At 34.6% G+C, this 144,179-nt stretch overlaps 5 protein-coding genes, 1 long non-coding RNA gene and 4 pseudogenes across 12 annotated transcripts; 9 read left to right on the plus strand and 1 right to left on the minus strand.

Annotated features, from left to right (window-relative positions):
• The first annotated feature begins 10,433 nt into the window (after positions 1–10,433).
• Positions 10,434–12,609, plus strand: LOC115955747 (annotated as a pseudogene).
• Positions 12,610–17,115: 4,506 nt separating this feature from the next.
• On the minus strand, positions 17,116–18,461 carry LOC115954550. Its single transcript, XR_004083923.1, has 3 exons — positions 17,993–18,461; positions 17,840–17,916; positions 17,116–17,456 (listed from the first exon to the last, which is right to left on the minus strand). It is a non-coding gene; the product is annotated as an uncharacterized LOC115954550 (long non-coding RNA).
• Positions 18,462–18,967: 506 nt separating this feature from the next.
• Positions 18,968–22,418, plus strand: LOC115958045 (heat shock cognate 70 kDa protein-like). The gene is made up of 2 exons (XM_031076407.1): positions 18,968–19,210; positions 20,591–22,418. Exons 1-2 carry the CDS (start codon positions 18,997–18,999, stop codon positions 22,222–22,224), a joined length of 1,848 nt encoding a protein of 615 aa, XP_030932267.1. The 5' UTR covers positions 18,968–18,996; the 3' UTR covers positions 22,225–22,418.
• A 2,841-nt stretch (positions 22,419–25,259) lies between these two features.
• Positions 25,260–28,782, plus strand: LOC115955371 (heat shock cognate 70 kDa protein-like). The gene is made up of 3 exons (XM_031073480.1): positions 25,260–25,587; positions 26,638–27,627; positions 28,045–28,782. Exons 1-3 carry the CDS (start codon positions 25,374–25,376, stop codon positions 28,692–28,694), a joined length of 1,854 nt encoding a protein of 617 aa, XP_030929340.1. The 5' UTR covers positions 25,260–25,373; the 3' UTR covers positions 28,695–28,782.
• A 6,147-nt stretch (positions 28,783–34,929) lies between these two features.
• On the plus strand, positions 34,930–38,262 carry LOC115955369 (annotated as a pseudogene).
• A 668-nt stretch (positions 38,263–38,930) lies between these two features.
• On the plus strand, positions 38,931–41,700 carry LOC115955370 (amino acid transporter AVT6A-like). Of its 6 annotated transcripts, none has more exons than XR_004084127.1 (7): positions 38,931–39,234; positions 40,092–40,272; positions 40,376–40,441; positions 40,602–40,663; positions 40,780–40,891; positions 41,040–41,241; positions 41,357–41,700. XR_004084127.1 is itself a non-coding variant. In XM_031073479.1 (2 exons), the coding sequence occupies exons 1-2, from the start codon at positions 41,161–41,163 to the stop codon at positions 41,659–41,661; spliced, it is 408 nt and encodes a 135-aa protein (XP_030929339.1). In that variant the 5' UTR covers positions 41,017–41,160; the 3' UTR covers positions 41,662–41,700. The 6 variants fall into 6 exon arrangements, 1 of the variants encoding a protein (XP_030929339.1); XR_004084126.1 differs by having other exon boundaries at positions 40,140–40,272; XR_004084128.1 differs by having other exon boundaries at positions 40,154–40,272.
• A 6,833-nt stretch (positions 41,701–48,533) lies between these two features.
• LOC115957459 lies at positions 48,534–52,736 on the plus strand (annotated as a pseudogene).
• Positions 52,737–63,391: 10,655 nt separating this feature from the next.
• On the plus strand, positions 63,392–75,333 carry LOC115957162 (probable mediator of RNA polymerase II transcription subunit 37c). The gene is made up of 3 exons (XM_031075381.1): positions 63,392–63,848; positions 73,283–73,936; positions 75,194–75,333. The coding sequence occupies exons 1-3, from the start codon at positions 63,392–63,394 to the stop codon at positions 75,331–75,333; spliced, it is 1,251 nt and encodes a 416-aa protein (XP_030931241.1).
• A 16,776-nt stretch (positions 75,334–92,109) lies between these two features.
• On the plus strand, positions 92,110–100,112 carry LOC115957460 (annotated as a pseudogene). The gene is made up of 2 exons (XR_004084364.1): positions 92,110–92,322; positions 98,252–100,112. The product of XR_004084364.1 is annotated as a heat shock cognate 70 kDa protein-like (transcript).
• A 13,289-nt stretch (positions 100,113–113,401) lies between these two features.
• LOC115957458 (heat shock cognate 70 kDa protein-like) lies at positions 113,402–120,132 on the plus strand. The gene is made up of 2 exons (XM_031075700.1): positions 113,402–113,672; positions 118,380–120,132. The coding sequence occupies exons 1-2, from the start codon at positions 113,459–113,461 to the stop codon at positions 120,002–120,004; spliced, it is 1,839 nt and encodes a 612-aa protein (XP_030931560.1). The 5' UTR covers positions 113,402–113,458; the 3' UTR covers positions 120,005–120,132.
• The last annotated feature ends 24,047 nt before the right edge of the window (positions 120,133–144,179 follow it).

Below are 144,179 nucleotides of genomic sequence, written 5' to 3' on the forward strand. Positions count from 1 at the left end.
TCCATTCACTTACAACAAAAGTATCAAAACATGAAAATCACAATAACAAAATACAAATTTTTAACTAAATAAAAAAGTGCATTAACCTAAATTTTACAATAAATACCCATGGAGCAAAATATAACAAAGGAATAAATATGTTTGAAGAATAAATATAGAGCAGAAAATAACAAAGGAAAAATAGTTCAAATTAAAAGTTTCTAACGTTAGATTAGTCACAAACACAAACAAAGAGAATGTTTATTTGTACAATATTGAAGGGTGAACTACAACAAACCAATGAATGCTTCAGAAATTAACTGTAGCCTAATTTTGGCTACTACTACTAAATTCAATCTAAATTATTGCCAAGACTCCTCTTACCATGCTACATGTTTTCATAATCCATATTATGCATCTATACAGTTAATACTACCTTAGTCTTTGGCAATTCTAAATAAATGTATATTGTCTTGTGGTAACTTTAAATTAGTGATCTACTTTTACAAACATCAATTTAGTGTTGTGAAGCTGTGAAGGTAAACATGTAGAATTTCATGTTCAAAAAGTCATATAATTGAAGGTCTATGCAATAGTAAAGATATAATTTTGGTACACACATACCTTTCTTTCAGCTGATCTTCTAGCCTCCAATTCTCTCTCAACTTCTTCTTTCTTCCTAGTTGTTTATTCTTTTGCACTCTCTCTTGTCGCTACAATAGGATCCTTAGTAGCTTGACTGTAAGCTCTGTAGCTACATGACTTGAAAACCCAATATGGATAAATGTTTTCTTGGAGGCAGAGGGAGACGCTGGCTGCAACGTTTAGGGTTGTTGAAGGTTTAGGGTTTATGGAGGCAGCCTTTATTTGAGTCAATGATGAAGTGTGGGTTTTGGGCCTTTTGGCAAAGAAGTGTTACATAAAGAGAGAAATAAAGATGTGTTCTAATTGGAATTGGAGCAAAAAAATAAAAATGATGTGGCAAATAAAAAGAAAAAGAAAATAGTGATGACGTGGAAAATTGTGGGAACTCCAAAAGCTTCGGTTTTATAAATATATATATATATATATATATAGATTATATTTTCACAAGAAATATTCTATTATGTTTTAGTTTACAAACAAAAGGAGAAGTAAAAAAAAAAAAAAGTTAATGAAATACTTAGAATGTATAATTTTATTTCACTGCAGTTTAATAAATTTGGATTTAGTTTCTTGCCGGGTCAGGGTTATGATTGAGAAATTCAAGAGACGAAAAATGAAATTGGTAGTGTTATGATCACTTTTCTTTTGGGTTCTCCACAAAAGAGAAGTAAAAACTATTAGATTGTAAAACTTTGGTAAAAAATAGTGTCAGAATTATATTTAATTGATTAAATTCATAATTTCTTAACCGCTTAAATTTTTGAGAAAATTGGTAATTTATCAAATAGAAGGCAAAAAAACTAGTTTATTACTACTTTGTTCCTTCTCCCATGTGGCTCTGTTAAAGATTTTTTTTTTTTTTAGCTGAAGCTCTGTTAAAGAATTGGGCATTGCAACAGCTCACTCTAAGAAGCTTGGTTAAAGCGATTAATTTTATATGAATTCAACGACTCAGATAAGCTATTAGTCCTCTAATTTTTTCCCTTTCCATTGAATTTGAGGTGATTTTGACAAAGATGGTTAAGCTTGTTTCTTGTTTCACTCTTAATATTCAACATTTAAAAAAAAAAAAAAAAAAATTTCTTGCATTGCAGCATTTGGTTGCTGTAATTATGCGGATAAGGGAACCAAAGACCACAGCCCTGATTTTAGCTTTTGGAAATATGGTAAGTTTTGAGTGTTTGGACAAAGCATTTGGTACCTTTCTTCAGTACAACTATAGAAGTTCTCTTTATAAGCTGTTTTTATATTCCTTTAAAGTGCTCTCTTTGGGTTTGGTTTTGTTGTTTCCTCTATCTATCTATTTCAATCAAGAATTTTTATTCATGAAGATTATCATGTATGGTTTTATATATTGATCTGTACTAGAGTTTCATTTACTTAGAAATTTTTTATGCGAGAAATTGAGGCTCTACAAGTGAATTATTTCAAACTTCTTTATGAAGCTGTAGAAGTGAAAACCAATCCAGAGGACAGATATCTATCATATAATAAGGAAATTGTATTTTGACATCATGTACCCGTGATTGAAAATAAATTAGACCATCAACATGTTAGTTAGAATTAAAGTTAGCCAAATTGTTAAAAAATGACACACTATATTGATACATACAAAATGTAGAGTGCAATATAAAGATTGCATTATTAAGATTTTTATTTAAAGGAATATTGCACACTTTTAACCCAACTACACAAGAAAATCGGTATATATATAGGAAAATTGGCATAACATTTCTTTTAAAAAAAAATTGTAAGTAATGAACCTTCTTGATAGACCCCTGCCTTGTTTCTCATTTGCACATTATCTTATTGCAATTTTATTTCTAGATATTGCCATCCGCTTGTATTGTGAAACTTTGATAACCTGAAATAGTATAATTCCCATAACTATAATTCAAGTCAATTAATTGTCGTAGGCCTAACTAAATTGTTGATTCTCAACCAAAAAAAAAATACAGACCGAAATAAATTGTTTAACATAAATATTGCTTAATTGAAGCTAACAATCTGCATCCAACATTTAAATGACAGAAAGATGGTAATTTGAGAGCTGCCATTGCCAACCAGCACCATGGCCATGCAAGGCAGGGGAGTATACCTAATGGAGATAGAAGATTTTACCATGTAGCATTGGTTCAGATGGTAATTGTTTTTGTACCGGCTATGATTTTTGTTTTAATGGGAAAATTACACCAACCTTTGCTTTAGGTTTTCTATTATTATACTTGTGGTGGGCCTTTTATGATTTTAGGCTGGATTGCTTCCTACTGTACTGAGGCCCAAGTGTTCTAGATAAGAGAGTTGGGATTGGTCCAATTGCAACCCATCTTGGTCTGGCTTGTGCACAAACTATGCCCTGTTTGTTGAAACTTTGGTCACATGCCCATGGTAGGTGAAGCTGTTACAGAAGAGTTATGGCAGACACATACAGTGTGACAATAAAGGCAATACGCTTCTCGTTAGACAAAATAAATAAGGAATCCTTAAGTAAAGTAGGAAAAGAACGATATAAGAAACACGTTATAAGCGAAATTGCAAAGGCAATAAAGGAAATAATTTCAATAAATAGTGAAATCAAAAGGAAAAGGTTAGTCTGCCGTGTTCAACTGTGCTACAGGACTAATACCAAAGAGGGAACCACTTCCTCAACATGGATAACCTCGTAGGAGAATCCTGCTGTAGAAATTATCCACTTTGAGGGAACGGACTTGAATGGCCTATGCCTAAGCAAATTCTTTATCCTTAACAAAGGGTAGGCTTTTAGAGGGAGAGAAGGGATTAGCCTATTGGTGCATGCCTGCCATTCTACACTCTCTATCTCTTTTTTCTCCGTTTTGTTAATTTGATTCTTTCTCCACTCCTTTTCTTTCTCTCTTAATGCTTACTCGTGTAGTGTTATGGTGATGATGGTGCTGTGATTCTTTCCTAGCGGTTGCCACTATTGTGATGAAATTACTGTGCACGGCAAGGACCCTTTACTTATTGCCTGTCATGACTGGTTTTTACCATTTTAGCCTTTAGCTACTTTTATCTGGTTTAAGGTGTTCTTCCTAACCACCCACTGGTTTGTCAGCAGCCCAGCCACCACCACTTACCTACGCTGGCTATGCCACTCCCCATTACCAAACAAAGAAAACTATTTTGTTTGCTTGCTCACCGTGGCATTCTTATCTACTATAGTGTGAGTATTTTCTCTTGCTATCCCTCATGGCATGCACCTAGTGGTTCCAACTAATTCTTCCTTCTTTTGGGTGGTATGTCATTCCAACAGGACATCTTCCCCAAAAGAATCTGAGCGGGAACCTCAGAATAGGCTTTCCCTTCTCCCTACTGCTAGACAATACCCTCTCTTATCTCTGACCTATGACACACCACTCCTGTATTGGCTGGGTACAGGTTGGTAGTGCCTGAGCCTTGCGCGTGCTCCACTTCTTGTGTACGTTAAAAGCTTGTTTGCTGCTCATGCATTCGTTTGCCATGGTCTGGAGGTTCATCTGTGCATTCTACCACTCATCCTTGACCTCTTATGGCGTGATCTGTGTTTTGATTTTCCATTCTTTATTGGCTTGCTCCTTTCAAGGGTTGGGCCTTGCTTGATTGTGGGTTTTCCTCTCTTTAGCCCATTTTTTCCTCCCTCTGTAATTTTGCTGTCATTCCTGCCATACCACTCTGTTGTTCCTGCTGTGGTGTTATTTGGCCTGTGCTTGCTGGCCTTTTTTGGGCCTGTTGCATGTTCTTCTCTCAATGACTTAGTATGGTAATTGGATTTATACTCATGCTACTTTGGGCTTTCTTAACCCATTACATTACTTGTGGGATCCTTTGTCCCATTTCTTTCTTCTTAGGCATCCTTGGCCCATTTGCTTTCCTTGGGCATCTTTGGCCCATTTTCTAATTCTGCATTCTCATGAGTTTTTACAAACTCTTTTGAGTTTTCCTGACCCAATTACCTTATCCTTCATCCTTGGGGCTCATGGGTTTTCCATCAACCCCTTACTTTCTTACTTCATTACTTCGGGCTTGCTGTGGCCCATTCTTACTTTTCTACATCACATAATGCCCATGTGTTTATTACTTCTCTCTCTGGGCTCCTTTAGGCCCATTTGCTTTCCTCAAGGCCCATTTATTTACTTCATGGGCCTATGATCCATCGTTCCTGTCATTCGGGCTTAATGATTTTTCTATCAATCCACTAACTCTTCTCTGCCCATATTGTTGGGCTTCCAAAATGAGCATCAACAACACTCAATTTCATCTGACACCCATCTCCCCCTAAAATGCAAATTATTTACACTGACTTCCCTTGAATGGCTGAAATATCCTATTCGAGTTTAAAAAATCCCTAAAATTAAATGTTTTAAAAAATTATGAATTTCCTATTTGAGGTGGCCGTGGCATGGATGACAATTTAAAAGGAGGCCATAATAGGAAAATGAAGATTTTTAAAGTCTTTTTTAGTCATCCAAAAGTGGTTGATATAAATGGTTTGTATTCTAAAAGAGGTGGGTGTCTTATTTCAAACTAGAAGGGAGGTAAGTACAATTTTTCCATTCTTTTACTTCATTTTCAGAAAAATTCAAAACCATTCAATTATGCCCCAAATCTAACAACAAAAAAAAAATTAACAATCTGAACCAAGGGAGTCAATACCGTACCGGAGGCTGTACCGGTTTGGCCACTGGTACGATATATTTCGGATATCGATCAATTCCTGTGTACCGTTTCGGGTTTACCACTATTTTATATATTATATATATATATATATATACACACACACACACACACAAAATAAAAAAGAGGAAAAACGGTTAATGATATTGCCAATCCAGATATTGAGTACTTATAGAAAAGAAAGAAAAAAGCCCAACACTTTTCTTATTCTAGTTTTCTCTTCCCTTGTCCCACATTTATTTTATTCTTTCATTTATTTTTTTCTACTGTTGTACGCCTGAAGCTTTCTTTTTTTAAACATTAAATATCAACTTTGCTAGTACCAAAAAGAACTACATCCATTCTCTACCGTCTAATGCTCCACATCTTCCAAAAAGAACTACATCCATAGGTGTCTAATGCTCCACATCTTCCAAAAATTGGCAGGCACACCTAAAGCAGTGAAGCTAGTTGCCTGCCAATCTATCAGAATCCATAGCTCCCTTTAACGCAGTGCCAACCTATCTTTCCTATTTTCAAAGTTCCAACACATCATACTTCACACACTATCTCTTTACAACCACACATTACCTCTTCCTCTTTCAAATTAATTTTGTCTTCACTCTTTCAAAATTTTTATTTCATTTCTTCCCCCATTAGTTACAGATCTATTTCTCTCTTTCTCTCACAGTATCACACGATTCACACTAGTCTCACTCTTTTAGCATCAGTCCATTCTATTTTTTTCTTCACTTCAAACCGATTTCCAGTGCATGAATCAGTATCACCGACACCTCTCCTCACCACAAATCGGTATTTCGTCGTCACCAGTGTGATAAAGAGGAGGCATAGAGAGACAGAAGTTTAGTGTGGCGTGAGAAAAGGTATCGGTCCGGTATCCACTAACCAGTCGAAACAGCCGAATTTCACCGGTATGGCCGGTACAAGGCCGGTACGGCTGGTTTTTTTTTCGGGTACGAAATAAGGGGGGTTGCTATACCGATGCACTGGTCGGTACGGTATATATCGGCTGTATCAGCTGGTACGGTACGAAATTAACTTCCTTGATTTGAACTTTTGGTGTTAACATGGGGAATATAGATAGAATATTTTTCTACACAATATCATAGAAAGGGGAACCAAATAGATTGGGGAGAACGCAGAAAAAGAAGTGAGTCAAGTCCACTTACAAAACAAGAGGCTCACTTAATATCCTATTTCAGAAAGGAATAGAACTCCCTAGTGATTTTTGTTGTTGTTGAGAAAAAGGTATTTATGACTTATGAGAAGTGAGTTTGTAAGAAGAGTAATGTTATAGACACAAACTATTTTACAAACATTTTACAAGCTGCTAATGTGGTATGCTCCAGTGTGACATGCTCTGTATCAGCTTTTAAAAACTAAAATGCCATGAAAGATATTAGCAAACTCAAAAAAAAAAAAAAAAAAAAAAAATTCTCCTAAACAAAAAACATATCACCTAACAAAACTTTTCTAAAACCCTTAAGCTTCTTTGCCTCCCTCCCTCCCTCGCTATTGCATCTCCTCTACCTCCTTGCCTCTACAGTCTCAATCCCAAATCAACAATCTGCTTCCTTTTGCCCATACCTCCACCCCACCACACGATTGCATTTTATTATAGGCAAAAAGTTGTAGCTTCATCGGAGATGGTTTTGTTGGGCTACAATTAACAAATTCTAGTTTAAACCAATTCTAGGAAAAGTTTTTCTGTATGTGGTTTTTTTTTTTTTTGGAATAATTTTTTTTGATTGATATTTATTTTTTAGATTTATTTTCAATTGCACATAGTGTCATCCAAGTCAAGTTTCGAATGGTGGATATATATGATGTCAGATTTTGGCACTCCTTTATTTCCTTGAAACCAAATGCAGGTATAATTTATCATTTATGATTCATTTTATACTATTTATTTGTATTTTTTGCCAATATATTTAATTTGATTGCAGAGTCTTCCTAATCAAAGAGCAGTAACTAGTAATAACCCAAGATATTTTGGCATTCCGGGAAGCAATATACACCAACTATTAGTAATTCCTTAACTTTTATTCAATCTTATACTTGTTAAGAGATTTAATTTAACCTTTTTTTTTTTTGGTTTAATGAAATTTGTATTTGTAGGGTCATCCAAATCAATTTTCGGGAAGTGGATGTCTTGGGCCAAATACTGACCAGCTTAGTGTTTAAGGAACACAACAACATCATATAAACAACTTTAATCATTTGGATCTACTACAAGTATTGTTACCGCACTGTATATTTAACCATGTCAATTATAAGCACATTGATTTCTAAATAATTTGATACATTTTCTTTTGTTCTTTATGTAGGCTTAACATCATGGGCATTAATTTAGGGATCAAGAGGCTGGCAATTTCAGTAAAAATTAAGTTCGACTTGATCAAGATGACAAAATTTTTGTTTTTCCTTTTTGTGGTGAACACAACATATTAGAAATGGGTGGTTTTGGTTCTTCATTTGTAATGGATATTGTGGTATTACATGTGTGGGGGGAAAGCTTTTTTTGTTTTTTTTTTTTTGTTTTTAAGCACAGATGGTGGCTTACAACAAGAGCTTCTTTTTTATTTAATTTTTTTTTTTTGAGCTTTACAACTATAGCTTTTGTATACCTTGAATTTGTCAAGCTTTATTCATTGAAATTTCTTTCAAATTTTGTGAAATCATGAATAAAGAGATGGATATCTTTGCTCTATATTTATGTTTTTAAGAGATGGACATGTTTGATCCTCATTATGTTGATGTCACATTAACCATCTTTTGAGTTATTTTTTGTTATTGGGTTATTTTTTGTTATTGTAGAACATTGTACATCCTAAATTATACTCATTTTGGGATATATAGAGATATGACTCTCACTTTTTTTTTTAGTGTAACTTGTTTTGGTCAAATTCGTTACGTAACCTACTTTAACACGAACTAGATACATATACAACAATACAATATCAAGGGACATACCCTCTAATACAACAAAGCCCCTACTTTTTTTTTTTTTTTTTTGATAGCCAACATATCACTGAATTCATTGGTAAGGACCAGAGTCCATTGCAATTACATCATTTTGAATTTGGAGTTCAATAACAGGGGGAGTATCCTCCACCCATATATTACAATCATCAACAAACAAGGCATTCCTAGCAAGAGAGTGTGCAGCCCCATTGATGTTTCTCCTAACGTGCTCAGCCCTCCACGCCTTGAAATGACTTAAGCACCACCTAGAGCCTTCAACAATCTTTTGGATAGCTAAGGCAGGAACAACATTCCCTTTAAGTGCATCCATCACTAATTGAGAGTCCCCTTCCACCACTACCTCCTTCAAACCCAAGTCCCACGCGAAGAGAATACCAATTTCAGCAGCTTTTGCTTCAGCTTCTAAGGCACCCCAAGGCAGATTTATCTTCTTACAAAGTGCACCCATCTTCTTACAAAGCCCCTACTTGAATAGAGGACAACTGATTATCAGGTCCAAAAAACAACTAAACCTTAAAGCTGAAAATAAGTAGACCAAATCAGTAAGACCAGGAAAAACACTGAAAAAAAAAAAATTGCATCTGGGCAATAGTGAATTTTATCGAGGTACTGCATTATTCTTCTTCTTCTTTTAAATATATATATATATATATATATATACACACACACACAATATTAAGGGGCATACTCCTTGCCAAGTTACACTAATGTAGCTTTCAACAACAAGATAAATGACAAAATCAAGTCAACAACAGGTACAACAAGATAAATGACAAAATCCAAAGTCTTAGGGTATAAAAGCTATTCATGCAAATCAGCGGGTACAAGAATTTACTTTAGAATATATAGGATTGACAAAGGTTCCGCAGTATGTTACTCAAAATTAGATTTATATTGCAAATACTCTCAATTGGTATGAATTTCTAAATAGCACCCCTCTGTTTCAAATCTATCCACTTGGGAATGTCAAACCCACTTGCAACTTGCAAGACTCAAAATATGAATTAAACAAATTTGAGCAAAAATTTAATTTACATTTGTAAACACAGAAAATCTCCACATTATTCAAAAACTCAAAATACAGAAAAATTCTTTTTGGTTGTTAGTTATTACGACCCATTCCATTTTTTTTTTTTGTTTATATAATCCATTGGATTGCCTCAAGGCCATAGATATTGCAATACTTTACACCAAATTTCATATGAATTAATTAAATTAAAAAAAACTTAAATCCTGAAACAGAGTATAACCATTGTCATTGTTGTTACCGGGAGGGAGGCAGATGGGATGGCGACACCATGTTCACGGCAGCTCCAGCAACGAATCCGGTGACTTGTGTGGCGGTGGCGTGCATTGGTGAATGGTGGAGTGAAGGCATGGGCAAGAGGGAGCAGTGGGTTTGGGGTTTTTATAATCACGTTTTTGTGGATTTGGGATTGGAGGGAGGGAGGGAGAGAAGAAGTAGGTTTTTTTTTAAAATAAAAAAAAATTTAATTTGAGTTTATTAATATCTTATGTGACATTTTAGTGACGTGGAGCATGCCACATAGTAGTTTGTAAAATATTTGTAGAGTGGTTAGTGTTAGTAGCTTTATAAAACACAAGAGGCCCACGTGTAATCTCCTATTTTAAAAAGGAAGAGAAATCCTGGTGTATTGAGACTCATAACCTAAAAAAAAAAAAAAAAACTCATAGGCGGTATGGTAGTATGTTATACTCCGATATATACCGCAGATACTTCTGTGTAACAAGGCCGCCTGAAATAAAAGAGAAAATACTGTAATATTGAGAAAGCAGTCAGGGAGAGTTACGTGAAAAGAAGAAGAAAGTCACTGAGGGCAGTGAAGTACAAAAAAGGATGAAGTGGGAAAAATAAGGAGATTTTTTATTTGGGATTTTCTTTGAGGAGAGACTTTTTGGGTTATTGAATTCAAACTGTGAGTGAAGATATCAGGTGAGTTTATATTAATTTACTTTTGATGGGAATTTCAAGTTAGACATAAATTGGAGAAGGAGATTATAATAATGGATTTTCTAAAACTATATTGATTTGGAGTTTGTCCGTCCATTCAAACAAAAAGACTTTTTTTATACCTAAATTGTGTGAACTAATAATTACCAAGTCTTTAAACTTGTGGTTCCTCAGGACAACAATGGCCAACAGCCAAGGAGAGGGCCCGGCGATTGGGATCGATCTGGGTTCAACGTATTCATGCGTGGCAGTGTGGCATAATGATAGAGTGGAGATAATAGCGAATGATCAAGGAAACAGGACCACACCCTCCTATGTTGCATTCACTTCTGCCCAACGCTTGGTCGGTGATCCTGCCATGAATCAGGTTGCCAGGAATCCCACTAACTCTGTCTTTGGTAATCTCCTCTCTCCCCAGTGAATAATTTTTATTTTTTATTTTTTTTTTAGAAAGAATTTGTTTTTATTCCTAAAAACTTGTTTTTCACTTAGGAATATATAATCTTGCTTCTTCTTGTGCTTCAGTGTTGTCTAATAGTACTATTTGAGGTATCTGTTTCTTAATAAGGTATTATATTGCAGATGCAAAGAGGTTGATTCAGTGATCCCTTGGTTCAGAATCATATCAACCTCTGGCCATTCAAGGTCATTGGAGGTCCTGGTGACAAGCCTATGATCGTGGTGAACTATAAAGGCGAAGAGAAGCACTTTACTGCCGAGGAAATTTCATGCGTGAGATAGCTGAAGCCTACCTAGGCAAAACTGTGAAGAATGCAGTTGTTACTGTCCCAGCCTACTTCAATGACTCTCAGCGTAAGGCCACAAAGGATGCTGGAGGCATTGCATGCCTGAATGTTCCACGCATAATTAATGAACCAACTGCTGCAGCCATTGCTTATGGTCTTGACAAGATGGTTGGTAGCTAGCACTGGCAAGAGAAATGTGTTGATTTTCGATTTGGGTGGTGTTACTACTGATGTCTCTCTCCTTACAATTGAAAAGGGTGTCCTTGAAGTGAAGGCCGTGGCTGGAGACACTCACCATGGAGGTGAAAACTTTGATAACAGAATGTTAAAGCATTTTGTTGAGATTTTTTTTTTTTTTTTTGGAGAAAATTTTGTTGAGATATTTAGGAGGCAACACAATGTGGATATTAGTCTATACTCCAGAGCTCTTAGGAGGTTGAGAACTGCTTGCGAGAAAGCAAAGAGGATTCTTTCTTCTACAATTGAGACAACCATTGAAGTTGATTGTTTATATAATGGTATCGATTTCTTTTCAACTATTACCTGTGCTAAATTTTCCGAACTCAACATGGATTTGTTGAGGAAGTGTATCGAGCCTGTGGAAAGTGTTTAGCCGATGCTAAGATGGACAAGAGTTGCGTCCATGATATTGTTCTTATTGGTGGTTCTTCCAGAATCCCCAAGGTCCAGCAGTTGTTGCAGGACTTCTTTGATGGGAAGGAGCTCAGCAAGAGCAATAATCCTGATGAAGCTGTGGCTTATGGAGCCGCTGTTCAAGCTGCTATCTTGACCGGAATGGGTAATGAGAAAATTCAAGACATTATACTCTTAGATGTCACCCCTCTGTCCCTTGGTGTAGGGCTTCGTGGACCGAAGATGTGTGTTTTGATTCCAAGGAATACCACCATTCCCACCAAGAAGATGCGTGAATTCTGCACTGTGTTTGATAACCAGGCTTCTGTAGATTTCTTGGTTTATGAGGGTGAGAGAGTAAGATCTTGTGATAACAACTTGTTGGGAAATATTACAATTCCTGTTACTCCAGCACCTAGGGGTGTTGCTAGGGTAATAGTTTGTTTTGATCTTGACATCGATGGTATCTTGAATGTTTCTGCGGAGGAGAAGACCACTGGTGTGAAAAGGAAGATCACAATTACCAATGATAAGTGGAGACTGTCCAATGAAGAGGTTGAGAGGATGGTCCAGGATGCAAAGAGATACAAGGCTGAAGATGACTATCACATGAAGAAGGTTAAGGCTAAGTTAGATTTGGAGAACTATGCCTACAACATGAAAAATGCTGTCAATGATGAGAATATTTGTGCGAAGCTTAGCCCTGCAGTTCTGAAAGAGATTAAAGATGCTGTTGAACAGGTGATTCAATGGTCATTAGATGACCGCCATGTCGTGGATTTAAAACCGTATCAGGACAAGCTGGAATGGCTCCAGAGTATCTGCAATCCCATTCAACAAAAAGATGATAATTAAAAGTTCGTCATGGCATCCTATCATTGCAACGGATGTAATGGTTTAAATTGTGTCACCTATGTTTGACCACATTTTGTTCTTGCGTTTTCTTGCAACGGATGTAATGATTACCAAATAGCTGTTCACGACTTCAAAATACTTTAACTTTTGCTCTAATCGCTAAAACTCTTTTTAGTTAGAACTATTTAGCACAAAAAGCTCTACTACTAAACCTTTACAGCTTTGTTCTACTTCATAATTCTAACAAACAAACAAAAAATTCTACTTCCTACATTAGTACCAAATGGACCATTAGCTTCGTGACAGCATTTTCACAACTGCTAATGTGGATTGTTGCGATGTGTATGCAATTTATGGTGGACTAATTTAAAAATATTATTGTTCCAATCACAACCTATCACATATAGTTAGAAAATGAGTATGAGTTAAAGATGTTTAAATCTTATGTTGTGTATCTAAGAGTTAGGTCATTTTGGATATACACAACTGTCAGTATTTTTAAGACATTTTCTCATCTCCTGTATGTGTGTTAAATACTTAGTATTCTAAAAATAAATAAAAATTTAAAACAATTGAAAAATGTTTGGTCTTAGCATTAATAAGGTATAACTATTTAGAGATTCAATAGAATAATAAATGTCAGCTCCCTAGGTTTAGATTTAGGGATTTCTAATCAAGTTAAAAATAATAATAAAAAGAGTAAGTCACACTAATTTAATTCCTTTTGGGATTTATTTTTCACGTTAGGTAGCACATATTTATTGTGCTCTTTTTGTAGAAACGTGGATTCCCTTTTTAAAAATATGGGCTATCCACATTCTCATACTTGGAAAAAGTTACAATTTTTTTATATATAAACTTACAATATAAATAATTATTTTTTTACTATACATGTCATATAAACAACGTTTTACTATAATTTTATTAAATTTTTCATAATTTATAGTTTATATTCTTGTTTCTTATAATTTATTTGGAGGAAAAAAAATGAGAGACAAACTTGATACGAATCAAAGGATATTTTGAGAAAAACAAATAATCCTTATAATATTTCTAGAAATAAATCAATTATATGTATCTCATATTCTAAGGATTCTTATTAGATTTTCATAATCAAACCAAACAAAGATATAATTACATACCGAGATATCTAGCTAGATTGTCAAGCATCAAATTCCTTAAAATCTGGATGCTAGGATTTTTGGGTACAAAGAGAGAGATTTTTTTTTATTTTTTTTTCCTTTGAGAATTAGGATACAATAGAGTGATTGAAATTAGTTTATAGCATTAGAATTAGGGTGTGTGTAGCCAACCCACTAATTTACCAAAATTAATCAAACCTGGTGGGTTAGGTCAATTTTTAGGGGTTTATGGATTGCAATTTTTTTTTTTTTTGGTAGTGGGTTGGATTGGGTTTGGGTAAGTAGATTCACAAATCCACCTAACCTGGCCCAACCCATCTACTTTGAATATATTTTGTTGGGTTAAAACATATTGACCCCAGTTAATTAATTTAATTACCAAAGTTGATTAATAAGGTCAAATTACATGCAAATCATGGAGGCACTAACAAATTACCAAATAAACTAAATGCAGCGAAAATTAAATTGACATGGTGATTTGTTGACAAATGGGGAAAATCTCTCACAAAGCAAAAACCTCACTGGGTGAATTTAAGATCACAACTCTCAAGAATCTACTAATAAATAATCAAGCGGTTTCAAGTATGAAGAATCTTACCACTATCCTGGCCTATCCCAATATTCCAACTTATAGTTGAACCTTCACTTCAATACTCAATTGAACTTAATATTGTAGTAGTTTTTTTTCCTTTGTTGCACAAATCTCTAATCTGTGACTAACTCTTTTGCATAGATCCTAGTACGTGATTAACTCCAGTAACTTGAATGATTATTGTTGGCTGTAAAGTTCTTTACTTCATAAACGATGAAGATCAGGAAGCACTTAATTATAAAACCCTAAGACGCACAAATGCAGTAACTTCTTACAGAGTATATGAGTTATAGATCTCTATTTTTGTGTATGATGACTTTTTAAAATAAGCTTTATATATGACTAGGGTTGTAAGAAAAGAAATCCTAATCATTCAAGTCATCATGGGCCAAATTTCAGATTTGGAAATTCTGAAATTGTAGATCTTGATAGATTGAGCTTGTGTCAAGCTTCCTCATTAATCGTTGATAACAGCATTTGTTGAGCTTGTGTCAAGACTTAATGAGACAACTTTTCTTCACTTGTTTCTTGGATCAACCTTCATATCTTTAATGATACCACTTGATATGTTTGAACAACATATTTCTTGATACTTTAAACCCAACTTAGATCTACCTAATTACAAGTAAAATGCGTTTTGTCAAGGGATTAGCCAATTACATAGAAAATATGAGCTGAGTTGAGAAGAACTATTTGATTTCTTACTAACTAAGTACCATTTAGGTAAATATTTTGTATTAATATAATAATTTGTATATGATGGTGCTACTATTTAGAATTTTCAGGATGGCATGGGACAACAAATGGTTGTAGTATTAATGTTATTCTACTTTTTTTTAATAAAAACTTTTTAACTCATATGTCTAACTCGGCCCATGTGGGTTGGGTTAGGCTCTTGTGATGGGTTGGATTGGATTGAAATTTTTTAAATCTGCCTGTTATGGGTTAGATTGAAAAATTCCACAACTTGACCCAATCCGACCATGGATATAGTAAAAAAAAAAAATTAGTGTGGACATTTGGCCGTCTCCAATCTTTCAAGTTTTAATGCAAAGTGTCTCAAAGTCTTCTTTCTTCTACAACGTTTTGGTTTATAAAAAGCCTCCGCCTTTGAGCATATAGACCGTCTTCAACTTTTTCATTGCTGAAGTGCCTCATAGTATTCATTCATAACTTTTTTTTTAAAAATAAAAGATTAGAACTAGTGGTTCCGCTGGACAAAGGCAACAAAGGAAAGGGTTCGGCAATAATTGAGATAGATCTGGATACAACGTACTTGTGTGTGGCAGTGTGGCAAAATGAAAGAGTAGAGATAATAGTGAATGATCAGGGTAACCTAACAAGACCACTCCTTCCCATGTTACTTTCACTCCTATCCTATGGAGCGCTTGGTAGGTGTTGCCGCTAAGAACTAGGTCGCCCTTCCAACAGATGACACGTGACTAGATGCAAAAACAACACCCAACACTCACTAACAATCTATTGAGGAGGGTAGAGTACAAAGTAAGGTTTATAATCATGTCGAGTGTGATTCGAACAGGGGAGGGGGGGGGGGGGATTTTTTGTTATTTCACTCATCTTTTCTCTAGTATGGAATAAAAAACTCAATTCCCTAAAATAAAGAGATTATTTACACTGATCTCCCTTAGATGATTCGAAAAAATAAAAATAAAAATCTAAAATTTATTATATTACCATCCACTTAAACTATCCTCCACTTCCTTTTTGAGGAGAAATTTGGAATTTTCTTAAAGCCTATTTTTTTTTTGGGGAATTTTTAAAGCATTTTTTCAGTCGTCTAGGAAAGATTAGTGTAAATTGTTATATTTTAGAAGATGTGAGTATGTTATTTCAAATTAGAAGAGATACGTTTCTCAAAAAAAAAAAGAAAAAAAAGAAAAAAAAGAAGAGATACAAGTGTAACAAGTAATAACTATAGTCCTTATCCAAAAAAAAAAAAAAAAAAACCTAAGGTAAATGTCAATGAATGTCTTAAGGGCATTTGTTATTAGTAAACAATTTTAGAAAGTTTTTAATGAATACTTAACAATCCATTTTTGGAAAGTTTTGATACCATTTTTATGGAAAATGAAAAAAGCTGTAAAATATTAATTTTTTTTTTCATAAAAACTTTCTTTAAATGAATTATTAACCAATGCCCTACGAGCTTTCGTTAACATGGAAAATTATTAGGTACTCCCAGAGCAGAGTACCATAAATGCGTATTCCTCCATCTCACATAAATGTAGGTCCTACTATGAATTTAATTAGTGGAACTTATCATTCATGTAAGAGGAGGGAGTATGCATTTATAGTACTCAGAGAGTACACAATAATTTTCAATTGACCCATGTATTTTAACTGTGAGTTATTAGTTAGTGCAATTAAAGCATTATCTCTCTCTCTCTCTCTCTCTCTCTATATATATATATATATATTAATTGTGGATTATTACGGGGTACTTTGTGGCTCATCCAATATAAGAAAGAGTATACTCCCTAAGAGCATTCTCATCAAGAATGCTATAAAATATAGCATTTAGCATCTTAAAAAGTTACTTTATTCATTTTAACAACCCACTTTACAAAACACCCAACATCAAAGGTTCTATTATTTTACCACTTCATTTAAATATTCCTTTTTTTTATTCTTTCTTTATGTTTTCAAATAACTACCATAACTAACTACCACAAGTACCCTGCAACATTACTGCGTAGTATTGGAGAGAATTGTTCTTAGCTTTTTTTTTTTTTTTGGAATTTATTCTCTTAGCATTCAATAATTGATAAGAATCCATAAAACACTAGCATCATTTATCAAAGAAACAATAATAGGATGATCACTTATTAAATGGAACATATCCATTTTCATTTATATTGTTGAAATTTTGCATCAAGTTTGAGATGTCAGCAACCATAATTTTTTCCTGCCAACTTGGTGTGCAACTAAAATTACAGACTTGAGCTACTCTTTTACTATTACACATAAACAAAATTCTGCAGCAACCAAGCCATTTAGCTTTGACAGCATCTTCCACCACAGCTTCTTGAGTTGCTGCATTAGCTGTTGATGCTCCACTGCTGGCAGCAGCTATCCAGTACAGAAATCCAGCAGCTACCCAGTGCAGAAAAACCAGTGCAGAGGAAAAAACAGCAGTTAAATTAAACCAGTGCAGAATAAGAAAACAGCAGCCCACACTCTGCAGGCAGCAGCTATCCAGTGCAGAAATCCAGCAGCTACCCAGTGCAGAAAAAGTGCAGAGGAAAAAACAGCAGTTAAATTAAAACCAGTGCAGAAAAACCAATGCAAAGGAAAAAACAGCAGTTAAATTAAAACCAACAGAAACAATATCCAATATAGATGGGAGGAGGTAGTATCACATTATCTTAAAGTCCAGCAAAAATCACATCAATTGAACTATTAATCATGTGTATAAGCATATATGCCACTGAATTCAAACATGATGTATGAAATTTCATACTAGTATAATGTTCATATGTGAGCAAAGTTTGATTTCATGTGTGTAGAGAAAAATGCAAATCTGTCTAAAATCTATTCAACATATAAAACTCTAAAGATGATACTAGAATTTTAAGGAGGAATTTCAGCAAACACAAACCTGTGCTTCACGTTCAATGCTGTTATCCTGAGGAGTGAAGCAAGATTGCTGGTATCGCTCTAGTGTTTTTGGTTATACTGCAAAAAAAGAATTGAATTAGATAAAATTATAGGAACAGAATTAGAAACCAAAAAAAAAAAAAGTAAGGTGTACCTGACAAGAGAGAATTAGAGATGAGCCGAGGACTTGTCCGCCAAAGCTCAAAATGGCGCCGTGCGCTGGTCAGCGGTGGTTTTGGAGTGCGAAATTTGGGTAAAGCTTTTAGCTCTAAGATCAGATCGGGAAGAACTGAGCAGCAATACAAGATCCACAAAATCCCTAACCCAAAACAAAACCTAAATGGAAGCCTGACCCATGGAGCTTCAGTCTGACCCAAATGGAAGCCTAATCCCCTCCCATGAATCTTCGGTTTTGAGATGAGAATATGACTTTCAAGACTGGGCTTTTGGGTTTGGTCAGGGAGAGAAGAGTGGGTTCGGTATGGGTTCACTCAGAGGAAGAAGAGCAGAGGCTGTGTTTGTGATGATGGTTCGGTCAGAGGGAGTAGTGAAGCGGAGATGAATTGGCGGCGTGGGTTGAGGGAAGGGAAGAGCGGCTTGGGTTGAGGGAGAACGAAGAAAAAAAAAAAAGAAGAAGAGAGGAGGCAGAGGCGTAGGCGTGGGAGAAAGAGAGAATCAGAAAAAAAAAAAAAAAATGAGGGAAATCCAGAGGAGATAGGCGCGAAAAGAATGAGGGAAAACCAGAGGAGATGGGCGCGAAAAAGGGAAGCGGGGTTTTATTAAACAAATACTTTTTTTTTTTTTACAATCTTGCTACAGTGGGCTGCTAGAGATAGCAGTCCACTGTAGCCGAAGTGCAAAATAAATAACATTTAACAGCATTGATGGAGTTTTTTTTTTTTAGTGTTTATAGCATTTGGCATGCTAAATTTTAGCATTTATAACATTTATCCATCTTAATAAGAATAAATTCCATTAATTGAAGGACCCATTACATATTAGACTTCCTTTTTTCGAGGTTAAGGCATGTATATACATGCCTATGCAGTTCCTTAAACTTCCATTGTCAAAGTGTCTCAGACACTCCCTAGAGTCTACTTTCTTCTACTTATTTAGTTTCAGTTTACAAAAGTCTCTGAGCTTCTTGTCGCGACGACAATGGCCAACCATAGAGAGGGTCCGGCGATTGGGATCGATCTGGGTACAACTTACTCGTGCGTGGCAGTGTGGAAAAATGAAAGAGTAGAGATAATAGTGAATGATCAAGGTAACAGGACCACTCCCTCCTATGTTGCTTTCACTCCGATGCAGCGCTTGGTAGGTGATGCCGCCAAGAACCAGGTCGCCAGGAACCCCACCAACTCCGTTTTCGGTAATCTCAAAAAAAAAAAAAAAAAAATTGCTTCTTTTTATTTTTATTTTTTTCAAAAAAAAGGAAAAAACAAAAGTTAAAAACTTGATTTTTTCTTACCAACATCATGTATTCTCTTTATAGTCATATATTATATATTGAGTTTGTCTATCCTGTCCTCTTGGCTCTTGCTTTTACATGGATTCTAATTTTGGTGACGGTTAGGAAAAAAAAAACCATCTTCTTAGCCAAAAGATGGTTTTTTTTTTTTTTCCCCTAAGTTCACAGCAGAAGACAAAATTTCCTCCACTTAAATCACTTTAACTCTTTAAGAATGTTATTAATTGGATTCACAACTTCAATAGTAAAAATGATTTAAATAAGTAAAGAATTACAACCTCTGTCTCACCTCTTTTTTTTTTTTTTTTCCTCCATTCCATTTTAAAATGCGTCAAAATATTATAAATAAAAGTCATTAATTTATTGATGTTTCTATTATATCCTTATTAATTTATTAATTAAATTTTTTGATAAATTTTTTTAAGGGTAATTTTAAAAACTTATACATTTTTAAAACGTAGATAAAACAATAAATAATATTCTCTTAAAAAGTTTGACATTTTAAACAGGACAAAAAAAGTGGAACGGATGGAGTAACTAAGAAAAAAATGGATATGAGTACTATATGATGACGCAAATTTTTTTTTAAAAATTAGCCCTTATCTAGGAAGCACGACACCTCAAATGAAGTGTCTGCTCTTCCTAGAGAACGAATAACTTTCTCCATTATATGCATTAATTATGAAGTCTTTTCCCCTTACTAATTGTAATTATCAAGATTATAATTAAAGTTCTCTATTATATACATCAATTATTAAGTCTTTTCAGTAATTGTAAGTCAAGATTTTAATACAAGTTCTCCGTTTAAAAATTTCCTAACTTGTGTATAATCAGCTCTGATCAAATTTAAAATTTTAAAGTGAAATCACAATGTTTATATATATAAAAAGTTGAAATCACAATGTTATCAAGAGTAGCTTAATGTGCCAAGTTTTTTTTTTTTTTTTTTTTCGTTTCCTATCCCTTGATTTTATGAGTCTAATGATAATATGATGTGAACTACAAAATGTCCTCTTCCATTCCTTTAATTCATGAATTAAATATTGTTGTCAACAAAGAATCATTACTTAATTTCTGGTTCTTGTGTCTCTCTATTTTTTGAAGGAAATCTCAATTCTGTTAAATCAGGAAAAAAAGAGTACAGCAGAAACCTAAACTCCAACATCTAAATTCAATTGCTGTAGTAAACACGACCTCCTGGCTCTTCTACTTCATTGTTGTTTTATAATTTTTCCTCTTCTATTTGAAGTGTCTGTTTCTTAAAAGGGTATTGTATTGCAGATGCAAAACGGTTGATTGGTAGGAGATTTAGTGATCCCTTGGTTCAAAGCGATATCAACCTTTGGCCATTTAAGGTCATTGAAGGTCCTAGTGATAAGCCTATGATTGTGGTCAACTATAAGGGTGAAGAGAAGTGTTTTGCTGCTGAGGAAATCTCATCTATGGTGCTTCAAAAGATGCGTGAGATGGCTGAAGCCTACCTGGGCACAACTGTGAAGAATGCGGTTGTTACTGTCCCTGCCTACTTCAATGACTCCCAACCCAAGGCCACAAGGGATGCTGGAGGAATTGCAGGCTTGAATGTCCTTCGTATAATCAATGAACCAACTGCTGCAGCCCTTGCATATGGTCTTGAGAAGTCTGGCTGCATTGGCAAGAAAAATGTGTTGATTTTTGATGTTGGTGGTGGTACTGTTGATGTCTCACTACTTACCATTGAGAAGGGTGTCTTCGAAGTGAAGGCCGTTGCTGGAGATACTCACCTTGGAGGTGAGGACTTTGATAACAGAATGTTAAAGCACTTTGTTGAAATATTTAAGAGGCAGCACAAGGTGGATATTAGTGGAGATTCCAGAGCTCTTAGAAGGTTAAGAACTGCTTGTGAGAATGCAAAGAGGATTCTTTCTTCTGCAATTGAGACTACCATTGAAGTTGATTGTTTATATAATGGTATTGATTTCTTTTCAACTATTAACTGTGCCAAATTTGCGGAACTCAACATGGATTTGTTCAGGAAGTGTATCGAGCCTGTGGAAAAGTGTTTGGCCGATGCTAAGATGGACAAGAGTTGCGTCCATGATGTTGTTCTCACGGGTGGTTCTTCCAGAATCCCCAAGGTGCAGCAGCTGTTACAGGACTTCTTTGATGGGAAGGAGCTCTGCAAGAGCATAAATCCAGATGAGGCTGTGGCTTATGGAGCTGCTGTTCAAGCTGCAATCTTAACTGGAAGGGGTAATAAGAAAATTCAAGACATTATACTCTTTGATGTCACCCCTCTGTCCCTTGGTATAGAGACTCATGGACAGGTGATGTCTGTTTTGATTCCAAGGAATACCACCATTCCCACCAAGGAGCATGAATACCAAACCATGATGGACAACCAGCTTAATATGAGAATTTCAGTTTATGAGGGTGAAAGAGCAAGATCCACTGATAACAACTTGCTGGGAAAATTTGATCTTTGTGGCATTCCTCCAGCACCCAGGGGTGCTGGAAAGGTAATAGTTTGTTTTGATCTTGACATCAATGGTATCTTGAATGTTTCTGCAACAGAGAAGACCACTGGTGTGAAAAGGAAGATCACTATTACCAATGATAAATGGAGACTGTCCAATGAAGAGGTTGAGAGGATGGTCCAGGATGCGAAGAGATACAAGGCTGAAGATAACTATCACATGAAGAAGGTTAAGGCTAAGTTAGATTTAGCGAACTATGCCTATGACATGAAGAATGCTGTCAATGATGAGAATATTTGTGCGAAGCTTAGCCCTGCAGTTCAGAAAGAGATTAAAGATGCTGTTGAACAGGTGATTCAATGGTCATTAGATGACAGCAAGGTCATGTATTTAAAACCATATCAGGACAAGTTGAAATGGCTCAAGAGTATTTGCAGTCCCATTCAACAAAAAAGGTAATAGTTAAAGAGTTCATCGTAGCACCCTATTAATGCAACAGATGTAATGGTTCAAAGTTCTAACTGTCCGATGCCCTAGCTAGAGCAGGAGCAGTCATGGAGGATGATTTTGTCACTTTTGATTCCCCTCCCCTCTCTATTGTAAATTCTATGCGTTTTGACAGGTTGGGCTTGACCCAGAACCGTATTTGTAATGTTGTGGCAGTAGCCTCATAAGTTCTTATACATCTCCCCTTTCTACCAAAAAAAAAAAAAAAACGTTCAAACTATTTCACCAGTGCTAATATTTTTACATTTTGTTTTAGCGTTTTCTTGATCATGTCTAAAATCTTTTTTAGCAATTGATTACCAAATAGCTTTCAACAACTTGAAGTATTTTAATATTTGTCTAAGAGAAAACTAAATGCTAAAAAACCTTTTAGTTAGAACTCTTTAGCACAAAAAGCTCTGTTTCTAAACTTTGACAGCTAAGTTCTACTTCCTACATTAATACCAAATGGGTCATTAGTTTAGGAACAAAATTTTCACAAATTGTTACGATGTGTATGCAATCTATAGTCTATACTAATGTAAAAGTATTATTACTTCAATCACAACTTGTCACATATAGAGGTGAAAACAACTGAAAAATGTTTGGCCTTAGCATTAATAACGGATAATTATTATTTAGTGATCTTGGAGCACAATAATTTCCTTGCTTCCTAAGTTTATATTTAGGAATTTCTAATTAAGGTTTTTTAAAAAGTAAGTTCCACTAATTAAATTCATGTTGAGATTTATCTAAAAAAAAAATTCAAGTTGTGATTTACTATTCATGTGAGAGAGAGAGTATGCATTTATTGTGCTTTGGGTATATTGAATAATTACACAATAACATAATACTAGGCCATTATCTATATGCTTACATAGGTAAATATTCAAAAGTAGTGATTCTCCCTAAAATGGGGGGAGAAAAGAGGGTGGGGATTCTGAACATCTTGATTGACAAAAATGCCCATGTACACTTGCACATGAGCAATTCATCAAATCCTTTTTTTTTTTTTTTTTTTGCTTTCCTGGGCATGTTGTCTTTTCATTTTTTCAATTTTTTTCCATTTTTTTCTTTCCTTTCTTGGTCGTTGTCTCTTCTTCTTTTCTTTTTTTTAATTATTTTTTAATTTTGATTTCCTAGGTTGTGGGCATGATGGTTGTTTTGTTTTGTTTTGTTTAACTAGACATGATTTTATTTTTTAATAAATTGGGTAATAGCTTTTTTTTTTTGGTTGTTTGTCACTTTTTTGTTTTAATTGTGCATTATTTTTTAAAAAGGGTATATGAGTAAATTTATACAAACTTAATTTTTCGATTCTTCCACTTTTCCACTCCTAACCAAATAAAAATGAGAGAAATTAAAATCTTTTCCATCCTCTCACCATTTTTTATCATTCACTTTTCTACCCCTCCAACCAAATGGACCCTAAGGAGGCGTTTGCACATTATGATGATGTGACATTAAGATTTTTGGTTTATTTTTTTTAATGTTACTATAATTTAAAATTACATTATATATCACATCATCTTAATCTTATCACCTTCTTAAATAATGTAATGTTGTATTCTTATATTGAGATTATATTAATGTAAGATTACAATAACGTAATATTATAATAACGTAATATTATGACCAAATGTAACATCACAGCAAACCAAATGACTCCTAAGAAAAATTCGATAAAGGAGATCCTAAAACCAACCGAGAATGTCCTCATTTTAAATTAAGAGAGGGGGAACAAATGTAACATCACAACGAACCAAATGCCTCCTAAGAAAAATTCGTTAAAGGAGATCCCAAAACCAACCGAGGATGTCCTCATCGGGGGAGACAGGGGAGGTTCTCATCTTAAATTAAGAATAACAAAAATAATGGGTATTAATACAAGGGGTAAATTCCACTTTTTCGGTTCTCATCTTACCTCTCTTGAGTCGTCATTACTTATTACACTTATATTTCCACTAATTTGGAATTAGATACTAACATTTCCTAAAATACAAATTATTTAAATGGAAAATAACTGAAAATATCAAAGGAAGAAAATAGTCATGTATATTTTAATTGTAGGACCCACATCCTTGCATTATAGACTTCCTTTTTCCTTTTCTTCGTTTTTTTTTCCCAAGCGGGTGAACAGAAAGAAAAACTTCTTTTTGAGTATGGACGAGTCGACGAGTTTGATCGACCTGGATTGCGAGGGTAAAAAAGGTAACAAATTTTCAGTTAAAAAAAAATTTCTGATAGTTTTTAGAGAGAGAGAGAGAGAGAGAGAGAGAGTGAAAAAAAAAAATTTGATTCGAATTTTCAGTAATGCGAGGATGATTCCAAAGATTTTCAGCGATCGATCGCAGAGAAAGAGAGAGAAGAAGAGAGCGCGAGACAATAGAGAAGAGCGGTGGCTCAAATTCTCTCTCTAAAGTGCTTCTCAGAAAGAAAAACTTCGAGGTTAAGGGATATATGTATATTTTAATTGTAGGACCCACATCCTTGCTGTTAGAGATATATTAACCCATTAGTATAAGCCCAAGCCTAATTCTACTTTGTGTGCAAGCCAAGTCTCCTACTTGTACTAGAAGTCTATTAGTCTAGGGTTTAGTTTACTATATATACACATGTTATGATTCATTATAACACAGGATTTGTACTACACTCTAATATATTATTAATGTAACCCTTTAGGGTTTCCTCCATGGATGTAGGCCGTTAGGCTGAACCACGTAACCCTCGTGTGTTATTGTGTTTTATATTTTATGCTTTCGCTTCCGCATCTATACTAGCATATTCAACATGGTGTATCAATGCTAATATTTAACACTTGCATTATAGACTTCCTTTTTCCTTTTCTTCGTTTTTTTTTCCCAAGCGGGTGAACAGAAAGAAAAACTTCGAGGTTAAGGGATATATGTATGATATATATAGTACCGTCTTTACCTTTCGTTTCCAAAGTAGTGTCTCATAGTCAAATCTTCGAGGTTAAGGGATATATGTATGATATATATAGTACCGTCTTTACCTTTCGTTTCCATAGTAGTGTCTCATAGTCATAGTCTACTACTCTACTTTCTTCTACTTATCAGTTTTGGTTTACAAAAGTCTTTGAGCTTCTCGTCCCGACGACAATGGCCAACCATAAAGAGGACCTGGCGATTGGTATCGATCTGGGTACAACGTACTCGTGCGTGGCAGTGTGGCAAAATGAAAAAGTAGAGATAATAGTGAATGATCAAGGTAACAGGACCACTCCCTCCTACGTTGCTTTCACTCCGATGGAGCGCTTGGTAGGTGATGCCGCCAAGAACCAGGTCGCCAGGAACCCCACCAACTCCGTATTTGGTAATCTTCAAAAAACTTGCTTTATTTTTATTTTTAGGAAAAAAAATAATTATAAACTTGGTTTTCACTTACCAACATCAATGTATACTCTCTCGGTGGTCATGTATTATATATTGCGTTTGTCTATTCCTGTCCTCTTGGCTCCTGCTTTTACATGGATTATTATTTTGGTGACGGTTAGGAAAAAAAAAACCATCTTCTTAGCCAAAAGATTTTTTTTTTTTTTCGCAGAAAATATATTTATTAATTCCACTTAAATCTTTAAGAATGTTATTAATAGATTTCACAACTACAATTATAAAAATGATTTAAAGAAATAAGAACTAACTAGGAAGTGTGTGGGTATGGATACCACACGGAGACATTTTGAAAAAAATAGCTATTACCTAGAAAGCATGGAACCATTACACATTCCAAATGAAGTGTTTGTGCTTCTCAGAGAACTACTAGCTTTTTCCAATATATGCATTAATTATGAAGTCTAGTCGCTTTAGTAATTGTAATTTTTAAGATTTTAATCAAAGTTCTCCATTATATGCATCAATTATGAAGTCTTTTCAGTAATTGTAATTGTCAAGATTTTAATCCAAGTTCTCTGTTTGAAAATTTCAAATTTGTGTATAATCAGCTCTAATCAAATTTAAAAATTTAACGTGAAAGTACAATGCTATCAAGAGTAGCTTTATGTGACAATTGTTTTTGTTTCCTCCCTTTTTATACTATTTTATTAGTCTTATGATATGAACTACAAATTTTCCTTTTTCATTCCTTTAATTAACGAACTAAATATAGCTGTCAACAAAAAAAAAAAAAAAAAATCAATATTTAACTTATGGTTCTTGTGCTTTTTCTTCTCTCTCTCTCTCTTTGAAATTTTTTTAACTTTTTTAAATCAGAAAGAAAAGAGTACAATGGAAGCTTTAACTCCAACATCAAATTTCAATTATTGTTGTAAAAATAACCTCCTGGTTTTTCTGCTTCATTGTTGTTTTATAATTTTTTCCTCTTCTATTTGAAGTATCTCTTTCTTAAAAGGGTATGGTATTGCAGATGCAAAGCGATTGATTGGTAGGAGATTTAGTGATCCCTTGGTTCAAAGCGATATCAACCTTTGGCCATTTAAGGTCATTGGAGGTCCTAATGATAAGCCTTTGATTGTGGTCAACTATAAGGGTGAAGAGAAGCGTTTTGCTGCTGAGGAAATCTCATCTATGGTCCTGAAAAAGATGCTAGAGATGGCCGAAGCCTACCTGGGCACAACTGTGAAGAATGCAGTTATTACTGTCCCTGCCTACTTCAATGACTCCCAGCGTAAGGCCACAAGGGATGCTGGAGGCATTGCAGGCATGAATGTCCTGCGTATAATCAATGAACCAACTGCTGCAGCTATTGCATATGGTCTTGAGAAGACTGGCTGCATTGGCAAGAAAAATGTGTTAATTTTTGATTTGGGTGGTGGTACTGCTGATGTCTCGCTACTTACCATTGAGAAGGGTGTCTTCGAAGTGAAGGCTGTTGCTGGAGACACTCACCTTGGAGGTGAGGACTTTGATAACAGAATGTTAAAGCACTTCGTTGAAATATTTAAGAGGCAGCACAAGGTGGACATTAGTGGAGATTCCAGAGGTCTTAGGAGGTTAAGAACTGCTTGTGAGAAAGCAAAGATGATTCTTTCTTCTGCAATTGAGACTACCATTGAAGTTGATTGTTTATTTAATGGTATTGATTTCTTTTCAACTATTACCCGTGCCAAATTTGTGGAGCTCAACAAGGATTTGTTCAGGAAGTGTATTGAGCTTGTGAAAAAGTGTTTGGTTGATGCTAAGATTGACAAGAGTTGTGTCCATGATGTTGTTCTTACGGGTGGTTCTTCCAGAATCCCCAAGGTGCAGCAGTTGTTACGGGACTTCTTTGATGGGAAGGAGCTCTGCAAGAGCATTCATCCAGATGAGGCTGTTGCTTATGGAGCCGCTGTTCAAGCTGCTATCATGATTGGAATGGGTAATGAGAAAATTCAAGACATCAAGCTCTTAGATGTCAGTGGCGAAGCCAGGAATTTATCTTTGAGGGGGCCATATAAAATTTTTTTTTTTTTTTTTTTTTTTTTTTTTTTTTTTTGTGTATGAAATGTAAAATGGTAATTTCAATACTTCATAGCTCAATTTTTTCCATTTTATTTGTTGAAATAATTGTTAAAATACCTATACGTTCATTTTAAAGATAATGAATGTTTAATTATTGTAATTTGTTGACACATATATTTATAGATTGTATTTTATTTAAATGAAAATTATATTTATTTTTAGACTCTCTTAAATATGTAGGTATATTATTAGGTATAGATGGCCAAAATGATAAGATTATTTGAAAACTATCAAATTATTTAAGATATTTTCAAAAAAAAAATTATTTTTTTCAAAAATTTTGGGGGGGCTCAAGTGGCTCCGCCACTGTTAGATGTCACCCCTCTGTCCCTTGGTACAGATATTGAAGGAGATGTGATGTCTGTTTTGATTCCAAGGAATACCATCATTCCCATCAAGAAGGAGGGGGTGTTTGAAACCACCGAAGACAACCAGACTGTTATGAGGATTTCAGTTTATGAGGGTGAGAGAGCAAGATGTTGTGATAACAACTTTTTGGGAGAATTTGATCTTTGTGGCATTACTCCAGCACCCAGGGGTGTTGGAAAGGTAATTATTTGTTTTGATCTTGATATCAATGGTGTCTTGAATGTTTCTGCGGAGGAGAAGACCACTGGTGTGAAAAGGAAGGTCACTATTACCAATGACGAGTGGAGACTATCCAATGAAGAGATTGAGAGGATGGTCCAGGACGCAGAGAGATACAAGACTGAAGATGACTATCACATGAAGAAGGTTAAGGCTAAGTTAGATTTGGAGAACTATGCCTATGACATGAAGAATGCTGTCAATGATGAGAATATTTGTGCCAAGCTTAGCCCTGCAGTTCAAAAAGAGATTAATGATGCTGTTGAACAGGTGATTGAATGGTCATTAGATGACCGCCAGGTCAAGGATTTAAAGCCATATCAGGACAAGTTGAAATGGCTCGAGTATTTGCAATCCCATTTAACAAAAAGATGATAGTTAAAGAGTTTGTCGTAGCACCCTATTATTGCAACGGATGTATTGGAACTTCAAAGTTCAAACTATGTCACCAGTGTTACTATTTTGACTACATTTTGTTGTAGCGTTTTCTTGCTCATGTCTAAAGTCTTTTTAGCGATTGATTACCAAATAGCTTTAAACAAAATTAAAATACTTTAATATTGCTGTAAAGGCTAAAACTCGTTTTAGTTAGAACTTTTTAGCACAAAAAGATCTAGTACTAAACCTTTACAGCTTCGTTCTACTTCCTACATTAATACCAAATGGATCACTAGTTTAGGGAGAAAAATTTCACAACTGCTAATGTGGATTGTTGTGATGTGTATGCAATCTTTGGTGAAGTAAAGTAAAAATATTAATACTCCAATCACAACTTATCACATATAAAGGTGAAATCAATTTTATTTATTTATTTTTGAGTGAAAGGTGAGAACAATTGAAAAATGTTTGGCCTTAGCATTTGTAAGGACTCAATTTGTAACGACCCCAAACTGGTATTGGATTCATACGTTAAAGGCCCAAACAATAAAATTTGTAGAGCGTGAGCTGAAAGGCTAGGCCTTGGTCACCGGACAGTGGGTGATCATGGTATTCATACAGAGGTGAACCATGTTTGCTCAAGAAGTCTTTCTCATCGGCATGGCCTTAGAGGCTCTGGTTCTTGGCCTTTTTTCCCAGCCCCTTTTCTGGATTGCTTACTTCTCTTTTTATATTAGCCTTTACCCTTTCTCCAACGTCCACGTGTAGGTTCAGCTTTCCGGGGCTGATACTTGTCCCATCAGCCCCTACCCAAAGTGGTTGGGGGTGGTTGTAAAAACTGAAAAGCATTGCTCTATTTGGTATAGAGTATTTAATTGCAGTAATGACATCATTTCTTATGTCCCTTGTCGTCATATTGTCCAGGGGTCCTTTCTCCATAAATGTGGAGGTGTTCAGCTTTTCCTTAAATTGTTCCTATACCGTACTTGCCATTTCTTTCAGGAGCGCGTTGGGATGCCGAGGACAGAATCATCGTTGGCTATATCTCTAGGTCATTTGGACTTTCACTGTATGTTCTCGGCAATATCCCTCCTCGACTCGGGTCTTGGGCCCTAAAGCAAAGTGGGTTGGGGTCACAAGTTCTCTGGCCCCACAGCATTAATAACGGATAATTATTCAGAGATCCAGGAGCACAATATTCCTGCACCCGACCTTGTTTCTCATTTGCCCATTATCTTTTGTCATTTTGTTTCTAGATATTGCCATCCGCTTGTATTGTAAAACTTCAATAACCTAAATAGTCTAATTCAAGCCAATTAATTGTAGTAGGTCTGTCTAACTAAATTGTTGATTCTCTAAAAAGATGAAAGGCCTAACTAAATTGTTTAGCAGAAATATTGCTTAATTGAACCTAACAATCCTCCAAACTGTCAACATTTAAATGTAATGTAGGATGCGAAAGCGTCAAGAACTAAAATATGTTTACTTCTAAAAAACGAGAAACAAAACACATTTGTTTCTAAAAATAACCTTGAATCCACAAGGGTCCTTGAATTCACAAGAAGAAAGGGTTTTCCACTAGAGAGACAATAGACAAAAGTCTGAATTTTTATTAATTTTAATAATACTGAAAAAACATTTTACAGATTCGGAGACCTATTTAAGGGCTCCGTAAAACTTAACGAACAAAAAAATATATTCTAAAATAAGTCCTAATTAATACCTAACCATCATAGGAACCAAATTTGACCTAAAAATCATTAAAAGCACCTAAAACTAGGAAATAAATCAACTAAACCTAAAATAACTTTTTTACATAAAAATACCAAAATTAAATAATTACAAAAATTAAATTGTTGATTTTGTCCTACATTAGACCCCTCCACTTGAAACAAAACTCGTCCTCGAGTTCATCTTTGAAATCTGAAATCTTTCATGCCAAGAGAACAAATACTTTCAATACTTCATCTTCTTTGTATTCTTACCAAACTTGAAAGTCATTAATTGGGCAATTTGAACTTCTTGTCCCTTGAACTTCATGCAATCAAAAATATTCACCAAATAAGTGTCAATGATTAAATCAAATCTTTCCACCCCAATAAAATTAATAATTTTTGTTTCGGTGTCTTCCACCAAAATAATAGGAGCTTGAATGTTGCAATCATCTAACTTAACGTCATTGAGATCGTTGACAACTTCCTCTATAATTTCTTCTTTTATGGTCTCTACTATCTTGACCTCAATATCTTTCTCTATAATATGATCCTCATTAATCTCCTCCGCAATCTTGATTTTAGGTTCTTCTTTTTATAATAAGATCTTCATGAACTTCCTCATAAACTTCTATATTTTCTTCAAGAAAAATGTGGTGTTCAACAAACAATTCTTCTCTTAATGGTAGAATATATAGTTCTCCAAAATAATTCAAGTGTGAACTTCTTGGCAAAAAATAATCTTATTTTGTACACAACAGAAGTTCATCACAATCTGAAGGATTTGATAGCAAGCATCTTTTTCATCCTTGGCCATGAGCGAATTTTGTCTTTACCTTGTTAGATTCTATTAGTCTGTATTCATTCTCACCAACGTAAGGCATACTCTCTAAGTTTATACAAAGCAAGTTTAACTTTTCTCTCATCACAAATATACTCATAGTCAAATAAATCCTCTAAATCAAGTAACCAATCAAGAATATATACTTTATAAGAATAACCATTAAAACATTTGATTCTCTTATAATGCCTATATGAAATTTGCTTACCAATAAGTTGCCCGTGAGGTATGTCTCCACGACAGTTATGCCTATTATTTTCATGCTTCAACGATAGCATCCTAGCAAAGATATTTGTGAGTGCTAGTTGTATGTCATGTAATACTTGCTAAGTTTTCTATCACTGGAGTTGCTACCATCTCATACGTTAGCTATCAGACCTAGATAAGTCAAGGCTCTGATATCAACTGATGCGGAAGCGTCAATAAGTAAAACACGTCTACTTCTAGAAACGAGAAACAAAACACGTTTGCTTCTGAAAATAATCTCAAATCCATAAGGGTTCCTTGAATCTTCAAGAATAAAGGGTGTTGAAATCCACCAGAGAAACAATAAGCAAAAGTCTGAATTTTTATTAATATCAATAATACTGAAAAATGTGTACAGATTTAAAGACCTATTTAACGGTTTTATAAAACTTGATAGACAAGAAAATATATTATAAAATAAGTCCTAATTAATACCCAATCATAATAGGAACCGAATTTGAAAAATCATTAAAAGCACCTAAAAACAAGGAAATAAATCAATTAAGCCTACAAAAACGTTTTTTACATAAAAATATCAAAATTAAATAGCTACTGAAAGCTCAAATAGTGTGAAACAGTAATATTTGTTTAGACCCCTAATTTTAAATTACGGCTTAATTGCTTTTACTCTAACTTATCTAAGTGTGGAACAAGAGTAAATGATACGTAATAAGCGAAACTAATCTCTAAGCCATAACCACAAGCAAACAATAATAAACATAAAGCTTAAAGAGTAAGGGAAGAGAGATGCAAATACAAGATAACACCGAGATGTGTTATTAAAGAGGAAACCAAAGAATTCGGCAAAAAACCTTTCTACAACCCTCCAAGTCGAAATCGATCTACTAGTGAATAAGTTGGAGTACACGAATATTAAAATGACCCTCCAAGCCTAATCTACCCAATGTACTTGAGCCTTCCAAGCTTCAGCTACAAACAGACTTCTTGGAGTCTTGTCTTTACTAGTTATCCAAATCTTGCAATATTGTCCGATTGCATTCGCCAAGCCTCACCAACTTCTTTTGGCAAATCCTAAATACTTCCTAAGCTCCAAAACACCCTCTACACTCTAAATAGGTGTGAATTGTGTTTGGATACAAATTTCCTCTCAAGGTATAACAATGGGAGAGGGAAAGGAAAAGAGACTACTAAGGAATTCTCACTTAAGGATAAGTAGCTCTCTCTAAAAGGTGGGTGTGTTGTAGAAACCTCTCTAAAGTTTTCTTTTGAATAGTTTCTTTACAATTTTGTGGGTAATGAGGGTATATATAGTATGGGTGAAAGGTATAAGAGTCACACTTAAAATCCTTCAGATAGAGAGTTTTTCGGGTCACTCGCGACTTGGCCTGAGTTGCGAGGTGACTCGTGAAATACAGTTTGGCACTTGACTCTTTAGCTTCTACCATGTGCTTCTCATGTGACCTTCGCAGGTTGCACCACTTGCAAGCCAAGTCGCGAGATCAACTTCTTGAGCAATCATCACCAACTTAATACTAAACCTAATACAATAAAATCCCACAAAATTCAAGGAAATAAATTAATATAATTACAAAACTTTTTGTTATGGAATAAGCCAACATAGATGTTATGTGAAAAACCATAACATAACAATTTCCCCATTTGGCTATTCTGTGACAAAACATCTTATAACAGACTCTAGACTTAAACGTGATTTTGAGAACAATGGCAAAACTTACTCACAGCTAAATCTAAAACCTGCGATGAACTTGGAACAAAATACCTGTATCTTGAAACACTTGTACAAAACACATTAGACTTTCAAGGTAAAGCAAGTAATAAAAGGACAAGTATAATGTAACAAGTAAAATGCAATCAAGTAGACATGATATGAAACATATAAGAGCAACTTGATCAAACATCAAACACTCATATGGAAATGACTACAATGATCACATAGGAAAGCAAATGATCATCCGAACATGCAATCAATAAAGTACTAGGCATAAAGAATGTATGCATGTCCAATTCATAAACACGATGCAATGAGAACAACAAAGTATAGATACTAATAGAAGCTCAAAGCACCGTATAGAAACAAGAAAATAAGCATAAAGTAAAACAAAGCAAAATAAGGTTTTCTCATAAAAGATGTCTTATCTCCCTTGGTATATGCATCTCCCTTATGGAATTCTCCCCCTAAGAATGTGCACAAGAAAGAGAATTTCTTCCCCTGAGAATGTGCACAAGAGTCATATAGAAATGACAATATTCTCTGGTATACTCTCTAGTATACTCTCCTTATTTTTGACACGAATAGATAAATGGGCCAAGAAGAATGAGGGAAAGAAAATAAGATATAAACAGGAAAAAGATGCATGAGGGGTATAAGATGAATGAGAAAATGAAGTTCAAACAAAAGGCAAAACACCTTAAAAACAAAATGCAATCATGTAAATTATTATTTGTTAAGAAAACAAACCTAATTTAATTAAGATTTACTTGGTATTGGGTTGCTTTATTAAAAAAAAAAAAAAGCGTGGATTTTAATTAGTTTCAACAAAGATAGTTTAGCACTCTTTGTAACTCTAAGGAGAAATTACACTTTACTCCCTTAAATTACACCTCATTTTACACTTATTTCCTAAATTATGAGAAAACATATGACTAATCCCCCTAAATTATACTCTTTTTACACGTACCATCGTAAATTATGAGAATGTACACTTTATTCACTTAAAATAAGAAAATTCAAGAAAATTGATCTTAAATTTTTTTTTTGGTGTCTTTTAGCTATGTATATTTTTTCAATATTGATTTTTTAATCTTACATAGCATTTTTATATATTTATTTAAATTTATCTAATATTATTATTTTTAGCCACATCAGCATCAAGTGCAACCGTGACCAAATTGATTATTACTAAAATGTGTGACCAAATTGACCGTAATTCTATAACCCTAAAAAGTAGGACCAAAATGATATTTTGGCCTTAAAACAAATTAACAAAAAATAAGTCTTATTTTATTTACAATTTGTAGTAGCTCTAGGATGGTCCAATTTGGGCAGTGGGAAACAGCTTAGACATTAGGCCGGGCCTTGGTGTTTCGTGCAATACGTCCATAATTCAAAACCCGATTAAACTTTTCAATTTTAAGGGTCTTTTTAGTAAGGTAGTTCAAACGACAATTTTTAGTGTGTGAAAAAAAGAAAAAAAAAAAAAAAAAAAAGCAGTTTGCTTAGAGATTTTTATCTGAGTCTTTTTCCTTCATCTAGTAAATAGTACCGCAGTAATGCTAGTGTAGTAGATAGTTTTGGTTTTGTAGAAGCCTCCGCCTTTTTCTTCCCCCCCCAAAAAAAAGCCTCTGCCTTTGAGCATATAAAGGAGACCATTTCCGAGAACTGTCATTCATTCTTCTACTTCATTTTGGTTGTCTTTGAAGTTCTGTTCTAAAAAAAAGGGGTCTTTGAACTTGTTGTTCCGGACGACAATGGCCAACAAGCAAGGAGAGGGCCCGGCAATTGGGATCGATTTGGGAACAACGTATTCATGCGTGGCAGTGTGGAAAAATGAAAGAGTAGAGATAATAGTGAATGATCAGGGTAACAGGACCACTCCTTCCTATGTTGTTTTCACTCTTATGGAGCGCTTGGTCGGTGTTGCCGCCAAGAACCAGGTTGCTAGGAACTCCACCAACTCTGTCTTTGGTAATCTCCAATAAATTCTTTAAAATTTGTGTTTTTTCACTTACCAATATCAATCTATGTTCTTGGCATTCTTGTTGAGGTTGTCATATTTTGTGTGTGTGTCTCTGACTCTGTTTCTGTCTGTCTGTGTCAGTATTTAGGGGTTCAAAACTTCAAACAATGGCCATCCTTTGTGGAATCCACCTCCCCTTTAAAACTTTACAATTACATACTGACATACACCCAGATAACTGCTATTTCAAAAAGTGGTTTTTGGCTTAGAGAGAGTGTGAAGATGCTAGTATGGATTGTTATAATAATAATAATTATTATTGATTTTTGTTTGTAATTCTATAGTTGGGAAAAAGGGATTTAAATCCTAGACGTTTCCATTAAAACATGCTATGTCGGATGGACTCCAAGTTTTGTGGAATCCAAAATATATTTGGATGTATGTTAGGCTATATGTAATCACTCTTAAATTTTGATCTAAATACTCACCACTTAAATTACTTTAAGAATGTTTAACAGCATTCATATATCATAACGTCATCTATTCAGGGTTCTATGTCGGAGGATAAGTATTCACACCTTCAATAGTAAAAAACTTATAACTGTTTTCCATTTCAGAATCAAATATGAATTCTTCTTTTTAGTAATTGTAATTTTCAACATTTTAATTAAAGTCCGGTTTATAAATTTCAAACTTGTATTATCAGCTCTAATCAAAACTAAGATTTTTAACTTTAGATCACAATGTTATCAACAGCAGCTTCCTGTGACAAATTTTGATTTTGATTTTTTTTTTTTTTAACTTATAAAATCTTATTAGGCTCCTGAGCTACAGGATATCCTCTTCCATTCCTTAAATTCACGAATTAAAAGGATACCTGTAAGTGAAAAAGGTCAATATTTAATCTTGCTGCTTCTTGTGCTCCATTCTTGTCTAACAGTTATTCCCTCTACTATTTGAGGTACCTGTTTCTTGATAGGGTATTGTATTGCAGATGCAAAGCGGTTGATTGGTAGGAGATTCAGTGTTCCCTTGGTTCAGAGTGATCAACCTCTGGCCATTCAAGGTCATTAAAGATCTTGGTGACAAGCCTATGATTGTGGTCAACTATAAGGGCGAAGAAAAGCACTTGGGTGCTGAGAAAATCTCATCTATGGTCCTGAACAATATGCGTGAGATAGCTGAAGCCTACCTGGACACAACTGTGAAGAATGCAGTTGTTACTGTCCCTGCCTACTTCAATGACTCCCTGTGTAAGGCTACAAACGATGCTGGAAGAATTGCAGGCCTAAATGTCCTACGTATAATCAATGAACCAATTGCTGCAGCCATTGCTTATGATATAGACAAGATGGCAAATGACATTGGCAAAAGAAATGTGTTGATTTTTTATTTGGGTTTTGGTGTTGCAGATGTGTGACTGGATATAAGTGGGAATTCCAGAGCTCTTAGGATGTTGAGAACTGCTTGTGAGAAAGCAAAGAGGATTCTTTCTTCTGCAATTGATACTACCATTGAAGTTGACTCTTTATATAATGGTATTGATTTCTTTTCAACTATTACCCGTGCCAAATTTGCAGAACTTAATATGGATTTATTCAAGAAGTGCATCACTATTGTGGAGAAGTGCTTGACTGATGCTAATATAGATAAGAGCTGCGTCCATGTTGTTGTTCTTTCGGGTGGTTCTTCTCGAATTCCCAAGGTGCAGCAGTTGTTGCAAGACTTTTTTGATGGGAAGGAGCTTTGCAAGAGCATTAATCCGGATGAGGCTGTAGCTTATGGAGCAGCTGTTCAAGCTGCAATCTTGTCTGGTATGAGAAATGACAAACTTCAAAACATCGTGCTCTTAGATGTAACCCCTCTGTCCCTTGGTATAAAGGCTAATAGAACGGAGATGAGTATTGTGATTCCAAGGAATACTGCCATTCCCACTGAGAAGGAGAGGCGCTACACAAGGTTGTCAAAATCGGGATCCTATGTAAGATCGTTGGAGGTATGTGGGATCGTGAATCGTAGGATCGAATCGTGGATCGTAAGATCCTACAGTATTTAAGGAAAAAACAAAAAATACATATTGGTATGTTAAATAATCACATAAATTATACATTCATTGATATAATTACCATACATCATTACATCCATTTGCAAGCATCATTTAAAGAGGCCAAAAACCTCAAAATGTGACACTCTATTGTGATATTTTTTATTTGAGTCCAACTGACACTCTCTCTACATTAGAGTGGAAAAACATGGTCTATTGGGATTTTATTTTTCATTTTGGTCTAACTGAGCCTTCTGTCAAGTTAAAAAAGATTATAAGAAACCAAAGTTGTTTAGGATCGTCAAAATCATGCGATCCTACTGATCCTGAACGATCGCTAAGATCCTTGAAAGATCTAGATCGTTTTGAGTAGGTGGAATCGTAAAATCGTAGGATCGTAAGATCCAGATCGGGATTTTGACAACCATGGCGCTACACCACTGCAGCTGACAACCAAACTCTTTTATTGTTCTCTATTTACGAGGGTGAAAGAGCAAGAGCTTGTGATAACAACCTGTTGGGAAAATTTAGGCTTCCTGATATTCCCCCAGCACCCAGGGGTGTTGCTAGCATAAAAGTTCGTTTTAATATTGACAATTTGACACTAATGGTATCTTGAACGTTTCTGCTAAGGAGATGACCACTGGTGTAATGAAGAATATCACCATCACAAATGATGAGTCAAGACTGTCCATTGAAGAGATTGATAGGATGGTCCAGGATGCAGAGACATACAAGGCCGAAGATGACGAACACAGGAAGAAGGTCAAGGCTAAGGATGCTTTGGAGAACTATACCTACAACATGAGGAATACTCTCAATGATGAGAAGATTGGTGCCTAGCTTGTCCTTGCAAGTAAGAAAAAAATTAAAGATGCTATTGAACAGGTGGTTGAGTGGTTAGATGGCCTCCAGCTCGTGGATTCAGAAGAGTATGCGGACAAATTGGAAACGCTCGAGAGCATCTGCAATCCCATCATTGAGAGAATTTATAGATAAAAACAAAATAAATTGAGCAGCACCACTGAACGGTGCAACATATGTAAGGGTGCAAACTATGTTATTAGTGTGACTATTTTGACGATTTTTCCAAACCTTTAACTCTAATTGTTTTTATTATGCATAATATGATTGATTGTGTGATGTGTGTGGGTGTGTGATGAGTCTCATATCGGATATTTACTGAGTTGAACTGGGCTTTATTAACAACTGTAAGGAGTTTTAATTGTGATTATTCCTTTTGAGGTATAGCGCAGACGTGACTAGCGCTTTTCCTTATTTACTGGTATAACACAGATATAACTAGCACTTTTTCTTTGGTCGTTACATATTTTTCAAAAAAAAAAACTCAATTGTTTTTATTAATAATTTGCCCCTGGCTGGAAATTTATTACTTAATCTTTATTTATGGTTTGTCATTTTTACTAGTAATCTGTCTAGCTTGGATATGGATTTATCTATATCTATACTCTATATAAAAAAGGAGAGTTGAGGTGCTTGTTTGACAAAACAACCTCTCAAGTGTTAAAACGGCAAGCCCAGCAAAAACAGTTTGAAGCCCAGCAGATTGATTGAAACTCTAAAACCATCACCATTAGATTGAAATTACTTAATTGTCCGTAACTTTATTCGTGAGCTAAATAAAAATGGGCCCTTTGTGTTGACAACTTTATGGGGCTGCCATTATGTACACGCTCAGACTTGAATTACTTTGTTGCTCTAAAGGTCTGTGTGAGCTGAAAAAAAAAAATTGGAGCCCTTTTGGTCTTTTCCTCTTCAAATCTGGACTCTTCTTGCCTTTATTATCATCTATATGCCTGCAACTTTTTGACTTTATCTTCATTCTTTTGATAAACACAATCACAACAGACGGTGAGAGGGATAGAGATAAGAAAAAAGAAAGGAAAAATTAGTAGAGGCAGTCCCTACTTCTGCAACCTCTCTTAGTCATTGTTCTCAATTGTTTGATATGTTGTAGTCTCTTCAGTATTTGGATGCAATCAAATTGGAGTAATTTTAAGTTCTCAGGAAGCGTGTAAGTACCTTTGAATTTTACAATATATTTAATGATTGTGTATTTTATATATTGGCTGTTAACATTCCTTGCTCAATTTGTTCGTTGACTATTATTTAAATTTGTATAAAAATTTGCAATTTGAATGATTGTTGGTATGGAAGATTTTTTTTTTCAGTAGTCGATTTTGGTTTCGAGATTATAAAATCAAAATTAACATTTTTAATGATTGTGTTGTGAGATGAATTTTATATTTGATAGTATAATGAGTTGTGGTGTCTCATGAGTAATTAGACCATTTTATATAGATGAAATTTTTATTTAGCATTTGGGTTTTAAGGATTATGGCTGACGATAGAAGTAAGAAACCGACGAGTAGTCCGAATAAGAGAAAACGGTACAGTGCGCAGTCAACTGACTGTAACGAAAATATCTTGAAAAAGAAAAAAGAAGTGTGTGCAGAAAAAAGGAGTGATGCAAAGAACAAAAGGAATTGGTATGCAACACTTTCAAGAGAAAAGAAACAACAGCTATTAAGTAAGAAAAGGGAGGCATATGCAAAGAAGAGGAAGCTTATGATTGATTGTGAGAATTCTTCATCAAATTTTAGCAATAGGCATCAAAAATATTGTCATCAATGATGGCGATCATAGTAAACAAGCAGGTAAGATAGTTGGGAATGAGTTTAATAAAAGGAAATTAGTAAAATTCAGGAATAGTTAATTTTTCCTTTTTTGTGTGTGTATACTGAAATAAAAACAAAATCTCCCTTTTGGCAGTGGTAGCGGCAAGATGTAGGAATCATTAGGAGTGATTTCTTCTTGTTTTATCTCTGTCTTTCTATCTATCTCTATCTTTTAAATCACTGCTACTTGCAGTCTTCAATCTACATTTCTTCGTCTATAAAGCAATTTTTGGAATAACAGCAAACTCTGTGAAGGTACTCATTAGGCCAACCTCTTGTGGAGACTCAAATGATGGATGCACTAGAAATGTTGTTTATCAAGAAGTATTAAAGCTGGCAAAATTGCGTTAATATTTGGAGATTTGATTATGGAGGTTTGGTTTTTGCGTTGGATTTCATTTGTAATTTATGATATCTCTATAGTTCTTTTCAAATATTGGAAGTTTAATCTTATTTTCATGCTTGATCTGGTTTCAGGTTGAGATTGAAGCTACAAGTTCAAAGGAAATAGAGTCTATATTCTTTATGTCCTGTATCATTTTTGTAAGTTAATTTTCCATAATACTGTGTAATATTGCATGCTTTTTACTTGACCACTTATATATTTTTGTTCAATTTAGCTGATATTTATTTATGTTTTATTCATAATCTTATTCTTGTTGCTTATCTTTTCTCTACAATCAATATGACTTTACTTTTGCAGACCAACAAAAAGATTAGTAAAACAAAGAGAACCGAGTCTACTCCTTTAGGCTCTAGGCACAGGTGTTGATTAATCTCCTTTTTTACCCACATTTTGAATTCCCTGCCTCCTATTTACTGATTATATCTAGATTCTTTATTTGACATCTAAATCAATCTCTTCCTCCCATAAATTGCAGTATTATAATTCTTATACCTTGTCTTCATTGGACTTGAGTTTGTATGGCTGTCTTGGGAATACTAAATAAAAGATTACCCATTCGTCCCTCTTTAATATCCATCCATTTTGAGGTGAGCTTTCAATTAATTAATTATCACTCTCTTAATATTCTATTTTGACTCCCTCTATAATTTTGAGTTTTTGAGTTTTTTATTTTTATTTTCTATTTCATGGATTTGAGTATGTGGAATTTATGAATCTTCGAATTTTATATTGAAGGTGGAGTACCAAAAATTGCTTTATAGAGGAAGAAATGTAGATTGAAGGCTGCAAGTGGCAGTGATTTAAAAGAGAGAGATAGATAGAAAGACAGAGATAAAACAAGAAGAAATCACTCCTAATGATTCCTACATCTTGCCACTACCACCGCCAAAAGGGAGATTTTGTTTTTATTTCAGTATTTCGGTCAACAAAGGGGCAGGTAATTTCTCTCTGTGAATTTCTAATTTAATTCATTCCTTACAAATCTACATTCATGAATTTCCACTATTTTGAATTTCTATATCTTCTCAAGAGAGCATCAATTACTGCCTCAGTGTTTAATATATCCACTTCTATTATTGGAGCTGGAATTCTGGCACTGCCTGCCATTATGAAGGTGCTGGGTCTTGGGCTTGGAATTGGTATGATAGTGTTTGTGGCTATACTGACAGAGGGTTTGTTGGAAATTCTGCTGAGATTCGGTAGGGTGGGAAACTCTCACTCTTATGGGGAAGTCATGAGGGATGCTTTTGGCCGTGCTAGGAGGTTGCTGCTTCAGATTTGTATCTTGGTTAATAATGTTGGGACACTCATTGCTTACATGATCATCATTGGTAATATTTTATTTCTAATTCTTTAGACCATGAGAGAAATTTATTCTACTTTTACTCTTTTTTAACTCTTAACATATAGTATGGACTTTATTCAAGAAGATCAAGAATCAGTTAACTTAAAAAGTTTCTGCTTTGATAAAATATAAAGGTAAAGAAGATGTGTTTACAGATAGTAGGATTATTGGCTTAAAAAATTTGCATGAATTGATGAATGCTATCTTGCATTCTCTATTAGCAAATGAGGTAGACTTGTTTATGCTGCCTAATATAATTTCTAACCTGGTTTTTCTTTTTCTTTTCCTTTTTGTGGGCATCATTTATTCTTTCAAAATATAATAGTTTAAGCCAATGAACACTATAGCTCAAGAGCTACCTCTCCCTTTAGCACTAGCATTGAAAAATGCTATGCTATATTATTATACCATCTCAAAAAACCACTTTATTACTTATACCATCCCATTTTACAATACCTCTCACATCCTAAAACTCTATTCTTATTAAAATATTATTCTTTAATCTTTTTTTTTTATTTCTTTTTAACCAATATATATATTTTTTTTATCAGTTCCACTTTCCTAGGCTTTCCAACTGTTTTTTTTTTTTTTTTTTCCCTCAGCCTCCCTCAACCTCTAGCATCGGTTCATCTCACAGAACCACACACACAGAGACCCATCAACAGAGCCACGCACAGCCACACACACAAACCATCAAACAAGAGCCAACAACGGCCACCACACCCACCACCCAAGCCACCGATCAGAAATCACACCGCCGATTTGAAACCCACCAGAGCAAACCCATTCAAAAAATATCATCATTGGAGCTACCAATGATCCACCCAACCGATCCACCCATCGATCAACAAATCTACCGTTTCAAACCGATCCACCCATCGATCAACCCAATCGATCCATCCACCAAACCCAGCTCGTTGATCGACGATGAGAGATGAACAAACCCACCGGTGATCATTGGTAGCTCCGTCGATTTGAAACCCACCGGAGCAAACCCATTCAAAAAATATCATCACCGGAGCTACTAATGATCCACCCACCGATCAACAAATCTACTGTTTCAAACCGATCCACCTACCGATCAACCCAACCAATCCACCCACCAAACCCAGCTCAACGATCAACAACACCCACCACACCTACACCGTCACCCACGAGCCAAACACCAGACCCACAACCCAACAACGACCCACAACCCAACCACAACCCAAACACCGGACCCAACAGAGAAGGAAGAGAGAGCAGAGGTTGCGTTTGGGTCCGTAGAGAGGAAAGAGCAGAGATGGAGAAAAGAGAAGAGAAGGAAGAGAGAGAAAAGAATTGTGGGTTGTGAGGAAAAAATGGACTGAATAAAATATATATATATATATATATATATATATTTTTTTTAACATTCTGCTACAGTACAATTCTAAGTTTAGAATTGTACTGTAGCATTATTGCAATATTTTTTGCAATAGTGTAGTTTAGCATTGTTTGATGCAAGTGGTTTTGTCCTCTAAAATGTCAAAAATGTCTTAAATATGCCTTTAGCACTTTTCAATGCTAGTGCTGGGCACCTCTAACTTATCAATAAAATAAAATATTAATTACTATTCTAATAATGACGTAGTTTAAACTATTCTAATCATATCATAAAATATTTATTTGGAGTTAGATGGTGTTTTGCACGTGCAAGCAACAAAACTAGTCCTCGTAAATGCTACAGTTTGTTTGGATTTTAGTGTCTCAGATTAGATTAAGAAGCCATATGAATTGATTAAGTCCATTTGGGAACCTTTATTTTGCTGAAAGGATGTAAAAAAAAAAAGAAGTTAAAAGCTGACTCTTGGAGCAATGAGACCCAATTAATAGTGCAATGGGACCTATTTTAGAAGCAAAAATAAGCTTACTTTTTTCTCAAGTTTCAAACGCAACGAAAAAGGGTTATCTCTGACTCTGTTCATGGAGAGGATAAATTGCCCCTGTTACATAGAGTTTGTGAAATGTAAAACCACCCTGAATTTATATTGAGAGAAAAAAAAAAAAAAAAATTCTGATTCAAGATATGAATTTTTTTTATCCTTTTGAGAGAAATAGTGGAGGAAAGGATCCTGAATCAATCGAGACACCAACACTGGGATTTCTATATGGAAATTCGAGGTGAGGATCATAAGCTTATCTAGCCATACATGAGAACAGCAATGCAACCTTAAAAATATCCCCTCCCCACGTTTTCGTATACAACTCCACTTGAATATCCAGTAGTAATTGATATTAGTTGTTAATAAAAGCAAACTGTGCCTCAAACGACAGTTTGTCATGTACCATTTTGTGAAAATAAAAGATGCAATTTTCCCCCTCCTGAAGAACAGAGTTATCGATGTAGGCAGGTACTGTTAGGTTTTAATTTGGTAAATTCCTGGAGACAAATTAAGGGTGGTATTTCAATGTATGTAAGTTAGAGTTAAAGAGTGTAAAAGTCTTTTACAATGTTTTTTTTTTTTTGGTGGTGTGTGTGTGTGTGTGTTTGTTTGTTTAAGAATTTGAAGACAAGCAAGCTCACTCAGGTAAGTTCTAGATTGCTCGACTGCTTGAGCGATCATTATTCGAGATACAGAAATTTCATGTGACACTCATGATCGCTCGAGCAAGTTTCTCTGGTTTTGTTTTTTTAGTACAAAACAAGGAATTTGTCTTAAGGGCCAATATATGAATAAAACAATTTTGATCTTTAAGAATTAGAAATATACAAAAATTCAAAAAACAAGTGATACATAAAAATCTAAACTAATATTTATTCACCATTAGCAAATATAAACAAATGAAAGCCACAAATAACTATTTCTTAATACATTTCAACTAAATCATATGATATATTAAAATGGAACTCAATGTTTCCCATCAAACTCATTTATGATTATTTTTGTACAAATTTTGCAACAATTTCCATAAAATTTTTTTTTTTTTCCTTTTAAGTAAAGAATAAAAAAATCTGCTTGAATATCATCTTCCATTTTGTTATGAAATCTAGTTTTGATTATATTCACAATTGAAAATAATCAGTCCCATGTGATACGGGGTATTTTGATGTCTTGTGGGCCTTTAAAGAGAATTGATTTTTCCCATGTGAAGAGGCAAGGTAATAGACTTGCTCACTTGTTAGCAAAGCATGCTTTAGGCATTGCAGATTATTTGACTTGGATGGAAGAGACCCCTTGCTTCTTAGAGCAAGCTCTTCTCCATGATGTACACTTTGATTTTTCTGAATGAAAGTTGTAGTCTTCCCATCAAAAAAAAAAAAAGAAAATGAAGAAAATAATCAGTCCGTAGTTGCAAATAAAAATTGGACAAGTAACTATAGCCACTCTATTTTTAATTAGTAGGCTATTGGTTTTCTAGTCGTACTCACCACTTTTAATGGCCAATCACATAACATTTTCCATGGAAAGCCAATAATTTAACACCTACTGATTGAGTTCAAATTATACTAGAGGACAATACCCAAAAACTACACCATACTAAAATTCGTACATTTATATAACATTTCATAAGCAAGACATATCCACTATTTTCTTTGAACATCATGTTCATGAAATGAGTAATATTGACTTCAATATGCTTATGAACATACCTTTGTTTGAAGCATGATTATATGCACATTTCCAATCAAAGTGTGATCAGGTAATTAAATCCATATTAATTAACCAATTTGAAAACTTAGGTGATTAAATCCATATTAATTACCTTAAGTTGAAAACTTTGGAAATCAAATCCCTATTGATTAAGAAGTTAAAATTCTATCACTTTTGTCAAAAAAAAAAAAAAAAAAGTTGAAATAAAATACATATTGATTATGTGTGAAATCAAATCCTTATTGATTAAGGTTGAAAATCAAATTTGTTATAATTAAGTTGAAATCAAATCCATATTGACATTGGCACAATTAAAATATATTTAATATTTTTTTGAAGTCCAACTGTCGAAGTATATTATGCTTAAAAATTCAGGGATGGATTCAATATTTTAAGCTAGTAGGGGCCGGAGTATAAAGAAAAAAAATCAAAATGGGCATCCATATAGTATTAAAAAATTATAAATACTCAAAATCGTTATTTCTAAATATATTAAGATGCAATCATTTACCAACAAAAAGAAAATAATGTCTTTTTTTAATACTAGGCTGTCTAGGGATTTTTTTTTAATTTTTAAAGTTAAAGCATTCACATTGATGGTGCTAAAAATTTAACTTTTAACATCTCAAAAAGTTACTTTATCTATTTTACTATCTCATTTTACTATACATCCAATATAAAATGTTCTTTTTTTTATTTTTTTTTATAACTTCATTTAAAATAATATAAAAAATTCATTAAAATAATAAAGGAAGTGAGAGAATTTATTTATTTTTAATTGAAGAAAGAGATATAATCTTAATAAAATATTGTATTTTATTTTTAATAACTTGCTACAGTCACTATCAGTTTACTGTAGTTGTAAAAAATTTAGTTTTAACTTCTTCAATAACAAATAATTTTTTGATTCTTAGGTGGTAAAATAGTTTTTTTTTTTTTTTTTGGCTAAAATATTATCACCATTGTGAATATTTTTATTGTTTTTGTTAAGTTTTTTTTTTTAGATAGTTGCTATTTGGGTGAGGCTAGTTAGGCTTATTGTGGAGAAATGAGATCTAAAGTTTTGGAAGGGGGTCTAACTATAAAAATGAAAAATATTATAACTAAAAAAAAAAAAGGGGGACTGGGGGTGGGGGGGATAGTAGCTTTTCATAATTTTTTAAATTCTTGCAAATAAAAGTTAGTTATTTACAAACAAACAAATATAATCAATTCTAAAAAGTTCTTGAATACTTAACTCAATCAAGGGAATAAAATGGAATGATTATAAGGGAAGGAAATGGAATTGAATGTATCTAAGTAAGGGAAATGAATGGAATGTAATTGAATTAAGAAATCTTGATTGGATGTTTTAAAATAAAGGAATGAAAATGAATAGAATGTAAGTAATCTTATTGGAGAGTAACATAGAGGAAATGAAATAGAATCATTTTATGACAATATTATTATTAGATCTCTATTTTAAAATAAAAGGTTGAATATATAGGACTATTTTGGGAGTTATAGTAAAAAATTTATTAAATCTAATTTCATTCCCTCCCATTACTCCCAATTTCGAGGGGAATGAAAATTTGAGGTTTTAAGTGCATAAAGAGGAATAAGTGTTCCCTTCTACCTATTTCATTCTCTCCTACTTAAACTCCCAAACAAGGGAATGGAAGAATATTTTAAAATTATTTTTTTCATTTCTTTCCATTCCATTCCCTCCTCCTAAACGAGGGCTAAGTGAATTTTCCGTTAAAAAGGGTTTTCATTGGTTTTTCGCTTCTACCCATTTCATTCTCTCCTACTTAAACTCCCAAACAAGGGAAGAGAAGAATATTCTAAAATTATTTTTTTCATTTATTTCCATTCCATTCCATTCCCTCTTCCTAAACGAGGGCTAAGTAACTTTTCCGTTAAAAAGGGTTTTCATTGGTTTTTTGCTTCATTATCAATGTGTGTGCCTATTTATTTCTTTATGATTATTATCAAATTTGGTAGTTGATAACCATGGTTGAAATAATGTTTTGTGTGACTTATTTGAAATAAGAGATTTGGGGTTCAATTTCTGCCTATACCAAAAACTAATTGATGTCTTGGTCTGATAATAAGGAGTTATCATCAGGAGCGAACGTCATAAGTTGAAACTCTCTCAAAAAAAAAAAAAAAAAAGACATAACTTGATCGATTGAACTAACAATGAAAAGTGCAATAAAACAAAGGAAAAAAAAAGGCAAACAAAAGAAAATAATACTAATTGATATTTAATATGTTTGTAAATGAGAAAATTTATATTATAGTATTATTAAACATTTATTGTGATTGCATTTGTGTATGAAAGTATTTATTCTATTATTTTTAGAAAATATGATTTGGTAAAATTTTAATGTAGGATTTAAATATATGATAAAATGTAAAATTAAATTAAAATATATTATAGAATAATGAGGTGTAAAATTAGGAGATCTCAAAAGTTTATGTGATAAAATATTGTATTATTGTGAAGTCAAACAAAAGTTAAACGTCTTCAGCCTTATAGTATTTATAGATTATTTTTTTCTATTTAAATTTCTTTTATAATCATTTGTCAAAATATTTTTTGAAAAATCAAGAATCGTAGTTTTTTTAATAAAAAAATTATCGTCTTGGAATTAAATCAGTAGGGTTAATTTTGGAAATGAAAAAAAGGGAACATCTATATTTTATTTTTATTTTTTATAAGGGAACATTTGTATTTTTGAGAAATTTTTAATTTATGGTGTTTTCTCTTGATGATAATTTTTTATCATCAGACCAAAACACTAATTGATTTTTGGTATAAGCGATGATTGAATTCTCAGATTTCTTATTTAATTATCAGAAGTTTTACCAGTTGAGCTAATTGAAACCTACGGAAACCTCTATATTGTTTGTGGCATAAAGGATTTCAAAATTCAATTGGTATAAGAATTTTTTCCCAAAAAAAAAAAAAAAAAAATCAATTGCATTATCTAGAAAGTGGAAATATCAAACACGGAGTCAGTTACTGAAACATATTTGGGTACAAAAAGAGAGCCTCCATTGCATCATCGTTTTGGTTTACAACAGAGCCTCCACCTTCCCCACCCTCCAGAAGGATATTGGACCTTCTTCAACATTTTCATTGCCGAAGTGTAGTCTCATAGTATTCATTCATCTACTTCGTTTTAGTTTACTAAAGTATTTGAACTTTTTTGTCCTCAGGGGCTAAAAAAAAAGGAGTCGTTGAAGTTCTGTTCTGAAAAAGAGGTCTTGGAACTTGTTGTAACAATGGCCAACAAGCAAGGAGACTGCCCAGCGATTGGGATCGATCTGGGTACAACGAATTCATGTGTGGCAGTGTGGCAAAATGAAAGAGTAGAGATAATAATGAATGATCAGGGTAACAATAACACTCCCTCCTACGTTGCTTTCACTCCTATGGAGCGCTTGGTAGGTGTTGCCGCCAAGAACCAGGTGGCCAGGAACCCCACCAACTATGTATTTGGTAAAATCTTCAATGAACTTTTTTTCCTTCCAAACAAAAAAAGGGATTAATAAAAAGTTTATTTTTATTTATTTTTATTTTTTTAACTTAAAATCTTAACTTTCACTTTCCAATATCAATATATGTTATTTGCTGGTTGACATATTTAATGGGTATTGTTTTGGAATAAAGATTTATTTGTTTATTTACTTAAAGGTGGCGTTTGGGTATTGTGTTTTCCGTGGTGCGTTTTTTGTGGGTTTTTTTTTTTCCTGGACGTGCGTCTGGCACTATTCATTGTCCATGAAAGTGATATTAATTAGGCTTATAAACAGTGCCAAACGCGTGAACAGTAACTTTATTATTATTATTTTTTTATTGTTTTCAGTTTTCAGCAAAATAAGCGATATCCAAACAGACCCAAAATCTTAATAAATTATACTCTCACTAACAACTTCACATACACCCACATAACTGCTAACAATTTCATAAAATGAGTTTTTTTTTTTTTTTTTAATTATAATTTAATAGTTACAACTGGGAAAAGAAATTTTGAATCTTAGATGTTATAAACACATCATAAAATACCAACTAGTTAAATATCTATTCTTATTATTTGCACTTGCGTAGGAGAAATTATAGAGTCTTTTGGTGGACCACGTCATTTGTCCACCATTCCATTAAAAAACTTCCACTTGTTTAAAATTGCTAAGTCAGTAATTAATTTCTGTTTAAATTTTTTTTTTCTAACTAACAATTTTAAACAAGTAGAAGTTTTTTTTAGTGGAATGATGGACCGCATTACTTATCCACCATGTGAATCTTATAATTTCTCCTTGCATAGAGCAAATGTGAAGACATTGGTATGTTTAATTTATTTATTTATTATTTTTTTAGAACCCTGATGATATGGATTATTGGGTAACAAGTTTTGTGGAAGCAAAATTTATTTGGATGTATGTCAGGCTGTTTGTAATCATTGTTAAATTTTGTTCCTAATGCTCATCACTTTAATTCCTTTAAAAATTTTCATAAAGGAAAAAAAAAAAAAAACCCATGTTTTTTTTAGAGTTTCAACCTATGACATCCGCTCCTAATGATAGCTTTTTATCATTAAACCAAAATACCAATTAGTTTTTTATGTAGGCGGGGATTGAACCTCAAATCTCTTATTTAACCATCAAACCAATTGAGCTAACTAAAACCCACCAAAAAAAAAAAAAAAAAAATCACTTTAAGAATGTTTAATACTAGAATTCACCTATCAAAAAAAAAAAAAAAATACTAGCATTCAAATAATCTGACTTTATTTTTTATTTTTTTTTATTTTAAGGATTTAAATATCACAACGTCATCTATTGAATTCTATTCAGGGTTCAATGTCGGAGAATAAGAATTCACAACTTCAATAATAAAACTCATTTAAAAAACCAAAAACCTTTTTTCTATTTTTGCATCAATTATGAATTATTTGCTTTAGTAATTGTAATTATCAAAATTTTAGTTAAAGTTATGTTTATAAATTTCAAACTTGTTTTATCTGCTCTAATCAAATTTAAAATTTTAACGTGAGATCACAATGGCAGCTTCAAGTATATGTTGCAATGGTTGATATATATACATATATAAAGTTTGGGGTAATTTTAATTTTGCTCCCCTAAAGTTTCAATATTTTGATTGGCTCTCCTAACTTCAGGTATCATCATTTGGATTTGCTTTCCATCAATGTGTGAAGCCTTATAAAAAAAAATCCTTCCCTGAGGAGAGGGCTTGTAATGATCTTTGGTTAGCTGTTAAGTTCGAAATCAATTAAAACAATTTCAAAGATAGAGGGTGTATGACAGTTCCAAACATAGAGGGTTCAAATCAATACAATTTCAAACATAGATGTAAGTTACAAACATAGAGGGCAGCATTGCGGCCCCAATCTTATACGCTTAAGACAGCTAGGCACAACACAAAGTTGGAAGGGATTGACTACTCATGAGACTTTATGTTATGAGAGCATATTGAAATTTTGAAACTTTAGGGAGTAAAATCAAAATAACCCCAAACTTGAGTGTAATTTATAATTTAATCTTGATTTTTCCTTTGTCCTCTCTCTTTTATACTATCTTATTAGGATCATGAGCTACTGAATGTTCGCTTCAATTTCTTAAATTCAGGAATGAAAAGTATACTCGTAAAAAAAAAAAAAAAAAAAAAAAAACTCAATATATAATGCTTCTTGTGCATTAAGATTGTATTATTCATCTACCATTTGACATATCTGTTTCTTAAAAGGGAAATTATTTTCTAGATGCAAAGCGGTTGATCGGTAGGAGATTCAGTGATCCTTTGGTTCAGAGTGATTTCAACCTTTGGCCATTTAAGGTCATTGAAGGTCCTGGTGATAAGCCTATGATTGTGGTCAACTATAAAGGCGAAGAGAAGCACTTTGCTGCTGAGGAAATCTCATATATGGTCCTAATATAGATGCGTGAAATAGCTGAAGCATACCTAGGCAAAACTGTGAAGAATGCGGTTGTTACTGTCCTCGCCTACTTCAATGACTCCCAGCGTAGGGCTATAAAGGATGCCAAAAGCATTGCAGGCCTAAATGTCCTACGTATAATTAATGAACCAACTGCTGCAGCCCTTGCTTACGGTCTAGACAAGATTACAAATAGCATTGGCAAGAGTAATGTGTTGACTTTTGATTTGAGTGGTGGCACTACAGATGTCTCACTACTTACTATTGACAAGGGTATCTTTGAAGTGAAGGCTGTTGGAGACACTTACCTTGGAGGTGAGGACTTTGATAACCGAATAGTGAATCACTTTGTTGAAATATTTAAGAGGCAATACAAGGTGGACATTAGTGGGAATTCCAAAGCTCTTAGGAGGTTAAGAACTGCTTGTGAGAAAGCAAAGAGGATTCCTTTTTAAGAACTGCTTGTGAGAAAGCAAAGAGGATTCTTTCTTTTGCAATTGAGACTTGCATTGAAGTCGATTCTTTATATAATGGTATTGATTTTTTTTCAAATATTACCCGTGCCAAATTTGCAGAATTCAATATGGATTTATTCAGGAAGTGCATCAATATTGTGGAGAAGTGTTTGACTGATGCTAAGATGGATAAGAGCTGCGTCCATGATGTTGTTCTTTCAGGTGGTTCTTCCCGAATTCCCAAGGTGCAGCAGTTGTTGCAAGACTTCTTTGATGGGAAGGAACTTTGCAAGAGTATTAATCCCGATGAGGCTGTAGCTTATGGAGCAGCTGTTCAAGCTTCAATCTTAACTGGTATGAGAAATGGGAAACTCAAGACATCGTGCTCTTGGATGCCACCCCTCTCTCCCTTGGTGTATCAGTTCGCGGAACAGAGAGGTCTGTTTTGATTCCAAGAAATTCTGCTATTCCCACCAGGAAGGAGGGGTTCTTCACCACCACCGCACCACGGTTGACAATCAAACTTCTGTACCTGAGTTTTTTTACGAGGGTGAAAGAGCTAGAGTTGAGAACAACAACTTCTTGGGAGGATTTATACTTTCTGGCATTCCTCCAGCACCCAGGGGTGTTGCTCGGATAAAAGTTTGTTTTGAAATTAATGCTAATGGCATCTTAAATGTTTCTGCTGAGGAAATGACCACTGGTGTGAGGAGGCAGATGACTATCACCAATGACAAGGCAAGGCTGTCCACTGAAGAGATTGAGAGGATTGTCCAAGACGCAAAGAGATTCAAGGCTGAAGACGATGATCACAGGAAGAAGATTAAGGCTAAGGAAGCTCTGGAGAACTTTGCCTACAACATGAGGACTACTATCAATGATGAGAAGATTGGTTCCAAGCTTGACCCTGCATTTAAGAAAAACATTGAAGGTGCTATTGAAGAGGCGATTCAATGGTTAGATGATCTCCAGCTCATGGATTTGCAACTGTATCATGACAAGCTGAAATGGCTTGAGAGCATTTGCAGTCCCATAAACGTTTCTGGAAAGCAATAACAAATTTGTGCCAAACCCTTTGAACATAATGATGATGGTCAATATAGTCTGCCGTAGCACCTTATCATTTATAATAAGTTCCTTTATTGTCTTTATATTTTTGAATTTTAAAGTTTAAAATTATAAATCCTTTCTAATATTTCTATAAAAGGAATAAATTAAGTTGGTCTAAACTCTAAAGAGATCCCATAAATTAGAAATTTAATGAAAATTTAATCATAAATGAATTTTGGGATTTAAAAGAATATTGAACTACATCTTGATGTGATTAAGTTGAAATGTGCTAAGAACAAAATACCCTATCATATCTTTTATTTTATTTATATATTGTCAACAATGGATAGACACTAATTTTACTTTTCAATTATCAAGTATTAATTCTTAAACAATGATTTTTTTTTTCATGATTTGGCCCCCTTAGGATAAACTCTTGGCTCCGTTCCTGCAACGAAAATTTATCCTTCATGGAGGAAGTGTGCACGAGCTTGGAGATAATTGTTTCTATTGCTTTTGCTTGGTTCTTTGAATTTCCTAATAGATTGCACTACCGTCTGCCAAGTTCTCCAACCTTTTGCATATATGATCTCTATGCAAGATTTGGATGAGATTCATTGGACTCCTCCAATGCAAAAGAAAGTTTAAGTTAATTGGTGTCTACTGGGTAATCATGGTTTGCTATTCTGAGGGTAAATTAAAGGAAGCATATCAAGGACTCCATAGATACTGTGCGTCTATGCTTTTATATATAGTGTATGATGCATAAAGCTTTCATAAAACTGTCTCATAGTACAATTCATCTAGTTCAAAAGTCTCTGATCTGTTCCAAAAAATGAAGTCTTTGAATTTGTTCCGCAAAAGAATGTCAAACCAAGGAGAGGGCCTGGCAATTGGGATCGATCGGGGCACAACGTATTCATGTGTGGCAGTGTGGCAAAATGAAAGAGTAGAGATAATAGTGAATGATCAAGGTAACAGGACTACTCCCTCCTATGTTGCTTTCACTCCTACCCAAAGCTTGGTCGGTGATGCCGCCATGAACCGGGTTGCCAAGAACCCCGCCAACTCTGTTTTCGGTAATCTTCAAAGATCTTTTCGCTTTTTCTTTTTTATAGATTTTTTTTTTTTTTAATTCTAAAAAATTTGGTTTTTTACTTACCAACATCAATGTATATTCTTGGTAGTCATATTATATATTGCGTTTGTCTAAGCCTGTCTTTTTGGCTCTTGCTTATACATGGATTATTATTTTGGCGACTGTTAGAACTACTTATTTCGGATTGTATTTGACCGCAGATAAAGTTTTATGTTCTAAATTCTCATTCAACAAAAACACAATTTATTGCTCGTGTATGATATATTCCTTAAAAAAAAAAAAAAAAAAAAAAAAAAAACTTACTTTCAGGAATTTTCCAGTTTCTCTTCTTTTGTTTTCGTTTTTCTTTTTTTCTTTTTAAAATTATTGTGCACTCACTTGTTAGCCATAAAGATGTTCCTCCCTACAATAGTTCAGCAGAAAAAAAAAAAATTCTCCACTTAAATCACTTTAATAATGTTAATAGCATTCACAATTTCAATAGTAAAAATCATTTAACGAACTCATAACTTTTTCCGTTATATGCATCAATTATGAACTCTTAGTGACTGTAATTATCAAATCTCCGTTTGAAATTTTCAAACTTTGTATCCATGTATCATCAGCTCTAATCAAATTTAAGATTTTAACGTGAAATCACAATGTTATCAAGAACAGCTTCATGAGCCAATAGTTGATTTTTTTTTTCTCCCTTTTAAAAATATTTTATTAGTTTTATTATATGAGCTACAAAATGTCCCCTTTCATTCCTTTAACTAGCATGTAACTTCATACAAATGCATGGATACATTTAAAATTAAACAAAATTTTTATTATAAAAATATAAGTAATTAGTCAAATTATTTTTTTTATTTAAAAGTTTGTAACACATGCATTCATGCATAAATAAAGATACATTTAAAATTAAACACAATTTTTATCATAAAATATAGATAATTAGTCAAATTATTTTTGTTAGGTTCTAACGAACTATTAGAACCTCAATGTGTAATGTTAGCAAATCATGATCAAAATATTTAGTCTAGATTTAGGCTGCTCAAAGTGTGTTTTTGTGTAAAGTTGGAATCGAGTATACTGCAAGATTTAATGTGTAAATCTGCAAAGCTCGATCGATTGAAAATTAGACTCGATTGATCGAAACTCGTCTAGATTGTTTTTCTGCAGAATTTTTCAACTCAGCCCAAGCCTGTAGGACGGGTAGAGTTTTATGTTTTGCCTTAAGTATAAAAGGAAAAACCCTAACCACGTTTTATGGTGTTGTTTATGCTGAATGTGTAAATCTCTTGTGAGATCTAGAGGTGTTTGCCTTCATACATACTTAGGGTGATCAAGAATCAATATTCATGTCAAGAGCTTGATGATCGTTTCAGTTGTTGCACAAAAAGCTTAAAGAGAAACAAAAGTGGGTGTACTTGTAGTTACTGTGAATCCAAGAAAGAAGTAGTCCATGGACTCGAAACTGTCACATGGTCATGGTAGCAAGTTTTCTACTCGAGGTAGCAATAGGATGTTAGTGGTCTAAATTGCTATTGTACAACTTCAATTCTTTCATAGTGGATCTGTTTTACCTTGAGAATAGCTAGGTTAAATCCTTCCTAGGTTTTTTATCGGTTTGGTTTTCCTGGGTTATCATATTGTTGTGTTCTTTATTTTCCGCATTGTTTCAATGATATGATTTATCTGTGTTAATCTAGATCTGCATAATTTACCTAAGTTAATTACTTGGCTAAATAACTAGGTTAATCTGTTTGTATTTAAGAGATCTAAAAATGTATAAGTGGTATTAGAGTAGGTTAGCTCTAGCATTTAGATCCTTTGATCTAAGAGTTGATCTTTAACCCCTATTGCCATGGAACACAATTACTCTCTTGTAATCCCACCTCACTTTGATGGGAACAACTATGCCTACTGGAAAATAAGGATGAAAGCATTCCTAAGATCTATTGATGAGAGAGTTTGGAATTCCGTTGAATACGGATGGGAGAAGCCCACTACTCCTGTTAGTGAGTGGCAAATTTCTCAGAAAGAAGCAGCCGTTTTTAATAGCAAAACCATGAATGCTATTTTTAATGCTGTTTCTATGGAGGAATTTAAGAGAATCTCTAATGTTGAGGTTGCTTATACTGCATGAAATATTCTCCAAACTGTGCATGAAAGTATAAAGGCAATCATGATTAACAAACTGCAGCAGTTAACTACTAGATTTGAAAGTATTAGAATGTTTGATGATGAATGTTTTGATGAATTCTATACTAAATTGAATGATATTATTAACTTTGCTTATAATTTGGGTGAAATTTATGATCAACCTAAAATTGTTAGGAAGATACTTAGATCCTTGACTAAGAACTTTAAACCCAAAGTGACTACCATAACTGAAAGTAAGGATGTAGACTCCATCCCTGTTGATGAACTTATAGGATCTCTTCAGTCCTATGAGTTAGACTTACCCAAGATAAACAAATCCAAATCAATGGCTCTTAAGTCTGTTGATGATGTTGATGGGAATGGATTTGATAATAAACTCTTTGCTACAGAGATTGCATATCTTGCCAAAAACTTTAGAAATTTTCTTAGGAACAATAATAGAAGGGCAAGAGGTAAAAACAATGCTAAACCTAAAAATTTTAGGAGGAATGATCCCACTAAGGTGAATAATGCTAAAATATTTAAAGAGAAAGTAGGTCAAACCTCAAATAATTATATGAGTCAACAATGTTTTGGCTGTCAAGGGTATGGTCATGTGAAATCAATATGTCCTACATTCTTGAGATCAAACAAATAGGACTGCTAGTTGAATTATCTGATGCTAGAGAACAAACAAATAGGACTGCTAGTTTCAAACTTGATCACATGCTTAGTATTTAAAAGTCTCCCCTAGACAAAACTGGTCTAGATTTTAAAGACAACATAACTATTTCTAAGAATCATTCTACAAAATTTGTTTCTTCTTCTGAGCTCCTGTGAGTAAGATTGTCAAACCAGTAGAAGTTACTCCTCTTAGGAAGATTAGGGTTGATCTCAAAGAGTCTAAACCTAAGACTTCTAACCCTCCTAAGGACAAGGTGCATGATAAACCTGCATGGGTTTGTCATTTTTATGGAAAGTCTGGGTACATTTGTCCAAATTGTTTCAAGTTGCAAGCTGCTAAGCGAGCAAATAAGCCAAAAGTACTTATGCCTCAAGCACAAGATTCTATGGTACTTATTGGTGCATTGGTAAAGGCTTTAAACCTTTATTCCAATCCTAGAGTTGATCAACATTCTAATATGAATAATAACTCCAATGCAAGAGTTGCATCTAAAAGGTTATGGATGCAAAAGACTCAATCTAATTGAGTTTTTCTAACATGGTCCTTGTGCTTCATCGTTCTATTCTTTGTGATCATTCCTCTTTGTTGCTTTTGTTTTCTTTTTGTTCTAGGATTTGCATTGCATAACATTCATGCATCTCATACTAGGTTGTTTTTGTTATTCTTTTCAAAAATTATAAAAAAAAAAGGTGGAAAATGGAAGAAAAATGTGTTTTGCATTAATTTTTTCTTGGATTTGAAATCAAGGTTGGCCGTATTATCTTTACATAATTTGTTTATGTACCTTGTTTAGCTTGGATGAGGTTATTTTATTGCACTTTACTACTTTGAGCTTTGTAGTGCATGTTGTGTGGGATTTGTTTATAGTTTTTGATCACTTGATCTTGAAGTCACATGCTTTTGATTGTAAGGACTAAAAAATCCTAAAAGAAAGGCATAAATAATTATCTTACCACTGTTTATTAGCCAATCATGAACACCTTATTACATATCATAAGATTTTGTGCTCGAGAAAGTGTAGCACATGCATAAAAAGAACATAAAGTGTAGCTTCGGCTTATAATAAAATTCAAATTGAAATAAAATTGGTGTGTACATTATCTTGGCTATTTGAATAAATTTCAAATCAAATAAAATTGGTGTATACATTATGAGGCAAATAAAAAAACTTACATGATTGCAAACTTTTATTCTAGGAGATGTGAGAGTTATATGATATAACTCTTTAGGTGATAGTTATTTTCAAACTTATGTGATGAATTTTGTAACAATTGTGATTAATTACTATTCACATATCACCTCACATATATCTCAAACTTTTGCTAGTTGCACACACTATACGAGTTACTCTTTGCTAAACTTTGTACACGTTATTGTCTGTGATCTTGTTATGGCCATCCAAGATTAAAAATCTCTTGATTTTAATGCAAAATATGTTCAATGTTTGAGAATTGGGGACAAAATGATTCAAAATCTTATTTTTGGAAGACAAGTTAAATTCAAAGGTTTTTGAAAAAATTTTCATCTCATACTCATGCATTTTATTCATAAAACATTGTGCTTTAAGGAGTTTCTGCATTAAAATGCTCTATTTTTCAAAAATTTTATTTTTCTAGATTTTCGATCGATCGAACTTGTAACTCGACCAATCGAAATTGCGATTAAAATTTTGGTTTGAATCTGCTTGGCTCGATCGATGCTCAATTGTTGCTGGATTGATCGAATGTAATTTTCAATCAATTGAATCTATTTTTTGATCAATCAAAAATTGTTCAGAGAGTTTTTTAAAACTTAAGTTTTTCACGTGTTCTTCACTATTCAAAACTTTTCAAAACTTTTTTGTCGTTTTCCCTCAAATTTTCTTCAAGGTTTTTGTCATCTTGTACCGATAAGACTATTTTTCCCTTTCTTTTTTAGATTAATCACACTTTTCATGCATTTAAGGGAGATTTTCGGACTTCATAAAATTTGGGGTTTTTGATGTTCTAGTTAATTTCTTTCACAATTGATCAATGGGTTTTTGTTGTTGGATGATATTAACATGTTCTTCAAGGTTTAATTTGATCAATTTGATGAATTTGGAAAAATTGAAATTTCTAGGGCTTGAAACTATCCGAATTGGGGATTTTGTTAAATTAAAACAAAAATTGATGAAATTGGCTTGTGTTCTTGTTTAAATTTATCATTATATACCATTATCTAACTTGTGTAATGATAATTTGGTCAAGTTGTTGGGATTTTTGAAAGTGGGTTTTCAAAATTTGGGGGTTTTGATATAAACTCTATGTTCAATCCAATTTTGTGTTTTTAAAGTGTAATTGAACTATTCTCACTACATTAAAGCATACATCATGGGTTAATACTATTCATGCATCATATAGATTGTTATTTTCTATATTGTTTTTGTTCTAACTATGTCTGATCCAATTTTTCCTTGGGTTTTCTCTGTTTTTTTTTTTTTTTTTTTTTTTTTTTTTGTCTCTTTTTTGTCTATCCTATTCCAACCTTAGCATCATGGTTAGGAAGACTAGAGCCCATAGGACATCCACCTCTTCTACTCCATCTTTTGATAGTGAGAGGTCTCTTAGTGAAAAAAGCCAAGAGACTTATGAGAAGTTGAACATTCTTAGATCTGTGTGGGCTGAGAGAAAGGTAGTTTTAGATGAGCTTGACCTTGAGATTAGGAGAAATTTTGAGCATAGGGGCTGGTTGCCATTGATGGATATTGACCCTCCTCCTCGGCTACTTTGATCAGAGAGTTCTACTCGAACCTCTCTATTCATTCCACTAATTCCAACACTTAGTTTGTGAGGAGTTGGATACGGGGTGAAGAGTACACCATTACTCTTTCAGTAGCGGCCTTTGCTCTTGGGGTATATTTAGTATGTCAGCCTATCTATCCTTATGATGAGTTTCCTCCACTCGATGACATTATGTCATATATTTATGGGTCTTCTATCCAGTAGGGTATTGAACCTCGGATCACTTCTCACGAGTTGACCAAGATTCATTATCTCTTTTTCCGGATTTCTTGCCATTCTATCTGGCCCATCTCTCACTTGCACACCATTTCTATAGAGAGATGCGCATTTTTGTATGCCCTTGTCACAGATGCTCCTATGAGTTTTTCTCATCTTTTTATTCAATCTTTGGTTGAGGTTCATAGGAGTAATTCTTCTGCTCATGCTCTTTTGTTTCCAGATTTCATTCATCGGATTTTATTACATTTAGGTTTAGAGGTGTTTCCTGCATCTGAGCCTGTTCACATCATAGCTCCTATAGGTGTCACCTTTCTTAGGCAGAGAGCTGCTCAGATGAGAGCTAGCTCTAAACGACATAAAGTTAAGTTGTCTTCGGGTGTTGCACCTCATCCTCCTCCTCCTTTTTCAGGTGATCTGACTGTAGATGCGTATGTTGATCCAACTGCTGTTGTTGATCCTCCACCTTTTACTTCGGATGATTCAAGCATTCGTCGTATGTTGGACACTGTCATGACCATTTAGGTGGCTCATGGTTAGCTTTTGGTGGACATGCTCACGGAGCTACAGGCATTGCATGCAGAGTTGGCGAGTTTTAGACGGTCACCTCCACCACCTCCTTTTGATAATGAGTCTTGATTGCCCTTTGGCAATTCGTCACAAAAAGAGGGAGTACATATGAATGGAAATAAGGGGAGAGTTGTTTTTTTTTTTTTTTTTTTTAAGCTGTAGATTATATCTAGGTGCTTCACTTTGTACTTATTTTTTTGGGCTCATGATGTCTTTATTTTTGATGAGTTGTATATGATAGGGGGATACATTTTGTTATTGTTTTTGTTTCTTGTTTCATATTGTACTATATTGATTATTGATTTATATTTATGAGGTTATTCATGATATATATCTTTTATTTTATGTTATGTGAAATCAAGAATTTATTTTGTTTTACTTGTATATTCCATATATGCATTTATGTGTTTGTTAAATGTTACAAGAATATACAGGTTAATTCAGTTGTGCTGCTGTTTACACTTGCAACTGATAGATAGTAGTTAGGTTGAATTGTTTTTTGGTTGGGTTGTTTTTTTTTGTAGCTTTGAGCATTTTGTTTTAGTATGCGTTTTGCCCTGGATTGCCAAAGGGGGAGTTTGTTAGGTTCTAAGGAATTAGGAACTAATGTATTTTTTAATTCAATGTGTAATGTTGGCAAACCATGATCAAAACATTTAGTCTAGATTTAGGCTGCTCAAAGTGTGTTTTTGTGTAAAGTTGGAATCAAGTGCACTGCAGGATTTATTGTGTAAATTTGCAAAGTTCGATTGATCGAAAATTAGACTCGATCGATCAAAACTCGTGTAGATTGTTTTTCTGTATGTGTGAATCTCTTGTGAGATCTAGAGGTGTTTGCCTTCATACATACTTAGGGTGATCAAGAATCAAGATTCATATCAAGAGCTTGATAATCGTTTTAGTTGCTGCACAAAGAGCTTAAAGAGAAACACAAGTGGGAGTACTTGTGGTTGCTAAGTAGTCCGTAGACTCAGAGCTATCACGTGGTCGTGGTAGTAAGTTTTCTACTCGAGGTAGCAATAAGATGTTAGTTGTCTAAGTTGCTATTGTAAAACTTCAATTCTTTCATAATAGATCTATTTTACCTTGAGGATAGCTAGGTTAAATCCTCTCCAGGTTTTTTACCAGTTTGGTTTTCCTGGGTTATCATATCATTGTGTTCTTTATTTTCTACGTTGTTTCAATGATATGATTTATCTATGTTAACCTAGATCTACATAATTTTCTTTAGTTAATCACTTGGCTAAATAACTAAGTTAATCTGTTTGTGTTTAAAAGGTCTAAAAACTTACAATTTTTTTTAAAGTAAACATAACTAGTCACATATTAAAATTCTTACCTAAATTTAATACTACTTATGATCATTTTTTTTTTTTCTAATTTTTAATAAGATAGAACATGTGGTGATTTTTGTTATGTAGTGATTTTTATTTTATTTATTTTTTGAGAAATAAGCGGTGATTTTTATTTGAGTATATGCAATTGTTTTATATAGATATATATATATATATATATATATATATAAAACTTTATAGTTCATTAATATTAGATTTTTTGTATTTTGCACTCATTAACTCACTTGACACAAAGATTAAAAAATATAAGTAAACACAAGGCACAAGCTTAAGTGGATAATTATGGTATAGTTCCCACATAAATTTAGACACATGGCGCAAATTAAATTGGATTATAATTTCAAATTCTAATTCAATTTTTTCTAAATTTTACCTATTAATATATATATATATATATAGATGACTTATAAATTTGAATTTTTTTAGTTATATGATTATGTTTTTTATGGTTTATCATATTGGACTCTTTGTTTTCTACACTAAATTAACTAATTTGGCACAAAAATTTAAAAATTTAGATTAGATGGAACACGTGGCGTAAAATTAAACTCTAATTGAAAATAAAATTTTATACTAAATTAACTCACTTGGCACAAAATTCAGAAATTTACATTAGATGAGACACATGGCACAAAATTAGACTCTAATTGAATTCCAATTTGAACTTTAATTGAATTTTCTCTTTACTTTACCTATTATTATATATATAGATTCACAAATAAAATATAATTGTCAACCAAAAAAAGAAAATCAATATCTAATTTCTGCTTCTTGGGCTTTATTGTTGTCTTATAATTTTTTTCATTTTCTATTTGAACTATTTCTAGAAAGTTATTATGTTGCATATGCAAAGCAGTTGATTGATAGGAGATTCTCTGATCACTTAGTTCAGAGTAGGGGTTGCAAATGGGCGGGTTGAGTGTATAATTACCTATTTATCCATTTATGACCCGTTTATATATAAATTAATTATCCATTACCAACCCAACCCAACCCATTTAATTAGTAACCTACCCATTTAACCCAATATGACCCAAATACCTTTAAAACTACTTAAATACCCTCTTGATCTCCAAAATTTCTAAAATACCCTAAAATACCTAAAATGACCCAAATACCCCCTACACTTCCAAAATTACCAATATACCCTTAGACATCCAAAGTTATCCCCAAAATCTCTACAATGAGCAAAATACCCATGAAACTTCTAAAATGACCAAATACCCCCGATATCTCTAAAATTACCAAATGTGCTTAAAAACCACTAAAATGACCAAAATATCCCCAAAATCTCTAAAAGGAGCAAAATACCCATAAAACCTCTAAAATGACCAAAACATCTCCGATATCTCTAAAATCACCAAAGATGCTCAAAAACCACTAAAATGACCAAAATACCTCCAAAATCTTTAAAATTAGCAAAATACCCCCCAAAATCTAAAAATGACAAAAATAACACCTAAACCTAAAAAATGACCGAAATACCCTTTAAACCTAAAAAATGACTAAAATACCCCCCCTCGAAACATAAAAATTACCAAAATACACACGAAATTTAAAAGATGACCAAAATACCTTGAAACTTAGAAAATTACCAAATTACCTTGTAACCTAAAAAATGCCCGAAATACCCCTGAAACCTGTAAAATTACCAAAATGCCTTATAAACCTAAAAAGTGACCGAAATACCCTGAAACATAAAAAATGGTTGAAATACCCCCTAAAACCTATAAAATGACTAGAATACCCTCAAAGCCTTTAAAATGACCAAAATACCCCCCCCCCAAAACCTAAAAATGTGACCGAAATACCCTTGAAACCTAAAAATTACTAAAATACCCCCCTAAGACCCATATAATTAAAGAATCTAATGGGTGATAGCCCCAAAGATTTTAAGAGGAAACACAAGGTGGACATTAGTGATAGCCCCAAAGCTCTTAGGAGGCTAAGAACTGCTTGTGAGAAATCAAAGCATATTCTTTCTTTTGCAATTGAGACGGACATTGCAGTCGATTCTTTGTATAAAGGTATTGATTTCTCTTCAACTATTACCCGTGCCAAATTTGAGGAACTCAACATGGATTTGTTCAAGAAGTGTATTGATATTGTGAAGAAGTACTTGACTAACTCAAAGATGGACAAGAATTGTGTCCATAATGTTGTTGTTTTGGGTTGTTCTTCCAGAATTCCTAAGGTGCAACAGTTGTTGCAAGACTTCTTCAAAGGAAAGGAGCTTTGTAAGAGCATTAATCCAGATGAGGCTGTGGCTTATGGAGCCGCTGTTCAAGCTGCTATCTTGACTGGTAAAGATAATGAGAAACTGTTAGGTTCTAAAGACTTAGGTATTTATGTATTTAGAACTCTAATGTGTATTGTTGGCAAACCATGATCAAAACAATGTGTTTTAGAAGTGTTTTAGTCATGTTCAAAGTTATGCATTTATGTAAAGTTGGAATCGAGCTAATGTAGAAAAGATTTATGCATTTTGGTCTGGCTCGATCGATTGAAGCTTAGGCTCGATTGATCGAAGCTCGGGCAGAATGTTTTTTCTGCAGATTTCCTACTCAGCCCTAGTTGTTTTAAAACGTTTTAGAGTTTTCTAATTTGTCCTAAGTATAAAAGGCAAACCCTAGCCACGTTTTAGTGTTGCTCATATTGCGATTTGTGTAAATCTCTTGAGAGATCTAGATGAGCTTTCTTTTAAACAAACTTAGGGTTTTCAAGGAGAAGATATATCTACACCTTGATGATTAACTCGGTTGCTGCCATTGAAGCTTAAAGAAAACACAAGCGGGTGTGCTTATATCTGGTGGTGAATCCAAGAAAGAAGGAGTCCGTGGATTCGGAACTTGCACATAGTCGTGTCAATAAGTTCTACTGGTTGTAGCTGTAAGGTTGAATTTAATCAACCATCTTATTGGCTTTATTCCGTACCAAATTTGCTTGTATTTCAGCATTTAGTAACCTTATATTTAGATGGGTTTGTTGTAAGGGTAGTGAGTGAGATAGAGTGTTGAATGCTTAAGAGTGTGCAAGAAAACAGATTCTCGCGGCTGGATCTTGCGGGTGACTCGCGGCTACAAGCCGCCAGATGCAGCACACATGCCAAGTATGCCAGAAGGTGAACAGTTATGCTAGCTGGAGCACTACAGGACAAAATAGGATAACTGGCCATACGGTTATCTCGCGATTGGATCTCGCGACTCAGTCAAGTCGCGAGGCCAAGCCGCGAGCTAGACCTGTTTTGAAACCTGACGTTTCACATTCCTCTCTCACCCTAGTATATATACCCCTTATACTCACAAAAGAATGAGAGCTTCCAGAGAGAATTTTGAGAGAGAAACCCTAGAGTAAAACAAGATTGATTCACCTACAATCTATACATTAGAGTTTCTTCAAATTCCTCAACTCTCTTCCTCTCCATTGTCAAACCCTTGAGAGGCATTTTACCAAAACCTTGTTCTCACCATATTCATTACTGTGAGAGGGTTGTTTGGTGTTCTAGGAAGCAGTTAGGAAGGAACCAATCTACATTGGTTGATGCTATGGTCTAGTAGCGGAATCTGGGAAGCTAGAAAAGAAAAAGGTTCGACGCAACCTCGTTGGAGCAAGAAGCTTGGAGGGCTTAGGTGCACTGGGTAGATTAGGCTTGGAGGGTCTATTGCTGTCCATGTATCCCAACTACATTTTCTAGTGGATTGTTTACCGCTTGGAGGGCGGCGGAGAGGTTTTACGCCGAGGGCTTCGATTTCCTCTTCGATAACACATCGCGTATTGTCTTTGTGTTTGTATCTTCCTTCCCTTTTATCTTTGCCTTTTATTATCTGCTATGGGTTGTGATTTTAATTTGGCTTAGGTAGTTTTTCCAATTCTATATTATAACTTTTGTTCATTTTTCGCACACTAGTTGTTTGACATAAAACTTGAATAGGTTATTTTGTAAATTAGGGGTCTAAATGTTCAAGGGTGTTTTTACACTATTTGAAATTTCAATTGGTATCAGAGCGGGTACACTTCTAGTGGTTTCATTACCATTGTGTGATCCTTGACTCCCTATTGAGATGGATCGGTCTCAATCCCTAAATGCACTTCTATATTTTGATGGTAGTAATTATGTTTTTTGGAAGGTTCGTATGAGAGCTTTTCTGTGTTCGATTGATGAATCTATTTGGGATGCTGTTGAGATAGGTTGGACCAGGCCTGAGGAAGCCAAATCCACATGGGATAAGGCAGCACTCGTTGCATCCAATGCTAACAGTAAAACACTCGCTGCATCTAATGCTAACAGTAAAGCACTCAATGCTATTTTCTGTGGTGTGTCTCCAGATGAATTTCACAGGATCTCTCACATTACCGTTGCTAAAGAAGCATGGGAGATATTGGAGACCACTTACGAAGGCATGAAGAAAGTAAAAGACACCAAGCTGCAGATGCTAACCACTCGGTTTGAGGAGTTAAAAATGAGTGAGGATGAGTCCTTTGACTCTTTCTATAGCAAGCTGAATGAGGTAATTGTAAGCAAGTTCAATTTGGGAGAGAAAACGGAGGATTCTAAAATTGTAAGGAAGATTCTTCGATCATTGCCAGAATGTTTTGGTGCTAAAGTGACAGCGATTGAAGAGAGCAAGGACCTTGATGACATCAAAGTTCAGGAGCTGGTTGGTTCTCTTCAGACTTATGAGATGTCGCTGCCCAATCAACGGAAGGGTAAATCTCTTGCTCTTAAGACCATTAATGAGAAGGTGGAAGACCATGACTCATCGAGAGAAGATGTGGTTGACAAAGATGTTGCATACCTTGTAAAAAATTTCCGAAAATTCTTGAAATTCAAAAATAATGGCAAATTTGGTGATAAAGGAAAATTCCAAAGTTCAGGAAGGGAGAAAAGGGAATTCAAAAAGAAAGATGGAAAAGAATCCCAATCTACACAAGGTGTCACTTGTTTCGAATGTAATGGGTATGGACACTTTAAGAAAGAATGTTCGAATTATTTGAAATCTAAAGGCAAAGTGTATGGCATGACATTTAGTGACTCGGATTCATCCGACTCAAATTCTGAAGAAAGCAGTGATGGAGAGGGGAACTATTCAGCTTTTATGACTATTGTCCATGTTGAGTCTTTAGACGAGTTGATTCTGCTTGTACGAGACCTTGGAGAACATAGTGATGAAGAATCACTGGGAGTTGTTGAAGAATCAGATGCTGAAGAAGATGAAAGCACAAGCAATCTTCAAGAGAATTATAACTCACTCCTGGAGAAGTCGGGTGATTACACAAGGGTGGCCAAGGTAGTTGTGAGAAAAATAAAGAAGGCAAAGGAGGACTATAAAAATCTCCTAATTCGATATAGGGAGGCCAAATGTGAGAGAGAAATACTGAATGATGAGCTATCAGAAACTTACACAAAAGTGAGATTTCTTGAGTAAGAGGTTGTGCAAGCGAATGCTAAAATAGAGAGGGTCACCACCAAGAAGCTAGATGATGTTATTTCATCTCAAAAGAGTTTTTCAGACAAATCTAGATTGGGATATACCGGAGGAAGTAGCTCATTTGGAAATGTCACTAAAGAAGTGAAGTTTATAAAGGCCAAAAAATCAGCTGATGTTAGTCCTACTGCTAAGAAGTCCGAGATAGAGGAGAAGAGAAATGTGGGGAACGAACAGTTGTTGAATTCACGTAATCAATCTGTGGGCAGGTCTGAATCTCGAGCCAAGTCTCGTCCACGACCACAAAGAGGTCCTAGATCAAATTATGTGCGTCATCATTGCGGACTTCAAAGGCATACTCGACCAAATTGTCAAAAGCTGAGAGCAAAGAATAGTGCAACTCCTTAAAGGTCATGAGGACCTAGAAATGATAGAAGAAATTGGGCTGGTGAATCATCAAGAGATCAAAACGGTGATCCTGGAATGATGAACGTGATGAAGATGATTGGTACATTCACCAATTGCTTGGAAAGCTTCACACGAAGGTTTGAAAGCCCTAACTCCCGTACCCAATCCTATAAGGAAATCACCCCAAACGTAAGTGACGTGTGGGTGAAAAAGAGTACTCATGCATAAGTATTATAACATGTCCATGCATTAATACTTCCTATACTTTGTGACGGTGTTTGATTGTTTGCTTGTTATTTATGTTGATGGTTGTTTGTTTGTCTATTTGTGCATACTTTTGGTTTTCTTTTTGTTTTTGATCAATCTTTTTCTTCTTGTGTCAAAAATCCAAAAATCAAATAAAAATTAGAAAATCAAAAAGTTTGATTGACATAGTTGAGTTCTGTCTCAAAACTTGTTTTGCCTTGTACCTTTGTGCTAATGGCTTTGTGCATTTTCGAGCATAGCTTGTTTCTTTGCACTCTTATTACTGTGGGAGAAATCTTGAAATCTATGTGATTGTCATAAATAGATCTTCAAACTTGTCATGAATGATTAGTGAATGGTTATGATGATCTTGAGACATGCATAGACTTGTGTCTATATATCTTCCAACTCTTTATTTTTGTTTTTGCTAAAAAGAGCTCACCAAATGTAAATCTCCAAATGAAAAGAGATATTGAGCTGCAAAAACCTATCGTACATACTATTATTCGACTAGGAAAAAGGGAAAGCGACCAAAAATTAAAGTGAAAGTTTATTCAAAAAGCCAAAAGCTATCTTATCAAGGTGAAATATCAAATATCACTCTCACAATGAGAGGTGATTGTCTCGAAAGGATTTAAAAAAGTCAAATGCTATGATTGAAAGTGGAGTCAAATGTAAAACTCCAAGTTATGTTATCAAATTTTGTGGGAAGTCATATATGCATATTTCTATAATTGAGATGGGTCACATGATCTAGTGCTAATTGTGTATGCCTTGGTTGAATTGATCATTGAACCTTCACATTAGACTAAAGACTTTCTCATTGTTGATATCCACACACAACACACAAGTTTATGTTCAATAAATGCCATATTCATTTGTGTGATTGTACTTGATGAAATGTGTTTTCACATGCTCAATCTTTGTTGATTCAAGCACAAAAAGATTTTTGAGTGTTTTAAGTGTTTTTTTTGGAAAGTATTTTGTTCTTAAAATCTAAAAAATTTCAAAAATTCATTTTTGCCTTGTTTTGGCAACTCAGTCACGGGTAAGTCAAGTCGTAAGTTTACGAGTCAATTTTGGCGACTTGTTCGCGAGTAGAAGGTCTAATTGCGAGGATTACTCAAAGATTTTCGCAGCTCAGCTCGCGACTCCCTCGCTGGTAGACCTTCCAGTCGCGAAAAACACTTAGAAAATTTTTTCAAAATTTTGTCTTTGAGTGTTTTGGCGGCTTGACTTGGCGTCTTGTTGGCGACTTACTTAAGTCGCGAAAAACGCGTGTTTGGCAAAAATAGGGACAGTTTTGAAATCTTTTTCAGTTTTCCCTCGAACTTATTGTGATTGTTCATTGTCTTTTCTTTCTGAAACTTCTCAAACACACCGTGTTACCCACTTCTAACTCTATTGTTGCTTCATTTCTTCTCAAAATCATCAAGAAAAAGTATGGGTCTTATTTTCCTCATCTCATATTCTCTATTTAATGAATGTTTTTCTTGCCATTTGAGTAGATACTATTTTCGAAACATTCTTCTCTTTGTTTGATGGGTATGGCTGGTTGTGTATGTTGCTGCTTTCATCCGTTTTCATATTGTTCGTCACACTGTGCTTTTTCTTTGTTCTGTTATTTGCCTGTTGTTGATTTTCAAACTCTTTTGATAAATGGGTTTGGTACTTTTTGTGACTTGCTCCATTCATTTGTGTGTGTGTGTTGAAGTATGCTTTGCGGCATTGGATTACTTATCTCATATTACTATGTTTTTATGATGACATAACATGTGTGTGATTGCATCTTGAAAGTATCTCTTTAAAACACTTCATTTTCTGAATGTTATGTCTCGCTGCCATGTGCTCTATTTTGGGTGTTCTGATATTTCATTTTGATATTTTATGCCTGTTCCTATCTTATGTGGTCTTATTTATGCTATCCGTTCTTAATGTTCGAATGTTGTCAATCTGTGCATATCATGGTCATGGTAGACTGTCTCATTGATAGTTATTTTTAAACTTGTGTTTCTCTATGCTTTATTGCACTTTCACCATTTTGTTGCTCCTGTCTCATTGTGCACTTTAGTATTGATTGTGGTTTTGTTTGGGTCTGACCTGTCTTAAGTTTGTATTTGTGTATAAAATCTCTAGTTTACACTCTTATTTGCATCTAATCATGTTGATATTTATCTTGTGTGATGCTATTTTTGGTTAATTGCTGTGTGCCTATTCTCTTGCAGATGTCTCATCGATCCTCTAAGGGCAAAGACATTGTTGCTGACGATCCAACAACCCCAGTTGCTAAAAGGACTCGACTCTCATCTCAGTCATCTCAAGACTCCAATTTGGAGAGGTTCAGAACCCCGCTTACCTCACATATCTACTCAAACATCTTTGACAAGTCAACTCCTATAGTGGAACAGGTGGTTGAGTTTGACACCTTAGGGACCACTTTTATCCCTCGAATCTTTGCGCCACAAGATTGGGCAAGCCTATTTAGGAATTTTGTCGATCTAATGGATGAACTGGTTAAGGAATGCTACTCTAATGCAAGTGATCTTGGAGTTGAACTCATTTTCTGGATCAGAGGAAAGGAATTTGGGATTTCCCCGAATTCCATCGCCGATATTCTCTGCATCACTAGACCTCAGAATGTGGATCTAACTCCGTACGATGATTGAACTCCAGAGATTCAAGACATTCTACAAGTTCTAGGGTCTGATCATGAAGTATCCAATACAGGCACATCCATCAGCACCGCAAAGTTTACACCAGAGCTGACCACATTGAAGTTGATCATGTTCTCTAATCTTTACCCACTATCCAACACTACCTTCATAAATCTTGGGAGAGCTCAATTCCTTTGTGATCTTATTACAGGAGTCCCCATTGATATTTGTGCTCACATCTTTCAAACCATGAGGAAGACCGCGGCTCGAACTGCAGCTCGAGGATGTATTCCATTTTGTAGTCTCATCATGAAGTTCATTCTTCGTGAAGGCATTGTTCCTCCCACAGATGGAAAAATGTTGATCCGTCAGCGTCCAATTTCCATGTACACTCTTCAAGCTAGCAGAAGTCACTCCTCTAAAACACCAAAGAGTGCACACATCTCTCCGGTTACTCCATCTGCTCCTGAGTCAGAGACACCTGTACATACCACACCTACTCCGCGTGTCATCCCTGAAGCTCCACAAACTAGCATTCCGCAAGCACAGACTGATCCTCAAATTGATAGAGTGGGTAGTTTACTTGCAAATATTTAGAAACGCATAGATGAGATGGTAACACTTCTCTACTCCACCAACAACCATGTTCAAATGTGACTCGAGACCATGGAAAATCAGTTAGAAGCTATTCAACAGAAGTTGGACGATAGCCTTTAGCTATTCATGCCAAAAAGGGGGAGGGCATTCAGTAAGAGAGAGAAAGCTCAGAGGGAAGTATGCATAGTAATAGGGGGAGTACACACATACTTTTGTTTTAAGTCTTATCCTTTAAATTTATAGGCTTATGTTTTTAGATATTTAGTGTTACTATGGGTTTGATATACTGTGGTTTTGGTGTATTTTTGTTTCTAACTCATAACTCATAAACTTGGTTTACTCTTTATATATATTGTTGATGTTATTCAGTATATATTGTGTTTTGTACCCATGTTGCTTTTGTAAGCTTTTAGGGTTATGTTTTTATGCATCTTTGTAGGCTTTATGGTTTGTACCATGCTTTATGCAGCCTTTTATGTTTCGTTTAAATCAGTACTTCTATGTAAATGTCTTGCATTTTCTTTTAAGTACTGTCACTCTTGTGCCATTGTAGGATTGTTCCTAGATGCATATACTTAGTGTAATATGCATTGGTTGAGTGTTGGGCATACAAGTAACTTGCATTGTTTTTGTTAACTTGTATGTTCAAGTGTTCATTCCAAGTGTGAATGAGCACTGTGATCACTACCTTGTAGTGGTTACCTGTTTGATCAAGCCATGAGTTGGTTCTTCTCTTTATCTTTGCTTGATCACTTTAAGCCTGTTTCATATGTATTTCATACTTTTCTGCATACAATGATCATGGTGTATTGTTGTGTTTCAGGAGTTTCATGTTCTTATGATTCAAGTGCTTCACAGCTTCTAGAGTTATGTGTGAGTAAGTTTTGTTCAACTGTTCCCAACTCACATGTTAAGTCTAGAGTCTGTTTTAGGGTTTTGTCACGGAATAGCCAAAGGGGGAGATTGTAAGGTTGAATTTAATCAACCATCTTATTGGCTTTATTCCGTGCCAAATTTGCTTGTATTTCAGTATTTAGTAACCTTGTATTTAGGTGAGTTTGTTGTAAGGGTAGTGAGTGAGATAGAGTGTTGAATGCTCAAGAATGTGCAAGAAAACAGATTTTCGCGGCTAGATCTCGCGGGTGACTCGTGGCTGCAAGCCACCAGATGCAGCACACGTGCCAAGCATGCTAGAAGGTGAATAGTCATGCTAGCTGGAGCACTACAGGACAAAACAGGACAACTGGCCATACAGTTATCTCGCGACTGGATCTCGCGACTCAGTCAAGTCGCGAGGCCAAGCCGCGAGCCAGCCCTATTTTGAAAAACCTGACGTTTCACATTCCTCTCTCACCCTAGTATATATACCCCTTATACCCACAAAAGAATGAGAGCTTCTAGAGAGAATTTTGAGAGAGAAACCCTAGAGTGAAACAAGATTGATTCACTTACAATCTATACATTAGAGTCTCTTCAAATTCCTCAACTCTCTTCCTCTCCATTGTCAAACCCTTGAGAGGCATTTTACCAAAATCTTGTTCTCACCATATTCATTACTGTGAGAGGGCTGTTTGGTGTTCTGGGAAGCAGTTAGGAAAGAACCAATCTACATTGGTTGATGCTATAGTCTAGTAGCGGAATCTGGGAAGTTAGAAAAGAAAAAGGTTCGGCGCAACCTCGCTGGAGTAAGAAGCTTGGAGGGTTTTTAGAAAAGAAAAAGGTTCGGCGCAACCTCGCTGGAGTAAGAAGCTTGGAGGGTTTAGGTGCACTGGGTAGATTAGGCTTGGAGGGTCTATTGCTGTCCATGTATCCCAACTATATTTTCTAGTGGATTGTTTACCGCTTGGAGGGCGGCGAAGAGGTTTTACGCCGAGGGCTTCGATTTCCTCTTCAATAACACATCGTGTGTTGTCTTTGTGTTTGCATCTTCCTTCCTTTTTATCTTTGCCTTTTATTATCTGCTATGGGTTGTGATTTTAATTTGGCTTAGATAGTTTTTCCAATTCTATATTATAGCTTTTGTTCATTTTCCGCACACTAGTTATTTGACATAAAACTTGAATTGGTTTTTTTGTAAATTGGGGGTCTAAATGTTCAAGGGTGTTTTTACACTATTTGAACTTTCAGTAGCAATAAGACGTTGAGCATGGGGGCTTGTAAGTCTTATTGTATGAACTTCGATTCTTTCAAGATAGTGGATTCAAGTTTACCTTGAGGATAGTTAGGTCAAATCCTCCCCAGGTTTTTACCGGTTTGGTTGCTTGGATGATCATATCTTGTGTTATTTATCTTTTCGCTGCTTTGCATGATATGATCTTTGTTATCGTGATAACCTAGATTTGTTAAATTGGACTAAGTAACAACTTGGCTAATTACCTAGGTTAAATCTATTGAGTTTTAAGGGGTCTAAAAACTATCAGAAACTTTAAGATATCATGCTCTTAGATGTCATCCCTTTGTCTCTTGGCATTTTAACTGATCCTACGAAAGATATGTCTGTTTTGGTTCCAAGAAATTCTTCCATTCCTGCCAAAAAGGAGGGAAACATCACCACCAAATGTGACAACCAAACTTCTATTATCATCCCAGTTTACAAGGGTGAGAAAGCAAGAGCTACGGATAACAACTTCTTGGGGGAATTTGTGCTTCATGGTATTCCTGCAGCACCCAGGGGTGTTGCTCAGGTAAAAGTTTGCTTTGATATTGATGCTAATGGTATCTTGAATGTTTCTGCTGAGGAGATTACCATTGGCTCGATGAGTAAGATCACCATCACTAAAGATAAGTTAAGTCTGTTCGGTGAAGAGATTGAGAGGATGGTGAAGGATGTAGAGACATACAAGGCTAAAGATGATGAACACAGGAAGAAGTCTAATGCTAGGAAAGCTTTGGTGGACTATGCTTGCAGGGTGAGGAATACTATCAATGATGAGAAGATTGGTGCCAAGGTTGACCCTGAATGTAAGAAAAAGATTAACGATGCTATTGAACAGGTATTTCAGTGGTTAGATGACCATGAGCTCCTGGATTCAGGACTCTATGAAGACAAGCTAAAATGGGTCCAAAGTGTTTGCAATCCCATTAGTACGTATTTGAGGCAGCCCCCACAAAGTTTCTAGTGTTTTACTACATTTGTGTTCGTTCTAGTGATTTCTTGTTAGTTATTTGGTCTTTGTTAGGCAATTGTTGTGAATTTTGAAGACATTTCCACTAATAAGGATAGCTTCAAACCATAGCTTGGTGTTGCTGAATTCTTTTTCAGTATACATATCTAATTTTTATTGTTTAGAAAATAAACCTAATTTTATAAGGATTTATTTGGTATTGGGTTGCTTTATAAAAAAAAAGAAAAAGAAAATGTGTGGGCTTTAATTATAATTTAAAGAAACATAGTTTATCAATATTTGTTACTTTAAAAATCAAATTGAAAATATGTATTTGACTAATCATGTGAAAAACTGTGGATTTTTGATAACTTGTATGGTAACTTAAAAAAAAAAATCAACTATAAGTAAAAAAAAAAAAAAAAAAAATTCATTTTATATTATATATAAATATTGATGTATATATAGATATAAATATAGATTAGAAAGTAATTTTTTTTTTTTTTACAAATTTTTAGTGGCCTTGTTTCCTTGAAATCCTAGAAACTTTTTTTTTTTTTTTTCCTCTCTCTCTCTCTCTCAGCAAAATTTTTTCCTGTCTTCTAAACGGAAAGGAAAACAAGGCGAAATGGTGTTGAAGCTCAATCTCAAGAAAGCTTATTATCATGTCTAGTGTTAAAACTTAATGCTGTAGAAAAATGTACTTAGATTCAAAAAGTGTCATCTGTAATAATTGCTTGTGAGGTTGCTGAATATATCCATTTGCTATTGATAATATAGTCATTTGTAAATGAACTGAGTCTCCTTATAAGCATTAAAAGTTGCTAGCGGAGTTCTCCATTTTGATTCCCAATTTGAGATGGGCAAAGAGCTGTTTTTACTAAATGAAGTAATGTTTCTGTTGTTTAATGGCCCTGCCTTATAACAAAATAGTTTCATCTTTAGTTTTATGTGGCCACATACCCATGCTTTTGGATTATGTGATGCAATTTTCTCTTTTTCTTTCCCATTATGGATACAAGTCTTTCCTAACTCAGTTTTCGCAAATTGTTTTAATATGTTAAATCCCCACGTTCTCATCTAGTTTTTTTGTTTTGGCTCTATTCTTGTCATGGTTCAATCCAAAAGCATGCGCAGCAATCTTGTGGAAGAGTGCCTTAGCTGCTCCACAGGTTTATACAGCATTCACTCTTAGGATTTTCTGCCTGTTGTTAATTTAATTTTAATCTATTAACAGTTTGTTTTGTGCAGGCAGCTAAGACACTAAGGGTTACTGCTACTGAGTTGTGCAAGCTGCAGATTGCAGATGGTGTTATTCCTATAAATGATCCCTTCTTTATTCTATGCAGTTGTTTCTCTTCTATTTCTTACTTTTAGCGACTTTCATCTGTCCTAGTGTAGAAACCATGACCAATTGGCACCTTCTCCAAACAATAAAGTGGGATGAAACCTGGCTTTTTGCATGCATATTTGATGAGTGAACGGTTATTCTATTTAATTCCTAGAAGTTTGTCTATGTTGTTTGTCCTGGTTGTTTTTTGGTAGATCCTGCTACTTTTCTTTTATGTTTTCCTTTTAATTGATCCATTCTATGGCCCCTTTTTTCTAGTGAAGATGTCTAAAGGGGGGCAAAGTACTGATTTGTGTCATAAGGTATGTTTCACAGGGATTTATGGGATTGACTTTTTGTAGTAATTGGCTGGAATTTTTGGGTATTTTGTGTTGTTTTTTCTTGATAAAAGTTTTAAACCACTTGTTAAAATTGTCTAAACTTGTATGCCAAAATCCAATATGCCACATCTCATTCCTTTGTTGTCTGAACTTGTATTATAAGGAGCTTTGAACAAGAGTTTTTGGCTCTAGTATCACCTGCGATTTTGAGGAGTCCAAGAAACATTGATTATAGTTACATAATTGATCTAATCAATAAAAAATTGATGTAAATTACACTTTCCGCCTTTTTTTTAATTAAATACGAAATTCAAATAATTATTTAATTAGATCATCCAAACTTTGTTAAATCTAGGAGATTTTGCTGCGTTTGTTTATACAATTTAATATTTCATGAATTTCCTGCGTTTAAGCTTTTGATGCTTGAATTGATTCTGCATAATTACAGCCAGCCATTTTACTATTTTTTTTTTTTTTTTTACTATTGTTGCAGTATGGTTAGTTAATTAGGACTGGTTTTTGCAAAAAAATGCTTTTTCTCTCTAACCATTCATAGTTGAGTTTGATTGTTATGCTTATGCACTAAAGAGTGAGTATCCCAACTGATCAGGTATGTCTTTCTTTTTGTTGTTGAAATTTTTCTTGCTATATCCCTCTCAGATCTCCCTTTAGTGCTTGAAATGAGATTAAAAAAAATATATATAGTTTTGAGTATTTTATAACTGTTACAGTTGTGTTTGGTGTTGTGAATGCTTACAATGTGCGGTGTTAGTAACATTGTCAATACAATAGTTGAGCTACTAGAACAAAACATATAGATTTTTTTTTGGTGATTTATGTTGTCTAGTTCCTGATATGACTCTCATAACTCTCAAGAATTTCTGAGGTTTTTTGTTTTTATAAACCTTCCTCTTTCCTTACTGGATTATTAGGAATTATATTGAATATCAAAGTTCTTTGTTGTGGAATTTTATTCAATCTCTGGAAATAAGAAATTGCATCCTTAGAACTACAATACTGGTTTATAAGTGCCAAAGGCAAAATTTTGTCTTTTTAGAAGCAATAGAAGTAGTTTCAAAGTCCTAACTAAATGATGGATACCTAGATTATTTTGAATTTCTACCACCTCCAAGTTTTGGCCACATGCACCAAATGAATTTGATGGTTCATGGGACTGGTTGTTCCCAAGGTTTTGCTTAATGCGGCAGTAAATGGAGAAATGGCCACTTGGCTACTCATATATAGAAATATACCAAGAATTTGCCAATGAATGACCATACTAATATGCTTGTTTTGTGAGGAAAAATTTGTCAGGAAAATTTTGAGCATGTGTTTACTTTAATTCGCATCTCTGCTTCAGTTCATGATGCAAGCATTTTTCTTACGATCTACAAAATTATGTGCAATCTCAATTTGGAAATAGGATGCACAAGTTGGAGTACAAATAGTGCTATGAATTTACCTTGTCAGTAATGGCTTGGACTATCCCTTTCTCTGTAGTTTTCTTCATAGGCAGGGAGCGGCAAAGGTTGGATATAATTCATCCATTTTGAATATAATATACCTGTGTGTTGAATTTAATGTAGTATGGATCTCTTGGTGGATGGTTGTGTTATTTTGTAGTTACATCTGTTGCCCCACATATGGTGTTACAACTGGTGGACACAATATGGAGACTCTAAATTTAAAAGACACTGTTGAAAAGGATACCTTCTTCCGCAAGCTTCCAAATTTAGCAGAGCAGCTTCCTCGTCCAATTGTCCTGAAAAAAGTGTGACATGGAAATTCTAATGTTATATATCTACCTGAAATGTCTTTGAATGCCAGCTTATGTTTTTGTTTTCTTGTTTATACAGTTAGTTCCATTATTAGCTTCCGCACTTGAATTTGGTTCAGCTGCTGCCCCTGCTTTGGCTGCCTTGTTGAAAATGGGTTCCTGGCTTTCGAAAGAAGAATTCAGTGCCAAGGTCATGCTCTTTCAGTACCTTTACAATATCCTTATTTTCAGATGTTAATTTTTATCTTGTAATGATCTGGGTTGATTGGTTTTAGTACATTGGACTTTTGATGTTTTTGTATTTGGTTGTATACATTGGACGATGTATTTGTATTTGGTTGTATATATTGAACTTTTGATATATTTGGTTGTAGTATGTGGTTTTTGTGCATGATTGTGGTTTTTTTTTTTTTTTAATAAAAAAAAAAATCTTATTTTGAGGGTTAAGAGACCCTTAAATAACCTTATTCATCAAGGGTTGTACATGTAAATCTTTTAACCCTTGGTAAATAAGGTTATTTAAGGGTCTTTTAACCCTCAAAATAAGATAGAGCACCTGTTTTGAGGGCCACGAAGGTCTTCAAAATTTCCTGTTTAACGGTATAAGTTTCAAAGGTTATCAAGGGTCGATTCGACTCTTAAAATAATTTTTCTTAATGTTTTTTAATACTTTTTTCAAGGATTTTGACCCTTGAAAAAAGTCATCTTTGTTGTAGTGAGTATTCAATAATTTTCCACATTTAAAATGTGTAAATTTACATATAGGTGATGTGTTAATTTTAATTCTTTTTCTTCTTAATTTCTATAATTTCTATGACGATTACACAACAAACATTGCTGTTAAAAAAAACACTCACAACAAACATTTTAATTTACATTTAATCATAAAAATTTGAAGAATAATATAACAGCGTTCACAGTGATGCTCTTAATTTGCTAAAAAGTTATTTTTAGCACCATAAACAACAAAATGCATGTTGCATTCATGGTGCTAAAGCTAAAAAACTGTAAAAAATGACAACTTACTATAGCTACAAAGTTATAAAATATTTTTTTATTCCAATTCATCTCTCTTCTTCTATTTCTTTCTCTCTTTAGCTCTCTAGCTTGTTCTCTCTCTTTCTTCTATCATTTTTTTTTCTTCTCTTCTCCTCACACTTGAATCCTATTTTTCTCTCTTCACTCTCTCTTTTGTAGTGATGATGGGTTTTGTGGCCGGTTGTGGGAGTAGTGGTGATAGGTTTTGTAACCGGTTGTGGGTTGTTGGGTTTAATGTCATTTTGAGCCTAGTGGTAGTGGTGGTGGTGTTAGGTTTTCATGGCCGATTGTGTGGGTTTGATGGGTTTTTGTGGCCAGTTGTGGGTAGGTTTGTTGGGTTTTTGTGGCAGAGAGGAAGAGGGAGGAAGTGAGAAAGAAATTAATTAATAAATAAACAATGTTTGGCTTAGATGTGAAAAATAAGAGAATTGATGTAGTGAGAGTTATGAAATGGTGTGTTAAAATAGATCAAGTAAGTTTTTGAGATGTTAAAAACTAAAAATTTTACCCTTACCATTGTGAATGCTCTAACAATGCATAATTAATTTAAGTTGTAATGGTCTTTGTTACGTATTTGTAATTTCCTTTTAAATTCATATATCAATAATAATTAAATTTGTATATTATAAAAAATAAATAATAGAAGAGGAATTTACTTTCAACCAAAAAAAAAAAAAATCTTTTATTGGATACAAGTCCTTTGAGAATGCATTCAAGTGGAATCTCCTTGTCCAATACCCCCACCCCTGATTTTGGAGTGTCTCTCAACTCCAAAGTACTTTGTACTCTATAGTATACTATAGAGTACAGAGTACAAAATACTTGAGAGTTGAGAGTCACTCCAAAATTGGGTTTATCCACTAGGCAACAAATCTCAATTTGAGCATAATGGCTTTTAAGAAGTTGCACTTGACATGATTATAAGCCTTACTAACATGATTATAAGCTTGAAATTACGTCCTATTTTTCTTTCCGTAGAGGTCTAACATGTAATTTTGCTAAATCAAAGGGGCGAAATTTCAAGGTGACAGCCAACAAGACCACTAAAAAAAAATTGGAAAATAAACATTTATTTTTCTAATCTATATTTATATCTATACTTACATAATTTTTTATATAATGTTTTTTGGATAAACTACATATTTGATCCTATCCTTTTCACCGTATTTCAATTTAGTCCCTAACCTGTTAGTGTTGTGTCAATTTAGTCATTGCCATTATCTCTTGAATAAAAATTGCTGACATGCCTATAGGTATAAACTATTTTACAAATTGTTGATATGGGACGATACACATCAGCTTTTTAAAAATACTAAAATACACATAAAATTATAACAAGTCAAATTTAAAGTATTCATTAAGATTTTAAAAATACTCAAACTAAATTAGAGCACCATAACATCTCCACCCAATTTTCACCGCCGGCATCCCTTCAACCTTTTGCTCTTTGGTGACTACCCACCCACTTGTCTAATGCTTTCTCTGAAACCAAAACTTCTTTGGAAGGAGAACAAATCTACATATACAAGTATGCGATGTACATCAAAACTTGTATCTATCTTTCTTTCATTCTTTTTGTTATTTATGGTTTTTTAAAACTCATGGGTTCTTCTTTAATTTTATAATAAAGTTTTCATCTTTGGGTATTCTATGGAAGGGAGACATTTTTTTTTTTTTTTTTTTTTTTTTTTTTTTTTTTTTTTAAGCTTGGAGTGCAAGTGCTGCACTTTTTAAGTATGAGGAAGAAAGTCTTTGCCAAGGTCACTATTCATTGGCTCGCCATCATCATAAAGGAGTAAGAATAGCAGGTGGGTTTGTGCACTGATAGAATTAGAATGGCTTGGATGGGTTGAAAACAAACCAGTGAGGAGAGGGCTTGGTGTTGCTGGAATAGAGAAGGCATTGCTAGAAGGAGAAGACACTGTTGTAAGGGAGAAGGTGTTGTCATCCTCAAAGGTAATTTGCAAGCTAGCATAATTTTGGGAGAGAATATCATTAGTTAGCAAGGTTTTGAAACCATTTAGGAAACTAGCATCTCGAGTCTTTGAAGCTCGAGTTCAGTGACAAAATTGAGCCCTAAAGACTTGAGTTCTAGTGCTAAGGTATAGTAATTTATCCACGTGGATCTCGAGTTTCTCAAACTCAAGAAGTATCTAAAGAACAAAGATGAAAATGATTTGAAGAATCGAAAAACCAGATCCAAAGGAAGAAGAACGATTTGGAAAACGCAGATTCGAAGACATGATCTATAAAACGTAGATCCGAAGAAGAAAAACATAGATTTGGAGTGGAGAACACAGAACGATCTGAACTGGAAAATGTAGATCCAAAGAACGCAGAACGATCTCAACTGGAAAACACAGATCCGAAGAACGCAAAATGATCTGAACAAAGATTTGGAGTGAAGAATGCAGAACTGAAAAACAGAGAAGCAGAATTGAAAAACAAAGGAGGAAGACTCTGCAAAAGTAGATGAGGAAGAAGAAGTGTAGAGGAGGAACTCGAGTTCTACGTGGATTCCACGTGGATAATTTTTGTTTGCCAACTCAGGAACTCAAGCATTTAAGACTCGAGTTTGATCATGAAACTCGAGTCTTAAAAACTCAAGATGCTATTTTTCCACGTTGTTTTGCAAAAATCACCACTAACAAAATTGTTAAAAATTTAAGGCCAAATGGAAAAAAATTCTCATCCTCACCATTGGGGATTTTGGATTTTAGGGAGGGAGGGATTTTGGATTTAATTTAGGTTTACCCTTGTTTAATGAAATTAGGAAGCTTTCTTTTCAAACAAAAATATTTGATTTGGGTTTAAAAGAAAATGAAAAAAATGTGAAGTAATCATAGGTTAGGAATTTTGATCCCAGAAATTACTCACTTAACTTTTCTTTTTTATTTTTTTATTTTTTTTATTTAAGATTATTCTGACATGTTAGACTAGGTGGCAGTCAATATGGCAATAAATTAATTTTTTATTTTGACCGTTTGTCATGCTAGCAATTTTCATCCAAAAGATAATTGCAGAGACTAAATTGACATAACATTGAAAGGTTAGGGACCAAATTAACACAATTGAAATGTTAGAGACTAAATTGAAATATGCTGTAAAGGATAGAAACCAAATATGTAGTTTACCCATGTTTTTTTTAGGAATTTATTTTATTTTATTTTTATATAATGTAATTATGTAACGTTAAATCTTTTTATTTTTGTTAAATAATTTTAAAGTTACATATAAGTTTTTAAAATCCTTTTTTTTTTCAAATAATTAGTCAAATATACATTTAATTTGAATTTTATAATAACAAATAGTGCTAAACTAATTAAAATCCACACTTTTTTTTTTTTTTAATAAAGTTACCCAATACCAAATAAATCTGGTTTATTTTTTAAAATTATAATTAAATTAGATATATTCTTTTCTATAAATTCTCTAATTTTTTATATATCAATATCATATATAAATTTTTTTGTCCAACTTTTTCATGTATTGTACCGTTTGTACTTTGTATAGGTTAATGATTTGCATTATGTTATTTTTTTATTTTTTTTTATTTTTATTTTTATTTTTATGAGAAAGAGTTTTAACCGATGGCGTTCGCTCTTAATGATAGTTTTTTATCATTAGACCAAGACACCAATTAGTTTTTGGTGTAGGTGAAGATTAAATCTCAAATATTTTATTCAACCATCAGAGACTTTACCAATACAAATGTCAACTTTTTTTCATAATATTTTTAACAATATATTAAAAGTAATAAGTTGTGATAGGAATAACATCACTTACATATAAATTTACCTTGATTTCCTTTTTATTATGTACCAATTATATAATAATAGCAATGGCAAAAATTTTGTAGCATTACATTTATGGATTTGCAAAAGCCCAAAAAGGTAGTTTGTACCATTTTTCTCTTGGTCGGTGATTATCACTTTCAATCACAAAATCCCCAACATATAACATTTCGGACCTCCAATTCGGCCTAACAATGTGACCATCTTCGACTACAGGCCCAAAGCTGACATGTCTCCATAGACTGAACCTGTAAAGGAATTAAAGACCAAAATCAGTTTTAAGTTTACCTCATTGAATTTGAAGCCAAAAGGAGAGTTCGAAAATATTGGTGTTTGATGAAATCTGTAATCTTTTTTTGTTGGTTCCTCAAAATTTAGGAAGATTTTAGTTTACACTCGTTTTGGGTTGTGTTGTGCGGCTTGTGCCTGGATTTTACTCGTTTTGATCTCACGTTAAAATCTTCAATTTGAATACAAGCTTGAAATTTATAAACAGAACTTTAATTACCACTGGGCAGCAAATCTGAATTTAAATATAATGGCTTTTAAGTTTTAATAAACTTGTAAAACTTCCTGGAGTGCTGGAAAATTCACCATTTGACTATGTAGGTAACGGGAATAAGACCTTCCATCTAAGTTAAAATTTTGATTGCAAATATGGGCAATTTGACATTTAAATGATGACTTCCAAGTTCTCATAAAGCATACCTTTACCTTAAAATTAAAAGTAATTTCTATGGAATAATGCACCAATATGATGCATTGACACCATGCCATAACTACACCGAGTTAATACTTTCAGGTTAGACATAAATATCTTATCAAAAAGAAAAAAGAATGCAAGCTTTGTATTCATTGGAACAGAAAAATAACAAATATAAGGGAAAAACAGATTACCAATTCCAAGCTACATAACTTGAAAATGAATTTATAAAATTCATAAACTCTAGTAAATTTTATAAACAAAATGAGTGTAAAAATCTCTGCAATGTAAAGAAGCTGAACAGGGCATTGAATTGCAATGACCCAAACCAAGTAAAAATTAAATTGATACTATTGATAAACCAATGCTCGTTTCCACAGGAAACTGAAAATTAAGAAGCACAGCAACACAAAAAAACCTTAAAGATCCAACCCATACTTAAATTGATATTATTGAAATACTACTCCATTTACACTTACCAACTCCTTTTTAAGCATTTCTTCAATATAATATGTTCAAACCTTAGACATCCAACCCATACTTCAAATTCCAAAGGACAGGTATGTAATTCTATTTCCAAAGTATCCAAACCCTAGCCCCAAATTATATTATTGGCGAGGAAGAGAAATATCAATGGAGAGAATGAGAGAGAGAAAACAAGAGAGAATACCAAAATTCCTTTGCAAAGTTCTACTAGGTAATTTCCAAATTCAATCTTTTTTCTCAAGAAAAAAGAGAGAGAGAGAGAGAGAGAGAGAGAGAGAAGATGGTTGAACAAAATGAAAATCACTTTTCAAAGAGAGTGAGCAAAGACTTTATTCGAAAATTAGTTTTCTGAATTCTGAGTTTGTGAGTAAGAGAGAGAGACTTTATTCTGAAGGTTGAAACATTCGGATATCTTTTATTAAGGGTTGTTTTAGAATTCCGTTGATGAATGTAAAAATTTGAGGCAACAATTACGTGGGATTTTAGTGTTTTAGTTTATTTCAAGGGTTTTAATGACCATTGTAACAAGATTAGTCATATTTTAATTAGTGCACCAGTTTTTAGCGTTTGTTTCAACCATTTTCACTAAACCCTTGGAAAAAGTGGGTTGAAACAAGTCATGTTTTTTTTGTAATGATTCTTGGAGTATCATAAATGCATATTTCCTACTCTCACATGAATTATGGGTCCCACTATGAATTTAATTAGTGAGACCAACAATTATGTGAGAGAGGAATATACATTTATGAGACTCTAGAAATACTCAATAATTACCCTTTTAAATGTAGGACTTGTTTATATATTTAAGACCTCCTTCTTCTTTTTTTTTTTTTTTTTTTTTTTTTTTTTTTTTTTTTTTTTTTTTTTTTCATCTTAAGTAAAAAGGAGGAAAAAAGTTTTTTTTCCCTCTCCATAGGAGTGCTCCTTCTCACTGTGGGTGAGACTTTCTTACACTACTCTGGTGGGCAGGGTGGTCATGGATTCCAATTTCCTTGATAAGCTTAGTAAGATATCACTCACAAAGGATTAGGAACTAGATATCGTTGTGTGGGTTACCCATCGTAAAGAAATCCTTGAGGAATGATCCCTTAGCATGCTTGGACGATTTCTGTGCGATAAATCGATTAATCTCAGGGTGGCAAAGAACCTGCTACGCTCATTATGGCGACTAGGGAACTATCTTTAGATTGTGGAGGTTGGTGAAGGGCTACTTCAATTCAAGTTTTCTTTGGAGACACAACTGAAGTGGGTCATTGATAACGGACCTTAGTGCTTTGATAATCATCTCTTAGTACTCTAGTGAAGGGAGAAAGGATTATCGGTGATAAATGTCTCTTTCCCTAGTATACAACTATAGGTTTAGGTGTGGGGTTTGCCCTTCGACCTAATGAACAATGAGGTAGGGAGGGAGATTGGAAGCGGGCTGGGTGACGTCTTGGATGTGGATGTTAAGGCCATAAACTTTGAACGGGCATGCTTTCTTTGAGTTAGGATTGACATTTCGCTGGACAAACCTCTGTGGCGGCGGGCTCTAGTTGTTAGTCCTAAGGGTGATAGGACGTGGGTCACCTTCAAGTATGAGAAAATAGTAGGATTGCGCTTCTTATGTGGAAGACTCGGGCATGAGTTGAAGGGCTGTCCTCATTGATGATCATCACAAAACCCAATGGATAGCAAGGATACTCCATACGACAACGGGATGAAGGCTAGTGGTTGACGAAGCATGGAGGGACCACAAGTCCATGAACGTAACACACCACAACAGCAGCACAAGGGTGGCAGTGGCGCACAAAGTAGGGCTCCGTCTCCCTCTGAACATATTGAGTTGCTGACTAGGACTGAGACCACAAGTTGGGCACATGCAGCGGAATCCTTGGAGGGGAATAATTGTATGAACCCGAATATAAGGGGTGGGGATCCTAGTGGGCCTAAGCCGTAATTAATGGGCGCTGATTTGTCATAGTTTAATGCTCTAGAGAGTACTGAATAGGAAATAAACAATATCTATGGGATCAAACCCATGACTTTAGACCAATGCCATATTAGGATAGTTGACAAACACAAACTCATGGGTGGGGAGCATGTTATTGGTGATGATAGTGAGACATGCAAAGTAAACCACGTGAGCAAGAAAACTCACTCCGAACATGTGCAACCTAGGTGGAAGCAAATAGAATGCATATAGGAAAATGATGGGATGAACATAAGGATGGGATGTTTGATAAAGTGGGAGACAAGAGATTGCATGAAAGTGTTTCAGTGGAGCTTGAACTCGATGTTACTAAGGATGGAAAACATATCAAAATTGGGGTGGACCATACTTATATGGATGCATTAACGGTGGAGGCTGCAATGCAACCCTACCGAGCACAATGATCATCATTAGCTGGAATTGCCGAGGGCTTGATAAACATAAGGATGGGATGTTTGATAAAGTGGGAGACAAGAGATTGCATGAAAGTGTTTCAGTGGAGCTTGAACTCGATGTTACTAAGGATGGAAAACATATCAAAATTGGTGTGGACCATACTTATATGGATGCATTAACGGTGGAGGCTGCAATGCAACCCTACCGAGCACAATGATCATCATTAGCTAGAACTGCCGAGGGCTTAGGAACCAACATGCAATGGGTGTACTCACTAAGTTAGTGAGAAAAAAAGGACCCACCATTTTGTTTCTTATGGAGACAAAGTGGTCTATAATAGAGATGCGAAAACTTTGTTTTGACTTGAACTTCCAATAAGTGCTAGTTGTTCTAAGTGACGGACGTAGTGGAGGGTTGGGTATATTTTGGAAGTCAGAGTGCAACCTACACATTCAGACCTTCTCTTCAAACCATATTGATGCACATATATTACCTGATAGCCAACAACCATGGAGGATTACTGGTTTCTATGGTAGACTGGAGGGACACCGTAATCATGAGTCGTGGCAACTCCTTAGACAGTTACATGCAAGATCCTCACTGCCATGGGTTTGCATGGTGACTTTAATGAAGTACTTCACTCTTTAGAGAAGCACGGTGGTCTTCCTAAATAGCTGTCACCAATGCTAGCATTCAAGGAGACGCTTCTTCACTGTAAGTTGATGGACCTTGGATTCCATGGTTATCCATTTATTTGGTGGAATGGTCAACCAAGTGCAGCATTTGTGGAGCTACATTTGGATAAAGTGTGAGCCAACACGATTTGGCAGGTTTTATTCCCTACAACTAAGGTGTTCCACTAGCAGATTACATACTCTGATCATAATCCTATTCTCATAAACACCTAATATTCTGTCCAACAAGTTCGGCCACGGCATAAGCAACTTCACAGGTTTGAGGAAAGATGGGCGACTCATGAAGGGTGTGAGGAAAAAATCAAGGAAGCATGGTCCCAACACATGCCTAATGGTAGCCTTATGTTTTGATTGTTTGAGAAGATTAAGTTTTGTCAAATGCAACTGGTTGCTTGGAGTCGAGAGGTCTTTGGGAGCACAAGACACTAGTTGGACAAAAAACAGAAGGTACTAGAGGAGTTGATCAACACAGGCTATGGCGACAACCTGGACCAGATCATCCAAGTGCGGGATGATATTAATGACTTGTTACACCATGAGAAGGTGTCTTGGCTGTAAAGATCAAGAGCCATATGGCTCCCAGCAGGGGACAAAAATACCAAGTTTTTCCACAGACGAGCAAGCCAAAGAAGATGAAAAAAATCAGATTGAGGGCCTGATGGATGAAAATGGGAGTTGGAGGTCAGATGAGCAGCAAATAGGTGGTATAGCAAAGAGGTACTTCTAGGATATTTTCTCCACATCACACCAGACCAATGTAAAGGAAGTTCTGACGTCGGTAGATAGTGTAGTAATGGAGGAAATGAACCAGGAGTTGAATAGACCTGTTATGGGAGAGGAGGTGAGGAAAGCATGCTTTACGATGCATCCGTCAAAATCGTCACGCCTAGATGGTATGTCGCCATTTTTCTTTCAAAAATATTGGCACATAATGGGTGAGAATGTCACCGAAGCATTGCTCTCAGTCCAAAACACGGGCCACATCCTTAACAAGATGAATTTCACCCACATCCTACTCATCCCAAAGATTAAGGATCCACAACATATGGTAGACTACCGCCCTATCAATTTGAGCAATGGGGTGAGCCGTATAGTCTCAAAAGTTTTGGCTAATCGTGTAAAAACTATCCTCCTGAATATCATCTCTAATACACAAAGCGCATTTGTTCCTGATAGACTCATCTTCGATAACACGATGGTTGCATATGAGATGTTGCATCAGTTGAGAAACAAAAGACAAGGCAAAATAGGTCACATGGCTGTGAAGCTTGACATTAGTAAAACTTACGACTGAGTGGAATGGGAATTCCTACATAAGATAATGCTAAAACTAGGTTTCACAAAGAGGTGGGTAAACTTGGTTATGCAGTGTGTTTCGACAGCAAACTATACTGTGCTTATTAACGGGGAGCCACGAGGTTTAATCTCTCCAACTCATGGCAAAAGCCAGGGTGACCCTTATCGCCGTACTTGTTCTTATTTTGTGTTGAAGGCCTATCTGCCTTGATTCGGAAAGAGATAGAGTGACAACAGCTTCATGTGGTGCTGTCTTGCCGTCGGGGGGGGGGGGGGTTAGTATCTCCCACTTGCTCTTCGCCGACGACAACCTGTTGTTTTGTCCAGCTCTCCACTTGGAATGTAGTAACCTCATCCATGTGCTTAGTACATATGAAAGAGCCTCAGGCCAAGCTATTAAACGGCAGCCCAAATATGGACCGGATAATGAGGGACGATATTCATAGGTTGCTAAATGCCCAGATAGTAACGGAGTTTGAGAAATACTTGGGACTGCCAATGGTGGGAGGAAAAAATAAGGCCAACATGTTTAAGGACCTTTGGGAAAGAATAGCAAAACGGGTCACGGGTTGGACAGAAAAGCTTATTTTGAAAGCAGGGAGAGAGATTCTAATCAAATCGGTGGCACAAGCAATACCAACATACTCAATGAGCCTATTCAAGCTTCCAAAAGGCCTATGCAATGACATCAACTCTATCATTGCTAAGTATTGGTGGGGACAGACGAGCAACGAGAGAAAGATACACTAGATAAACTAGGAATGGTTGTGTGAGCCTAAGAAAAAGGGTGGAATGGGCTTTTGGAATATTAATGCCTTCAGCTTGGCTATGCTAGCGAAACAGGCATGAAGGTTACTCAACCAATAGAATTCCCTATTCTTCAGAGTGTATAAGGCCAGAAACTTCCCCATGTGCTCTTTTTTGGAAGCCAAACTAGGGAGCAATCCATCGTATGTGTGGAGAAGCATATTACAAGCTAGTGATGTCATACTAGCTAGGTCGAAGTGGACGGTGGGAAGTGGTAACTCAGTGGATATTGCATGTCACGTGTGGTTGCCTTGACCACCATGTTTCCGACGAGATGGGCTAGGACCGACGAAGGTGAGGGAGTTGGTGGATGTAGCTACAAGTCAGTGGGACAGAGCAAAGCTAGCATATTGGTTTGAAAGATATACATGTGATGCATATGGCAATGATGTAATCATTTGGAAGGAGAACAAGGCCCAGAGATTTACAGTCAAAATAGCGTATGATGTGGCACAGAGATTGCTCATCTAGGAAACACCGACGCGGTTGGAAGGGTGCCGCACTAGAGTCCGACGCGGCTACCCGTGCGTCGGTGCCGCATCTAAGTTTTTTTTTACGAATTCGAGCCAACTCGGCTTCGATTTGCACAAACTTGGCTTCGATTTGCGCTGATTCGGGCCGATTTGTGCTGAACCAGGCAGATTCGGCCAGAATCGAGTCGTATCAGCCAAATCGGTTTGTATCGGCCAGCGGCCGAAATGGACCGAAATAGGTCGAAATCGGCCTTGAATCATGTCAAAACAGTCAAAATCAGCTTTGAATGAGGCCCAAACATCCTAAATCTATCATTCCTCAATTTATTCTAAATATTGTTGCTTCTTTTGTGTTTCTTGCCTTTGAAAATATATTTGAAATGAAAAGGATAACATATAGAAAATATATAGAAAAGGATAACATTTTGTTTAGTTTGCCTGCTTTCCCAGCAATGAAATATATTTGTTATCAGTTGTTGTTTGCATGCTGTCCCAGTAATGAAATATATTTGTTATCAGTTGTTGTTTGCATGCTTTCCCAGAATGTTGTTTTGCATGCTTTCAAAGGATGTTGTTTGCATTCTTTTCCAGAATAAAAATTTATTTTTGCCTTTGAAATATATAGAAAATATAAATAAAAATATTTTTAATCGCTGCACCTGCACCCTATTTTTTCAAAAATTTCTTAATCCCACACCCACACCCAAATCCGGAAATGCACCCATCCTTCATAGTTGCTCATCCCTCCGGGTGTAGTGGCGGAGCCACGTTCAGTCCAAAGTGTTCCTAGGAACACCCTGACCTGAAAAAAAAAATTATATATAATAATTTAAAATTTTTTATTTGTTTACCCTTAAAAAAGAAAAAAATTAGGAACACCCTCAAATAAAATAAAATAATATATATATATATATATATTTATATATTTGTTCTACTTTCAAGAAAAAAAAAAGCCCAAAATAAATTTTGAACTAAAATCTGAAAAAAAAAAAAAATTGTAATAGAGTGAGCCCACTAGGGAAAAAAAGCCCAACATCAAACAAACAGATTACAGATGGTAGCAAACCCATGAATTCTCAACCAAAAAAACAAACAAACAAACAAACAAACAAACCAAAACCCAATATATGCGTCCAATTCATCAAGTAAAGCAAAAACTGAAATCAGAAACCTAACCAAAAAAAAAAAAAAAAACCCTCATCAACCATCGACAACAACAACCAACGGACGGCGCGAGCTCCAAAGCACATCGATCATCAGTGATCATGCTTCAAACTCGAGCTCCAGAGCACATTGGGCATCGAAGATCGGAGATCGGTCAGATTGGATCAGAGATCAGTCACGCCTCAACATGTTGCCCGATGGCGCCGCCTCTCAACTCAGCCTCAGGCATCCCTGCTCTCTCAACCTCAAGGTATTTCATCTTTTTCTCTCTTTAGTCTCTTACATATACAGGTTAATGGGTTAATGAGTATGGGTTTCTCTCTTAGACTCTCTGTCTCTCTCTCTTTCTTTATTTGAAGATTGAAAGCAAATGAGACTCTCTCTCTCTCTCTTTGAGACTATATCTGATTGCTTAGTTTTACCTTATCACTTTATTAATATTTGCCCCTGTTTTTGGCTTTATCCATTGGTATTGGTGTTGTTGAGATAAAATTAATTGTCTTTTAGCGTATTGTGATTTGTGATTGTGAATTTATTTGATTGGCTCTTGTGATTGGTGGCCATGGGGCTTGTTTGTTGAGTGGGGGGTAGATGGGGGCATGGGGTCTGGGTAGAATATTTGAATTGGGGGAAGTAAATGCACATGGGTTGTGTGCTAGTACAACTAATAAATAATAATTTAATTAATGAATAATTAATTGGAGGAAGCAACTAATAAACAATAATTAATAATTTAATTAACCAATACATTATAAAAGATAAACAAATTAAATTATGTTAGACTAAACAACAATTAATAATTTTATAATTAATGAAACAACAATATAACAAATTATAATTTATAAAAGACAAACAAATTAATGAAACAACTAAACAATAATAATTAATAATTTTATTAATATTTCAAATGAATTTATAGTTTATTGTTTATTCTTTTGCTAGAATTATGTATTTGCATGTTTTTTATTGTTATTGTTGTCAATATATGAATTTTTCTTTTTATTAGATTGTGTAATTTATCTTTCTTAAAGAACATCCTAAGAAAATTTTTTGAAACCGCCAATATCCAGGTGGAGACCACTTTATGGCTGGCACAAATGGATGGGTAAAAAATTTCCTATGGAGGGCTTGTTCTAATAAAAAATTTCCTATGGAGGGCTTGTTCTAATATCTTGCCAACCCACGACAACTTACACAAAAAATAGTTGCAAATAGAGCCTCTCTGTATGGTGTGCCACCAACATCGAGAAACGGTATGCCATGCTCTTTGGGAATGCCCCTTGGCTTGTAATGTGTGGGGACTGGTCAGTGGCAAGATTCAGAAAAGCAAGGCCTATGCAACAGATATTTTCCTTTTACGCGAAGCATGTTGGAGAGGCTACCAAAAGACGAGATGGAGCGGTGGACGACTGCTGCATGGGCAATATGAAGGGCACATAACAAGTTTTGTTTTGAGGACTTCCAACCTAGACCTGAAACCAACATTCGCGAGGTCCATTTTGCACGAATATCAAAAGTCAGTGACAAACCAACGTACACATTAGTTGTCCCCGGTGTCAGGCTAGTATGTATAGCCTTGGAGCACATTAGGACTCTTACACCTTTGTACTTTATCTCATTATTTTAATACAAATTCGACCTTTACAGTAAAAAAAAAAAAAAAAAAAAGGGGTGGAAAGGAGGAAACTTCGAGGTTAAGGGATATAGCATCATAGCTTGTCAAGAAAAAAACAGAGGGTGAAAGAAATTGTACCGTCTTTAACCTTTCATGGTCAAAAGTGTCTCATACACACTGCTTTCTTCTATTTCGTTTTGCTTTTTTCTAAAAGCACCCGCCCCCAGTTAAGTTTATAGTCTATTATAAAAACCAAAAGTCTTTCTATGTCCGACCAAGGAGAGGGTCCAGCGATAGGGATCGATCTGGGAACGACGTACTCGTGCGTGGCAGTGTGGCAAAATGAAAAGAGTAGAGATAATAGTTAATGATCAGGGTAACAGGACCACCCTCCTATGTTGCTTTCACTCCGATAGAGCGCTTGGTAGGTGATGCCGCCAAGATCCAGGTCGCCAGGAACCCCACCAACTCCATCTTCGGTAATCTCTAAAGTTTTTTTCTTTTTTTTTTTTCTTTTTTTGAGTGTTATTCTTAAGCACTTAGTGTTATACTCCCCCATTAATAATAACTAGTTGCTAACCCGTGCGATGCACGGGATAATTTTTATATATTTGGCTCAAAGCATATTATAATTTTTTTTAACCCATAATAGTACAGAATGTTAAAGCAAGAGCAAAATGGGGGAAAATATAAGGAGAATACAAATTGACTAAAAAAGGGATGAGAATCTTAACAAATTTAAGTTAAGAATAAGCAGTTGCCAATGTAAATCCTTCAATTTAAGAACTTTCATGGCCTTACAATTAATGCCCAAAAACCAAGTCTTGTCTGGTTGAAAATAGCTACGGAATAAAAAAAAAAATTTAAAAAGGGGGGCTCTCTCCTTTTCTTCTAACCTCAAGTGTCAAGCAAGGATCATAGGATGGATTATGGGCAATAATAAAAGTCCACAACACAAATTTGGGTAAAAGAAACCACCTGCAACATTTAACATTCTGTGAGGCAAAAGATATGACAATCCAACTACAAATTTGAGTTAAAAAATTAATTGCAAGTAATATAGAAAAGCATGATTCCAATCCAAAATTTGGATTCTAAAACAGTAATAGGTTCAGGAACAAAATATGATCCAACTCAGATTTTCAACAAAGATGAAAAAATTGATGTGTAACCCCAAAGTCTTAGGGCATAAAGTTCAACTTAAGCAATCTATATATTAAACTCTAGGAGTTTAAACTTTCTTTTTCAGTTTTAGATGTCTTTGTGATTCTCATTAAAAAAAAAAAAGCTTTAAATGTAAATAATCACCCTTTCATCAACATGTTTAATATAAACACAGGCTAGGGAAAAAAACCATAACCAAAAAAGAAAAAAAGAAAAGAAAAAAGAAGAGAATCCTATAGAGTTGAGAAGAAACTATACAATGTATAAAAGGAATTGAAATGGAACAGAGCTGATATTGTACAAAATTACAACAGAAATTGCTATGATAAGCCTAAAGACTGAGCTAACCTACATTTTTTTTATAAGTAAGATACACATACATTGGCTGGATCTTGAACCCAAGACCTCACCATCTACTTTGCTCTTACTAACATACAAGCAGGTTTAGAACACAAAGAGCCTCCACAAAGCTGATCAAACTTGCTCTCCAAAATTCTTCACAGGTTTGATACCCAATAAATTAAATCAAAACCAACCAACCAAAATACAGAAAACTAAATCCTACGAAATGCAAAATTAAAAATATTTTTGTTAGTGTTCATATATTTTGATGAAGATTAAGTCTTTCAAACATGGAAGACTCATAGCTTGTCTACAATTATATGGATAACAACAAATAGAATCCAAAATATATTTAAAACCTTATTCAGAAGTTTTGAATTAAAAAAACACAAATTAGTAAACCAAAGTGCTAAACTGGACCCAAAAACCACAATTTCACTCCTACTAACAAATAAATAAAGAGAACAGGTTCGGGATGAAATCCTAAATTAAATTAAAACCTCAAAACACAAAGAGACAAAGCATAGGTAGAATTTGATCTTCTATGGTGTTCCCCTGGGAAAAACAAAAAAGAACAAAGAGGAAACATATTAGCAATTGAAATCTATAATTGCAGCAAACCCTAATTAGGAACCCCAAAATCCCAAAACTAATAAAAACCCCAAATCAATCCTTTAGCCTCAAAGTCATCTTGATTTCGTCCTAATTCAAGAATGTTCAAAAACTATGGAAACAAAAACCACAAATTAATTATAAGCAAATAGATTAGGACAACAGCAACAAAAAAGGAAGAAGATAAGGAAGATTGAGGATTCAAGGTGATCTTACCAAGGAGTTCTTGAGAAACACCAAAATTATTGAATTCCTCTTTGTTCAATAATTTTAGCGGTGTGTAAAAAGAGGTTTAGGGTTTTATCGGGGAACTTACACAAAGGATAGTATATAATAGAAAAATTAGCACGAACGATCAATGTTGGTGATGATGATTCAGTGGCTACGTGATTGACCTGTCAATGAAATATGCAAGAAGCAAAGAATTAATTTAGATAATAGCAGTGATTCAACAAAAAAAAAAAGAAAAGAAAAGAACGTAATTGGGCTAATTATTACTCTGATCTCCCATCTGCAATGAACACAAAGGAAGGAAAAACAATAAGAATTTAGAAAAGCAAAGCAGACAAAACGTTCACTTATATAGGCTCACCATCTCGTCCAGCGGCAAGCTCTTCAGCCTGACAAACACAGTAGAACATATGTTAAAAAAACCATGTTAAAATAAGTCAAAGAACCTCCTGGTGGACATGACACCATTATGATCTATATTTTTAAGAGAAACAAAAAAATAATAATAATAACAAAAGGAGCAAACGACTTCACAGTGCAAAAAATCTGATTTTGGAAGGATTGGAAAAAGGGAAATAAAAAGACTTCACAGTTGACCAATAGTCTAAAGTAAATCTCAGTATATGACTTCCTCTCTCACGCAGTCGATAATGGAGAACATTTTGCAGTTATAAATGAAAAATAGAAATCAATTCTATGGAGTAACACATCCCAAAGGAAAATTGCCCTTTACTGTAGAGTTGTATGTTTTGCCATGAACAAAAACAAATCAGAGGTTGAAAGGGTAGAGAAGAGAGATGAGGGAGAGAAATAGAGAACAAAGAGGCGGTGTGTAAGAAGAGGTTTAGGGTTTGGGGAAGGAGAACAAAAATTTGGGTTTTTTTTTTTTTTTTTTTTTTTTTTTTTTAATAATGCTGATGATTTAAAAAAAAATGATGACGTGGATTAGAAAATAAAAATAATTTTTTAATTTTTTTTAAATGGCGATGATGTGGAAAATTGTGGAAGCTTGAAAAGCTTCGGTTTTATATATATATATATAGATAAGGTTATTCGTGAAAATAACTTTGATCACATATACTGTTAGCTCATCGCATGAAAATAATAATTCCACATATAACATTAAAAAAATTCCACATATAAAAATTCAAAAGTTATATGTGGAATTATTATTTAGAAAAAGTTATATTTGGAATTTTGATCCCTTAGAATACACAAAATTCAGACATCTAATTTGATCCCTTAGAATAAATTGAGAAAATAAATCAATCTAAAAGTTTTAATAGTATATTTTTTTTTTTTGGTATTCTTGTTAGTAAGAGATTTATATATCAGAGATCAAAATAAAAAAAATAAGTAAGAGATTTATCTAAATATACAAAATTCAGATCATGAGCGGTACAAAATGAAAACTGAAAACTGAACAGTACAAAATTTAGTAAGAGATTTATATTCTTAAATACTGCTTATTTTGTTGAAAACTAAAAACTTATTATTGAAAGTACTGTAGCAAAGTAGTTTATAAGTTAGCTGATTTTTTAGGCTGAAAGTACTGTAACTTCAGCTGAATAGTAACGTGAACAGTACAAAATAATTCATCTGTGTTTTTCATCTTTTTGTGGGGTTTGTAAACAATATTGTGGAACTCAGTTAATTTTCAACCAAACGTGCAAAACATGGACGCAAAATGCTATCCAAACACTCACCTAATTTGACTTGTTAGAATAAATTGAGAAAAAAAAAAAAATCAATCTAAAACTTTTAAGAGTATAATTGCAATTTAAAAAAAAAAAAATTATTCTTCAAAGTATTTAAAATTTGGGTTTATATTTTATAACCAAAGTTCAAAACATTGAAGAGATAGAGAGAGGATGCTTCAGCCTTTAGGGATTTAGTCTAGTATAAGGGCATTAAGTTTTTTAAAAATATATTAATTTATGTAATTATGGGGCCCAATAATTGAATTTCCATGAGAAAAGACAAAAAGAAATGTTAAATTACTACAAATTTTACTACAAAATGCTAATAATTTGATATGGTAAGAATGTGATTAGTGCCACTTGAAAAAGTAATAAATAATTATATAAATTGATTTTTTTTTGTGATGGTGATATATCATCTTATAAGACTAATATAGTAAAATTTGCAATATAAGTAAAATTACTCAACAAGAAAAGAGACATAAATAGTGAAATGGGGGAAAATAATGAAAAAGAAAAGAAACTAGAAAAATGGATGAAATCCTAAGACAAATAAAAGCTACTTTAAAAGAATAGTAAAGTAGGTGAAAAAGTTAGGTTATATTTGGTAACAATTTTTGTACTCTATTTTCAAAAACTTGTTTTTGGGAATATAAAGATTTTTTTTTTTAATACTTTTGAAATCAAAAACATCTTTGATTAGTTGAAATTAAAAAAAAAAAATAGTTTTTGGAAGAAAAAAAAATAGAAAATACTATAATATGTTGTTACTAGAATTTGAACTCTAACACCAACTCATTAAATAAGATAAATTCATTAAATAAAATCCGTGTTTTCATTGACTTTTAAAAAATAGAAACTGAAAACAACTTTTTACATGTTTTCAGTTTCCTTCACAAATTGAGTTTTGAGAAAAGTTTTTGTTTTCTGTTCATTTTGGGTTACCAAACAAGTTCTTTAGTCTCAAAAATAGAAAATTGTTTTTAGAAACAGAAAATAGGGGGAAAAAATAGTTACCAAACATACTCTTATATTCTTTGATATGTGAGGGAAGGTTTTTTTTTTATTTTTTTTTATTATTATTTTTTTTTTATGTTGTTATCATTGTCTGTTTTTCTGGAGTGGGAGTCGTTTATTTTCTATTTCTAACCGTGTTAGGGAGTCAAACTACTTAAGTGCAGAAGAAATTGAATGAGTGGCAATTGGCCCCTCTCACCCCTAGCTCCACCTGGTCTCATTCTAATATATTAATTTATTTTTTATAATTAGAAATAATATCAAACTATATTAGTTTAAATTAATTAAAATTCACCATTTTTTTTATAATAAACAAATGGTACAACAAATTTCAATTAAATTAGGTTTGATTTTTTTTTTTTTTATAAATTATCTAATTAAATTTTATTTATTAGTACTTATTGAATTAATATGTATCATATATAAATAACCTTTCCCCTAGAGCATAGAGATAACTAGTACCCTAAAACTAAACAAATTATAATTTTAGGTTTAATAATTTCTAATTAAATTAGGAAAGATTCTTTCCACAAATTCTCTAATTTAACTTGTTATTTATTAATAGTACTTTTTTATTATTGAATATTAACAGTACTTATTAATTGAATGTCTAGTATATAAAATTTTTTTATCAAACTTTTCCATGCATTAATTGATCAGATTAGTGAATAATTTAAAGCAAAAATGGAACTTATTTTCCGGACGTTTCTAATTATTCCTTTTACAAAATTAGTTTACACTCAAATATTAGCCAAAAGATGCAGGGGTTATTCAACTTAATCATTGTAATATGTTTGGACGAGCTTATTATTTTTTGCCTTTTATTTTATTTGAAATTAAATTACATAAAAATATATCTATACTTCTGTTTTTTAATAAAAATATAACTTTACTTTTTCTTCAAATGATAAATATATTACTATACTTTACCTAATTAAATATGTTAAAAAAAAAAATTCCTGGAAAAAAATGAACTTACGCGAATATCACAATGTTTTATAGCACTCATATTCACCATTTTATAGGCCACAATCTCATTCAAATTCTACCATGCATGGTGTTAAAAGTTATCAATTATGGACAGTTTTGGCTTTATTAATTGTAGTGAATATGGGCTTAATTAAAGTTTTTTGTTACAAATTTCGGGCATATAGTATCGATTTAAATTAAAAAATTTCTAGGTCATCAGCAAGAGCTTAAGCTGCCCATTTTTTATGTTTTCTAATTATACTTAAATATATATATATATATATGGACAAGAAATGAATAATTTATTTCTGCTCCTTATGCTTTATTGTTGTCAAATCATTTTTTAATTCCTTAAAATGGTATTGTCACGTAGATGCGAAGCGATTGATTGGTAGGAGATTCAGCGATCCTTTAGTTCAGGAAGATATCAAGCTTTGGCCTTTCAAGGTCGTTTGTGGTCTTGATGACAAACCTATGATCGTTGTCAACTATAAGGGCGAAGAGAAGAACTTTTCTGCGGAGGAAATCTCATCTATGGTCCTTAGAATGATGCGTGAGATTGCTGAAGCCTACCTGGGCACAACTGTGAAGAATGCAGTTGTTACTGTCCCCGCCTACTTCAATGACTCCCAGCGTAAGGCTACAAAGGATGCCGGAAGCATTGCAGGCCTAAATGTCCTGCGTATAATCAATGAACCAACTGCTGCAGCCATTGCTTATGGTCTAGACAAGATTGAAGATAGTAATGGGAAGAGAAATGTGTTGATTTTTGATTTGGGTGGTGGTACTGCAGATGTCTCACTACTTACGATTGAAAAGGGTGTCTTCCAAGTGAAGGCCGTTGCTGGAGACACTCACCTTGGAGGCGAGGACTTTGATAACCGAGTGGTAAAGCACTTTGTTGAAATATTTAAGAGGCAACACAAGGTGGACATTAGTGGGAATTCCCGAGCTCTTAGGAGGTTGAGAACTGCCTGTGAGAAGGCAAAGAGGATTCTTTCTTCTGCAATTGATACTTCCATTGAAGTTGATTCTTTGTGTAATGGTATTGATTTCTTTTCAACTATTACCCGTGCCAAATTTGCAGAACTCAATATGGATTTATTCAGGAAGTGCATCGCTATTGTGGAGAAGTGCTTGACTGATGCTAATATGGATAAGAGCTGCGTCCATGATGTTGTTCTTTCGGGTGGTTCTTCCCGAATTCCCAAGGTGCAGCAGTTGTTGCAAGACTTCTTCGATGGGAAGGAGCTTTGCAAGAGCCTTCATCCGGATGAGGCTATAGCTTATGGAGCAGCTCTTCAAGCTGCGATCTTGACCAATATGAGAAATGAGAAACTGCAAGACATTGTGCTCTTAGATGTCACCCCTCTTTCCCTTGGTGTAAAAGCTAATGGAATGGATATGAATATTATGATTCCAAGGAATACCGCCATTCCTACTGAGAAGAAGAGGTACTACACCACTGGCGCTGACAACCAAACTTCTGTAGTGATCTCTGTTTACGAGGGTGAAAGAGCAAGAACTTGTGATAACAACTTGTTGGGACGATTTAAGCTTCCTAATATTCCTCCAGCACCCAAGGGTGTTGTTAAAATAAACGTTTGTTTTAACATTGACACTAACGGTATCTTGAATGTTTCTGCTAAGGAGATGACCACTGGTGTAATGAGGAATATCACCATCACTAATGATGAGTCAAGACTGTCCAACGAAGAGATTGACAGGATGGTCCAGGATGCAGAGATATACAAGGCCGAAGATGATGAACACAGGAAGAAGGTCAACGCTAAAAATGCTTTGGAGAAGTATACCTACAACCTGAGGAATACTATCAATAATGAGAAGATTGGTGCCAAGGGTGCCAAGCTTTCCCGTAAAGATAAGAAAAAAATTAAAGCTGCTATTCAACCGGTGATTGAGTGGTTAGATGGCCTCCAGCTCGTGGATTCAGAAGAGTATGCGGACAAGCTGGAAACGCTCAAGGGCATCTGCAATCCCATCATGGAGAGAATTTATAGATTAAATTGAGCAGAACCTCTCAACGGTGCAGCATATGTAAGGGTGCAAACCAGGTTACTAGTGTGACTATTTCGACTTTGTTTGTCCAAACCTTTAACTCGATTATTTTCTTGCTAGTTATTAGTAACTAGTCGTGGACCCGCGCGTTGCGCGTGATAAATTTGTTTATGATAGTGTTCTTATTATATATTATTAATTATTAATATTTTTCTATGTATTACCGCTCAAGCTGCATTTAATATATTTAACCAATATATTGCAGGATTCATGGTGATTGGAGGTTTTGGTGATGGAATTAATTTTGTATTATTAGAGATTTTTATTCGGAATAGAATGAGGAAATTTTATTGTAGATTTTTATTTTGAAAACAAAATTTTTACCATACTTGGTTGGCTAATTTGTACATTTCCAAGTCAATTGAGCACATTTTTCATGTAACATGTAGTTCTTCGTTTCCGTAATGGTAAGGGCATTCATGATCCCAATGACCTACTTCATTTTTCTTGCATGCTTGGTTTTTTTGGGATACGAAATATGTTTGTTCCAAAAGTTGTATGTCGAAGGATTTGTCAATAGTTTTGCAGCAATTATTTTCCATCTGGTTGGTTTAGAATTAATTGCAATATTGAATCCATGAAGTCAGTTTTTTTTTTCCAAAAATATAACAATGACTCTAGAACAGTGCACAAATTCATTAGATAAATTTAATAAAAAGAGAAAATATAGGACTACAATATTTTGTGACACAATTTTGAATGTGATAGATTGTGATTAGTAGAGAAAAAGTAGTTCATGTGAAAGTAATAGACATCAGTTGTGAATTCAAAACTGTGTATCTCACTTTGATGTTGCCAAAAAATTTTGGCGATTGTCTTCCAAAATTGGTAAATATTTCGAGCAATAATTCTGTAGGTAGTTCATGTTGTATGCTCATTTTCGTGATTGTGTAGAGTGTATTTTAATGATATTTTTGGTTTGTATTTTTGAAGTTGTTTAGGATTGTAATTTATAGTGTTTTGCTTGTTTTATGGATGAGTGATTGTTTAAGTTATTAGCAATTATTATTATTATTATTTTTTTGGGTGAATAGAAGCCTTTCATATACCCTCCACTATAAAGCTTAAATCTTATAGTATTGAATATATATTTCGATTGTAACTTACGTTTAATGTTCTCCTCCATAAAGTGTATCATTATTGAGATGTCTTGATTTGAATTGATTTGTGATGCATAATTTTCATCTGCCAACCTAGCAATGTCTTAAACAATTTTATAGAGTTTTCATTAGCAATCACATATTCCATGTATCTAAATGATCAGCAAATGATGAGGGTAGCAAATAAATTAACACGTGTCAGTTACTTTCATTAATTGTAAAATAACAGTTGTGGGCAACCGAATAGTTCTATATCTTTTGCATAACATAGTAGTAAATTTTAGATTGAACATGTAAACTATTCAATAAATAGCTTTGACTTTATCTTAACAAACTTGTGCCATACACACACAACTTTGTTTTTTATTCTTTAAAGCAGTGTAGAGAAGGTGAGAAGTTAATATGACCCCATGATTCTATTTCTAAGATATCACCATATCACAACCAGCATGAGTTTGTTTTATAGTTGAATAACAATTCTTATCCTTAATAATTAATTAGTATTAATTTTATTTGATAAAAAAGTATAAAATTATATCACTAATAATTGTATACAACTATATATCACTAACTTAAATCAGATATCTATTGATGACAGTGCAAGCATTGAATATTGCAAGAAGAAAGAAAAAAAAAAGAGCCGTCCAAACATAAACCCTGCATAAGTTGTATATATAAATAAATTATTAATAATTTTGAAATAGCTGAAAATTAATTAATATCCAGATCAATTACTGAAGACAAAAGAAGAACAACTCCATATCTCGTTTTGGAAGGAATGATTTCTTTGTAGTCCACAACTTAAACATTAGATTTGAAACCTCTTAGAACAATTAAATTAAAAGGAAAATGAAAAAGAAATCAATTGGAGGAGTAATTGTTCTTTTAGTGCCTTCCTTTTCACCATATTCTTTGGAGATAAAAGAACTCCATATGAACCGGCTTTTAGAGGATAAAAGTTAAAGGCCCCATGAGAAAAAGAATTTTTATAACAGGATTTAGTCATAAAGAAGAATGATAAAAGAAATCAAATAAACAAAACAAACTGAAAAGTACTTTTCCAACACTAAAGAATTCTTAGTTCACATTGGCATAAAGGTCAATATAATAAATCCATCACTAACCCCATACATACCTTGACTAATTTCTAGAGCACCAATGTATAGGTTGAGAAGACAGACGTTGAAGTAGCATGTGAGGGATGTTCTAATGCTAATAACATAAAAACGCTTGCAAAGTGACTTGAGTTTCTTGAATTCACAAATTCTTAAAATTGAAACCATGAACATCAAACCATGTCTAAACCAAAGACCATGATAAACACAATTATGCAGAAAAATTACTGCAGAAAATTCAAGCACCAGGAATCTTGTGCTGTAAGAGTAGCTAGGATGTGCATATATGCTAACAGTGCTGGTGATAGTGAATTGCATCTCAAAATATTATATAATTTCTCAAACCAAATACATAACTGATTCACATCTAACCCGTTTATGAATCCAAAAGTTCAATTCCAACAATAAATGGTTAGCAAAGAAGTTTAGATCTACCCTCTACCTCAGCTAAAAGCAATTCGTTAACAACTTCCTAGGCAGCAGGTCCATTAAGATTGTATTCAGCACCTATTTTGGTATCCACACCCACAACAGTACCAATATGCCAAATCTAGATCACATCTTGAACTGAGCAAATGAAAAATGAACAAAAGGAAAAAAAAAAAAAAAAGTGACAATTGCAAAATAAGAACAAATCATTATTTTGTTAATGTTCACCTTCACAACACATTTAGAGCAAAACATTACTCATTGTAATGTTACCAATGTTGAAAAGCAATTGGTTAACAACTTCCTAGGCAGCAGGTCCATTAAGATTGTATTCAGCACTTGTTTCGGTATCCACACCCACAACAATACCAACATGCCAAATCTAGATCACATCTTGCACTGAGCAAATGAAAAATGAACAAAAGAAAAAAAAAAAGTGACAATAGCAAAATAAGAACAAATCATTGAGAGCAAAACAATACTCATTTTAGTGTCACCAATGTTAATCACATTAGCACATTGATGATTGAACATACGGTAGTCCCAAAGCGGAACAGTTTCATCACTACCGCCGGAATAAACCATGTCTAAACCAAAGACCATAATAAACACAATTATGCAGAAAAATTGCAGCAGAAAATTCAAACACTAGGAATTCAGAGTCACACTAAATAAACAACGGAAGCAAACACCACAGCACTACACTAAGAACTCAGAGTCACACTAAGTTGTTGGAATCACACAGAATTTAAAATCCAGCAATCTAAAAACTCAAAACAAACAGACCCAAAAGAGGTAGAGCTCCAATTAAAAAACCTACCAGCAATGAAAAATTCAATACCCTAAAGCATGAAAGAGGCAGTAAGAAGGGGGAAAAAAAACATCAGGCAAAAGAATAGAGCACAAAAGGAACTGAGATTTAGAGATACCATAGCAGCTTCTATTAGTATTTATAGATATAGTGTGAAGAGAGGAAGACAGGAAGGAAGGAAGACAAAGAGGCTACCGTTAGAAAGGAGTGAGGCTGGCGTGTGAAACCGTAGAACAAAAGGTGGGGAAGGGGAAAGAACTAAAACGTGGGGAGAATGTGTAACTGTTGAAGGGGAAGGGGAAAGAACTAAAATGTAGGGAGAGGAAATTGAAACCGTGTAACAAACAGAAAAAGAAAAACAAAAGTTTAAAGCGTGAAAACAAAGGGTTTTACAAAGGATTTCAGCTAAAAAGACTTTGGGTTTGGGCTTTTTGGTGGAATTAAATTTTGAAGAAGTGGGCTTTATGGTAGAGATAGGGCTAGAATTTATTTTATATTTATCAGCATTTTAAAATTAATAAAAACTCTTTTAAAATTGTAGAACAAATTCATAAAAGAGGATGAAAATGACATGACTGCTGATGTGGCTCAACGTGAGCGTAGCAAAATTAAATACTACACTTTAGCTTTTAGTATTATATAGATTTGTCCTTGGTTGGAAATTTATTACTTAATTTATGGTTTGTCATTTTTATGTCCACTGATAAGGTTAAACCTCAACCTGTCTAGCTTGGATGTGGATTTATCCTCGTAAAAGCCACAGTTTGTTTGGATTTTAGAGTCTTAGATTAGATTAAGTAGCCATATGAATTGATAAAGGGTTAGCTCTGACTCTATTCATGGAAAGTGTTAGGTTCTAAAGTTTAGGATTTTATGTATTTAGAACTCTAATTTGTATTGTTAGCAAACCATGATCAAAACAATGTGTTTAGAAGTATTTAAGTCTAGCTCAAAGTTGTGTGTCTATGTAAAGTTGGAATCGAGTTAAAGCAGGAAAGGATTGTGCCTTTCGGCCTGGCTCGATCGATCGAAAGACGGGCTCGATCGATCGAAGCTCGGGCAGAATGTTTTTCTGCAGATTCGTCCAACTCAGCCCTAAGTGTTTTAAAATGTTTTTAGGGTTTCTTTTTTGTTCTAAGTATAAAAGACAAACCCTAGCCACGTTTTAGTGTTGTTCATATTTGCGATTTGTGTAAATCTCTTGTGAGATCTAGAGGAGCTTTCCTTTACACAAACTTAGGGTTTTCAAGGAGAAGATTTATCTATGTCTTGATGATCAATTCAGTTGCTGCTATTAAAACTTAAAGAAAACACAAGCGGGTGTGCTTGTAGTTGGTGGTGAATCCAAGAAAGAAGGAGTCCGTGGATTCGGAATTTGCACGTGGTCGTGTCAGTAAGTTCTACTAGTTGGTAGCAATAAGAAGTCGAGCGTGGGGGCTTGTAAGTCTTATTGTATGAACTTCAATTCTTTCAGGATAGTGGATTCAAGTTTATCTTGAGGATAGCTAGGTCAAATTCTCCTCAGATTTTTACCGGTTTAGTTTCCTGGGTGATCATATCTTGTGTTATTTATTTTCTGCTACTTTGCATGATTTGATCTTTTATATTGTGATAATCTAGACTTGTTTAATTGGACTAAGTAACAACTTGGCTAATTACCTAGGTTTAATCAATTGTTTAAGGGGTCTAAAAACTATCAAAGAGGATAAATTGCCCCTGTTACGTAGCCATTGTGAAATGTATCATGGCCCTAAATTCACATTGAGAAAAAAAAATGATTTAAAGATATGAAAAATTTGGTAAATTCCTTAAGACAAATTCCTTGAGACAAATTAAGGGCGGTATTTCAATGTAAGTTAGTTAGGGTTTAAAGAGTGTAAAAGTCTTTTACAACAAGCAAGCTCTCTCAAGTAAGTTCTAGATTGCTTGACTGCTCGAGCGATCATTATTCAAGAAACAAAAATTTCATGTTGTTGGGGATATTATACAAATTAATGATGGAAGAAAAATGTCAATAGTAAAGACAAACAGAAAATAGATAATTTGGAGGCACAATATCATTTTCCTTAGACAATATTTGCCCCCACACTTTTGTTGCTAAAGGGTTATCGCAAACTTGTCTCCGGATACATCCAAGTTGTTGGGTTCTACAGATAGCAATTCTAGAGAATGACTAAAGGATTTCTTGTATTTTTTTTGTAACTTACTATTTTGTGTTTCTTTTTAAGTAAACATAAACCTTTATTTATATCCATAGCGTTATATTTCACCAAAAAGCACGTATAAAGAGTTAAAATGTTTCATAAAACTATTCACAATGTTTAAAACATTTTCAAACATTCAGAACAATTATTGAAAATTCTGCAGAAAATTCAGTTTTACGAGTCTCGATCGATTGAGCATTCCTTTCGATCAATCGAATGCTCTTTTCTATCAATCGAACAAGAATCGAGTATCAATCGAACCAGGCCGAGACTCTAGAACAATTTTACTCATCTTTGATTGATCAAGGAAAGACTTCGACCGATCGAAAATACTGAATTTCGAATTTCACTTAGAAAATTCCAGAACTTGAATTTTCACTTTATAACTTTATGAAACAATATTCTTCGAACACAAATATCATTATTACAACATATTCATGTATATACCTACCAAGAGTGAATATTCAACCAGATGTGGATTTGAAATCACTTATAGTAGTAATCCAACTAGCATCTGAATAACCTTCCAACATAGTTGGAAATTTTGAATAAAAGAGTCCCAAACTAATGGTTTTTTATAAAATAACCAAGAACTCTACCAATTGCTTTCCAGTTGTTAAGGTACATTTTTTTTTTACACCTGATTTTATTTAAGCACCACCTATTTATTTTCAAAAACCACTTGTTAGTTTTTAGACCCCTTAAAACCACAATCAGATTAACCTAGGTAATTAGCCAAGTGATTACTTAGTTAAATTAACAAATCTAGGTTATCACAATCAAAAAATCATATCATGCATAGCAGCGGAAATATAAATAACACAAAAATATGATGACCCAAGAAACCACATTGGTAAAAACTTGGGAAGGATTTAACCTAGCTATCCTCAAGATAAACTTGAATCCACTATGAAAGAATCGAAGTTTTACAATAAGACTTAGACCACTAACATACTATTGCTACCCACTAGTAGAAACTTACTGACATGACCACGTGCAAGCTCCGAGACCATAAACTCCTTCTTTCTTTGGCCTTTGCAAAACAAATACACCCACGTTTGTGACTTTGAGATCCCGCTCAAAGGTTTAGCAACACAAACTCTCCTGTTTGTGACTCCAAGACCACCCTTGAAAGTTTAGATCATCAGCACCTTTGATGACTAGAGAAGGCAGCAACTTCTACAACACCAGATCTTGAGATTCTTCAAGTAATAACACTGGTAGAAGATATAAGAGAGCTTTTTAGGAACAAAACCCTAAATACAAAAGCGGCACACTTTTTTCTCTCTAAAAAGTCTTATAAAAACGTGCTTAAGGTTTCCTTTATATACTGGGAGAAGTAGATTAGAAACCCTAATCCTTAATAGGCTTGAACTACTGTTTGGGTTTAATTAAAATTCTGCAGATACGACTTTCAATCGATCAAGCCTGTCTTTCGATCGATCGAACCAGACAGATTATGAAATCTTCTTCCTGCAACTTGTATGTTCTTGAATCTTGACTTGAATCACCTTTAGCATTGTCTAATAACACCTATAGACTCTAGGATCTATATCTAGACAAGTTTGTGTTCACGATTTGTCAATTGTTCTAAACTTTTAGAACCTAACAATCTCCCCCTTTGGCAATTCATGACAAAACTTACATAAAATATGAAATGCTCAAATACAAGAACAACCCAATACAATAAAATGCCCAATTACATCACAAATCCCAATCTAAGACTTCCTAACCAAGAAGTTGCCAATAAGAGGTAGAAGGTCTTGATCAAAATGTACCTGTCTTTCCTAAAACACTCAACAAACACATCACCACATGGGTGGAAAGAAAGACATATAAACAATAATATGAAATAGAATATAAAAAACAAAAGTAAACTAACTCTCCCCTTAAGTTAGATACAGCAAAAAGTTTTTATATTTTCCCCATTTCAAAAACAATTTCAACTCCTCCTAAACAAAGCAAATAGGATTCCCACATTTCAACTATTTCTCCCCCTTTTTGTCACGTATTGACAAAGACAACTCATACAAAGAGAATCAGCCAACATACGCAACAAAATTCAAGAGAAAATAAAGAATTAAAGGAACACAAAACAATTCAACTCTATAAAAAATAGAGACAACTCCCCCTATAAAGAGCAAAGGTTAAAAACAAGCTTCTCCCCCTATAAAAATAGGAAAAATAAAACAAGTTTTGGGAAAAAATTTAGGAGGTGGGGAAAATAAAGACGCACAAACCAAACTTTAAAACTAAGTTGAGGATACACTTGAAGAAAAATATTCTCTTTTTCAATAAATGCTAACTTGACACTATATGATCCAAAACAGTTGCATGAGTAGAGAAAATATTTGCACATTGATTATCCATCATATCTCTTAAGAAAAAAAATTTCTGTAATTCACAAATAAAAATAGCATATACTAAAAAGTACATAGTTCAAAAAATTAATCAATCAATTTTTAAATCAAATTGAGTATCCAATTTAGCAAAGTATATGCATGTTATGTGTGAAAACAATGAGAGATATAACCGCAAAACTGCAAGATGGATACAAAAAACCAATGCAATACATGTGAATCCTAAACATAAATGATGCATGAAAAAAAATTTGGTCAAATACTTAAAAATTGAAAATTTTCAGTTTCGATTGATCATCGATCGAATGCCAATTGAGTTAGGCAGATCCAAACCAAAAATTTTTTATCGCAATTTCAATCAGTCAAGAGACAGGTTCGATCAATCGAAAATCTGGAAAAATCAAATTTTTGAAAAACAGAGTAATTTAATGTAGAAACTCCTTAAAGCACAATATTTCATGAATGAAATGCATGAGTATGAGATTAAAAGTTTTTCAAAAACACTTGAATTCAACCCAGATCTTCCAAAAACAAGTTTTTCAACCAATTTGTCTCCAAAACTCAAACATTAAAGACATTTTGCATCAAAATCCAGGAACATGTAATCTTAGATGGCCACAACAAGGTCACACACAATATAATGTACCAAGTTTAGCAAAGAGTAACTTGTGTAGTGTGTGCAACTAGCAAGGCCTTGAGATACATGTGAGGTGATATGTAAATAGAAATCAAGCACAATTTCTACAAAATTCAACACATAAATTTAAAAGAGACTATCACCAAAAGAGTTATATTATATAACTCCCACATCTCCTAGAAAATAAGCTTGCAATCATGTAAGTTTCTTGAATTACCTCATATTGTACACACCAATTTTATTTGATCAGAAACTTATTAAAATAGCCAGGATAATATACACACCAATTTTATTTGTTTGATTTAACATTAAGTCCAATAATGTACACACTAATTTTAATATTTAAACTGGGGCTACACCTTATGTTCTTTTTGTGCATATGCTACACTTTCTCGAGCACAAAATCTTACGATATGCACTAAGGTGTTCATGATTGGCTAGTAAACAGTGGTGAGATGGTTATTTATGCCTTTCTCAAAAGGTTCAAGTCCAACAGTCAAAGATATGTGACTTCAAGATCAAGACAAAGTGATCAAAAACTATAAACATCTTTCCCACACAACATGCACTACAAAGCTCAAACTAGTAAAGTGCAATAAAATAAGATCATCCAAGCTAAACAAGGTACATAAACATGTTATGTAAAGATAATATGGTCAATCCTTGATTATACATCCAAGATGTGAAATACAAAACACAAAAATCATTTTGGTAAAAAAAATTATGACCAAAAACAAAAAGCACACATTATGTTAAATGAACAATGCAAATGCAATGCATGACAATGCTTAACTAAGCTATAGAGGGTACACAAATAAGAAATATCAATTTCTTAATTAACCCTTGAGTACATGTACAAACTAGTACATATTCACACAAAATCAGAAATAGCTTAGCACTTATATAACACACACTATTCAAGTTTCTCCACAATGTCAAGCATGTTCTAAATCAAGAGAGAGATATCATAATTCATGTAATCCTCAAGAAAAATAAAACTAGACACAAAATAAAATATTTTTGTCTTTTTGAAATTTTTTAATGTTTTTGGATTTTTTTTAATAAAAAAAAAACCTAAAAAACAAAACAACCAAAAACAAAAAACAAAACATGTCCACAAACAATTGAAAGAATTAAATTAGGGACAAGTAAAACAACACTCACCTCAGAGAATCTTTTCTCACCCATATAGCACGAGTCTTCGGCTTTGTAGGTGAAAATCCATGTGAAGCAGAGTGTACTTGAGGGATTACATCAATCTTCTGAGAAAAATTGAAATCTTGCAAATTCCTTTCACAAGCCAACAAGCTTAAATTTTTCAAAAGCATATGAAATAATTTATTTGGACTTATGGTAGGAGAAATATCATCACTTTTCCTAGATTGAAATACAGAATATTTAAATTTTAATTTATGACAATTAGGACGAATGTAACAACAGACACCACAAAAGTCGCAGATAGGAACAAATTAAGGAACATTAGTACTCCTAACAGCAAATCTAGTCTTAGATTTCGATTTTTGCCTTAATAAAGAACAATCTGGTCTAATATGACCAACAACACCACAAAGGTGACAAGTAGGCACAAAAACAGATTTATTATGCTCTCTAACAATAGGTTTAGACATAGGTTTAGAAATATCAGCATCTACATTAGAACTTTTACCTTTGTCTAACCTAGCAAAATACTTTTCTTTATTATTCCTCTTGAAAGGAGGAATATAATCTTTCTCAGTTTTAGGCTTAAAAGAAACAGAAACACTTCTGTTATCAACAGCAAACTTGGTACTAGTCAAATTTTCAATTTTAGCTTTGGATTCAACTAACTCTTGTTCCAAACTTTTCATCTTCTCATCTTGAGAGGAAATTTGATTTCTCAAAAATTCATTCTTTTTATTAGATTCATCTAATCTAACAACCAATTCCTCTTTTTCAAGATTAGCCAATTTTAACTCTTCCTTGAATTTCTTAGCAATTTTCATAGATTTCAATAATTCCTTACGAAGAGTTTCACAAGCATCAATAAAATCAACAGAAGCATGAGCAGAAACATGATCAGTAAGACACTTCAAATTATCCATCACAACAGGGGTCAAGGATCAGCTCTTAGATCAAAAGATTTAAAACAAAAGAGTTACTCGCTTTGATACCATTTGTTAGTTTTTAGATCCCTTAAAACCATAATCAGATTAACCTAGGTAATTAGCCAAGTGATTACTTAGTCAAATTAACAAATCTAGGTTATCACAATCAAACAATTATATCATGCATAGAAACGGAAATATAAATAACACAAAGATATGATGACCCAAGAAACCACACTGATAAAAACCTGGGGAGGATTTAACCTAACTATCCTCAAGGTAAACCTGAATCCACTATGAAAGAATCGAAATTTTACAATAGGACTTAGACCACTAACATCTTATTGCTACCCACCAGTAGAAACTTACTAACACGATCACGTGTAAGCTCCGAGACCATGGACTCCTTATTTCTTTGGCCTTTGTAAAACACAAACACCCACGTTTGTGACTTTGAAATCCCACTCAAACGTTTAGCAACATAAACTCTCCTGTTTGTGACTCCAAGACCACCTTTGAAGGTTTAGATCATCAGCACCTTTGATGACTAGAGAAGGCAGCAACTTCTGCAATACTGGATCTTGAGATTCTTCAAGTAATAACACCGGTAGAAGATATAAGAGAGCTTTTTAGGAATAAAGCCCTAAATACAAAAGAGGCACACTCTTTTCTCTCTAAAAAGTCTTATAAAAATTTGCTTAGGGTTTCTTTTATATACTGGAAGAAGTAGACTAGAAACCCTAATCCTTAATAGGCTTGAACTGTTGTTTGGGTTTAATTAAAATTTTGTAGATACGACTTTCGATCGATCGAGCCTGTCTTTCGATCGATCGAACCAGATAGATTATGAAATCTTCTTCCTGCAACTTGTCTAATAATACCTATAGACTCTAAGATCTATATCTAGACAAGTTTGTGTTCACGATTTGCCAATTGTTCTAAATTTTTAGAACCTAACAATCTCCCCCTTTGTCAATTCATGACAAAACTTACATACAAATAAATTCCTCTTCTATTATTTATTTTTTTATAATATATAATATCTCAAATTTAAATATTATTGTTATATGAATTTAAAAGGAAATTACAAAATACGTAACAAAGACCATTACAACTTAAATTAATTATGCATTGTTAGAGCATTCACAATGGTAAAGGTAAAATTTTTGGCTTTTAGCATCTCAAAAGCTTACTTTATCTATTTTAACACACAATTTCATAACTTTCCCTACATCAATTCTCTTATTTTTCACATCTAAGCCAAGCATTGTTAATTAATTTATTAATTTCTTTCTCACGTCCTCCCTCTTCCTCTCTACCACAAAAACCCAACAAACCCATACAATTGGCCACAAAAACCTAACACCACCAGCCACTGCCACCACTGCCACTAGGCATAAAACGACATTAAACCTAGCAACCCACAATCGGTCACAAAACCTATTGCCACAAAACGTATCACCACTATTCCCACAACAGGCCACAAAACCCATAATCACTACAAAAGAGAGAGCGAAGAGAGAAAAAAAAGGTTCGAGTCTGAGGAGAAGAGAGAAAACAAACTGATAGAAGAAAGAGAGAGAACAGGCTGGAGAGCTAAAAAGATAAAGAAATAGAAGAAGAGAGAGAATTGGAATAAAAAAAATTTATAACTTTGTAACTATAGTAAGCTATCATTTTTTTTTTTTTGGCAGTTTACTGTAGTTCGGGTTTAAAAATTTTAGTTTTAACACAATCAATGCAGCATGCATTTTGTTGTTTATGTTGCTAAAAATAGTTTTTTTAAAGCAAATTAAGAGCAAAACTGTGAACGCTATTATATTAGCAATTTATATTATATATTCCTCAAATTTTTATGTTTAAATGTAATTTTTTTTTGGTGTGAGTGTTTTTTTTTTAACAGCAATGTTTGTTGTGTAATCATCATAGAAATTATAGAAATTAAGAAGAAAAAGAATTAAAATTAACACATCACTTACATGTAAATGTACACATTGTTATGTAATCATCACTTATATGTAAATGTACACATTGTTATGTAATCATCACTTATACCGTTTCTCTATATTGGTGTGCCACCAACATAGAGAAACGGTATGCCATGCACTTTGGGAATGCCCCTTGGCTCGTAATGTGTGGGGATTGGCCAGTGGTAAGATTCAGAAAAGCAAGGTCTATGCAACAGATTTTTTCCTTTTGACGCGAAGCATGTTGGAGAGGCTGCCAAAAGACGAGATGGAGCGATGGACGACTGCTGCATGGGCAATATGAAGGGCACATAACAAGTTTTGTTTTGAGGACTTCCAGCCTAGACCAGAAACTACCATTCGCGAGGTCCATTTTGCATGAATATCAAAAGTTAGTGACAAACCAACAGGCTGGTATGTATAGCCCTGGAGCACATCAGGACTCTTACACCTTTGTACTTTTATCTCATTATTTTAATACAAATTCGACCTTTTCAGTAAATTAAAAAAAAAAAAAAAGAGACGTGGAAAGGAGGAAACTTCGAGGTTAAGGGATATAGCTTGTCAAGAAAAAAAAGAGGGTTAAAGAGATTGTACCGTCTTTAACCTTTCATGGTCAAAAGTGTCTCATACACACTGCTTTCTTCTATTTCGTTTTGCTTTTTTCTAAAAGCACCCGCCCATGTTAAGTATTTAGGGCCTTCAACCTTTCAGTTCTAGAGTGCGTCATAGTCTACTTTCATCTACTTTAGTTTCGATTAACAAAAGTCTTTGGGCTTCTATTCCCGACGACAATGTCCGACCAAGGAGAGGGTCCAGCGATAGGGATCGATCTGGGAACGACGTACTCGTGCGTGGCAGTGTGGCAAAATGAAAGAATAGAGATAATAGTTAATGATCAGGGTAACAGGACCACTCCCTCCTATGTTGCTTTCACTCCGATAGAGCGCTTGGTAGGTGATGCCGCCAAGATCCAGGTCGCCAGGAACCCCACCAACTCCATCTTCGGTAATCTCTAAAGTTTTTTTCTTTTCTTTTTTTCTTTTTTTGAGTGTTATTCTTAAGCACTTAGTGTTATACTCCCCCATTAATAATAATAAGGTTATTCGTGAAAATAACTTTGATCACATATACTGTTAGCTCATCGCATGAAATAATAATTCCACATAAAACATTAAAAAAATTCCACATATAAAAATTCAAAAGTTATATGTGGAATTATTATTTAGATAAAGTTATATTTGGAATTTTGATCCCTTAGAATATACAAAATTCAGACATCTAATTTGATCCCTTAGAATAAATTGAGAAAATAAATCAATCTAAAAGTTTTAAGAGTATAATTTTTTTTTTTTTTTTTTTTATTCTTGTTAGTAAGAGATTTATATATCAGAGATCAAAATAAATAAATAAAATAAGAGATTTATCTAAATGTACAAAATTTAGATCGTGAACAGTACAAAATGAAAATTGAAAACTGAACAATACAAAATTTAGTAAGAGATTTATATTCTTAGATATCACTTATTTTGCTGAAAACTGAAAACTTATTACTGAAAGTACTATAGCAAAGTAATTTATAAGTTAGCTGATTTTTTAGGCTGAAAGTACTGTAACTTCAGCTGAATAGTGATGTGAACAATACAAAATAATTCATCTGCATTTTTCATCTTTTTGTGGGGTTCATGAATAGTATCGAGGGACTCAAGTAATTTTCAGCCAAACACACAAAACATGGACGCAAAACGGTTTCCAAACACTCACCTAATTTGACTTGTTAGAATAAATTGAGAAAAAAAAATCAATCTAAAACTTTTAAGAGTATAACTGCAATTTAAAAATAAAAAAAAATAAAAAATTATTCTTCAATGTGTTTAAAATTTGGGTTTATATTTTATAACCAAAGTTCAAAACATTAAAGAGATAGAGAGAGTGGTAGGTTCTAAATGTTTAGAATAATTGGCAAATCGTGAACACAAACTTGTCTAGATATAGATCTTAGAGTCTATAGGTATTATTAGACAATGTTCAAGGTGATTCAAGTCAAAATTCAAGAACATACAAGTTGCAGGAAGAAGACTTCATATTCTGCCTGATTCGATCGATCAAAGAACAGGCTCGATCGATCGAAAATCGTATCTGTAGAATTTTAATTAAGGCCAAACAGCAGTTCAAGCCCATTTAGGATTAGAGTTTCTAATCTACTTCTCTCAATATATAAAGGAAACCCTAAGCACGTTTTTAGGTGGCTTTTCAAAGAGAAAAAAGTATGCCTCTTTTGTATTTAGGGTTTTATTCCTAAAAAGCTCTCTTATGTCTTCTACCGGTGTTATTCCTTGAAGAATCTCAAGATCCGGTATTGTAGAAGTTGCTACCTTCTCTTATCAACAAAGGTGCTGATGATCTAAACCTTCAAGGGTGGTCTTGGAGTCACAAACAGGAGAGTTTGTGCTACTAAACCTTTGAGTGGGATTTCAAAGTCACAAACAGGGGTGTTTGTGTTTTGCAAAGGCTAAAGAAAGAAGGAGTCCGTGGATTCGGAGCTTGCACGTGGTCGTGTCAGTAAGTTTTACTGGTTGGTAGCAATAAGAAGTCGAGCGTGGGTCTTATTGTATGAACTTCGATTCTTTCTAGTAGATTTGCTTTTTACCTTGAGGATAGCTAGGTTAAATCCTCCCCAGGTTTTTTATCGGTTTGGTTTTCTTGGGTGATCATATCATTGTCTTATTTATTTTTCGCTGCTATGCATGATATGATTGTTTGATTGTGATAACCTAGACTTGGAATTTGGACTAAGTAACAACTTGGCTAATTAACTAGGTTAATCCAATTATGTTTTAAGGGGTCTAAAAACCAATAGAGAGGATCCTTTAGCCTTTAGGGATTTAGTCTAGTATAAGAGCATTAAATTTTTTAAAAATATATTAATTTATGTAATTATGGGGCCCAATAATTGAATTTTCATGAGAAAATAAAAAAAGAAATGTTAAATTACTACAAATTTTACTACAAAATGCTAATAATTTGATATGGTAAGAATGTGATTAGTGCCATTGAAAAGGTAATAAATAATTATATAAATTGATTTTTTTTGTGATGGTGATATATCATCTTATAAGACTAATATAGTAAAATTTGCAATATAAGTAAAATTACTCAACAAGAAAAGAGACATAAATAGTGAAATGGGGGAAAATAATGAAAAAGAAAAGAAACTAGAAAAATGGATGAAATCCTGAGACAAAATAAAAGCTACTTTAAAAGAATAGTAAAGTAGGTGAAAAAGTTAGGTTATGTTTGATAATAATTTTTATATTCTATTTTCAAAAACTTGTTTTTGGGAATATAAATATATACATATATATATATATATATATATTGTATTTTTGAAATCAAAAACATGTTTGGTTAGTTGAAATTAAAAAAAAAAAAAATCAAAGAAAAAAAATAGAAAATACTATAATGTGTTGTTACTAGAATTTAAACTCTAATACTAACTTATTAAATAAGATAAATTCATTAAATAAAATTCGTGTTTTCATTGACTTTTAAAAAATAAAAATTGAAAACAGCCTTTTGCATGTTTTCAGTTTTTTTCACAAATTGAGGTTTGAGAACAATTTTTGTTTTCTGTTCATTTTGGATTACCAAACAAGTTTTTTAGTCTCAAAAATAGAAAATTGTTTTTAGAAACAGAAAATAGGGGAAAAAAACAGTTACCAAACATACCCTTATATTCTTTGATATGTGAGGGAAGGGATTTTTTTATTTATTTTTTTTTATTTTTTTTTTATGTTATTATCATTGTCTGTTTTTCTAGAGTGGGAGTCATTTATTTTCTATTCCAACCATGTTAGGGAGGCAAACTACTTAAGTGCAGAAGAAATTGAATGAGTGGCAATTGGCCGCTCTCACCCCTAGCTCCACCTGGTCTCATTCTAATATATTAATTTATTTTTTATAATTAGAAATAATATCAAACTATATTAGTTTAAATTAATTAAAATTCACCATTTTTTTATAATAAAAAAATGGTACAACAAATTTCAATTAAATTAGGTTTGATCTTTTTTTATATTATAAATTATCTAATTAAATTTTATTTATTAGTACTTATTGAATTAATATGTATCATATATAAATAAAATTTCCCCTAGAGCATAGAGATAACTAGTACCCTAAAACTAAACAAATTCTAATTTTAGGTTTAATAATTTCTAATTAAATTAGGAAAGATTCTTTCCACAAATTCTCTAATTTAACTTGTTATTTATTAATAGTACTTTTTTTATTATTGAATATTAACAATACTTAATAATTGAATGTCTGGTATATAAATTTTTTTTATCAAATTTTTCCATGCATTAATTGATCAGATTAGTGAATAATTTAAAGCAAAAATGGAACTTATTTTCCGGACGTTTCGAGTTATTCCTTTTACAAAATTAGTTTACACTCAAATATTAGCCAAAAGATGCAGGGGTTAGTCAACTTAATCATTGTAATATGTTTGGACGAGCTTATTATTATTTGCCTTTTATTTTATTTGAAATTAAATTACATAAAAATATATCTGTAGGGCCACGAATCTTTTCAAGCCAAGCCTAAAGTGCATGGAACCTTAGACCAGTGAGCCCAATACAACGAATTTGTAGAGAGTGGGTCAAAGAGCTGAGTTATGGTGTGTGAATAACGACCACCAAGGTATTCCCCATAGGCCAAGTTTAACAGAGAGAATGGGTCCTCAGCATAATCCGAAGAGCTTTTTCTGGTGCTTCTCGTGTGTTGGGGGTCTCTCCTCTCTTTTGTTTCTCTTTACTCCCCTTTTTATAGTCATTTTCTTTCTCCTGACTGGGGTCCCTAGGATAGGTACTTGTCCCATCAGCCCCTATCTCCAGTTGTTGGGAGTGGTTGTAAGGACAGAGAAGTATGGTTGTGTCAGGCACAAGGTACTGAATGCAATAAAGGCAGCCTTCCCTTAGACGCTTCTGTTCTATTAGTTGTCTTTTTTTGCTTTCGTGCTTTCCCTGCCCTGTGGAACGATTTGGAGTCTTGCTACCGGTGGTCTATTACTTCTTTTACCCTTGGCTATATCCATCCGAGGAGGATTTTCCTATGGCCGAAGAGGGGTTTTTCCATGGGCTGGGCCCTTTGGCCCAATATAGATATTGAATGGGCCTATGAGTCTTTTACCCCCACAATATCTATACTTCTGTTTTTTAATAAAAATATAACTTTACTTTTTCTTCGAATGATAAATATATTATTATACTTTACCTAATTAAATAAAATAAAAACACCTGGAAAAAAATGAACTTACACGAATATCACAATGTTTTATAGCACTCATATTCACCATTTTATAGGCCACAATCTCATTCAAATTCTACCACGCATGGTGTTAAAAGCTATCAATTATGGACAATTTTGGCTTTATTTTATTTTTATTTTTTTATAGGAATTTTGGCTTTATTAATTGTAGTGAATATGGGCTTAATTAAAGTTCTTTGTTACAAATTTCTGGCATATAGTATCGATTTAAATTAAAAAATTTCTAGGTCATCAGCAAAAGCTTAAGCTGCCAATTTTTTATGTTTTCTAATTATACTTAAATATATATATCTATGGACAAGAAATGAATAATTTATTTCTGCTCTTTATGCTTTATTGTTGTCAAATCATTTTTTAATTCCTTAAAATGGTATTGTCATGTAGATGCGAAGCGATTGATTGGTAGGAGATTCAGTGATCCTTTAGTTCAGGAAGATATCAAGCTTTGGCCTTTCAAGGTCATTTGTGGTCTTCATGACAAGCCTATGATCGTTGTCAACTATAAGGGCGAAGAGAAGCACTTTTCTGCGGAAGAAATCTCATCTATGGTCCTTAGAGTGATGCGTGAGATTGCCGAAACCTACCTGGGCACAACTGTGAAGAATGCGGTTGTTACTGTACCCGCCTACTTCAATGACTCCCAGCGTAAGGCTACAAAGGATGCTGGAGGCATTGCAGGCCTGAATGTCCTGCGTATAATCAATGAACCAACTGCTGCAGCCATTGCTTATGGTCTAGACAAGATTGCAGATAGCAATGACAAGAGAAATGTGTTGATTTTTGATTTGGGTGGTGGTACTGCAGATGTCTCACTACTTACCATTGAAAAGAGTGTCTTCCAAGTGAAGGCCGTTGCTGGTGACACTCACATTGGAGGTGAAGACTTTGATAACCGAGTGGTAAAGCACTTTGTTGAAATATTTAAGAGGCAACACAAGGTAGACATTAGTGGGAATTCCAGAGCTCTTAGAAGGTTGCGAACTGCTTGTGAGAAAGCAAAGAGGATTCTTTCTTCTGCAATTGAGACTAGCATTGAAGTCGATTCTTTATATAATGGTATTGATTTCTTTTCAACTCTTAGCCGTGCCAAATTTTCAGAACTCAATATGGATTTATTCAAGAAGTGCATCGCTATTGTGGAGACGTGCTTGACTGATGCTAAGATGGATAAGAGCTGCGTCCATGTTGTTGTTCTTTCCGGTGGTTCTTCCCGAATTCCCAAGGTGCAACAGTTGTTGCAAGACTTCTTTGATGGGAAGGAGCTTTGCAAGAGCCTTAATCCGGATGAGGCTGTAGCTTATGGAGCAGCTGTTCAAGCTGCAATCTTGACTGGTATAAGAAATGAGAAACTGCAAGACGTCGTGCTCTTAGATGTCATCCCTCTGTCCCTTGGTGTAAGTGTTAAAGGAACGGAGATGAGTATTGTGATTCCAAGGAATACCGCCATTCCTACTGAGAAGGAGGCTTACTACACTGTCTCTGACAACCAAACTTCTGCATTGATCTCAATTTACGAGGGTGAAAGAGCAAGAACTTGTGATAACAACTTATTGGGACAATTTAATCTTTCTGGTATTCCTCCAGCACCCAGGGGTGTTGCTAGAATAAACGTTTGTTTTAATATTGACACTAATGGTATCTTGAATGTTTCTGCTAAGGAGATGACCACTGGTGTAACGAGCAATATCACCATCACTAATGATAAGGCAAGACTGTCCAGTGAAGAGATTAACATAATGGTCCAGGACGCAGAGACATACAAGGCTGAAGATGATGAACACAGGAAGAAGGTCAAGGCTAAGGATGCTTTGGAGAACTATACCTACAACATGAGGAATGCTATCAATAATGAGAAGATTGGCGCCAAGCTTGCCCCTAAAAGTAAGAAAGAAATTAAAGATGCTATTGAACAGGTGATTGAGTGGTTAGATGGCCTCCAGCTCGTAGATTCAGAAGAGTATGAGGGCAAGCTGAAAAAGCTTGAGAGCATCTGCAATCCCATCATTTAGAGAATTTATAGATAAAAATAAAATTGAGCAGCACCTCTCAACAGTGCAACATATGTTAGGCCACAAATCGTGTTACTAGTGTGACTATTTCGACTTTATTTGTCCAAACCTTAAACTCTATTATTTTCTTTCTAATTTGTCCGTGGTTGAAAATTTTTGATTTAATTTCTGGTTTGTCATTTTTATGTCCACTGAAAAGGTTGAGCCTCAACCTGTCTAGCTCGAATGTGGATTAATCCCAGTAAAAGCCCCAGTTTGTTTGAGTTTTAGAGTCTTAGATTAGATTAAGAACCCATATGAATTGATAAATGGTTAGCTCTGAGTCTGCTCATGGAGAGGATAAATTGCCCCTGTTACGTAGCCTTTGTGAAATGTAACCTGACCCTGAATTTATATAAAGAAAAAAAAAAACCCAGATTCAAGGATATGAGAATTTTCTTTTTTGGTTTTGAGAGAAATAGTGGAGAGCAACGGATCCTGAATCGATCCAGATACCAACACTGGGATTTCTATATTCTACCGGAAAGTCTAAGTGAGGATCATAAGCTTGTTTTTCCATAAAAGACGAGGAAGGCAACCTTAAAATTTCCCCTCCCCACGTTTTACTTTACAACTCCACTTGAATATCCAGTAGTAATTGAAATAAGTTAATAAAAGCAAACTGTGCCTCCAAAGATAGTTCCTCATGTACAATTTTGTGAAAATAAAAGATGCAATTTTTTTTTTTTTAATTACTGAAGAACAGAGAAATTGATGTCGGAGCATCCTTATGCAGGTGCCGTTAGGTTTTAATTTGGTAAATGCCTTGTGACATATTAAGGGTTGTATTTCAATGTATATAAGTAGTGTAATAGTCTTTTACAATGTTTTCTTTTTTTTTTTTTTTTTTTTCGAAGAAATTGAAGACAAGCAAGCTTGCACAAGTTCTAGATTGCTCGAGAGATTATTATTCAAGAAACAGAAATTTCGTGTGACACTCACGGGCTATTCGCTTGAGCAAGGTTCTCGGGTTTTGTTTTCTTAGTGCAACTTGAAGACTATTTTTGAGTTTTTACAATATAAATAACATGTTGCGCGATCTTTAAAAAAAATGATGGCCATACTGAGATCGATACCAGGGATAGAACTAGGAATTTTTCCAGGACCACATATATTAATAAAACAATTTTGATTATGTAAGAATAGGAAATATACAAAAATTCAAAAAACAAGTAATATATGAAATTTTAAAACTAATAATTTTTTCAAGTATTAGCAAAATAGAAACAAAATAAAAGCCACAAATAACTATTTCTTAATACATTTCAACTCAATCATATGATATATTAAAATAGAACTCAATTTTTTTTTTTTCTTGAAAATCATTTATGATTATTTTTGTACAAATATTGCAACAATTTCAATTTTTGAAGACAAGCAAGCTCGCTCAAGTAAGTTCTAGATTGCTTGACTACTCGAGCAATCATTATTCAAGAAACAGAAATTTCATATGACACTCATGGTCACTCAAGCAAGTTTCTTTGATTTATTAAAATAGAACTCAATTTTTTTTCCTCAAAATCATTTATGATTATTTTTGTACAAATTTTGCAACAATTTCAATTTTTGAAGACAAGCAAGTTTGCTCAAGTAAGTTCTAGATTGCTCGACAACTCAAGCAATCATTATTCGAGAAACAAAAATTTCATGTGACACTCATGGTCGCTTGAGCAAGTTTCTCAGATTTTGTTTTCTTAGTACAACTCGAAGACTATATTTGATTTTTTATAGTTTACACTTATATAAATGGCATGCTGCATGATCTTAAAAGAAGGGTTTGGTTTACCTCTAGTGCTTTTTTAACTAAAGGTCTCCTTTTGTTTTAAATACACAATGACAAGTGGTAATGAGTTTGAATCTCTACATTTTATTTAGTTAATGAGTGATATGGTAGTTTCTCATTAAAACAAAATGAGATTCCAATAAAAAAAGTACTGAAAATAAACCAAACCCTTGTTGAAAGCCAATTTTTTGTCATTAATCAAGCCCATGCTCTAATTTTAAGACTTGGGCTTTGCAAGGCCATAATAGAGTTATGGGTGAGCTAGGTTTGGTTTCACCACGGAAGATAAATCTGATTCACAAAACCAACCTGTGTGCAAACACAAATCCAAAAATCCAAGAGGGAAAAATACATATATGTATATTAAGGAACTAAAAGAATTAGAGAGAAAAAAGAATAGTCTAATTGATTTTATTATTTATTTGTGAAACCCAAAATATTGGTTCCTAGAACCACAAGACCTTTGAATCCCAAGTTCCACAGACTTCAATAGACCCTTTAGGATCCACAAGACTTGTGAGACTTGGAAGCCTAGATCAATGTGGTTTTCAAAAATACAAGTTCTATAGGTATAGATTTTCCTTTCTACAATGCTTCTTTTTCTTAGAGAGTCTAGGGAAAAAGTCCACAATGCTTATAAATCCCAAACTTCACAAACTTAAGAAGGTCCTTGAGACTCTACAAGACTTGTGAGATCTGGGACCTTAGATTAGTGTGGAGCTCCCAAGTATTTCTACAAGTTGAAATTTCTATTCACACAATATTTCCTCCCAAGGTCCTTGATGCTAGTGTTTCTTGCTTATTTTTCCTCATACTGTGCAGATCTTAGATGCTCAGTGTCCCCCCCCCCCCCTTTTTTCTCTTCTACTTTGATGTTCCTTTAGAGTGGGTATGGTTCAGTTCCTCAAAATGGTGTAGTCTTTAGTCCGTTGGATCAACCATGGCTTCCTACCCTGAATTTGAAGGAGCTTGGTGGGCCTTTTTGCTTCTTTCCACTCTTGTTTTGTTTTTCAGGAACCCACATCCGAAAGTATTTTAATTATTTTCTCTTCATAGAAAGTTGTAGATCAGATGCCATTTGAGTTCATCAAGGAAGGGCCCATTGTTCAAGGTTGAGAAAGATACATTTCGAAGGTTCCTTGGGCTAATAGCAACTTCTCTTGTTGGCTCTTTTTCTTGAAAGTAGTATATATATATATATATATATATTTTTTTTTTTTTGAGATGGGTGAACTCCGAAAGCCTCCCAAGCATCTTTCTCCTTTTGCTTTCCTCCTCTGACCGAGGTCACTCGAATCTTTTCCTATAGATTAGTCAATTTCAATTCCAAAGTTTCAATACCTTTTGGAGCATAGTGCGTCTACTTCATTCTCCTTTTACCAAGGAACTCGATCCTGGTGATTGGTTCCTTGGTGGGCTCCTTTGGGCTTGCCCAATTTCTTGCTAGACTTTCCAAGGACCCTTTTTGATGACCATTTTCTTGGGTCATTTGCACCTAATTCAAGGCCATTTTCTCTCTTTATTTACTAATAGGCTTTTACCCCATTCTTCATGGTTCTTCAGACTCTTTTACAAGAGTGTCTTTATAGAAAATGGATCATTTGTATTCACATAAGGCCCATGGTCTAGTTCCCCAAGTTGGGCTTGTTGTTGTGATTTTTTGGGTATCAACAACCCCTAAAAAAATGGGGGTCATATTGAAACCTATGCCTAGAGACAAAATTAGGGGCATGTTTGGTAGACTATAACAATAATTACATAGTAATAGAAATATGTATTACAAGGAATACAATATACTATAATGTAATACTTATTACTATTAATTTATTTGGTGACAATACAATAATAGAACCCTAAAGATAATGGAATGAAAGTATTTTAAATCAAACTTAAGATGTATTTTAGGAAATATCTTACTCATATAATTATATTTCTTAAAAAGTAATATTTTTAAATTTGAAAGAGAGATTAGTCATTTTTTTTATAATTTTTTATTTTTATAATTATTATGTGCATATGGAAAGTTTCTTTATTCAAAAATATATTAATTTTATAAATTGATATACCTACTAAGGAATAACTATTACAATCCTTTTAGAGATGAATAGTTAATCCTCATTTTAAAGAATAACTATTCATAAAGAATGATTATTTCCTATAATAAAAACATAACCAAACTACTGAATAGTTAAATCATAGGACAAACTATTACATTACAGTGTCTATTACAGTCTTACCAAACGTACCCTAGGAATTTGTTTTAGGAGCCAATATATGAATAAAACAATTTTGATCTTTAAGAATAAGAAATATACAAAAATTCAAAAAACAAGTAATACATAAAAATCTAAATATTTATTCACCATTAGCAAATATAAACAAATGAAAGCCACAAATGACTATTTCTTAATACATTTCAACTAAATCATATGATATATTAAAATGGAACTCAATGTTTTTCCCTTCAAAATCATTTATGATTATTTTTGTACAAATTTTGCAACAATTTCCTTTTTCTTTTTTTAAATTTCTTTTCATTTATGTATAGAATAAAAGAGTCCGCTAGAATATCATCTTCCATTTTGTTGAGAAATCTAATTTGATTATATTCATGATTGAAAATAATTATTCCATAGTTGCAAATAGAAATTGAAAACGTAACTATAGCCACTCTATTTTTAATTGGTAGGCTATTGGTTTTCTAGTTCATACTCACCACTTTTAATGGCCAATCACATAACTTTTTTTTTTTTTTTTGGTGGAAAGCTAATAATTTAACCTCTACTGACCAAATTTAGATTATACTAGAGGACATTACCTAAAAATTGCATCATAATAAAATTCATACCTTTATATAACATTTCATAAGCAAGACATGTACAATATTTTCTTTGAACATCGTGTTCATGAAATAAGTAATATTAACTTCAATATGCTTAAATAATATACATAAGAGGTTTCAAAATCTTATAAACATACTTTTGTTTGAAGCATGATTATATGCCACATCTCCAATCATAGTGTGATCAGGTAATTAAATCCATATTAATTAACCAATTTGAAAACCAAGGTGATTAAATCCGTATTAATTACCTTAAGTTGAAAACTTTGGAAATCAAATCCCTATTGCATACAAGATAAAATCAAATACATATTGATTATATGGAAATCAAATCCATATTGTACGTTTTTAGACCCCTTAAAACACAACCATATTAACCTAGTTAATTAGCCAAGTGATTACTTAGTCAAATTATTCAAATCTAGGTTAACACAAAAATATCATATCATTGTAAAGTGCAGAAAATAAATAACACAACGATATAATAACCCAGGAAAACCAAACCGGTAAAAAACCTAAAGAGGATTTAACCTAACTATCCTCAAGATAAAATAGATCCACTATGAAAGAATTGAAATTTACACAATAGCGACTTAGACTACTAACATCCTATTACTACTTTGAGTAGGAAATTATTACCACGACCACGTGACAACTCCGAGTCCACGAACTACTTCTTTCTTGGATTCACAGCAAGTACAAGCACTCTCGCTTGTGTATCTTTAAGCTCTTTATGCAGCAACTGAATTGATCATTAAGTTCTTGACATAATCTTGATTTTTGATAACCCTAAGTATATGTGAAGGAAAACACATCTAGATTTCACAAGAGATTCACATACACAGCATAAACAACAACAATAAAATGTGGCTAGGATTTTTCCTTTTATACTTAGAGCAAAACATAAAACCCTACACGTCAAACAGACTTGGGCTGAGTTGGAAAATTCTATAGAAAAACAATCTGCATGAGCTTTAACAATCGAGCCAGGTAGATTTACACAGTAAATCCTATAGTACACTCGATTCCAACTTTTCACATAAGCATACTTTGAGCAAGTCTAAAAACAAGACTTAAATATTTTGATCATGGTTTGCCAACATTACAAAATGAAGTTCTAATACATTTAAACCTAAAATCTTAGAACCCAACAAACTCCCCCTTTGGCAATCCGTGACAAAACACAAACTAGACAAAGTGCTCAAAGTTACAAAAACATTGCCCAACAAAAACAAATTCAACCTAACTACTATCTATCAGTTGCAAGTGTAGACAGCAGCATGACTAAATTAACCTGTGCATTTCTGTAACACTTAACAAACACATAAACGCATGTGTGGAAAATACAAGTAAAACAAAATAAATTCTTGATTTCACATAAGCATAAACTACAAGACATATATCATGAATAACCTCATAAATATAAATCAATAATCAATGTAGCATAACGTGAAACAAGAAATAGATATAAATACATCATAGTATCTCCCCCTATCATAGACAACTCAACCAAAACAAAATACATCAAGAGCCAGAAAATAAAAATACAAGATGAATCACCTAAATACAATCTAAAAGCTCCAATAGCTCCGAAACAACAAAAAATCTCCCCCTATCAACAAAATCTCCTATCCAAATGTACTCCCCCCGTTTTGTGACGAATTGCCAAAGGGAAATCACTCATCATCAAAAGGAGGTGGTGGAGGTGACTGTATCAAACTCGCCAAATCCACCCTCAAAGCCTGAAGTTCGGTGAAAACATTCACCAGAAGCTGACCATGAGTCGCTTGAACGGTCATGACAGTATCCAATGTACAACGAATGCTAGCAACATCCGAAGCAGACGGTGGAGGAGCATCAATAGCAGTTGGATCGATAAACTCATCAGCAGCTAGATCACCTGGAGGAGAAGGAAGAGGTGCACCAGAGGAAGACTCAACCCTAGGGCATTTAGAGATAGCTCGCATTTAAGTAGCCCACTGCCGAAGGAAGGTGGCACCTATAGAAGCTATGAATAACCTCATATATCATGAATAACCTCATAAATATAAATCAATAATCAATGTAGCATAATGTGAAACAAGAAATAGATATAAATACATCATAGTATCTCCCTCTATCATAGATAACTCAACTAAAACAAAATACATCAAGAGCCAAAAAATATAAATACAAGATGAAGCACCTAAATACAATCTAAAAGTTCCAATAGCTCTGAAACAACACAAAATCTCCCCCTATCAACAAAATCTCCTATCCAAATATACTCCCCCCTTTTGTGACGAATTGCCAAAGGGCAATCACTCATCATTAAAAGGAGGTGGTGGAGGTGACTATCTCAAACTCGCCAAATCCGCCCTCAAAGCCTGAAGTTCGGTGAGAACATCCACCAGAAGCTGACCATGAGCCGCCTGAACGGTCATGACAGTATCCAATGTACAACGAATGCTAGCAACATCCGAAGCAGACGGTGGAGGAGCATCAGCAGCAGTCAGATTGATAAACTCATCAGCAGCTACATCACCTGAAGAAGGAGGACGAGAATGAGGAGGTGCACCAGAGGAAGACTCAACCCTAGGGCATTTGGAGCTAGCTCGCATTTAAGCAGCCCACTGCTGAAGGAAGGTGGCATCTATAGGAGCTATGATATGAACAGGCTTAGACGCCGGAAACTGCTCTAACCCTAAATGTAATAAAATCCTATGAATAAAAACAGGAAAAAAAAAAAAGCATGAGCAAAAGAACTAATCCTATGAACCTCAATCAAAGAACGAATGAAAAGATGAGAAAAACTCATAGGAGCGTTTATGACAAGAGCATACAAAAATGCACATCTCTCTAAAGGAATAGTATGCAAATGAGAGATGGGCCAAATCAAATGGCAAGAAATCCTAAAAAAAAGATAATGAATCTTGGTCAACTCGTGAGAGGTGATCCGTGGATTAGAACCCCACTAGATAGAAGATCCAGTAAGATATGACATGATGTCATTCAGGGGAGGAGACTCATCATAAGGATAAACAGGATGCTGGACCAAAGGCACCCCAAGAGCAAAGGCCACTACTGTAGGAGTAATGATGTACTCTTCACCCCGTATCCAACTTCTCACCAGAGTGTTGGAATCATAGGAGTGGACAGAGAGGTTTGAATAGAACTCTCTAATCAAGGTAGCTAGAGGAGGAGGATCAACATCCAACAAAGGCAAGTAGCCCCTACGCTCAAAGTTTCTCCTAATCTCTGGGTCAAGCTCATTTAAAACTACTTTCCGCTCTGCCCACACATTCCTAAGAATGTTCAGCTTCTCATACGTCTCTTGGTTTTTCTCACTCAGAAACCTCTCACTATCAAAAGATGGACTAAAAGAAGAAAAGGATGTCCTATGGGTTCTAGTCTTCCTAACCATGATGCTAAAGAGCAGAAAGGACAGATAGAAAAGAGACAAAAGACAAAAACAAGAAAAACTAAGGGCAGACTGCAAGTTAGAACAAAAATAATATAGAAAATAACAATCTATATGATGCATGAACAATATCAACCCATGATGCATGCTCTAATGCAGTGAGGATAAGTTCAATTTCACTGTAAAATCACAAAATTGGCTTAAGCATAGTTTATATCCAAAAACCCCAATTTTTGAAAACTCACTTTCACAAATTTCAAAAAATTGGCCAATTGATCATTACACAAGATAGAGAACAGATTATAATGATCAAATTAATCAATCTAACAAGCCAATTTCATCAAATTATGTTCAATTGAACAAAAACCCCAATTTGGGTAGTTTTAAGCCCTAGAAAAGTTCAATTTTTCCCAAATCACCAAATTGATCAAATTAAACTACAAGGATCAGTTTATTAACATCCCACAACAAAACCCAATGATCAATTTTGAAAGAAAATGTTGAAATCAACAAAAACCCCAAATTTTCATAGGTTCGAATATTTCCCAAAATGCATGACAAAAATGCATGAAACATGAAAATAAATTAAAAAGGAAGGGTAAAAAGGTCTTACCGACCTTAGAAGTCAAAAACCCTTGAAGAAATTGGAGGGAAAACTGTAAGGTTGAATTAAATCAACCATCTTATTGGCTTTATTCCATGCCAAATTTGCTTTTATTTCAGCATTTAGTAACCCTGTATTTAGATGAGTTTGTTGTAAGGGTAGTGAGTGAGATAGAGTGGTGATTGCTCAAAAGTGTGCAAGAAAACAGAAACTCGCGGCTTGATCTCATGGGTGACTCGCGGTTGCAAGCCGCCAGATGCAGCACACGTGTCAAGCATGCCAGAAGGTGAACAGTCATGCTAGCTGGAGCACTACAGGACAACTGGTCATATGGTTATCTTGCGACTAGGTCTCGCGACTCAGTCAAGTCGCGAGGCCAATCCGCGAGCCACCCCTGTTTTGAAAAACCTGACGTTTCACATTCTTCTCTCACCCTAGTATAAATACCCCTTATACCCACAAATGAAAGAGAGCCTCCAGAGAGAATTTTGAGAGAGAAACCCTAAAGAAAAACAAGATTGATTCACCTACAATCTATACATTAGAGTTTCTTCAAATTCCTCAACTCTCTTCCTCTCCATTGTCAAACCCTTGAGAGGCATTTTACAAAAACCTTGTTCTCACCATATTCATCACTATGAAAAGGCTGTTTGGTGTTCTGGGAAGCAGTTAGGAAGGAACCAATCTACATTGGTTGATGCTACGGTCTAGTAGCGGAATCCGGGAAGCTAGAAAAGAAAAAGGTTCAACACAACCTCGTTGGAGCAAGAAGCTTGGAGGGCTTAGGTGTACTGGGTAGATTAGGCTTGGAGGGTCTATTGTTGTCCATGTATCCCAACTACATTTTCTAGTGGATTGTTTACCGCTTGGAGGGCAGCGGAGAGGTTTTACGCCGAGAGTTTCGGTTTCCACTTTGATAACACATTACGTGTTGTCTTTGTGTTTGCATCTTCCTTTCCTTTTATCTTTGCCTTTTATTATCTGCTATGGGTTGTGATTTTAATTTGGCTTAGATAGTTTTTCCAATTCTATATTATAGCTTATGTTCATTTTCCGCATACTAGTTGTTTGACATAAAACTTGAATTGGTTATTTGAACTTTCAATTGGTATCAGAGCAGGTGCACTTGTTGTGGTTTTATTACCTAAGTGCGATCCTAGACCCCTGTGTTGTGGTAGCTGTTATGGAAAATACCATGCTGAATTGTAGTTTAAGTGTTTGTGAAAATGACTCTATACATATGTTTGAAGGGTGTCTTACCAATGAACTTGTAGAGTTTTTAAAAACTAAGAAACATGCTAGGATATTTGTTCACATGCTAGAATATTTTGAAAATCAGAATCATATCTTACACAGTAGCATATCTGAATCTAAATCGTTGATTAAGAAATATAAAAGAAAGAATAGAATGTTGTGTGAGATGATTGAGAGTCTGAAAATGAAAGGTCAATCTGACAGAAGCATGAAAATTGATGATGAATTTTTGTTTGAAGGTCAAGAATGTTTGTCTCATGTGAGCTTATTTATGCATACATCATTGAAGGTGTTTAATGCATGCTTGTGGTATCTTGACAGCGGTTGTTCTCGCCATATGACAGGGGATAAGTCACTTTTTAAGACACTCAAAGAAAAGATTGGTGACTATGTGACTTTTGGTGATGGAAGTCATGCTCAAGTCCTAGGCAAAGGGACTATCGAGATACCTGGATTATCGCTGTTGAAGGATGTGTTATACATAAAAGGGCTGAAAGCAAATCTGCTGAGCATCACTCAAATTTGTGATGATGATTTCCTGGTACAATTCTCTAAGAAGGGATGCTTGATCATCAATGAAGAAGGGATTCAGGTCTTGGAGGGAAATCGGACTACAGACAACTGTTATGGAGTAGTTCCCACGGCACCCATTTCGTGTAGAAGTACTCGTGTTGATATGTTGGAACTTTGGCGTCACATATTTGGGTATGCTAATTTCAAACAAGTAGCTAAAATGTCCAAACTTGAAGCAGTTGAGGGACTTCCTAAGTTTGGAAAGGTGAAGAAAACCATTTGTGGTGCATGCCAAATGGGAAAGCAAACAAAGGCAAGTCATCACAAGGTGAATGTGATTGCTACTTCTCGGTGTTTGGAGTTACTTCATGTTGATCTAATGGGGCCTACCAGAACTGAAAGTCTAGGAGGAAAGAGATACATTATGGTCATTGTGGATGATTACTCAAGATACACTTGGGTTGAATTTCTTAGAGAAAAATCAGAAACATGTGAGAAGTTGGAAATTCTGTGCAAGAGACTATAAAACGAGAGAGGGGTCCCTATTGCCAAAATAAGAAGTGATCATGGGAGGGAAGTTGAGAATGCAAGATTCGAGTCTTTCTGTGAAAAAAATGGAATCAAAAGGGAATTTTCAGCCCCCAAAACTCCACAACAAAATGGAGTGGTAGAGAGAAAAAATCGGGTGATTCAGGAAATGGCGAGAGTCATATTGCTTAATGTTGAAGGCCAAAATTTCACAAGAATGCCCATTCCATGAAAAGTAAAGAAGGCCCTATTTATGTTCAAATTTCCAGCAAAAAGGTCATTAAAAAGTCCAGCAAAATTCAGTGAAAGAACTGGGCCGGGATATCCAGAGGTTGCCAGACGCCCGGGATCCTTAGGTAATGCAGGACAGCTACTGTAGGATTGAGACAACTCAAGAAAGGTACCACGAAATACAAGAAATGAAGAACAAAGATGTCCTTCTCAAGTACCCACTGGTGCAGCAAAGAATTAGAAAGTATAAAGCAAACATTCATGAACAAAGGAGCTGTACCACAAGGAACCAAGAATGAGAAAATCATACGTAGAAGCAACTGGAAGAGAACTTTCAACCCGGCAGTAAAAGATTCCAACTATTTGGGAATAATGACAACAAGGAAATAACACCGACAGCTAAGTCTGAAAAATGAGAAACCTTGAAAGAAGAGAGATTGAAGGCTAATTGCTGAGGACGCCCCGGAATGGAAAGCCAGCAAATGACTTTTAGAGAAACAGCAATAAAAGATGAAAACTATGAGAAAAAAGGGAAGAGACCAGCCCTTGAGCAACTGTCATAGCACGAGCTCTGAGGGGCAAAAGAGATAAATCACTAGTACCATGGAGCCCTAGAAAATACACTATAAAAGGAAGAGAAAACCCATGTTGAAAGGGAGAGGATTTTCAGTAGGAAGAATATCATAACAAAGTCATTAGAACTCTGTAAAATTTAAGAAAAACAGAGGAATGTCTCCCGGTATCCCAGAAACAGCCATTATAGCACATACTTGGATTCAAAAAGATTCAAACTTTGCAAGTCTAAGAGGCTTGAATAGCCATCAAAGTCTGTAATTTTTGAGCTTATTTGAACCTTGTATCACGTCTTAATGAGCACATTTGTAATCCACAATCAAGAAAAATAATGAAATATCTCATATTGATTTGAGAATTTCTAACAATTACTTTGCATATTTCTTTACTGCTTCTTGCTGCTTAATACATATATATTCTTGCTTGTAAAGCTGAGTCACTGCCCAAGCAAAGCCACTCGGACTTGAGTTCCAAATCCCAAAAGTCTTGTGCAAAAGCATAAGTCTGTGAGAATTGGGTCCAGGATCCTCGTGGCTGAATCATTCTCATAAAATTCACTTACATATATGTATGTGTATTAATATATATATATATATATATATCCTAATAGTGCAGAGAACTAGAGATTCTGGGTTCTTACAAGCCTAATACGTCCCGGAATCCCACAACAATATGCCCGGGGTACTAGGAGGAATCACATTTTTGCCTTGAGGAGATTTATGTGACTTGCGCACAACTTGGTTCGTAATCAGCCCCCATTTAGCTACGGTGAACCAAGCCCAGTCCACCAAAAATACAACTATTTAGCCCAGGATCCTTGGGCCTGTGTGCTAAAGTAAAAAGCACTCTCACATTTTGGCGACTCCACTGGGGACTAGGAAAAAGGAGAGGGAAAAAGCAGTCCCTTCGCAAGCATGGCTCCAAAGCTAGGAAACACCTAGAGGAAGGAAAGTTCCTCTTAGTGCATTCAACATCAAGATCCCAAAAGTGTGGGTTCCTCCAAAAAACGTTCTACCGAGAGACTCTATATGGAATTTTGGGGAATTTCCCAACACAAGATAAGTTTTATGCGTTATTATTTTCTCTGCTTTACAATTTGAACATAATAGATCATTGCCCTGCTTTTTAAAAGAAAAACAGAGGGTCATGTAGTAATATTTAAACAATTATAATATTGTCTCATTGCTTTAAAGAAAAATAGAGAAGTGAACAAATAAAATATATTGATGAAATGAAGATTGTATGAGCTACATAATAGAGAAATGGCCCCACATTTGGGGGCTAATGTATTCTTTCTTTTAAAAAAAAAAAAAATTCATGATATTGTTTCATTTGTTTAAAAAGAAAAAGAAGAAAGAGAAATAAGTGAATCAAAGAGATTTGATGAAATGTAAATTACATAGCAAAGTAATTTCCTCACGTTGTGGGGCTAAATAATTTTGCAGCAACTTGATAATAATATCATATGGCGCAGGTTAACAAAATGGACAAGTTCCTTGGCTCTACCCACGGGTTTAGCAAAATGGAGTAGTTTCATGATCCCAACAAAGCCTTGGAGATCCTTGATCCCAGCAAAGCCTAAGAAATCCTTGGTCCCAACAAATCTGGGGAGATCCTTTATTCCAGCAAGGCTGAGTACATCCTTAATTCCAGCAAAGTCTAGGAGATCCTTGACTCCAGGAAAGTAAAACCTGGGAGATCCTTGATCCCAACAAAACTAAGGAGATCCTTTATTCTAGCAAGGCTGAGTACATCCTTAATTCCAGCAAGGCTGAGTACATCCTTAATTCCAGCAAAGTCTAGGAGATCCTTAACTCCAGGAAAGCAAAGCTTAGGAGATCCTTGATCCCAGCAAAGCCTAAGAAATCTTTGGTTCCAACAAATCTGAGGAGATCCTTTATTCCAGCAAGGCTGAGCACATTCTTAATTCCAGCAAAGTTTAGGAGATCCTTGACTCCAGGAAAGCAAAGCTTGGGAGATCCTTGATCCCAACAAAGCCTGGGAGATCCTTGATCCCAACAAAGCTGAGGAGATCCTTGATCCCAACAAAGCTGAGGAGATCCTTTATTCCAGCAAGGCTGAGTACATCCTTAATTCCAGCAAAGTCTAAGAGATCCTTAACTCCAGGAAAGTAAAGCCTGGGAGATCCTTGATCTTAACAAAGTTGAGGAGATCCTTAATTCCAGCAAGGCTAAGTACACCCTCAATTTCAACAAAGCCTAAAAGATCGTTAGTTCCAGCAAAGGCGAAGTATTTCCACGAATCCAGCAAAGTAAAATGGTTGTGAAAAAAAAAATGGAGGCATCCGGAAAATGGATAGAAGTTTCATAATAGCATCAAGAGAAGGTGGATCAAGCATGATTCAACAACCGCCTCATGTCTTGGGGGCTAAAGCCTATTATGCATTGGACCTTAAATATATTTTGAAGAAAAATCAATAGAAACACTATATTGCAAGTCAGTAGCAAAATCAACATTATTGAAAGCTCAACAACTATACAATACATCTATCATTTCTTACAGCTCAATAATTGGGCTCACCTATGGAAATAACAAGATTTGGAGGAGATACAGAGACCACTGGAGGACACCTACAACTAGCTCTGAAGGCCAACCATGACATCACAACTATTGCCTAATCCTCTCAATGTGCCACTAGTACGTGAAAGAGGGATTGAATGGGAAGCACACAAAATTCACTGCCAATCTTAGTCATTTCATCCAGCACAAAGTAAACTTTGTAGAAAATATACTTTATGATGAATCGGCTCCAGCTGAAGAATATCTCATTGTTAGGATCCCGGGGAGCTCCCATATTTGGGATCCCGGGGGTTCCTATCGCATAAGAAGAAGAAACCTGGAGGGAAAGCAGAATATTGCTTATGAAGGCACTCGGGACCTGAATGTAGCCTACAAGAGGATCTCGGACCACCATCTTACGTGATAGCCCAGGAAGAGATCTTGGAGGAACTTGGGGATACGATGAGTCAAAATTTCCCATCTCCAAGATACCGAGGGGTTCCCATCCTAGAAGAAGGAAGCAATGCCCATGGTTTGAGGGATCCCTTGGACAGAAAAAGAAAGAAGGAGGAAGGCTAATATACTGTTTACGAAGATCCTGGAGAAACTTACAGATATGGAAAGGAAGACATAAATCCTACCAAAGGAAAAACTAGAAGAGGTGAACTTGGGGGCTGACGCAAGGAACCCAGGGCCCATCCTAATCAGCAGTCAGTACAGAAAAAAAGAGCAACTGGTGGAGCTATTGAAAAAATATGAAGATTTATTGGCATGAACTCCTTCAAACTAAATAAGGCACATCCAAAGGATAAATTTCCTTCGCCTAACATCGATCTCCTCATAGATCCAACTAAGGCAACAACAATATCAACCATGAAGAGGCATACCACGATCAGGGAACTCAAAGAGCTTCTTAGAAAGAGTTTCTTACATTAGGAAGTTCACACCAAGACCAACCTTGGTCATTAATGGACTATCCAAACTGTTGAAGAAGGGGAATATTTTCATATGGGGAGTTGGGCAACCAAATGTCTTTCATAAAATTTCAACAAATCATGACTCATTTGCCTACCATATGGGTACTATCCATGGCAAAATCACTATTGTTGTACCTGGGATCTTGATCCCAAGCATGCAAAGCAGTGAAGGACACTGAAATGAGGTATCCCAACATAGAAAAGGCGTGTATGGCAGTTATGCATCTCAACAACTGAATCATTACTTTTCATCCCACCAAATCCTATTGGTGACAAGCTCTCATCCAATAAAAGCCCTCCTCAATCAACTCCTGCAATCTTGAAGAGTAGCCCGGTGGTTAATATTAATTTCCCAATACAACATAGGTCTGAAGGATCCCCAGAGCTATCAAGAGCTAAGCTGTAACAAACTCATTGACCCAGTTCCCCGAAGAAGAGAAATACCTATTAAGTGAGAAGATCTCTAAAAAAGTAGTAGCGGGAGAGATCCTTGTAAAGAAACAGACTATGAGGTTTGTGAAGACAGCCTTCAACGAGCATGACTAGAGGAAGTCATCCTCTTCCAGGATCCCCGTACGAAGATCCCCGTACGAAGATCCCCCACTTCAAGAAAACACCATGACAGAATCATCTTGGTGGAGCTCCTAGCCATCAGTCTACCATTGAGAGCAACCTTAGATGACTCATAAAAGAAGATTCTTTCAATAAAGAATTTGTTCACAACCAAGAAAGGATATTTTAGAAGATCCTCGGAGAAGAAAACAAATCCTCATCCCTTTAAAGAAAAGAAAAGAAATCAGTTCAGTAAGCCCACTTGAAAATGAGGGGCTACAAAGGAACTTTTTCTGAAGATTGAAAAATTCAATGGTCATGAACAAATTTTCCAAGTGGCATGGCCTAGGACTTGGGAAAAGGCAAATTTTCCATGTACCTAGCCCAGGACTTGAGCAAAATAGAAATTTTCCAAGTGGCATGGCCTAGGATTTGAGAAAAGGCAAATTTTCCATGTACCTAGCCTAGGACTTGAGCAAAATAGAAATTTTTCAAGTGGCATGGCCTAGGACTTGGGAAAAGGAAAATTTTCCATGTACCTAGCCCAGGACTTGAGCAAAACAGAATTTTTCCAAGTGGCATGGCCTAGGACTTGGGAAAGGAAAAATTTTCCATATACCTAGCCCAGGACTTGACCAAAACAGATTTTTCCAAGCAACATGGCCTAGGACTTGGTAATAGCAAATTTTCCATGTACCTAGCCCAAGACTTGGCCTAGAACAATTTTTCTAAATACATGGCCCAGAAATTGGCCGAGAGCAAAAGTTTCCAAGTACGACCAAGAAAATGGTCAAAAGCAAAAGTTTATGGGTACAAGCTGTAGCACATACCAGTGCAAATTGTAAGCATATCCTAGAATTGCTAGCAAAAAACGTTAGAAATATACTCTTAGTATCAAATGCGATACCAATATAATTTGGTTATACATATATATCTGCATATATTATTGTTAGTTTGACAAAGTTGATTTATTGAACACCAATCTACAGCCTAACACTAATATGAAGGTGAATTCTAATCTTTCGCAACATGTTAGTACATCCCATGAAGGAAGTGTAGCAATTCCTTTGGAGTTTCCCTCAAAGAATTATTTGATCTACACATTGATTCTACAAACCAGAAAAGTGTCCAAAAACAATTTATTTTCTCGCGTGTGGGCTACAGGTAACCCATGAACTCGGGGGGCTAATGTTGAAGGCCAAAATTTCACAAGAATGCCCATTCCATGAAAAGTAAAGAAGGCCCTATTTATGTTCAGATTTTCAGCAAAAAGGTCATTAAAAAGTCCAGCAAAATTTAGTGAAAGAACTGGGCCGGGATACCCAGAGGCTGCCAGAGGGCTGGGATACCCAGAGGCTGCCAGACGCTCGGGATCCTTAGGTAATGCAGGACAGTTACTGTAGGATTGAGACAACTCAAGAAAGGTACCACGAAATACAAGAAATGAAGAACAGAGATGTCCTTCTCAAGTACCCACTGGTGCAGCAAAGAATCAGAAAGTATAAAGCAAACATTCATGAACAAAGGAGCTATACCACAAGGAATCAAGAATGAGAAAATCATACGTAGAAGCAACTGGAAGAGAACTTTCAACCCAGCAGTAAAAGATTCCAACTATTTGGGAATAATGACAACAAGGAAATAACACCGACAGCTAAGTCTGAAAAATGAGAAACCTTGAAAGAAGAGAGATTGAAGGCTAATTGTTGAGGACGCCCCAGAATGGAAAGCCAGCAAATGACTTTTAGAGAAACAGCAATAAAAGATGAAAACTATGAGAAAAAGGGGAAGAGACCAGCCCTTGAGCAACTGTCACAGCACGAGCTCTGAGGGGCAAAAGAGAGAAATCACTAGTACCATGGAGCCCTAGAAAATACACTATAAAAGGAAGAGAAAACCCATGTTGAAAGGGAGAGGATTTTCAGTAGGAAGAATATCATAATAAAGTCATTAGAACTCTGTAAAATTTAAGAAAAACAGAGGAATGTCTCTCGGTATCCCAGAAACAGCCACTATAGCACATACTTGGATTCAAAAGGATTCAAACTTTGCAAGTCTTAGAGGCTTGAATAGCCATCAAAGTCTGTAATTTTTGAGCTTATTTGAACCTTGTATCATGTCTTAGTGAGCACATTTGTAATCCACAATCAAGAAAAATAATGAAATATCTTATATTGATTTGAGAATTTCTAACAATTACTTTGCATATTTCTTTACTGCTTCTTGCTGCTCAATACATATATATTCTTGCTTGTAAAGCTGAGTCACTACCCAAGCAAAGCCACTCGGACTTAAGTTCCAAATCCCACAAGTCTTGTGCAAAAGCATAAGTCTATGAGAATTGGGGCCAGGATCCTCGTGGCTGAATCATTCTCATAAAATTCACTTACATATATGTATGTGTATTAATATATATATATATATATATCCTAATAGTGCAGAGAACCAGAGATTCTGAGTTCTTACAGGCCTAATACGTCCCGGGATCCCACGACAGTATGCCCGGGGTACCAGGAGGAATCGCATTTTTGCCTTGAGGAGATTTATGTGACTTACGCACATCTTGGTTCGTAATCAGCCTCCATTTAGCTGCGGTGAATCAAGCCCAGTCCACCAAAAATACAACTATTTGGCCCAGGATCCTTGGGCCTGTGTGCTAAAGAAAAAAGCACTCTCACACTTAACAAGAAAATACCTCAAAAGTTTTGGGGAGAAGCTGTCAACACATGTCACATTGGCAATAGAATATATTTCCGAGTAGGAACAAAGAAGACCGCCTATGAGATTTGGAATGGAAAGAAGCCTAAAGTGAAGTATTTCCGGGTGTTTGGAAGCAAATGTTATATTCTAAATGATCGGGAGAATCTTGAGAAGTTTGATGCAAGAAGTGATGAGGGTATTTTTCTTGGGTACTCTACTACGAGTCGGGCGTATAGAGTTTTTAACAAGAGAACTAAGACAGTGATGGAGTCCATTAATGTCAAGATTGATGATGCCTTATCTAAGGTGGAGATGATTAATGATGGAGAAGGGCCGAGCACCAAAGAACCCGATGTTGAGGTCGAAGCTCTTGATATAGAAGTTGAAGAACCTACACCAGAAGAAGAATCGACTCCCATCAACCCAAGAATGGAAACGGGATCGATGTCTAGAACATCAAGTCCTCTTACTCCTCCGGAAGTCCATCCTCCCATCTCTCGAAGTGATGAAGTCTCCACATCAAAGAAGCCATCTTCAAGAGTAATTAAGAACCATCCAGAAAGCAACATCATAGGATCTCTAGATGAAGGTCTTCATCTCAGAAAAGGAAACATCCTATTGGCCAATCATGTAACATATCATTGCTACCTTGGTCAATTTGAGCCAAAAAGGGTAGAAGAGGCCCTTTAAGATAAGAATTGGGTTAAGTCAATGCATGAAGAGCTGAATCAGTTTGTGAGGAATGATGTGTGGGAACTTGCTCCAAGGCCTGAAAATGTTCATGTCATAGGCACAAAATGGATTTTCAAAAACAAAACCGATGAAGATGGAGAGATAATTCGAAAAAAATCTCGGTTAGTAGCTCAAGGATACACTCAAGTAGAAGGAGTAGACTTTGATGAATCCTTCGCTCCTGTGGCAAGACTTGAATCCATTCGAATTCTCATGTTCATTGCATGCACTATGAACTTCAAACTCTATCAAATGGATATAAAATGTGCATTTCTGAATGGATACCTAAATGAAGAAGTGTTTGTTAAGGAACCAAAAGGATTTGAGGATCCTCACTTTCCTGATCATGTGTTGAGATTGAAGAAAGCCCTTTATGGCTTAAAACAAACACCTAGAGCTTGGTATAATTGGCTTACACATTACCTCCTAAATAGAGGATTCAAAAGAGGATATGCCGACCGAACTTTGTTTGTCAAAAATGATGAAGATTATCTCCTTGTGGCACAAGTTTATGTTGATGACATAGTGTTTGGGGCTACCATTGAAGATCGTGCTATTGCATTTTCTGAGGAGATGAAGAAGGAATTTGAGATGAGTATGGTGGGGGAACTCACATTTTTCTTGGTTCTTCAAGTCAAACAACAAAAGGAGGGTATATTTGTTTCACAAGAAAAGTATGCTAGAAACATTGTCAAGAAGTTTGGACTAGACTCCAAAAAACATGCCTCCACTCCCATGAGCTCATATACTAAACTGAATGTTGATTCTTCTGGAGTAGAAGTAAGTCCTACCTTATATAGGAGTATCATTGGGAGTTTACTTTATCTTACAGCTAGTAGACTGGACATTGCATTCAGTGTTGATGTTTGTGCCAGATATCAAGCTAATCCAAAGGAATCTCACCTGACTACAGTTAAGCAAATCATTCGATATGTTAATGGAACTTCAAAATATGGTCTGTGGTATTCAAAAGACTCAAATGCTTGTCTTGCCGGGTATTCAGATGCTGACTGGGCTGGTAGTGTAGACTATCGGAAGAGTACTTCAGGAGGCTGCTTCTACCTTGGTAACAATCTTGTCTCATGGATGAGCAAAAAATAAAATTCCATGTCTCTATCTACTGCTGAAGCAGAATACATCGCCGCTGGAAGTTGCTGCACTCAGCTTCTTTGGATGAAGAAATTACTTCATGATTATGGAATTCTTCAAGAAATGATGTGTGTCTTCTGTGACAACACCAGTGCCATCAATCTTTCCAAGAATCCTGTCCAGCATTCAAAATCTAAACACATAGAGATACGTTACCATTTCATTCGAGATCTGGTAGAGGAAAGAGTTGTGTGTCTTGAGTTCATACACACCGACAATCAAAAGGCGGACATCTTCACCAAGCCTCTCGATGGTCTATGGTTTGAATCACTCCGTAAGACCATTGGTGTTGGTACAATTTCTTGACTCTCTTGTGTGATGTGTGCTTCACATATTTATAATATGATAAGTTTGTTTGTGTTGGGGCACACACTACTTTGTTGGCTTTTTGTGTAGCATGATTTTAATTGTTTGTATATTTGTGCATACTTTTGTTCATTTTTATTCTTGATCAATCTTTTTCTTCTTTTATGTCAAAAATCCAAAAAATCACATAAAAATTAGAAAATCAAAAAGTTTGATTGACATAGTTGAGTTTTGTCTCAATTCTTGTTTTGCCTTGTACCTTTGTGCTAATGGCTTTGTGCATTTTCGAGCATAGCTTGTTTCTTTGCACTCTTATCACTGTGGGAGAAATCTTGAAATCTATGTGATTGTTGTAAATAAATTTTCAAACTTGTCATGACTGATTAGTGAATGGTTATGATGATCTTGAGACATGCATAGACTTGTGTTTATATATCTTCTCACTCTTTATTTTTTGTTTTTGCTAAAAAGAGCTCACCAAATGTAAATCTCCAAATGAAAAGAGATATTGAGCTGCAAAAGCCTGTCGCACATACTAGTATTCGACTAGGAAAAAGGGAAAGCGACCAAAAATTAAAGTGAATGTTTATTCAAAAAAGCCAAAGGCTTGTTCATTAAAGTGAAATATCAAATATCACTCTCACAATGAGAGGTGATTGTCTCAAAAGGATCAAAAAGATCAATTGTTATAATTGAAAGTGGAGTCAAATGTAAAGCTCCAAGATATGTTATCAAGTTTTGTGGGAGGTCATATATATATATTTCTATAATTGTGATGGGTCACTTGATCTAGTGCTAATTGTGTATGTCTTGGTTGAATTGATCATTGAAGTTTCACATTAGACTAAGGATTATCTCATTGTTGATATCCACACACAACACACAAGTTTATGTTCAATAAATGCCATATTCATTTGTGTGATTGTACTTGTTTAAATATGTTTTCACATGCTCAATCTATGTTGATTCAAGCACAAAAAGATTTTTGAGTGTTTTAGGTGTTTTTGGAAAGTATTTTGTTCTTAAAATCTGAAAATTTCAAAAATTCATTTTTGCCCTGTTTTGGCGACTTAGTCGCAGACCTCAGTCGCGAGTTCGCGGGTCAATTTTGGCGACTTGTTCGCGACTGGAAGGTCTACCTGCGAGGGAGTCGCGAGTTGAGCCGTGAAAATCTCTGAGTAACCCTCGCGACTGGACCTTCCACTCGCGAAAAACACTTAGAAAATTTTTCAAAATTTTGTCTTTAAGTGTTTTGGCGGCTTGACATAGCGACTTGTTGGCGACTCACTTCAATCGCGAAAATAGCGTGTTCTGCAAAATGAGCTCATTTTCAACACTTTTCTCAAAAAGGGGTTCTCATTTGCCTGTCTTGAACTCTGTGTTTGTTCATTTTCTGATCTTACTTTCACTTATGCATCATCACTATGGTAATCTTCAAATTCTTTCAACAACTTGTTACCATTCAATCTATCTTCAAGGAAAGGTATGAGTTTTGTTCTCTACTCTTTGTTTTGCCTTTTCCTCATGTTTTTGTGTTCTCCTTGGTGTTCATATTTCTCTTACCTGTGTTTGATCTCTTGAGTGTATGATGTTCTCATTTTTGTGTGGTTTTAATCTGACCCACTCTATTGTGTAGCTACATTTGGGTCATTTTTGTCCCTCATTGCTATTTTCTGGACATTTCCATCTAGCTTTTAAGGTTTTTTCATTATCTCTAAATTTTCACTAACCCACTGCTAATAATGTCTGTTGGATTGTGTTCTTTCTTTTCCTCTATTCATGATTCAGACTGGAAATGTCACCATTCAAGAAAGCAGCTGTGAAAGGAGGCAGTTCCAAATGGAAGGAACATGTCATTGATGTTGATGACTACTCACCTCAAACAAAAGGGACTCGTTCTTCATCAAAAAGATTCGATCCCAACAAGTTCAGATCCTATGCTGCCTATTAGTCTCATGAGAATTATTTCCGAAATGCTACACCATTACTAGAAAGACCTGTTGATCAATCATCACTTCATGATACTGACATTTCGAAATGGTTTGCTCACAAGGATTGGAATTACCTTCTCTCTGATCTGGATGACGCGTATGAAGATTTGGTAAAGGAATTTTATGCCAACGCGATTGTGGAAGAACATGAACTTAATTGCTGGGTTAGGAAAAAGAGTTTTTCAGTCTCTCTTGCATATTTGGCAGAGATCCTTCACATCAACCGACCAATGTTTCGACACTCACCGGTTTATGATAATCTTTGTCCTGATGAGGAACTACTCAAGGAGGGTCTTGGACAAGACTTGGAATTCTCATCCAATGGAAACTCCGTTAGTGTTTCCTCTCTTCCTCCAAAACTGAGAGTGCTTACAATTGTGATGTTTCACAATTTGTACCCCTTATCAAGCACTGGATATATGAACCTCGGACGTGCTTTGTTTCTTCATGATCTAATCTCTGATGTAGAAATTGACATTTGTGCTCATATCTTTCATGTTCTGCGCAAAACGGTTCTAAGAACTGAGTCCCGAATATGCATTCCTTTCTGCTGTCTCATTTCAAGGATCTTGAAACTCAAGAGAATTTATCCAACGGCAGATGAATCTCCTCACTCAAAACCGAGTCCAATCAACATGCGTACATTCAACGCAAGCATTGGACATAGTCAGAAGAGAGCCAAACCGGAAACTTCCGCATCTCACAGTGGCTCTCATTTCAGCACTCTCTCCCATGATGAAAAACTTAATCACATTGTATCCTCTATACACGAGTTGAATACAAAGATGTCTGGACTCACATCTACTCTACACCATCACAGCACTCGATGGGATATGAAGTTTACCTCACTTCAAACTCAATTGGATCAGATTCAGAGAAGGCTAGAAGAGAATGTATGGCCTATTCCATGACAAAAAGGGGGAGTGATAGCCTGATCAGAGGGGGAGGATATTACCTAAAGGGGAGTGTTTCTGCATTCTTCTTCAGTTTAAGTTGTTATATTGTGTTTTGTACCCATGTTGCTTATGTAAGCTTTTAGGGTTATGTTTTATGCATCTTTGTAGGCTTTATGGTTTGTACCATGCTTTATGCAGCCTTTTATGCTTTGTTTAAATCAGTACTTCTATCTAAATGTCTTGCATTTTGTTTTAAGTACTGTCACTCTTGTGCCCTTGTAGGATTGTTCCTAGATGCATATACTTAGTGTATTATGCATTGGTTGAGTGTTAGGCATACAAGTAACTTGTTTTGTTCTTGTTAACTTGTATGTTCAAGTGTTCATTCCAAGTGTGAATGAACACTGTGATCACTACCTTGTGGTGATTACTTGGTTGATCAAGCCATGATTTGAAACTTCACTTCATCCTTGCTTGATCACCTTAAGTCTGTTTCATATGCATTTCATACTTTTATGCATACAATGATCATGGTATATTGTTGTGTTTCAGGAGTTTCATGTTCTTATGATTCAAGTGCTTCAC

Source organism: Quercus lobata, chromosome 8 (genome assembly GCF_001633185.2).
Source record: "Quercus lobata isolate SW786 chromosome 8, ValleyOak3.0 Primary Assembly, whole genome shotgun sequence".
Lineage (NCBI taxonomy): Eukaryota > Viridiplantae > Streptophyta > Magnoliopsida > Fagales > Fagaceae > Quercus > Quercus lobata.

What these genes read in the sequence shown, in the direction of transcription:
- LOC115958045 (XM_031076407.1), top strand. Translation starts at nt 18,997, where the DNA reads ATGGCCAACCATAGAGAGGGTCCGGCGATTGGGATCGATCTGGGTACA. An exon ending in CCCCACCAACTCCGTTTTCG is followed by an intron (nt 19,211 to 20,590) that starts GTAATCTCAAAA and finishes ATTGTATTGCAG; the next exon opens with ATGCAAAACGGTTGATTGGT.
- LOC115955371 (XM_031073480.1), top strand. Translation starts at nt 25,374, where the DNA reads ATGGCCAACCATAAAGAGGACCTGGCGATTGGTATCGATCTGGGTACA. An exon ending in CCCCACCAACTCCGTATTTG is followed by an intron (nt 25,588 to 26,637) that starts GTAATCTTCAAA and finishes ATGGTATTGCAG; the next exon opens with ATGCAAAGCGATTGATTGGT. An exon ending in CATCAAGCTCTTAGATGTCA is followed by an intron (nt 27,628 to 28,044) that starts GTGGCGAAGCCA and finishes CGCCACTGTTAG; the next exon opens with ATGTCACCCCTCTGTCCCTT.
- LOC115955370 (XM_031073479.1), top strand. Translation starts at nt 41,161, where the DNA reads ATGATTCCTACATCTTGCCACTACCACCGCCAAAAGGGAGATTTTGTT. An exon ending in TTCGGTCAACAAAGGGGCAG is followed by an intron (nt 41,242 to 41,334) that starts GTAATTTCTCTC and finishes TATCTTCTCAAG; the next exon opens with AGAGCATCAATTACTGCCTC.
- LOC115957162 (XM_031075381.1), top strand. Translation starts at nt 63,392, where the DNA reads ATGGGTGATAGCCCCAAAGATTTTAAGAGGAAACACAAGGTGGACATT. An exon ending in AGATAATGAGAAACTGTTAG is followed by an intron (nt 63,849 to 73,282) that starts GTTCTAAAGACT and finishes AGAAACTTTAAG; the next exon opens with ATATCATGCTCTTAGATGTC. An exon ending in AAGTGTTTGCAATCCCATTA is followed by an intron (nt 73,937 to 75,193) that starts GTACGTATTTGA and finishes ATCTATTAACAG; the next exon opens with TTTGTTTTGTGCAGGCAGCT.
- LOC115957458 (XM_031075700.1), top strand. Translation starts at nt 113,459, where the DNA reads ATGTCCGACCAAGGAGAGGGTCCAGCGATAGGGATCGATCTGGGAACG. An exon ending in CCCCACCAACTCCATCTTCG is followed by an intron (nt 113,673 to 118,379) that starts GTAATCTCTAAA and finishes ATTGTCATGTAG; the next exon opens with ATGCGAAGCGATTGATTGGT.